The sequence below is a fragment of the Chiloscyllium punctatum genome, chromosome 8 (genome assembly GCF_047496795.1).
Source record: "Chiloscyllium punctatum isolate Juve2018m chromosome 8, sChiPun1.3, whole genome shotgun sequence".
NCBI classification, from domain to species: Eukaryota; Metazoa; Chordata; class Chondrichthyes; order Orectolobiformes; family Hemiscylliidae; genus Chiloscyllium; species Chiloscyllium punctatum.
Genome location: NC_092746.1, coordinates 14708654 through 14852832, shown reverse-complemented (window position 1 = coordinate 14852832; position 144179 = coordinate 14708654). Strand labels below are relative to the sequence as shown.

Here is a 144179-nt window from a genome sequence, read left to right as displayed (position 1 = left end):
TTGTGATTGTATTGTAGACCCCCCCAATAGTCAGATGGAAATTGAGAAACAAATTTTATAAGGAGATCCCAGTTATCTGTAAGAATAATAGGGTGGTTATGGTAGGGGATTTTAACTTTCCAAATATAGACTGGGACTGCCATAGTGTTAAGGGTTTAGATGGAGAGAAATGTGTTAAGGGTGTACAAGAACATTTTCTGATTCAGTATGTGGATGTACCTACTAGAGAAGGTGCAAAACTTGACCTATTCTTGGGAAATAAGGCAGGGCAGGTGACTGACGTGAGTGGGGGAGCACTTTGGGGCCAGTTTTAAAATTAGTGATGGAAGAGTATAGACCAGATCTAAAAGTTGAAGTTCTAAATTAGAGGAAGGCCAATTTTGATGGTATATAAGCAAGAACCTTCAAAAGCTGATTGGGGGCAGATGTTCACAGGTAAAGGGACGACTGGAAAATGGGAAGCCTTCAGAAATGAGATAACAAGAATCCAGAGAAAGTATATTCCTGTTAGGGTGAAAGAGAAGGCTGGTAGGTATAAGGAATGCTGGATGACTAAAGAAACTGAAGGTTTGGTTAAGAAAAAGAAGGAAGCATATGACAGGATAGATCGAGTAAATCCTTAGAGTATACTTAAGAAATCAGGAGGGCAAAAAGGGAACAGGAGATAGCTTTGGCTAATAGAGTTAAGGAGAATCCAAAGGGTTTTTACAAATACATTAAGGACAAAATGGTAACTAGGGAGAAAATAGGGCCCATCAAAGATCAGACAAGGTGGCCTTCCTGTGGAGCCGCAGGAGATCAGGCAGATACCAAACAAGTATTTTGCATCAGTACTTAATATGGAAAAGGATATGGAAGATATAGAATGTAGGGAAATAGATGGTGACATCTTGAAAAATGTCTGTATTACAGAGGAAGAAGTGCTGGATGTCTTGAAACGCATAAAGGTGGATAAATCCCTAGGACCTGATCAGTTGTACCCTTGAACTCTGTGGGAAGCTAGAGAAGTGATTGCTGGGCCTCTTGCTGAGACATTTGTATCATCAATAGTCACCAGTGAGGTACTGGAAGACTGGAGGTTGGCTAATGTGGTGCGACTGTTTAAGAAGGGTGGTAAGGACAAGCCAGGGAACTATAGACCAGTGAGCCTGACATCGGTGGTGGGCAAGTTATTGGAGGGAATCCTGAGGGACAGGATGTGTATATATATTTGGAAAGGCAAGGACTGATTAGGGATAATCAACATGGCTTTATGCATGGGAATCATGTCTCTCATACTTGAATAAGTTTTTTGAAGAAGTAACAAAGAAGAATGATGGCAGAGAAGTAGATGAACTTCAGTAAGGCATTCGACAAGGTTCCCCATGGGGGACTGGTGAGCAAGGTTAGATCACATGAAATACAGGGAGAACTAGCCATTTGGATACAGAACTAGCTCAAAGGTAGAAGACAGAGGGTGGTGGTGGAGGGTTGTTTTTCAGACTGGAGGCCTGTGACCAGTGGAGTGCCACAAGGATCGGTGCTGGGTCCACTACTTTTCAATATAAATAATTTGGATGCGAGCATAAGAGGTATAGTTAGTAAGTTTGTAGATGACACCAAAATTGGAGGTGTAGTGGACAGCGAAGAGGGTTACCTCAGATTACAACAGGATCTTGATCAGATGGGCCGATGGGCTGAGAAGTGGCAGATGGAGTTTAATATAGATAAATGTGAGGAGCTGCATTTTGGGAAAGCAAATCTTAGCAGGAATTACCACTTAGTGGTAAGGTCCTAGGGAGTGTTGCTGAACAAAGAGACCTTGGAGAGCAGGTTCATAGCTCCTTGAAAGTGGAGTCGCAGGTAGATAGGATAGTGAAGAAGGTGTTTAGTATGCTTTCCTTTATTGGTCAGAGTATTGTGTACAGGAGTTGGAAGGTCATGTTGTGGTTGTACAGGACATTGGTTAGGCCACAGTTGGAATATTGCGTGCAGTTCTCCTTCCTATTGGAAAGATGTTGTGAAACTTGAAAAGATTCAGAAAAAATTTACAAGATGTTGCCAGGGTTGGAGGATTTGAGCTAAAAGGAGAGGTTGAATAAACTAGGGCTGTTTTTCCTAGAGTGTCGGAGGCTGAGGGGTGACCTTATAGAGGTTTATAAAATCATGAGGGGCATGAATAGGATAAATAGATAAAGTCTTTTCCCTGGCGTCAGGGAGTCCAGAACTAGAGGGCATAGGTTTAGGGTGAGAGGGGAAAGATATAAAAGAGACCTAAGGGGCAACTTTTTCACTCAGATAATGGTACGCGTATCGAATGAGCTGCCAGAGGAAATGGTGGAAGCTGGTACAATTGCAATATTTAAAAGGCATTTGGATGGATATTTGAATAGGAAGGGTTTGGAGGGATATGGGCCGGGTGCTGGCAGGTGGGACTAGATTAGGTTGGAATATCTGGACGAGTTGGACTGAAGGGTCTGTTTCCATGCTGTACATCTCTGACTCTGTGACTCTATAAAAATGCTGCTCTAATAACACAATTATTTAACATTACTTTAACTTAATCTCTCAAAGCTTTTGTTAAATTCCCTCTTGCTAAATGCTGATTGTACCCTCACACTAAGCTCTGGTTGTTTGTCATCCTCATGTTACAACCACTCGGTTTGTGGTCCAATCACTGGTTGGAAACCATCACCGTCCTTCACCCTCTTGAATCCTGGTCATCACGTGGTGCAGGTGCTTTCTTTATTCAGCCTCAAGTTGGATGTGTGAGATTTGGAGGATCGACTTTGGAGGTTATACAAACAATTTTCTAATTGGAGTACCCAGTGATGCCAATGTTTTTCGTGTTTTGGACACTTTGACCTATTTATATTTTAAAAACCAAACACTTTTTTTTGTTGGTGAGATGGACAATGGAGCACAGAATTCAGTTTGCAGTTCAACTCAATTTTAGTAACAAAATATTCCTTATTAAAAACACTATGTGACCACTTCCCAAATGCCCACAATATTAACTCTCTAACTCTATACATCTGAGAAAGGATATTACCCACTGTGATCCATACGTTTGAGCTGGGTCATTGGAATCTTCTTCCTCTTTGATGTAGTGCTGGCTGTCTTCTGTGAAGTGGGTCAGGACAGCTCTCCTCCGGGGTCATCTTCGGTTGCCACAAGTCTTGCTGTGATCTTTGCTGAGGGGGTGGCTTCCATGTGTGTTTTTATTCCCTGTGCCTTGGACCTTCCTGAATGTTCTGTGTCCTTTGACTAATGGGATCATGTGGGGTCGTGCCAATACCCTTCACTATTACCATGCCAGGGAGTTGTACATCCTCAGGTACTGGCTGGAAGTCAAGGTGCCAGAAATTTTGATTAATACTTCTCTACTACACAACCTTTGGGTCAGTTGTAGGTAGTACCCCCTGTCACCTAATTGACCTTGGTTTCCACTGTTCACTCTATCTGATAACTACTGGCTGCTGTTAAATTTAGTTTGGCCAATTTTCCATCAGGCCTCAGTTCTTTGACTGTGGGTCAATTTAGAATATCCAATTTTGGGCCCTTGGTCTCTTGATCATAACCTACCTCTGAGCTGAGGGCACAAGTTCAAATCAGACCTGCTCCAGAGGTGTAGAATAACCATCTCTGAACAGTTTGATTGGAGAATATTTATAAATGACTGTTTGGGAGAGGAACCAACCAGTGCAATAGCTGTAATAGAAACATATATTACAATTATTCTGTTTATCAAGATTGAGCCCATCTTCTGCCCAAGGTTTCTGTGGGCATTCTTCCCCATTGCTATCAGTATTTTGGTCTGCTGTCAAGAAGGATTGGTGGCAATGAATCTACTCAGCATCCCAGATGGTTCCAGCAATAACCATAACATTACAAGTTTATGCCAGCTATTGGTATATGGTAGTTATACCATATTATTATAAGACCTGCCAGTTTTCTAAATTGTTGTTTTACAAGTAAGAAACATGTTTGTGCTGGAGATTTCCCACACCCAATTTGAATGGTGAGAGTTGTGTGGGCAATTTGCATAAGGAAGGAAGAGAAAACTGACATCTGATGGTTTGGGAATGGGAATAGGTATATTTTTGAATTCTTAATCAGGAAATGATGCTGAATAATGAGGTTAAATTGGAACTCGGTGTAAGTAAAAGTTGGAGCCCAACAGCCATAATGAATGTAAAAACGACACCAGCTTTTATTTAGTATTTAATTTTATCTTGTACTAAAAATAATTGCTTCAATATCTTGTTATGTACATTGTTTAATCGAAAAAGTGCTGAAGATCTGAAATAAAAACAGAATGCTGAAAATTCATAGCAGGGCAGTCAGCTCGTGTTTCTATTCCTACACCCTATTGTAGACTCCAATTACTTATTTAAGAAAGAAATTGCTTATTTTCTAGTATTCTGCAAACATTCCATATAAAAGCTACTGGTATCCAGTGGTATCTCGCTTTAATTGTAAAATTTCAAATTATGCCTGTGTGTTCTTACTTTCAGCCACATACTTGACTGTAAGTGATAAGGGATAATGCTGTGGCATACAAATCTGCCCATCAATTCTTACCTTGCTCTCAAACAGTGCTATTTGTTGATCATATTTCACCCTGCGATAGAAAGCTGCCCATATTTCATTTTGATGGGTTTTTAAATCAATTGAGTTTTGCAGTCTTCACTGCTTTGGCAATGGCATACTTTCATGCATTTTTGTTTAGCCATTTTTTGTTTCTTGTAATACTTATGCATTGCTGTTGCCTCCTCCAATTTCTTCGCAATTATTATTTTGATTTCTATTGATTTCAACCAGTTTTCTTAGCAAATACTTTTTTTTAAAAGATCACCAGCCGAATTTGTGTGTGTGCCCTGATTACCTGTGCAGCCAATTCTGTTAAAACAAAGATACAGGTTCTCTCAACACTGACAGCTATTTCACTCTGACCATTATCAGCTCATTGTTTGCACAGGCACGAATGTTATCCAAAATCTGATAATCACTTCAACCTTTCACAAAGGTATTTCTTGTTCTTGTCTAGTTTTGCCAAATATATGTACAAATAATTAAGGCGAGGAAATGTTTGTCTTCAATGTAGTGGGTCTTCAAATGGTAAATCAGATGGAGAGGACAGTAGATCATTTAACTGAAAGAGTGTTGGGCCTAATAGTTTCCTGTGATTCGCCATTGATGGATTACTAAACCAAGTTATTTCACTTAAAAATGTCTGTTTTCCTTGATCATAAAAATAGGGGCCAAAAGGTGAACTTATTAAAACATACAAGATTCTCATCAAATTTGACAGGGTTGATGCGAAAAGGTTGTTTCTCCTTGTTTTGAGAGTGTAAAACCAGAGGGAATAATCTCAGAATAAGGGGACGCACATTTCGGACAGAGATGAGGAAGAAATTGTTTCTCTGCGGGTGTCCTGAATCTGTGGAATTCTTTACTACGGAGGGTCATCGAGATTGTGTCCTTAAATATATTCAAGACTGAGACAAACCGATTTAATCTGTAAGGGAATCCAGGGTAATGGGGAAAAGTCAGGAAAGTGGACTTGAGGATTACCAGACTAGCTGTGATCTCATTGAGATATGAAACAAATCCAGTGAGCTGAGGCCTACATCTTGTGGTCTTATGGTTTTTCTATATTTGTACATTCTATCTTTCATGACCCAATCTGATATCATTATTTAAACAGCTGCTCTGTAAGTGTTACCCTATCCTCTTGCGTTGTAGCCTACATTTCCCTCTTCCCCCCTTCTGATTAGTTTTAAAGCCCTCTCTACAGCCCTAATTATTCAACTCACCAGGGCATTGACCCCAGCACAATTTCAAGCGAATCCTGCCTCACTGGGATACTTCCTTCTACCCCAATGCTGGAAGCAGTGCCCATGAACTGTATCCCATTGCGTCCACACCAATTATTGACTTTATTCACCCTATTATCAGTTTGCAAGGTAAATGGGTTGTTACTGCAAGAGGATTTGGATTCAGATGTAGCAATGACTTTTGAAATTATAGAGAGCTTGGGTAAGACCACAACTGAAGTATTGAATTCAGTTTTTGTCTCCCTATGTAAGAGAGGATATACTTGGAGCAGAGGTTCACTCAGCTGATAAGTGGGGCTGGCAGGACTGTATGAAGAGAGATTGGTTCAATGGGACATGCATTCCCCAGAGTTGAGAAGAAGAGGAGGGGATTGATTTGAGAAATATAAAATTTTAAACAGGCTGGACAGAATAGATGCTGGGAGAATATTTCCTCTGGTTAAGGAGTCTAGAACCAGGAGTCACAGACTCAGAATACTGTAGGCATTGGGACTGAGATTTTGAAAAATTTCTTCTCTCAACCCTGTGGAATTCTCTATCGCAAAATACCATGTCACTGAATACATTCAGGCAAGAAAATACATATTTAGATTTTGTAAGGCGTGTAAACAGAAGGTACGAGGAGAAAATGGGAACATTAGCATTGAGATAGATGATCATTCGTAATCATATTTCATGGAGGCATGTGCTTGAAAGGCAGAATGGCTTCTTGCTCCTAGTTTCTTTGTTTCTATGCCCATGGCTCAGATAGTAATCCTCAGAGTCTTGGAGGTTCTACTTACTTATTTCCTTACCACTTGAATAGCTTCCTTCACCCGTGCCATGGCCAATTCACTCATTATCCCTGCAGTCCCCAGTCTCGTCCACGCAGCTTGCAAGAATCTCCAAATCTGTTAGACAATTGCAAGGGCCGAGGCACTTCCATTTTAAACCCTGAGTCCTCATACTTGCTTCACCTGTAGTCACACCTTCCTGTCCCTGAACATAGACCAAGTTTGAAGTATCTTGTGTGAGGGGTGTGACTGCCTGCTGGAACATAGTGTCCCCTTCCCTGATGCGGTGCGATGTCTCTAGCTTAGACTCCAGTTCCTCAACTTGGATCCAAATCATCGAGCTAAGGACAGTTATGACATCGGTGTCCAGTAGCTTCACCATGATGATATTTTCTTTGAAATTAAAGAAAATTTACCATATCACTTTTATAATTAAGCAGCTATTTTAAGAAAAAAAAGAAACACTGGAGACCTAAACACAAACTGAAGACCTTTCACTCACCAATCAGTTTCTTTCTCTGCATTTGTTACATTTTGCGGATTTTGACAATACAAAGCTGCTGATCTCACAGCCTCTTGATTCATACCTTTTATCTATTTCAATGTATCTCTTGCTCTGGAGCACTTACTTCTTGCAATAAACCGGAGTTAAAATGCCTCTGTTTGCCTTTACACCAAGTTCCCACTTTCAACCAAATTTCCAACTGTGCACTTATTCTGCTGAAGTTTCCCCTACATTGACCATGTACTTTGCTGACAAGTTTTGAATAAAAAACTAGTCTTAATATGGTGACCAAGAAACTAACATCCATTTACATAAAAACCCCATCTGATTCATTAGTATTCTTTAGGATTGTGAATCTGCCATTCTTATCTGTTTGGACTAAATGCAACTCCAGACCCAGAGGAACATGGCTGACTTTTAATAGTCCTGTGTAGTGGCCCAGCAAACCATTCAGTTCAGGAGCAATGACTGTTGGACAGCAAATTCACCTTGATCATCCCAGTTAACATGCAAGTCAGCCAATGATTGCTGTTGCTCCGAACAGCTGCATTAACTGCTCAAGTAGGAGGCACCAGATTCCTCAGTCCGTCCTAAATTATTTACCTTGTGCCAGGATTTGCCACTCTTGTGAAGTTCTGTTTCTATTTCTACTGGAGCTTTCTTCATTTCAGATCTGACTGGAAGCCGAACACTAGCACTACCTCTAGGTCAGTCTTGATGGTGTGTGACCCTGGGGTAGGCTCTTCCTATTTCCATTCACCCTCGGAAACAGGAGTTGGGCAAGTGTTGAAATAAAGAGTGGTGTTCCACTAACACTAATCTTTTGTTTGCCTGCATCCTCCACCCTGACAGAGAGCGAGGGAAAGTGTGAGACTAATTTAGAGTAAGCATCAGAGAGTCAGATGAGAAAGAGGGTGAGACTGAAAGAGTGGGAGAATGAGTGTGATCAAAATAGTGAGAGAAGGGGAGAGTGGCAGAGGGAGAAATTCCTGATAAGAAAAGGAGTGGACATTTGTCAGGGTAGGCAGGAATGTGGAGCAATTAGATTAGTTAATGTCTCATCTGAATGACAGCAGCCAAAACATTGCAGCAATTTCACAATATACATCGAGCATCTAGATCATGAATGCAAGTTCTACAGAGGAATTTGAACAATAACGTTCTGATGCTGAGTGGATAATAGAAGGTGATCAACAATAAAGTCCTGGATCAAACTTCAATTTGACCATTTGAAAAGACGTTGTAACTGCTCAATGATAGATGTGAGAGTAGCTACAGGAGAGAAAACAGTGAAGATTTGTTAGAATGGAATGACCAACAGTGCTGAGAGTGGCCGACGGTTTGAGTGATTAGCTATTCGGTCAAAATAGTGGCAGTTAGAGTAATATCTGATTTTAATTTGAATTTTTACATTTTGGAACTATTCTCAGCATTTACACTATATTTGGTATGTAACTGAACCAACCAAAAATATTTTTAAAACACAATGACAGCCTACAAAGGAGGGGAATTGAATTTAAAGAAACTGGAACAGTGTTGTGCAACAGATGACTATGCAATTGGGTGGCAATGATGCACAGAAGGAACCTGCAGAGAAAGGCTGACCTATAGAAAGATTACAAATTGGTTAACTTAGATATTTTAAAACATGCCAACAGCTCAGAATAAACAAATGTAACTATGAGCACTTCTCTAAGCATGATGACAAATGTAATCAATACTGTAGAAAAGATGGGATGTCATTCTATTCCTTCTGGAACCTAGCTAGGAACACAAGCTGTAACAATTATCCATTGCCACATAGACTAAAGATAAGGGAAAACTTCAGTTGAATTGTCATATACACTAGTAGTCCCAAGGCTGAGATTGAGTTGGGCTGGGGCGTGGGTTGCTTTATTAAGCTGTGAATAAACTGTATAGAATCTTTGTATTTCCTGAAAAGCTATCCTGGATAGCTTGTCCTCTGTGTGTTTTTATAAAAGCTATAATAACTAAACTGAAGACTCAAAAGTGGCTGTCTTAGAATCGCCACAATAATTTGGTACCACAAGCAGACTCTTTGCAATGTCAGCTGGTGACACCAGATTGAGCGTTGACATCAACGAATATTTAGTTTCCCACCTATTAGGTGGGGTGGGGTCAGCATTCAAAACAGGATTAAATGAGTGAGATGATTTCCTGGTCAGGTGGGGTAAAATGAGGAACACCTCTTTCCACAGAGAGCGAGAGTGTGCTGTCAGACTATTAAAGTAACATCAATCATAGGGCAAACAGCATAAAGGCAAATGAGAGGCTGGCTGATTACTCTGCATGTGAGCTTACAATGTTGGAGTTTAAAGTGAAACTGGAAGGGTGCTGTCCCCTGGTCACAGCTGAGCCAAGATGAAGCGAGCTCCTCTCAACAGACAACACTCTTGTTAACTTGTGTATTTGGTGTCAAAGAAATCAACTTGTGATTTTTATTCCCATCAAGACATGAATTAATGCACAAATTTGTCGTTAGCTATAGTCACCTAGATTATTGTTTAAAAAAAGTGTCGTGTACATCTTGTCTTTGTTTTATTTAATGGGTTTGTCCTAGTTATTTGTGTGTTTTCTGTCTATTTGTCTGCCGGGAAGCATTCATTAAACCTCTGGTCTGGTCTTGTATGATTTAAAGCTGTTGGTGTTTTAACATGTGAAATGTCTCTCCCAAAGTTGTAGTAAGATCAGCCTAAGAAAAATTCATGATGAAATGCACATTTCAAAAGCAATTGCTTTGTTTGATGTGAATGGGAATTCTAGGAGGATTCCTCCTGAATGAGGGTCTAATAACAATCAAAGAAATAGAAATATGTTTCAGAATTGATCATGAAAACTTGAGCTTTTTCTCTCCCCTCTGGCTATTCACTAAAAAAAACGTTTGGTGTAAACTTGTTAAAGTTCTTCTTGATAATAAATTTATTACATTTCAGAAGTTCTGAACAAAGTTGACAATTTAATTTGTGGGAAAGGTAGTAAATTATGTACATTTTTCAAGGAACATGCTCTGGAATCATGTTTAGAGTTCTGACTCCAAAATATTAGAGTCATAGAGTGGTACAGCATGGAAACAGACTCTTTGGTCCAACTCATCAATGCTAACCAGATATCCTAAATTAATCCACTCCCATTTGCCAGCATTTGGCCCATATCCCTCTAAACCCTTCCTATTCATATACCCATCCAGATGCCTTCTAACTGTTGTAATTATACCAGCCTCCATCACTTCCTCTGGCAGCTCATTCCACACATGCACCACCCTCTGCATGAAAATATTGCCCCAAATGTCCCTTTTAAATCTTTTCCCTCTTACCTTAAATCTGTGCCCTTTAGTTTTGGACTCCCCCCATGCCAGGGAGAATACCTTGTTTATTTGGGTAAAAACAAGGACCGCAGATGCTGGAAACCAGAGACTAGGTTAGAGGGGTGCTGGAAAAGCACAGCAGGTCAGGGAGCATCCGAGGAGCAGGAAAATCGACGTTTTGGGCAAAAGCCCTCCATCCGGAATAGAGGCAGGGTGCCTGCAGAGTGGTTACCCTATCCATGTCCCTCATTTTATTAACCTCTGTAAGGTCACTACTCAGCCTCCAATGCTCCAAGGAAAATAGTCCCAGCCTATTCAGCTTCTCCCTATAGCTCAAACACTCCAACTCTGGCAACATCTTTGTAATTCTTTTCTTAACCCTTTCAAGTTTCACAACATCCTTCATGTAGCAGGGAGGTCAGAATTGCACACATTATTCCAAAAGTGGCCTAACCAATGTCTTGTACAGCCACAACATGACCTCCTAACACTTATACTCAATGCACTGACGAATAAAGGCAAATGTATCTGTTGCAACATGACCGCGAACCCTTCTGATAATTAAACCAAATACCCAGAAAAGTTCACCTCTCCTTGTAATCTGTTAAAGTACGAATCACAGACTCTGAAATTCCACTATTTAAAGAAAAATAATATCAATTTATTCCTTGACTCTAAAAGTGAACATTAAGTAACAACTATCACAACTCTAACCACCCCCCCCCCTTTAACTGCTTGTTATCTGCCTCCAACTCAATTGGAATAGTATATTGTTGCAAAAATCCATATTAAGATTACATCAACTTAATTTCAAAACCACACAGTAGTTGTCATCTCTGGTGTCCTCCTTCTTTTGGCTATAGATCTCCCTGGGTTATCTGCTGTCTTTTACTGCAAAGCTGTTTCATACGAAACCTTTGATAGAAAGTATTTTTGAATGGCACTCTCCTTCGATGGCAGTTACTCTCTGTCTAACTTTCAAAATGCCTTTCAAAAGGTCATTACAATGTGCCAGAGTGAGAAACTGTAATGGCCTCCTCAGGAGACAGACATGGATGCAACCGATAGGGTACGCTTCATTATCCAGTACTTCCCGGACAGGAGAAACTACGCCATGCTCTTTGCAGCCTGCAACACATTGAGGATTAGTACCTTGCCAAGACCTTCCCTACGCCTTCACCTCTCACCTTTTAAACAACCACCAAACTGTAAACAAACCATTGTTCACAGCAAAGTGCACAGGCTTCAGGACAACATTGACAACAACACCATACAACCTTGTCATGGGAACCACTGCGAGACGTGTCAGTGTCAACATGGATACTACTATTACACATGGGCACATCCCCACCATGTATGTAGCAGGTACTAATGTGACTTGGCCAACATTGCATCCTTGCTGCAATGTATGTGATAGACAATGAGGCATGGTACATTGGTGAGACCAAGCAGATGATACGATATGGATGAATGGACACTGCGCAATAACTGCGAGACAAGCATGTTCCCTCCCAGTTGTGAAACACTTCAGGTGACTGTCCTCCAAACTCCAAGGTGGAATTCAGGATACGCAACAATGCAGAGTGGCCGAGCAGAGGCTGGTAGCCAAGTTCAGTCCCAATGAGCGTGGTCTCAACTGGGACCTTAGGTTCATGTCACACTACAAGTGGCCCCACTACACTTTACACTCACATGCTAATATACTCTCACATTCACGCAGAAACTCTGTCATACACATGCTTTCTCAGACTTGCAAACATACACCCGCCAAACTCCGACCCATGCACACACCATCTAACGGGTTATACTCCATCACACTCTCTCACACTCTCTACTAAGCACACAGACTGTCTCATGTGCATTTACACTCACACATACATTCACACACATACTCTCTCTCTCTCTCTCTTTCTCTCCCATTCTCTCTCTCTCTTTTCCTCACACGCGTGCATGCACACACATAGAAGTCTAAGGGGTGAATTTGCCTTTGCAGAATTGTATTTGCAGACACATTCTATTCTGCTGAAAAAGCACACAATCTGCAGCCAATCAATCCATGTGACTTTTATAAATTCGTACTTTGGAAATAGAAACAGTCTGACTCAAGATTGGGCTACAGATACTCTAACCTCATGCCTCTAATACATTGTCTGAGTTGAGATGCCAGCTTTTTTAAATAAAACTTTTAAGTTGTGTCAAGAATGTGACTTAAAAGAAGTTCTGGGATTTGTAAACTAATGAACTGAAACCTGCAACCCATTCTAAAAGTTGAAACACTTAACAGCAATCTAGGTTTGTTCAATAAATCATTTCAGTCGCATGACACTGTGATCTTTTGCTCTAAATTCTGTGTCTTATGATTCTGCTCCTCCGCTACCTGATGAAGGAGCAGTGCCTTGAAAGCTGGTACTTCCAAATAAACCTGTTGGACTATAACCTCAATTGTGATTTTTAACTTTAATGAAGTTAGCTGCCATTGGGCTCTACTTCCACCATAATGCTGCCATTTATGTCATTTCCTGCTGGAGATTGGAAAAAGCTCAGAGAATGTTAGGGCTAATGTGTTGATACCAGAAGACTAGATTAGATTAGATTACTTGCAGTGTGGAAACAGGCCCTTCAGCCCAACAAGTCCACACCGCCCCGCCGAAGCGCAACCCACCCATACCCCTACATTTACCCCTTACCTAATACTACGGGCAATTTAGCATTGCCAATTCACCTGACCTGCACATCTTTGGAGTGTGGGAGGAAACCCACGCAGACACAGGGAGAATGTGCAAACTCCACACAGAGAGTCGCCTGAGGCGGGAATTGAACCCAGGTCTCTGGCGCTGTGAGGCAGCAGTGCTAACCACTGTGCCACCGTGCCACCCAACCTTTAAAAAGTGAAAAGATAAATAATAGATTCTGATTTTTAAAAAAAGTCCCTTGCAACATGAGTTTTATTTTATGTGAAATTAATTGATTTTAGGAAAAGAATATAGTATAAATGAGTGATTTTATTGTTTTAGAATCTCAATACCTATGATTGTGTAATTAAGCTACCATTTTCAAAAGCAGAACCATTTAGTAGCTGACAATTAGAATGTCAACTGACAGCTGTGTGAATAATCTTTGGTGCCACTCAACGTTTTGTTGGAACAGCTGTGGCCTTCCTTACTCATTAACATTTTAATAGTGTCTTTAGACTCCAAAACAATTTTATTATTTTGCATTACCAAAAAAAATCAGAACGTAACATTTAGCACATGGAAGATTGACCCTGTTCTCAAAAAATCCCACATTTGTTTTTTTTTAAAAAAAACTTACACTGTTTCTCCAGAACTTGATACGGCCATTTTCCAAAATATTTTCTTTCGACTCTTGCCTTTAATTCTTACGATTTTCTGGCCATGATGCTCCTCATAGTCACATGATCCTCACATGTACACCAGAATCTCTTCTATGAATAGTACTGAGCTTTTTCCCCAGGCCAAAATGTTCACCATCTGGAACTTACAGCTCAACAGTATGCACAATCTGCAGACCCAGCATTGCTACCTTCTAGTTCAGCTCACCATCTCACATCACTTGCTTGTTAAAGGTTTTTATTTTCTTTCTTTTGTGTGAAAGACTCTGTATGCTATGGCTGCATGGCTTATTGTTATTCCTAAAAGGGGGATCAGCTGGAGTATTGCATGATGTATCCACTGAGCAAAGCCCTTGACTGCATCCTCAATTTAGAACAGAGCACACAACAAAGTTGACTAATCTTTATTGCTGTCACTATTGAATGCCGAAGTTCAATGTCAGTGGGGTTTTTTTGTACTTAATACTTTGGGAATTTTTGACTATTTCAACGTCAATTTAAATATGGCAAAGATTTTTGCCAAAATGTTAGTTATTTTTCTCTATTTTACTAAATTTTTAAATGAACAATTCTGTCAAAACTAATCTAAGTGTGATAATAAAAATGCTTGCAAAATATTTATTAATTTCTGAGCTTGTTACATTTTATTATGTATCATTAATAGAACATCGATTTTCACTGTGTTCGATATATGTCAAACAAATGTAGATCACCTGGCTCATTCAGAGAACCATGTAAATAGAACGGATGAATTGAAATAAATTAATACCGATGACTCCGTGGTTAGCACTTCTGCCTCACAGCAGCAGGGACTCCGGTTCAATTCCAGCCTGGAGTGATTGCACGTTCTTTGTGTCCACATGGGTTTCCTCCAGAAGCTTTTGATTTCCTCTCACAGTCCAAAGATATCCAGGTTAGGTGGATTGGCCATGCTAATTTACCCAAAACATCCAGGGACTTGTATGTTAGGTGGATTAGCCATAGAGAATGCAGGGTTATTGGGAAGGGTGGGTATTTGTGTGGAATGCCCTTCAGAGGATCAGTGTGAATTCAGTGGGCTGAATTGCCTGCTTCCATTCTGTCGGGATTCTATGAATCTAATACTCCAAAGGATGTGATGATTGCTGGCGATAAACTTGATGCATTCACATGATGCAAGCATTGCTGGTATCTGTGGAAGCTGATTGGCATAAGCTAACTATAGATTAGGAAGACACTTGATTCATGCAATTCATCCGAGAAATCCCGCCCCACATACACCCATTGTAACTTCAAACTAGAAGGACTGTGCTCCCAATACCACACATGGATTTCTAGACCACTCTGTTCCTTTCTGGTTTTCCCATTACCTGCCTGAGATGTCCCCACACAGAGCCAAACTATTTTTTTTAGGTGGCAACAGAGAAAATAAAACTTGAGACTGAAGAAGGCCACTCACCCAATCACATCTGTCCCAGCCAAATACACGCATGGTCTGTTTTCCTGAAGAAATGCATGTTCAAGTATTTTCTTTTACACACAATGAAAGTTTTTCTATTACCACTCTTTCAGATCCCACAACCCTCTGGACCTGACTATTGACTTCTCTACTTAGGAAATGGATCCTTCCTAATCACACTATTAAGATTCCCCATCATTTTACATGCATCAATTAAGTCATCATTCAGACTCTTCTGTTCCAAAGAAAATGGCTCCGACCTATTATTATCACTACAATTCACCATTCCTGGCAGCATCCTTATAAATAGTTTCTGTAAAGTATAGGTGAAGTCACCATCATCATACCTGACCACAGGGCTGCTCTCTTATCAGAGTGATGGTTTAACCTGAGGATCACCAGGCCTGAGGTGAACACAGTGGTTGTAAAGGAGGGTCCTTTATGGGAAACACAGCCTGGCACAGGAATGGAACTCACGTTGTTAGAAAGTTGTGTAAAGTACTTGTGAAGTGGAAGACAGAAAGTTAGAATTTGTTTCTAAAACTGATTGGGGGAAAGAGTGTGTGGTCACTTTTTAAGAGATAAAGTGCTTTTCAAAACTTGGAGATTTAAAAGAGAAGTCTGCAAGCAGCTGCAGATTACAGACAGTTCTGAAATTGAAGCATGTGATTGGAAAATCTTAAGCTTGTTTTGATGTTATGGTAATCAGCTTCAATATTAGCCAATTAATTTAAACCAGGCCCTAGATAATAAAACCCAATTAAATTTAAATCTGATGGTTTTGAATGCCTGGAATCAATCCGATTGTAAAGAAATTGTTATGTCATCACAGGAATAAAGAAGGGGACAATGGGACAGATAATATTCCTGACCCCAGAATTCGATGGAGAAAGTCATTCGGAACAGAACAATTTCTAGGGAAAACATCCCTGAGAGAAGGATCAGTGGAAAAAAGGCATTTATGACAGGAAAGACAGTGGTACATTCCGAAAAACACATCCTGTATGGACTTTGAGAGTCTAAGTTTTAATTTAGTTTTCTTATTACTTGGGTTTCATTGGAACAGCATCCCAGTAGGATTTAGTTCAGTAAGGGAATAGTTAGTAGTTAGCAGGAAATTGTTCAGTTTGTCAGTAATTCTATTAATTTGTTCACTCTTAGGGCTAAATAGAAAGGATGTTACTTGTTACTTATAAAGTGGAGATCAGGAATTCCTTTCATTTTAACCATTCTTTTAACCAATTACGAAGTAAGGTGGTTCTTTTGGGGATTAAGGTTATTAACACTCAGAGGGGGGGATTAACCTCCACTCCATACCAACATGATTGATATTACTGTGCATCATAAACCAGCCATCCAGTCAACTGAGCTAGCCAATCCTTTGTCTTCTTTCTTCCGTATCCCCCATAAAGAAAACTGTGCACAGTACCATAGATATATATTTAGCATAACCGACCTGCTGTTCTAATTTTGTGCTTCAATCAGTGAAGGAAAGAATCCTGTATGTTTTCTTCTTCCTACTGACCTGCCTGGTACCTTCATGGATCTGGGGACAGGCATTCCAAGGTTCCACTCATAATAGTAAAGTCTACTACTGAGTTGGTGAGTCTACTACTTCAGTGGTAGACTCGCTGACTCAGTACTAGACTCACCAACTTTAAGGGCATTTAAATGGTCATTGGATAAACATATGGATGAAAATGGAATAGTATAGGATAGATGGGCTTCAAATTGTTTCCACACGTCAGTGTAACATTGAGGGCTGAAGGGATGTACTGCATTGTAATATTCTGTGTTCTATAATTGTAAATTTTTGGTGAAGTCCAATATGCGTCAGATTTTTAAAAGAATTGCATACTGTAAGGCCTACTGGGCCTTAACTCAATGTATCTTACCGAACCTGTCTTTAGAACATAGAACATAGAACATAGAACAATACAGCACAGAACAGGCCCTTCGGCCCACGATGTTGTGCCGAACTTCTATCCTAGATTAAGCACCCATCCATGTACCTATCCAAATGCCGCTTAAAGGTCGCCAATGAATCTGACTCTACCACTCCCACGGGCAGCGCATTCCATGCCCCCACCACTCTCTGGGTGAAGAACCCACCCCTGACATCTCCCCTATACCTTCCACCCTTCACCTTAAATTTATGTCCCCTTGTAACACTCTGTTGTACCCGGGGAAAAAGTTTCTGACTGTCTACTCTATCTATTCCTCTGATCATCTTATAAACCTCTATCAAGTCACCCCTCATCCTTCGCCGTTCCAACGAGAAAAGGCCGAGAACTCTCAACCTATCCTCGTATGACCTACTCTCCATTCCAGGCAACATCCTGGTAAATCTTCTCTGCACCCTCTCCAAAGCTTCCACATCTTTCCTAAAGTGAGGCGACCAGAACTGCACACAGTACTCCAAATGTGGCCTAACCAAAGTCCTGTACAGCTGCAACATCACCTCACGACTCTTGAATTCAATCCCTCTGCTAATGAACGATAATACTCCATAGGCCTTCTTACAAACTCTATCCACCTGAGTGGCAACCTTCAAAGATCTATGTACATAGACCCCAAGATCCCTCTGTTCCTCCACCTGACCAAGAACCCTACCATTAACCCTGTATTCCGCATTCTTATTTGTTCTTCCAAAATGGACAACTTCACACTTGGCAGGGTTGAACTCCATCTGCCACTCCTCAGCCCAGCTCTGCATCATATCTAAGTCCCTCTGCAGCCGACAACAGCCCTCCTCACTGTCCACAACTCCACCTATCTTTGTATCATCTGCAAATTTACTGACCCACCCTTCGACTCCCTCATCTAAGTCATTAATAAAAATTACAAACAGCAGAGGGCCCAGAACTGATCCCTGCGGAACTCCACTTGTAACTGGACTCCATGCTGAATATTTACCATCTACCACCACTCTCTGACTTCGACCGGTTAGCCAGTTTTCTATCCAATTGGCCAAATTTCCCTCTATCCCATGCCTCCTGACTTTCCGCATAAGCCTACCATGGGGAACCTTATCAAATGCCTTACTAAAATCCATGTACACTAAATCATGTCCCTATGGCATCCCTCACTTCTAATTTCCACCCTGTTTAACCATTTGCCATTCTTAGAATGTCTCCCCATTTAGCAGTTATTTCAAGGCTTTACAGACATCCTTTGCAACTGCCCCATCTTTAAAAAGCAATTGTGTACCCGGACAAGCACTGTCAATCCGAAGGTGCCCTACATGGTTCCTGATATTGCCCCAGACATCCGAATGGGGGAATTCACTGCCCTACTTTTTTGGGCAGGGTCCTGGAGTGCTCGCTCGATGAATGATGCAGGTTTCCTTGTCTCCTTGGACTAGCAGTGGAGGACATGGCACCAGAGTGTGCCAACCTGGTCCAAGGTTGCCACCCAGGTAAAACATTTAAGCCATCTAGAGGAATGCTCAACACTGTAGGAAGAAGTATGATGTCCTTCTCCACTCCATCAATGTAAAATGCCACCATCTTCTCTCAGATTCCTCACAATCACTCTCTATTTCTGCAACTGTACCCACCTCCAACCAATGCTCATTATTGTTTGCAACTCATCCCCACTTCACCCACCCCAGCACACGATACCATAGATAGGTATTGTATCTGTATTGAAATAGCGTGACTATAAGCATGCTAAGTTCTCAAGTGCAAGTCTTCAGTACTATGGCCAGAAGGTTGTCAGGCACAAGAGGCTCTGTAATGCTTCAAAGTATCTCTTAATTCTTTGCATCGAAAAGTGAACACAGAAATTAAGGTGAAGCATGATTGGACTGCTATAATGTTTGATCATTGCTAAAAAAGTGAAAATGTGATACAGAACATGCAATATATTCTACATTTAATGCTTTGTTCATTGCTGAACAGACATGTTTCATACTAAAATTACAAACATCTGCACTAACGTTTGTTTGCCACAATTGTACTGTGCAAGATAGATTCTTGAGATGTGAGGGTGTCATGGCTACTAGACATGTGCACCATGTGATCAATGAACTGCAAATTGATGCAGTTTGTGTAGTCCCCATTTTTAAAATAATGTAATGTCTTATGTCAATACAGATCAGCAGTCAAACTTTTATTTCCATACCCTAGGAAATCTAATCTAATCACATTCTAGGAAAAATGTCGTTTCACAAATGGAGCATCCAGTGGACTGTGCAGGAAGTGCTTGAATTTCCTTTGCAGTGCTAAGCAAATAATTTTATGTCCTATAACTATTAAAAAATTTAAAAAATTTTTTTTTTCAACTGTATTTTATAAATAAATGGTTTACCCAGGCACACCTTGCTCACACTGAAAATCGGATACACTTCAGAACAGAAAACAAAACAGAAGGAATGTTTGGTCAAATGCTCTCTTTCAACTATACTCTTTCTTAGTTAGGAAAATTACACAATTTGTCTAAAATAGGTATTCCAAATTGGCAGCAGTTCTCTATATATATGTAATCATATTTAAATCTTTATTACAACAAAACACTGCCACTTCAACACTTTCATGAGATATGGGATCATGGTGAAGAAATGATCTCAAAACATGTTGACTTTGCAAACAACAGTTTAAAAAAGAAGGCAAGATGATTTTCTGCATTGCCTTCATATGTTTTAATGTGAGAAAAATGTGGACTGTTTCCACAGCTCACTTTGACTTCTTCATTCTCAATTTGAGGTTGATGAGCACAGAGCAACACAAACAACCTTAATAACGATGCAGAGATCTTCCCCGTGAGGAAACAGATTGTTTACAAGTTCCTGATGAAGAGCTGGCCTGAAGTTATTAACAATTGTTTTTTGAAGATACCGAATAAACCTTTTGTATATTTCTACTGGGCATTTATCCTTTAGATCTGCACCTGTCCTGTAGCCCCATCCTCCCAAAAACTGAAGAATCCCCAAATTTCTAGCGTATTAAATCTCTTTTTCAACAATCACAAAATACGAAATATGCCAATTTTAAAAACACAAAGTAATAATGACAAATAATCATGACAATTCAGGAATCTTTTTAAGATGATATGTTTATTTGAAGTTTCTTCTTTGTAGTTATTACAGTTTACCATTCTTTATTATTTGATAAATGAGAAGGACTTTTTATATCCGAATGGAAATAATTTATGAGAAAGTGAAAAGGAAACTGACAGCAATTACTTTATAGTAAACATTATCAAGATGCTGAAATCTGCAACATGTATTAGAATAACATGACAAATATACAGCACATAAAAATACCTGTATATGTACACAATCCACAAACTGAAAGACCTACACATAATTCATATACAATGGTATCACTCACATCAACTGTTCCCTTTTGGCGGGCACTATCATCAAAACATTGGCAGTGCACATAGAAAAGTGGTGCTAAATTCATAATAAAACATTGTTCCTCAGATAAATCTGTACATTAACTGTTGCATGTGTTAATTTTAGAATGTCCTCTTTCTTTTCTGTGATAACAATTTTTGACTTTGAATTCAAAGAAATGGATGAGTTGAACTTTAAAATATAAACTGTTTATATCTTATTAAAAGGTAATTATGCCTTCCTTGTACTATTCGAGAAAGTTAAAACTCTTATTTTTTTAAATTTAGAGTTTGTGGGTGTCATCTGAAACTGTTAATGGGCAGAAGAGTTGATTTTGAAGAATAATGTTTTTCTTGCTTCATGTTCTATTAGTACTAAGATGCTGAATTTGAAATGATCTTAAATTGCCATTGGTAAGGCTACCGAAGAGATTAGCAAAACTGTAAACATGACCAGGTGACTAGCATTAGCTATCACGCTAAGGAACATCTTTGGTTCCAACCGGCATTATGGACAGGGTAAGGCAGACAGGTCACAGACTTTCAAAAAACAGGAAGTACTTGAGTAAGACACACTGAGCACATATACAACTCACAATACCTAGGGAGCAAAATAAGTTTCTTCTGTTTCAACTCTGTCCAGAGTATTCGTCTGGAATGAAATGAAATAAGGTGTCAACAGAGAATGAGTTTGATCTCCGTGTATAACTCCTAAATCAAAGGCCATGGTAGAGTCAGCGTTGTTGGGAAGATGTGAATTTGACTAGTATGCAGCCACTTCAATGAAGAACTTGAGGATCAATAGGCCTGCCTCTAGACTGAGATTCAGTGGTCTTCCCTGTCAATCATTGTATTTGTTCCTCCCCTTCTATCTGCTTCTATGTAAGGCAAGACAATGAAAATGCAGCAGGTCACAAACATCTTAAAGATTTTGGAGGGGCTACATTGTGTTAGTCTGGTTGATTTTGTCCAAAAAGGGGAACCCTTCTTCTTACCAGTTGAGCACAGTACTGATACCAGACAGTCATTACCTGTCCTGCCACCCTTAATCAGTTTTCATTAATTATATTCTCCATTGATTCCAAGCAGTTCCTGTATGCTCTTAGAATATAAGAACTAGGAGCTAGAGAGGGCCATCTGGCCCTTCAAGTCTGCTTCACCATTCAACAAGATCATGGCTGATCTTTTCATGGAGTCAGCTCCACTTACTCACCCTCTCACTGTAACCCTTAATTCCTTTGTTGTTCAATAAAATATCTATGTTAGTTTTAAAAATATTTACTGAAGTAGTGTCAACTACTTCAAATTTCATGGATTTACAACCATCTGGATAATGAAGTTCCTTTTCAATTTAGTCCTAAATCTGTTCCCTCTAATCTTGAGACTATGCCCTCTTGTCCTCATTTCACCTGCCAGTGGAAACATTCTCTCTACTCTTATCTTATCTATTCCCTTCATAATTTGCTGTTTCTATAAGATCCCCCCTCATTCTTACAAATTCCAATGAATATAATCCCAGTCTACTCGGTCTCTCCTCATAAGATAACCCCCTCAACTCCAGAATCAACCTACTGAACCTCCTCTGCACCCCCTCCAGTGCCAGCACATCTTTTTTCAAATAAGGAGACCAAAACTGCGCACACTACTCCAGATGTGGCCTCACCAGCATCCTGTACAGCTGCAACATAACCTCTCTGCTTTTAAACTCAACCCCTTTAGCAATGAAGGACAAAATTCCATTTGCCTTTGTAATTACTTGTTGTACCTGCAGACCAACCTTCTGTGATTCATGCACAAGGACACCAAGGTCCCTCTGCATTGCAGCATGCTGCAACTTTTTATCATCCAAGTAATAATAGTTTTGAGGTCTTCATCTTGCCTGATCCTCTTATGGATGCAGAATAGCTGCCATAGTGTTCTCATCTTGCCCGATCCTCTACGTAATGAAGACTCCTTGTTTTGTGTCAAGAGTGTGGTGCTGGAAAAGCACAGCATGTCAGGCAGCATCCGGGGAGCAGGAGGATTGACGTTTCGGGCATAAGCCCTTCATTAGGAAACTTATGCCCGAAATATCGATTCTCCTGCTCCTCCAATGCTGCCTGACCCGCTGTGCTTTTCCAGCATGACACTCTCGACTCTGATCTCCAGCACAGTCCTCCCTTTCTCCTTTTTTGGGTTCCTCACACTCTCACTCCTCTAGGTAATGCTGGCTGTCAGGCGAGGTGAAAATCCTGAGCCAGATTCTCTCTGATAGTTGCTGCCTTCTGCAAGGTACTCACCTCACCACTCGACTCAGCATCCTTTTAGCATTCACTCTGTCAATTCCCCTCAGAATATTTTATGTTTCAGCAAGATCACACCTCATTCTTACAAACTCTAATGGATACAGAATCCACTGGTTCAAGATTTCTCATAAGGAGCCTTCTCGATATATAAAGTCATAGAGATGTACAGCGTGGGAACAGACCCTTCAGTCCAACCCGTCTATACGGACCAGATATCCCAACCCAATCTAGTCTCACCTGCCAGCACCTGGCCCATATCCCTCCAAACCTTTCCTATTCATATACCCATCCAAATACCTCTTAAATGTTGCAATTGTATCCACCTCCACCACTTCCTCTGGCAGCTCATTCCATACATTTACCACCCTCTGTGAAAAAGTTGCCCTTTAGGTCTCTTTTATATCTTTCCCCTCTCATCCTAAACATATTCACTCTTGTTCTGGATTCCCCGACTCCAGGGAAAAGACTTTGCCTATTTACTCTATCCATGCCCTTCATAATTTTGTAAGCCTCTATAAGGTCACCCCTCAGCCTCCGCTCCAGGGAAAACAGCCCCAGCCTGTTCAGCCTCTCCCTATAGCTCAAATCCTCCAACCCTAACAACATTCTTGTAAATCTTTTCTGAACCCTTTCAAGTTTCACAACATCTTTCCGATAGGAAGGAGACCAGAATTGCACACAACAGGTGTCGGTCAAATTAACATTCTCTGAACTGTTTTGAGCACATTTATATCCTTTTCTAAATAAAGACTTTAAAAAAGAAAGTGATAAGCTAGATGTGGTTGCACCAATAACTTGTACAAGAGTAGGAAAACATCCTGACTCTTGTATTTCATTACTTGCAATTAAAAGCTGGTTTAATGCTTTTTTGAGAATACACATTTTGATCTTGGACAAACATCTCAGAAAAAAACCCATCCATTCCTCTATGTTTTAGGGCCAGATTTGCAACATCTGGTAGTTTGCATTTCCCTTAAATTCTGCCTAATTCTCTTCTGTCCCCTCTATCCCCTCTTCAGTCATCATAACACATAATGGATTGCTAGACCTAGCTCTGGGTATAGGCAGTGTGGGATGAGGGCCTACGCTTTCAGACTGTAAGAAATACTCAAATATTTCAGGAGCTACATTTTGTAATGGCTTGTAGAGAGTTTTTCACTCCAGTGTGAAGGGTGATGGTAACAATATCTATGGAACTGTTCTGGGATGGTTTGCTGACATGTTCCTGCTTCCATGTGCTGTTCCAGTGTCATGGTTCATCTTCCCAGCAGTAGTGGTTGCTCAATTAGGAAATGCAAGGAGCCCTTATTCTGGCAACAGATTGAAATTTTCCCAATGGTCTGTCCATTCCATGTTGTTGGGAATCCAGCAATACAGCAGTATGTCCATTTGAACCCTGTTATTACTAATTTCTGGCAGTAAGTTACAGTGCTCAGTTTTCCCAAACAGAGAGCATGCCATTGGAACAAAGACACAGAGATTGTCTCCACTTATATAGCTGTTCCTGCAATGCTAGCTGATGCACTCCTGCAGAAAGTGACCCAACAAGCTGCTTCTACTCTTAAGGCTGGCCTGTTAGCAATGCCCACACAGTGAGGTAGATAGATGGCCACTCTGAATGAACCTCCCAGCTGTTGGACTTGGCAATGGGATAGGGCTCCCAGAGCTGGCTTCTTAATTTGCTGCTCATGGGAAAATCATGCCTGATGTCTCATGATGGCTACTTCTAGGTTTTGAATTTGGAATCAAGGTGATTATTAGGCATGCTATCATCCAGAAAGATTTGACCCAAAGGCTGGAATATTGTGCAGGTGATGGAGGCCTTGCCTGCCAGTCAGAGAACAAGCAGGAACCTCACATTGTCTCAACACCTGGCCCCTCTTCACAGGGAACGCACTTTATAAGGCTTGGCCCATTCAGGATAGGAATGAGGAGAAATTCTTCTGAGGGTTTTGAGTCTTTAGAATTCTTTGGTCCAGACAGTGATGGAAGCAGAGTCATTGAATAATTTAAGGCAAAGCTAAATAGATTCTTGACTAGCATGAGTTAATCTGGGGAAGATTAGAATGTGGAGTTGAGCCCACAATCAGATCAGTCATGATTTTATTAAATGATGGAGTAGGCTCAAGATGCCAAATGGCCTATTCATACTCCCAATTTGAATGTTTGTTTTGAGAAGGTCTGTTGGATCTTCTTCCACTTGGGCAGTTTGTAGGTCAGAAGTGGGTCTTCTGCCAAGATGAAGGACCCTTGGGCAGAAATCCCAACCATTAAGATCTGATGGATCAATTAAAGACTGGCAGCTCTATTCAGTGCTCAGGTCATCAGGGAAGTGGTAGCTCCTGCCAGTAAGACACCCACCAATGGCCTAGGATTATTACGTAAGAGGTGATGGGCATCATTGGGGCAGGGGTCATTAGCAACAGCAGGGGGCTAGTTCTCAGCAGGTATCCCTCCTTATTGTCCGTTGATCAAAGAGCCTTTAAACAAGAGACCCTTCCCTGGCGGCTGCAACCCACTGGCAAGAGCTTGCATGTGAAGTCATTTAATATGAGGAGGCTTTTGCTGCATTGCTGGACAAGAATCCTTCCAGCTCTTACCCTCCCCAAATCAGAAAGATTTGCAGGTTACTATTAACCTGTCTGGCAATATTGTGGTGACTGAGTCCCAGAGTGGAGCATGAACCTGGAATTTCTCGCTAAGAGGAAGGGATCTTACCAACTGCATCATAAGGCCTCACCCAATTACAAAATAGTAGTCAACTTGCAGAGAGTCTTAAAAAGTGTGGAAGCCATAGCTTAATGGTGGAAATTCAGCAACTTCCACTTGATTTCTCCAACTTAAAAATTCCTGCACATATTGCTGCTTGAGTTTCTTCACACTTTTCAAGTCTGTCTGTAACCTGACTGCCACGTCATAATTAATCTCATTTGTTTGCTTCAAGCTGACAGTGCTCCAGCTCCCAGGATTTATATTGACAACTAACTAGACTCTTTTTTATGATTGGAAAGGTAACTGTAAGGCTTCATGGTCCAGGTGGAGTTGCCTTCCAGGAATAACTAATTAGAAAATCTCTTTGAACATTATTACCAAGGGACACTGTACATTTCCAACTTAATAAGTAAAGCGGAGATCATAGCTGCTCTGATCGAATTGCAGAATAACCCCACCAGAGTTAGTAACTCATCTTGTCTTTTGTAGGCTCAAACACGTCAGAATGTAGAAACAATAATTTGTTTGACATGTTGACTCAGTGGAACATCTTTACAACTAACAGTTTGAGGTCATTGGTGTCTCAACAATGAATTGGCCTGTTCATTCCATGAGGAAAAACTAGGCAGAATTTAATGTAATCTATCGTCACAGTACTCTTCATAAACAGTGTTTGCCAGAAATTCTGAGAAACAACAGATTTATAAAACTAACAGTCTTGATCAGCTTGCAGATGCATATTAAAATAATGAAAAATCCAGATATAAACAAAATACCCATTGACATTTCTTATTGGGAAAACATTAGCTGCCTGGCTCAGAATATGTCAAGTCCTGAGGACTTGTGACATAACGGTATCCGTATCTTTTGTCACAGAAGATTCAAAATATATTGAAAGAAGAGAAACATTGTTATTTTAAGAAACGACAGGATCTCTAGTTTGCACCTGTTGTTTCAGGATGATATACATATATAAAAATGTTCCAAATAAAGTGCAGTGGTTACCGACCCTCCCATCACTTTCCAATGCTGCGCTCTGTATGCTGGTTTGTTCTCTCCAATTCAGTCAATATGTGGAAACATTGGGTAACAGAACAGTTATCTCTAATTCTTCCTAGCTTTTGGTTTTTCTGTATTAATGTGGGAGCCTTTCTACCACAGAAAATGGATTAACTCAGCAGAGAGAGAATGGCACTAAGACTTGGAATTCTGTGTTGTTGGATTCACCAAATTCAAATAGTCAAACACCAGCATGGAAATAGGTTTGGACCAGAATTTGAAGGCAAAATTGCAGAATGTTAAATATGGATCTACACACCATTATCACGCACAAACTGGTCAGCAACTTGTGGAGAAAAATCATAAACTGATTGAATTGCAAATTGCTGAGCAAGCAGTGCCTGTCCACTATTAGTTTCATGAAATGGCATCTTACCCTTAACTTTTTAAAATTCATGTAGGGAGGAGAGTTTTACTGCTGAACCAGAATTTATTGCCCATTCCTAATCGACCTGGAAAAGGTGGTGGTGAACTGTCTTTTTGAATCATTGTCGCCCATTTTATGTAAATACACCCACAATGTTGTTAGGAGAAAGTTCCAGGATTTTGGCCCAGCTTCAGTGAAGGAACAACAATGTTGTTCCAATTCTGAATGGTGAGTGGCTTCTGGAGGAATTTGCAGGTGGTGGTATTCCCATCTATCTGCTGTCCTTTTCAACATACTTGGTCCTTGTTGCAGCTGCCCATGACTAAGGTTGACTTAAAGTGGCCAATTCACCTAACCTGCACATCTTTGGATTGTGGGAAGAAACCGGAACACCTGGAGGGAACCCTGTAGATGTGACATGCTTGGCTTTCCTTGGCACTTAGTAATTTTGCTAGATAAGGGGTCATGGATTTGGGCTCATATATTAGCATGGACAGAGGATGAAGTCCAAAGATGTGCAGGTTAGGTGAATTGGCCAAGGGTGAGAATGAGGTCATGTCCTGTTGGATCTTGAGAATCCAAATATGTTTCCTTTAATTACTTGGTAAAGTTGCAAAAGAAATTTAATTTCACGCTCATCAATGGAATTCAAATAAATGCTGTCTTATTTAGTAAAGAGAACTAGTTTAATATAGAGACAGTAAGATTCATCTGAGAATCAAAACCAACTTCCAGCAATAGCAAAGTCAGTGATCGCCCTGATGACTGGAATGAATTTAGAATCCAGCAAAGGAGGACTAAAAAGATAATACAGAGATAGAAAATAAACCATGAGGACAAACTAGCAAAGCATATACTGACAACAAGACTTTCTTTGACTGCTGTCATCATTTTTACATATTTAAAGTGAGCATTGGTCTCTTATAAAATGTGGGAAGTAGTTATGGGAACAAAGAAACGGCAGAGGATTAATCAGATATTTTGCATCAGTCTTTACCGTAGAAGAACATTTCATTAATTACTGAAGAATAATAGGGCAAAATTAAATCACTATCCCCATAAATACAGTATTAAATGGAGTGAAAGACAGATAGGTCTGGCCTGGCATGGATGGCTTGCATCCTAGGATTGTAAAAGAAGTAGCTACAGAGTGATAGTGGTTTGTAAATTTCTAAAACTCCTTGGATTCTGGAGCAATTCCGGGGGACTGGAAAACTACCAGTGTGATATACCTATTCAAAAAAATAAGGGTGGGAGAGGCCATAGCAGGTAACGATAGGCTGATTTGACTAACGTCCATTGTTCAAAAAGTGTTGGAATTAATTAAGGAATTAATAGCAGAACATTTAGAAAATCATAATCTAAACAAGCAGAGTCAGAAGTTCAAGAAAGGGAAATCAAGTCTGACAAATTTGTTAGAGTTTTTGAGGAAGTCTCAACCAGACTGTACAGGGAGGAACCAGTGAAGCGTATGTCATAGAGTCACAGAGACGTACAGCACGGAAAGCGATCCTTTGCTCCAACCTGTCCATGCCGACCAGATATCCCAACCCAATCCATTCCACCTGCCAGCACCCAGCCCATATCTCTCCAAACCCTTCCTATTCATATACCCATCCAAATGCCTCTTAAATGTTGCAATTGTACCAGCCTCCACCATATCGCCTCGTTCCATACACGTACCACCCTCTGTGTGAAAAGTTGCCCATTAAATCCCTTTTATATCTTTCCATTCTCACCCTAAACCTATGCCCTTTAGTTCTGGATTACCCCACCCCAGGGAAAAGACTTTGTCTATTTATCTTATCCATGCCCCTCATGATTTTATAAACCTCTATAAGGTCACCCCTCAGCCTATGACGCTCCAGGGAAAACAGTCCCAGCCTATTCAACCTCTCTCTAATAGCTCAAATCCTCCAACCCTGGCAACATCTTGTAAATTTTTTCTGAACCCTTTCAAATTTCACAACATCCTTCCTAAAGAATGGAGACCTGAATTGCAGCAATATTCCAAAAGTGGCCTAACCAATGTCCTGTACAGCTGCAACATGATCTCCCAACTCCTGTACTCAATACTCTGACCAATAAAGGAAAGCATACCAAACACCTTCGTTACTATCCTATCTACCAGCAACTCTAATTTCAAGGAGTTGTGATCTGCATTGCTACAGTTAGTGCAGTATTTGGGAGAGTTCTTCATGAAAAGCAATTACTTAGGTTGTTGGAAATGATGCAGTGCAACTGGCAAATGTCTAGGAAGGAATAAAAGTGCATTGTAAGATCCCAAAGACAAACATCATGAGATTATGGGAGGTCCTAGGACTTTCTATAGATTTGTTCATTGGTGATTGCGCATTTATTGGATGTATAGATTAGGGGAATGTGGCTAACAATGACATCAATATTGCATGGAATTATTATAACACTAAGGGTATAAAAATGTTGTATTTCACTGGGGAACTCAGAGCATCATTGACCTGTGATCCGAGTTGGATATTAAGAGGTCAACTGCGTCCCACACGAAGGCCAGATTTGGGGTGGTCTTTGGCCTTTCCCAGTGTGTGGTAATAGAGCTCTGAATAAAGATTGCTTGTGCCAAGGTTCACAGGACTCCTCTTTGATATTTCTCCCTACAATAGGAAAATATCATGTTATTAATTTCAGAAGCAAGACCAAAAGAAGAGCATTATTTAAATGGAGTTGAAAAACTGCAGTAAGCTGTAACACAGTGATTTCGGATACTGGTGTACAAAACAGGAAGCAAGAATACAGGTACAGCAGATAATTATGGAAGTGTCTAGGACCAGAAGGCATAATCAATTTAAGATTGAAATGAGGAAGTATTTCTTCTTTGAGGGTTGACAGTCTTTGGAATTCCTTTCCACAGAGTTTATATAGGCAAATTCCTTATGTATACTTAAGGTTGATGTAGACTCTTGATCAGTCAAAGAATCAAGGGTTATGGGGAAAGGGTGGGAAAGTGAATGTGAAGCATGCTTGAGAGGTAAAAAGGCTCACTTCTATTCCTATTTCTTCTAGTCTAATAGCCTTACTCAAACAAGTGGACTCCTGACTTGTGCATTGGGGAGGATGTACAAACTTTCAGGAGTCAGGCGGCTTCAGAAGTGAGGAGTTACAACTGTTGCTGAACATTGTGCAATCTGCAAGGAACATCCCATTTCCAGCCTTATTATAGAGGGAAGGTAATTGATGAAGCAGCTGAAGAGTTGGGCCTAGAACCCTACCTTTAAGGAATGTCCTCAAGCTGAGAGGACTGACCTCCAAAAATCACAACTATCTTTTTTTGTGTTCGGAATGAACCTAACTGGTAGGGAGCATTCTGTCACTTCCCATTGTCTCCAGCTTTACTGAAGTGGCCTGGGTGTCAAAGCCAGTCACTCACACCTCAAGTCCCAAGATTTTCATGAAGTTGCTAAATTTGTACATTTATTGCCCATTAAAGCTGTCAGAGAAAATTGTGATAGTAACTAACAGCATTCTTCAACCATTCAGATCTTCCGTGACACGCACAGTGACAGCAGCCTAAACAACCTGCCAGATGCATTCTAGCAATCTCCTGGGCTCCTTAGGCAGCATCTTCGAAACCTACAATCTCAACAACCTAAAAATCTCATACAGATAAGCCCCCACCTTTAAATTTCCTTTTATGTCACAGCATTAAGACTTGGAAATATATCACGGTACGTCAAAGCCCTTCATAATAGCATTGTAGGTGTACCTACACCAGATAGATAGCAGTAGTTTGGCAAAGTGACTCACCAGCATTTTCCAAGGTCAATTAGGGATGGGTAATAAATGCTGGCTTAACTGGAAATGCTCCCATCCCATGAATGAACAAACCAAGTACTACTTTTAACAATGTCTGTTATTAAAACTCTCTTTACCAGCAATTGAACAACTAACAATGTAAAGTCCTATTCTTCAGATTGTGAATTGTTTGATATTAAAAATAACTAACTTTAAGTTTCATTTTTTTTTTAACTACTTACTTTTCATTTGTTTCTTTTTTTCCCCCTCTATCATTGAGTCCAATTTTTGTTCTGCTCTCAAAAGTTCTGTTTTGGCACTGGATTCAATTTTGATTTCACCTTATTCTCTACTGTACATTCCTCCTCAATCCTTCCTGTTTATCAAATAATTGTTCAATTCCATTAGTTAGTGTGAAACAATCTTCCTCCTGTTATTCACATGCTTGGTGCACTGTTGACCATGTGCATTTCCAGTAAATTTGTGGGTATTTCTTCCTAAACATAGATATGCACTATCAAGTCTAACTGGCACACCGAGATGTTCCACTCTAAAAACGTCTGCTCCAAGGTTCCACTGACTTCTGGTCTCACAAGGACCAGAACTTCAAGAAAGAGCAAGACTGTGCTATAAAATTTGTGGGGCTATGGGTGTGGGAGAGGGCGAAACCATTGCAGAATTTATAACTGACAAATTGGGAGCACTGTGGTGCTGTAAAATTTGATTAGCAAACTGCATTTGAGGCATAGCAGAATTATGCTAAGCAGGTAAATTCAATAATTTAGAGTTGAACCACTAATAACTATTAAATATTTTATGTAAAAGTCAACTTCAATATATTGAAGTAACATTTTACTTTGGGAAAATGGAACAAGCTAAAGTATCAACATAGCAAGTTAATCAATTTGTCTTACCAAGAATCAATTGTACATCTTTTGAGCAATTTAAACATCAACAATAAGCAGTGGAACTTGTTATCTTCAAATATACAAATTATTAAGTGTTAACGATTCTGATTTTGGTAGATTTTAAAATACCTTATCAATCTAAGTCATAAAGTGTTTTTTAAGGATGATATTTTAAAATGATACAGCATATTATTAAATGGGAGAACTGTTAATTCAAATTTAAATAATCCAGGTCTCCGTTGCAGCCAAATGCTATAATAACAGCAGTGGTTCTTGAATTTATGTTGTATCTTAATACAATGGAGAGAAAGAAAAAATGTATTTTAATACAATGGATTATTCAGTTCAGGTATGAACAAATGAAATATTACATTTTCATTCAAGAACTGAAATCTATATTTATCTAAATAATCCTATTAATTTAAATGTTCTTAAACCAACTACCCAGCACTGTTTTAAACATTTTCAAAGTTTTCATTCAAATTATGTGCATGGAAATTGTGAACATCTTCAATTTTGATTTGATCGATGCAACTCTTGAAGTCAAAGCAAAAGAAGAATTTCTTCTGTCACAGTACACTTAGCATCACTTACACAACAAATTTCACGTTTTCAGATCTTTTAAGTATAACTTTGAGCTGTTTTTCATCCTTCACGTGTTGAAGGAGCTGATATTTTCATTTTTTGTCTGTGTTTTCCAAGTCCTTTCCTTTTATTCCATGTTTTCACACCATAAGCCAATGGCGCAGCTGTAGGTAGTAAAATGTCAGTTTTTAAATTGAAATTCTTATATTTTTCATGACATGCAGATCTTTGATCTCTTTTGGTGTTGATTATAGACAGATATCTTTAAAATTTGTTCACCCAAATATTCCTCCACTTCATGACATACAGAAGAATCTTTTTGCATGATAAAAGATTTTGTTTCTGCTTACTTTGTTTCTACTCTGACAGTCTCCCTCCATTTCTGAAAGGTTCACATGCACAGTTGTTGCCTTTTGGGTTTGTCGTAGTCAATAATACTTATTGTGTGAGCCCTGAAATTGATTATTCTGTTAAAATAGCTGAACAGCATTCTTTGTTTGATGTCTCTGGCTTTTTGATCTCTTCTGTTGTTTGCACATTGCTAAGTTATGTAAGTGAATTTTTTTTTAGTACTTACAGTTTCTGCTATTGGCACTTTAAAATGTCTGGATGATTGACATTTATTAACCTTTTAATAAAATTAGCTTTTTTTAAAGAAAGAGGAAGATAAGGTATCTATCAATTTTTTTAAAAAAAATTTTTGAACACATTCTACAGTTGCTATGGGGTTTTGTTAATTTACAGAGTGTCTAGTCATTGAATTGGTATGGAGAAGCCATAATTTGGCATGAAGGTTATAAAGAGTCATAAAGGGTGCCACAAGGACAAAGCTTGGCACTAGTGGTATGTGAACTCATGGATGGACAGACTGTATCAAAATCATCACTTGCAGTAGGTAAAACATTTGGAACTTCACTTTCGAAATGTTCCCTAATCCAGGTTATGGTGCATGATATTCCAAAGCCCCATCAACTCTTTGGAAAGTTGACCTGCCTCCATGGAAAATGTAAAGGATGAGAACATGCTTATCCTTTCTGTGGAGCTGACAGGTCAGGAGTGTCGGGGGTAGGCTTAGGATTGAAACCACCCATGCACTGTCAGGCTGGTCAGTGAACATTACATTCACACCAGATCGAGACACTCAGGCCAAGTGGGCTGTTAGCATTAGGACCATACCCAGACTATCCCAGGTGCAGGGAGCCTTTGACTGTGCTCATATGAGACTAGATTAGAGTGGTGCTGGAAAAGCACAGCCGCTCAGGCAGCATCCGAGGAGCAGGAAAATCGACGTTTCAGGCAAAAGCCCTTCATCAAGACTCAAGACTTTTGCCTGAAACGTTGATTTTCCTGCTCCTCGGATGCTGCCTGACCGGCTGTGTTTTTCCAGCACCACTCTAATCTAGACTCTGATTTCCAGCATCTACAGTCCTCACTTCTGCCCCGTGCTCATGTGACATCATTAGCAAATCGGCTTCTCTATGAATAAGAAAGGCTTTCATTCCCTCAATGAGGAGGTTGTAAAACCACTGTTCATGCAGGCTTGTGAGTTTTACAGAAAGGTATTGTAAATTTTACATTTTTACACAACCCCAATTGCCACATCTCTTCAAGCGTTCTGATCCTATTCCTGGCTAGATGCTAAGGGACAATATGCTATCCACTGAAGTCATGGTTACTGACATCTTTATGCAAATGAGTACAAAAGCACAAGACAAATATAATTGTTGCCATGTGACTGGAAGGGCCACCATTGATCAGGCCATGGTTTACATGGTGTATACTTTTGAGGTCTTGATTAGATCTGAGTGAGCCCAGTGAGCAATCCATACCATCAAGGCTATACATACAAACATACACATTAGGAGTGGAAATAGGCCCTTCAAATGTCCTGTCATTCAATGGAATATTGGTTGTCCTATTTGTGTTATTGTGATCATAGTGTGCAAAGCCCATCATCAATACAGGTCCTTATGGATGCCTAGACACTCATTGGATTTAACAGCTGGCTAATGTCAACAATTATATTCAGATAAATATGCAAATTATTTCAGTTCACAATTCCAAAATATTTTCTACAATTAAACAATTTTACATTTGAGAAATTAATGTCACACCGTGAATCTCAGTACTAGTCCATGTATATGGTAAGGTGCTCATTATAGCTTCTGTTAGATGCTCCCTCTACACCTCTAGATACAATGGAGAAAAGCTCCAGAATGCTAGATGGCCTTGCTCTACACCTTGACAATACAGTAGCCATAGTGGAACGAGCACACTTGGGACTACCAGCATCTGTCCAGGGCAGCAGAGAAGCATCTGGTGTGTCACTGTCAAAGGGATTAAAGATATACCTTCAGCCAAGGAAGCACCCTAACAGGATCCCCCAATGCCCGAACCCTTGCCATGCTCTACCCTGAAGTTTCACCTCCTGGAATCTTAAAGACACCTGGACAGTCCCTTTCACCCATCTATCACTTCAATGGCCTCATGGCTGTCTATATGTCCCTTCAGAACTATTGCATCCGTAGTATGGTCCATGTCTCTCCATTTGGCTTGCCATCCTCTCCATCAAGGACACAGATGAGATATGAGCCATGCATGATGGGATTCCTCCATTATTTGCACCAAGAACTTCACTGCCCCCAGCAAACCCAAATACATCTTCACACGTTTTATGGATTAGCTTGAGCCTGTGTCACTTGGGTGAAACTACCTGAGGCTTACCATTGCTTGGAGCTGAGCATTGCTGGGCCTCAATTCACTCCTCAGTGATGAAATGCCTGCAAATTTCACTACTTTCCAACAGAGCCACCAGTACTACACACAAAACAGAGCCACAACACACTTCAAAACTATACAGTCAGGAAGATGGGATGGAGACACTGAAAGCCAAACCCAAAACTGCCGCCTCCTCCAACCACCTCTCCTCACTCACTCTACCAGCTTTGTTGCTGGAACTCTCCCCAATGACCACCTCTCCCTAGTCTTCACTCACCTGCAGAATTTAATTTCATTTAATTCAATAAAGCTGAAATAAAAAAGCTAGTATGCTGACCAAATAGCGCTTTGATTAGGGAAGAAAATGTGTTGTGCCTACCTAATCTATTTACATGTGATGCCAGACGCAATGTGCTTTACCCTTAACTGACTTTGGGATGACTGAGTAAGTAACTCCATTGTACCAAACCTCCAAAACTAGATGATATGAATAATAAGAAGAACAAAGCCAAACAGCCCATATCATATCAGACTAGGCATCAGATGTGGAAGTGACAAAGGCATGCCCATTCCAATTCTGCTCCTCCTCACTGCCAAAACTGGGGAGACTGTGGTACAGATTAGTCCAAAAAACAATTTTACATAATCATATCTTTCAGTTAACACAAGATACCTCCATTATCAAGCTAGATCCTGTCCCATCAATTGGTCTGACCCACCAGAGGTGGCACTAATATCTGTTGGAAGATTAAGTGACAGGAATACCAATGCTTTACTGAAATCAGCTCAGGAAAAAAAACTCCTTAGAATGGGTTTCAATTTTTAAATTCAAGTTTTATACAGTAAGGATGGAACAGCCATGCTATTCACCATTGACTCCAGGCCTCACGCAGTGCATGCCTCATGGAATTAGGTCAAGCGTGAGTGAGAAACCTCCCCCTACTATGTATGGCAAGCCTGCAGCAGAGAAAGCAGTGATCTTTCATGTTGAACAGGCATTTGATAAGGTTCCCCATGGTAGGCTTATGCGGAAAGTCAGGAGGCATGGGATAGAGGGAAATTTGGCCAATTGGATAGAAAACTGGCTAACCGGTCGAAGTCAGAGAGTGGTAGTAGATGGTAAATATTCAGCATGGAGTCCAGTTACAAGTGGAGTTCCGCAGGGATCAGTTCTGGGTCCTCTGCTGTTTGTAATTTTTATTAATGACTTAGATGAGGGAGTCGAAGGGTGGGTCAGTAAATTTGCAGATGATACAAAGATAGGTGGAGTTGTGGACAGTGAGGAGGGCTGTTGTCGGCTGCAGAGGGACTTAGATATGATGCAGAGCTGGGCTGAGGAGTGGCAGATGGAGTTCAACCCTGCCAAGTGTGAAGTTGTCCATTTTGGAAGAACAAATAAGAATGCGGAATACAGGGTTAATGGTAGGGTTCTTGGTCAGGTGGAGGAACAGAGGGATCTTGGGGTCTATGTACATAGATCTTTGAAGGTTGCCACTCAGGTGGATAGAGTTTGTAAGAAGGCCTATGGAGTATTATCGTTCATTAGCAGAGGGATTGAATTCAAGAGTCGTGAGGTGATGTTGCAGCTGTACAGGACTTTGGTTAGGCCACATTTGGAGTACTGTGTGCAGTTCTGGTCGCCTCACTTTAGGAAAGATGTGGAAGCTTTGGAGAGGGTGCAGAGAAGATTTACCAGGATGTTGCCTGGAATGGAGAGTAGGTCATACGAGGATAGGTTGAGAGTTCTCGGCCTTTTCTCGTTGGAACGGCGAAGGATGAGGGGTGACTTGATAGAGGTTTATAAGATGATCAGAGGAATAGATAGAGTAGACAGTCAGAAACTTTTTCCCCGGGTACAACAGAGTGTTACAAGGGGACATAAATTTAAGGTGAAGGGTGGAAGGTATAGGGGAGATGTCAGGGGTGGGTTCTTCACCCAGAGAGTGGTGGGGGCATGGAATGCGCTGCCCGTGGGAGTGGTAGAGTCAGATTCATTGGCGACCTTTAAGCGGCATTTGGATAGGTACATGGATGGGTGCTTAATCTAGGATAGAAGTTCGGCACAACATCGTGGGCCGAAGGGCCTGTTCTGTGCTGTATTGTTCTATGTTCTATGTTCTATGTTCTATGTTCTATGTTCTATGGAGGAAACATTGAGAGCAGCAAGGGCAAAAGATGTAACCTAGATTGGGGGGTCCAAGGTCCAACAGCAAGAATGGCTTAGTAGCACTAGTCCTGTCAACGGACCCAGTCCTGAAACATATAACTTTGAGATTGGGTTTGCAGCAGGTGGGGAGACCACTAATAGAAAGAAAAACGTACTTGACTTTGTTCTCACCAATCTGCGTGTCGTACAGCATTTGTCCATAACAATAATGGTAGAGGTAACCTCCTTGTGGAGACCAGGTTCCATGCTGAGGACAGCTTCCATCACATTGTCTGGCAAATATCTTTCTCTGCTATTCGGGATAGATTCAGAGATGTTATTACACACTTCTGAATAAGGTAGGGCTTGAACTTGGGATACCTGGCTTGGAGATAGGGGCACTACCTCTCCAAAGTTTTGATAATATTAATTCATTGGGTAACAAATGAAGTGAAGTCATCCAGATAAATGTAATATGTGCATCTATGTGGCTGCTCTCAGTCTCTGCTGGATGTGGCATTGAATGATGGTCTGACAGTACAGTGGAAGAGGGCATCTGGTCGACTGGATCTTTACTGAAATTCTATCCTAACCTGCTAGATATCACTTGAAAACAGATTTGACAGAAGAACACCCATCTCTGTTCCAAAATTCAGGCCCTTTGTGTGTAGATGACAAACTGTTAATGTTTATTTCATTGTTTTTGTTCATGTGATGTGTCCAATATTGCTTTTTCCAATATGTCATATCTGACCAAAAAAGAAATTCACATTGTGGTTTTTATCCATGGTACAGACATATATAAAACATTGATAATTTTATCCAAGATCATAAACTACAATGGACTACTGACCCTGTTATTCATGTTTCATACATGGTGGCTTAGTGGTTAGCACTGCTGCCTCACAGCGGCAGCGACCAGGTTCAATTCCCACCTCAGGCAACTGTCTGTGTGGAGTTTGCACATCCGCCCAGTGTCTTGTTGGGTTTCCTCCGGGTGCTCCAGTTTCCTCCCACAATCCAATGATGTGCAGGTTAGGTGAATTGGCCAAGCTAAATTGCCCATAGTGTTCAAGGATGTGTAGGTTAGTCAGGGGCAATGTAGAGTAATAGGATAGGGGAACTGGTCTGGGTGGGTTGGTGTGGATGCATTGGACCAAATGGCCTGTTTCCACACTGTAGAGATTCTACAGACTGCGTGACAGAACACCTCTGCTCTATCTGTAAAAGGAGCTTTGGCTTTCCAGTTGCCTGTCATTTCAATACACCAGAATAAAAAGGATGAACTACAGATCCTGGAAATATGAAACAAAAATAGGAAGTGCTGCAGAAACTCAACAGGTCTGGTAGCAAGTGTAGAGAGAATGGTTCTGATGAAGAGTCACTGGACTCAATATGTTTTGCTGACTTTCTGCAGCACTTTCTATTTTTACTTCAATACACCATTCTGCTTTTGTACTAACCTTGCTGCCCTAGTTCTGTGCAATGTTCCAGTGAAGCCCAATGTAAACAGGATGAATTGTGCCTCATTTTCCGCTTAGGCACTTTCCAGCCTCGAGGATGCAACATTAAATTCACCAACCTCAGAGCATGATTACTGTTTTCCATCCTGATTCCACTGACAGACCTCCACCATTCCCCTCGCGTTCTGATGACATTGGTTTTCTTTCAGAGTGGACCTATTATCAACTATTTGCACCAATCATTCACACCTATTTTGCATCTAGATTTTCCCTTTACAACCATTAGCAGTCCTTTTCTCTTTTTGCTTTCGGGACCCTGTTCAACATCTGTTCCACTGGCTTCTCTTCCACTTCTGTCAATAACATAAAAGCCATCATTTTCTCTCCATTCTCTGTTCTAAGATCCAGTGGATTTGAAACATTATGTTTCACTCTTTCCACAAAGACTGCCTGAATTGCAGAGTTTCTCCAATATTTTCTATTTATCAGATCTCCAGTATCTGTAGTATTTTGCTTTATACACACAAAAAAAAGAGTTGTCTGCTTTATAAATTTGAGAAGCATACTCCACCTTCAAAGTTGCTTTGGTTTACATGACACCAATACAAGATAATGTTGCTGAAGTCCATTTCTCATTGGCTGTTACTCACAGTAAGCTGACGAAGTTCTCCATGTTCCACTAGATGCTGGTCCTTCTCAGGTGTAATCGCACAAGCTAATCTCTAAAATGATAAACAAGATTCCATGCATCAATAGCAAACAGACCAGAGCGTCACTCCATCCCACCTGAGCAATCTTCATTCACCATTCCTTGAGTGTACCGCATAGTTCTTGCATACTTTTGGATTCTTGCTCCATGTTCGCCCCCACTGGCTGTGATGCCCATTCCTTCAGGTATGATGTTTTAATCATTGGGATTCAAAATCCTACTGAGGACCTCTCTCTTTAAAGATTATATAAATATTTTTTTCATTATACTTGACATTTATGCTTTGTCTAGTGCTTTTTAAAACCCTTTTAGACATTTTTGTGTAAATTTGTTCTTTAATTTTTAATTCTGCTTAAAAAGTGACATTCAATTGAACTGTGCAAATGTAGTGGAGATATTTTGAACATTTCCTTAAAGATTATAGTGACACATTTGCCTCTTTTTCATTATCTCACTCTCCCTCATTAGAATATTACAATCATCATTCCTTGGTCAAGTGGTAGGCAGTTGACTGTTTACCCCTGTTTTTCTGAATAGGCTACGATGCAATGCATATGACTGACCCCTGACAATTATCTTTCAATTGCAGTTTGTCAGAGCACAGTTCTGATGGAGTGGGATTGGAGTAATGTCTGTTTTTTTTCAAAATGTGAAAATTTACTGTGTCCCATGCCACGTGTCTTTTGTGCATTTTTAATATTTCATTTGCCAAAAAAATTATTTTTCATATTATTTAGAAGTTCTGTATGATACTATTTGCAGACTATTTAACCCATTAAATCCCACGATCAGATCCTTCTTACCTGTTGCCTTTTTCTATTTTTACTAATGAATAGAATTATTTCTGTTTTCTACCTGATGAATGATCATAACTGTTATTATGCCTTTTATTTTATAGGTGCTGACTAACCTGCTACATATTTCTAGCTTTATCCTATGTTGTCAAATGATTAAACAGATATGAACAGAAGCATTAATGATAAAGTTCATGAAATGACCTATATGAATGATCATGTATAAATCTTTATTGATTATAACAGAGCCCTAGAGGTTTACATGCTCTTCAGCCCAACTTGTCCATGCCAGGCATTTTTCACTATTAACCTAGTGCCATTTCCCTTCATACCTATCCCATCCATTTATCTGTTCAAACATTTCTTAAATGACAAAATTGGACTTGCCTCCACCACGATCTCTGGCAGCCTGTTCCAGACACTCCTCACCCTCTGTGAAAAAATTGCCTCTCTGGATCCTTACGTACTTCTCCCTCCTTATCTTAAATCTACACCCTCTAGTTTTAGACTCCCTTATCAGGAAATGTAGTGTCTTTTTAAAAAAAAAATGATTTATTTGCATCAATAAATAACCTTTTTGATTTTGGCTGTAATGATGATAACGTTTCTCTGAATTTTAGACACGAAGAACAAAAATAAGGAACAATAAATCACTTAATATCTCTCAAGTCTATGACAAGAACAAAAGAAATCAGTTACTAATGAACAAATATGAGATGTACTCACCTCACGCAAGGTCCCACGCAGGCTGATACATTTGTACACGGCAAAAATGGGTACAATCGCCATTGAAGATATGGCAATACACCATCCAATGACATTGGCCCAGTCTGGAAAGACGTAATTGCCATATTCTGGTGCTTTGAATGTTGAAATGCTGACGACCACAACAAACTTTATTAAATAAAGTTGGGAGGAAAGATGGAAACAGATAAAGCAGTTGTTAAGTTTGTCCTACAACAGTTTTTACACTTAGATGATGTTGATGAATAACTGAAATAAAGATTTACATTAAAGCCACTGATGGTTCCAAAACAAAGGGATAAGACTTCCCTTTCTGAAAAATGCAATATTTCACATGCAAGTAATAGGCCACAATAATACTGAAATTGTTGTAGTTCTGTTCACCGAGCTGGGAATTTGTGTTGCAGACATTTCGTCCTCTGTCTAGGGGACATCCTCAGTGCTTGGGAGCCTCCTGTGAAGCGCTTCTGTGATGTTTCCTCCGGCATTTATAGTGATTTGTAACTGCCACTTCCGGTTGTCAGTTCCAGCAGTCCGCTGCAGTGGCCAGTATATTGGGTCCAGTCGATGTGCTTATTGATTGAATCTGGAGGCTTCACAGGAGGCTCCCAAGCACTGAGGATGTCACCTAGACAGGGGACGAAACGTCTGCAACACAAATTCCCAGCTTGACGAACAGAACCACAACAACGAGCACCCAAGCTACAAATCTTCTCACAAACTTTCAGCACTGAAATTTCCCACCTCATATTTATTGTTTATCAATGATTATGCTACCTCAAACTGGAAATAACTGATGCAATCTACCTTTTTGAACTCCTGACTAGTAATAGCAGGTGGCCGATGTTATAACTTGCACTTGCTGACGTGCTCTCCCTGTAGTGTTTGCAACACAAAACACGAATTATTGTATTTTAGTTGCTGCATCATGAGCCAAGTGCTGGATAATGCAGGCAGAAAACATCTAAAATGTTGCTTACTTAGCAGCTGGTGCATCTGAGAAGTGCACCATTTGCTGTTCATCTGTTGAAAATGGGAAATATAAAGAGGAACCAAAGGCAAAGCACGTATAATTCTTTGGCTTTAACCTTCCTCGTAGACCGCTCAGCTTGACTGTTGTGTGCATCAGGCCTTGAGGTCTGTATACTATTATCATTATCCTCCCCACATGTGTCAGTTACACCTGTTTCAGTTACAACGATTATACATTTAAAGCAGCTGCTCAAAGAAATTTGGGTAACTCTGTGCCACTGACAAGTTCCCTGTGCTGAATAAGCAATGTGCTTCAAACAACATATGAACTGGCTTTATATGAATATCCAAGCAGCACATACTTGGAGTAGAGGCCCCAGTACCATGCTGACAGGCCCAGTTTTGGAAGGATACTAAAACTGCAACATCTCCATGCTCTGGTATCAGTAGGAGTGTGTTTATGGAAATTGTCACTGTGTATCCATATAGAAATTTAAATGGATAAACATTATTTAAGAAAAGCGTTTCCTCAATAATGAAAGCTCTGGGAAGTAACAGCACAACTACTATATAAATATTACACCTCTATTATTTTAATGAATTCATTAATGCAGATGTAGCAGCTTATTGCTTCATTCCTTTTGGTTGTTGACCTGATAATTTTATGAATAAAACATTATGGCAGGAAATTTAATGAGACCTGAAAACAGATGTTAGAATAGGGAATTGCACTATTGTGTGATCACGCATCTGAGCACAGTGATCGAACTACCTTGCAAATAGTGAGAGCTCATTTAGAAACACAATGCTATAAAAGTGTCATCATGGTTTTGTGAAAAGGAAATCCTGGATAACAACTTTGTTAGGGTTTTTTGCGGATACAACAAGCAGAGTTGCTAAACAGGTTAATGTAGCATGCTTGAATTTTCAGAACATATTTAATAAGGTGCCACATAAAGACTATTACACAAGATAGGAGCTCATGGTATTGGGGCTAATGCATTCATATGTATTGAACATTGGCCAACATGTAGAAGACAGAATGAAACTGCTGAGCCGTATTCAGGTTGGAGTGCCACAAGGATCAGTCCTAGAGCCAAGATTACTTATATATTTATCATATCTGTATTAATTATTGAGATGAGAGGGCATAGTATAATGTATAATCACTAAAAAAAAATCTTGATTCCTAAATGCGAGGATAAAGACTGCCTGAAAAGCATAGACAACTGGCAGTCGATAACCATTGGTCTGATGCTGCTACGACTTTTCACGAAATTAGTGCCGAAATGCCTCAGTGAAACCGTCAAAATTAGCGACAGGCAACAGGGGTTTCCAGCAGCCACTCCCAGGTGCAATGAAAACATTGTCATCCTCGAGAACATAACTAAGGGAGCAAAGCATAACTGTAAGGACCTCCCAGTTGATCTGGCAAAAGTGTTTGACTCAATTGGGCACAAACTACTATTGAAAACGTTGCAAACAGCACATTTTCCAAAAGCCTGATCAAGTACCTCCACACTGGCAATATAATTGTGGTAGAAGGGAACAATACTTATACCCCTCCCAACGTCTATTGGAGTGATATGATGTAGGCCGACCCACTCTCCCTGATACTATTTAACATCGCTCTGGCTCCTTTGATATGCTCTCTGGAGAAGGCAGACTCAGGGGTCGCCATGCCCCTGGGTGGCAGAAGAGTCAACTACTCGACTTTGGCCTTTGCAGAATGATATAGCCCTTCTGAGTGACTCTCACACCGGCATGGCGAGGAATCTGAAGCTGCTTCAGTCATTGTGTGACCATATGGGCCTCAATATTAACATCATGAAGACAAAGAGCTTCCACTTTATGTTTAAGAGGAAGCCCTTCCTGTACAATGACTTCGCTAACTGGAAGCTGCGTAACGCTTATATTGCCCCAAGCGATACTGAGAAATGCCTGGTGCTCATACGAACCTGTGGGCAGGTGTGACAGAAGGAGAATGTGAGGAGGTGCTTAAGATGGGAGTGAAAGGAATACAGGCAGCATCCCTCCGACTGAGGCAACGCCTAGAAATACTAAAAACCCATGTCATCTCCAGATTGTATTTTCATTTGATCCTGTCCAAAGCATCTCGAAGCAGACTCAAAGCTGGACCAGATTGTATGCAATGCCATGAAAGAATTCCTCCACCTTCCACCTCCTACCACTGATGGAGTCCTGTATGCTAACAACCAGAATGGCGGTCTAGGTGTGCCAAAACTGGAAGTGCAAATTCAATCCACGATTGTCCACAAACAAGAGGCACTAGATATGTCCAAGGACGTGATCATAAGGACCTTCTTCCAGTATAGAGGAGAATGCAACAGAGATACCATTGCAGGACTGTGAGAACTCAAAGTCCTCAAAGAAATTGAAGATTTCCTACCTGGCAGCCAAAGTGGCGGCAAAGGGAAAATGGATCCAATGACTCACATCCAGGCAATTATGCCAGCACTACAGGAGGCAGATGCTGGGTGACAAACTGCCCAACAGATGTGCAGGATGGAGAGAGTGGGAATAAAAAAATGGTGAAGGCCTGAATGTCAAGGGGCAGGCATTCAGTATTACAGAGATGACAAGATCTCAAACTCTTGGTTAAAACCAGCAATTCAACTGAAATCCTCATGGTTTATAAACAGCTATACTCAACAAGAGCCACCCTATCATGGGGAAGACCAAACAGAAACAAAACTTGCCGAAGGTGTGAGACAGCTATCAAAACCATTTCACACATCTCAGGTTGCTGCCCATTTGTTAAAAACACTCGAATAAAACACCATAATAAGATCATAGACCAGTTGTGGAAGCAGGTCAGTAAATACAGCTGGACATCATACGTTGAGCCGAAGTTATTCATGAAAGATGGCTCACTATGGAAACCTACGGCTCATATTTTAAAAAGATCAAAAGATCGTGGTAGTCAATGTCACAGCATGGTACGAAAACATCAGCAAAGCGTTGGAAATGGCATGGCGTGTAAAAACAGAGAAATATAACCACCTTAACACTGAGATAATGGAATTGGCAGGAGGCTCTCAATCCAAGGACTTTGGCTTCATGATGGGTGCTCAAGGCAAGTGGCTGCTTGAGTAACAGTCTCATGAAATTCCTCAGCATTGAACCATTCCAAACATTCGCCCAAAGGACATCTAGGCTCACCTTATCACTGACACTCAAATTATTACACCTCTTCAGTGATAAGTGAGCAAAATACTGCAGACCGGCTCTGGTCGGAGACAAGGACTGGCCAATCCTCACCGAACAGATTAACTAAAAATAATAAAATGAAAAACGGGGGCGCCGGTCCATCAAAACCACCATCAGTTCTGACAGCAGACTGTTATATTACCCCTTAGTTTGAGCTTCATATAAACACCAATATTACCTGGACCCTGGCCCGTGGTAATGCTAGAAAGTCTAAATGTCAACAGGTGACGTAAGGACTCAGAAAAGGCACTCGTGAGTGTGGATAACATGTTGGAAAAGGTTATAAGAGAGAGGATTTATAATCGTCTAGAAAGGAATAAATTGATTAGGGATAGTCAACTTGGTTTTGTGAAGGGTAGGTCGTGCCTCACAAACTTTATTGAGTTCTTTGAAAAGGTGACCAAATAGACAGATGAGGGTAAAGCAGGTGGATGTGGTATATATGGATTTCAGTAAGGTGTTTGATAAGGTTCCCCATGGTAGGCTATTGCATAAAATACAGAGGCATGGGATTGAGGGTGACTTAGCAGATTGGATCTGAAGTTGGTTAGGTAAAGGAAGACAGAGGATGGTCGTTGAATGGAAATGTTCATCCTGGAGTTCAGTTACTAGTGGTATACCACAAGGATCGGTTTTGGGTCTAATGCTGTTTGTCATTTTTATAAACGACCTGGAAAAGGGCGTAGAAGGATGGGTTAGTAAATTTGCAGATGACATTAAGGTCAGTAGAGTTGTAGATTACGGGGGGGGCATAGGTAGCAGAGTTGGGCTGAGAGGTGGCAAATGGAATTTAATGTGGAAAGTGTTAGGTGATTCACTTTGGAAGGAGCAATAGGAATGCAGAGTACTGGACTAAAGGTAAGATTCTTGGCAGTGTAGATGAGCAGAGAGATTTTGGTGTCCATGTACATAGATCCCTGAAAGTTGGCACCCAGGTTGATAGGGTTGTTAAGAAGGCTTACGGTGTGTTAGCTTTTATTAGTAGAGGGATTGAGTTTTGGAATCATGCGGTCATGTTGCAGCTATACAAAACTTTGGTGTGGCCGCACTTGGAGTACTGCGTACAGTTCTGGTCACCGCATTATAGGAAGGATGTGCAAGTTTTGGAAAGGGTTCAGAGGAGATTTACTAGAATGTTGCCTGGTATGGAGGAAAGGCTGAGGGACTTGATACTGTTTTCATTGGAGAGAAGGAGGTTGAGAGGTGACTTTATTGAGACATAGAAGATAATCAGATAGGGTGGACAGTGCAAGTCTTTTTCCTTAGATGGTGATGGCTAGCACAAGAGAGCATAGCTATAAATGGAGGGGTGATTGATAGACGACAGATGTCAGAGGTAGTTTCTTTACTCAGAGTAGTAGGGGCGTGGAACACTGCCTGCAACAGTAGTAAACTCATCAATTTTAAGGACATTTAAATGGTCATTGGATGGATTTATGGATGAAAATGGAACAGTGTAGGATAGATAGGCTTCAAATTGGTTTCACAGATTGGTGCAACATCGAGGGCCAAAGGACCTGTACTGCGCTGTAATGAGAAAAGAATAGTTAAGTTTTACTTCAACCTCACACATGTGACACTTCTATTAAGCCTCAAACTCACATCTCACACCTTGCACATGTTGCCAGATATTCAACCAAGGCAGGAACACCGCACAGATACCTGCTCCACATTATATGACAGTCTTTTCACTTGCTTACATAACAAGGTTATGTATAATTAGTGGCAGCAGAGCACTTCAACTGCAAATAGGCCTGGGCCATGTGTCCTCAAACTGATGAAGATGGAGATGATGCTCGATGTCATTGGAATGGCCAAGACTATGGTCATTGGTGGGGCTGAAACAATGGAAGATGTGGTATGCTTATACTAGAAGATGGCTCTGCTCTTCACAGATTCCTCACTGAACACTTTGGTCTAATATATCCAAGCCAAAAGGAGATGGTCTTCCTTTCTGATGAAGACCCTCCTACAAGACCCAGATGGCCTAGGTCCAAGTTGCACATGAGGTCAGCACCACAGCAGGCTGAAAGATGCAAAACATATGAAGAATTTACTATGCTCCTCAAGGGTAAAAGTGTCACTATCTTGTCACTGCAAGCTCACACTCATGGAATCATCACTCAATCCTCAATACCAATGTGTCTGAGGATGAAGATTGTGGAATCCCAGTTGATGCACTGATGAGGTGTTCATCCTCACTCTCTCCAGAGTCTGTCACCCTAGTAGATATGTTAACTCAGATGTATTCGGACACCAGCCAGTGACGATCACTGACCAGTATTTGCAGTTAATGTCGAAGGTGCCCCCCAAAATCTTTGGCTCTCCAAGATGGTTGAAGTCCAGCCATGAGCTCAACTTGAGGCAGATGATGTGATTCTGGACATAACTGACTTGTTTAACCTACAGAGACAAACAGGGAAGCATAAGGCCAGATTGCCAGAGGTCCTCACTGGGCTAAAATGAAGGATGGAGGGGTTTATCTATCTTCTGTTAACTGTTGTACTTTGTCAGCATATGAGCACTTGGTTACTCCATTTTGACAGAGCGGCGAGGAGAGAAGGTGGAGTGAAGTGAGGGCTGCTGGGAAGGGTAAGTTTTCCCATTTTTTCCTGTCTGTGAGCAGAGGGAGACACAGCGAAGGTGGAGACAAGGAGAGTGCCGGGAAGGTAAGGACTTAATATATATTTGGGCAGCGGCTAAACCCGAGATACTACACGTGAAGTATCTCTCTCCTGCCCCCCCTCCTCTAACTGGAAGAAAAAGACTCTAAGGTAAGGCTTCTATTTTTTTCTTCATCTTTATTTTACATATATGTAAGTGCATTGTTTAGTTATGGTTAGTTGATATAAAGCTAAAGCTGACAATGACAGGGGACCTCAGACCCCTGGTTGATGTGGGAGCTGAGGAATGTGGCTGACGTTCCTGACTCTTACACTTGCAAGACATGTGTTCAGCTGCAGCTCTTGTTTGACTGTATGACGGCTCTAGAGCTGCGGATGGATTCACTGTGGATCATCCGCAATGCTGAGGAGGTAGTGGATAGCACGTTTAGTGAACTGGTCACACCACAGGTTAGAATCGCTGAGGGAGACAGTGAATGGGTGACCAAAAGGCAGAAAAAAAGTAGGAAGGCAGTGCAGGTGTCCCCTGCAATCATCTCCCTCAAACAGGTATACTGTTTTGGATACTGTTGGGGGCGATGGCTCACTAGGGGAGGGCAGCAGTTGCCAAGATCATGGCACCATGGCAGGCACTGCTGCTCAGAAGGGCGGGAAAAAGACTCGTAGGGCCATAGTCATAGGGGATTCTGTAGTAAGGGGAGTGGATAGGCGGTTCTGTGGCTAAAAACAGGACCCCAGGATGGTATGTTGCCGCCCAGGTGCTCCAGTCAGCGATGTCACTGATCAGCTGCAGAGCATTCTAAAAGGGGAGGGTGAACAGCCTCTTGTCTTGGTGCATATAGGAGGAGAAAGTGAGGACTGCAGATGCTGGAGATCAGAGCTGAAAATGTGTTGCTGGAAGAGCGCAGCAGGTCAGGCAGCATCCAAGGAGCAGGAGAATCGACGTTTTGGGCAACAGCCCTTCTTCAGGAATCATCAACGTTTCAGGCATCAGCCCTTCTTCAGGAATCTATTCAGGATTCCTGAAGAAGGGCTGATGCCCGAAACGTTGATTCTCCTGTTCCTTGGATGCTGCCTGACCTGCTGCGCTCTTGGTGCATATAGGCACCAACAATGAGTAAAAAAACGAGATGAGGTCCTGAAAGAAAAATTCAGGGACCTAGGAGAGAAGTTAAAGAGGAAGACCTCAAAGGTAGTGATCTTGGGATTACTACCAGTGCCACATGCTAGCTCGTATAGAAATGAAAAAATAGGCAGGATGAACACGTGGCTTGAGAGATAGTATAGGAGGAAGGGAATCAGATTTGTTGGATATTGGGACCGGTTCTGGGGAAGGTGGGACTATTACAAAATGGATGGTCTACGTCTGAACCAGACTGGAACCAATGTCCTTGGGGGAGTTTTTTGCTACTGCTGTTGGGGAGGTTTTAAACTAATGTGGCAAGGGGCTGGAAACCAGAAGAGAAAACAAGTAGATAGTGAGGTGGAAACTAGAGACTGTAAAAGAATCATGAAGATAGTATTAATAAGCGGAAGAGTAGGCAGAGAGCAGATGAACGCAAAAGAACTGGTGGCCTGAAATGCATCTACTTTAATGCAATGAATAGAGTGTGCAAAGCAGATGAACTTAAGACTTGAATTGGTGCCTGGGAGTTATTGCAATCACAGAGACTTGGTTGAAGGAAGGGCATGATTGGCAACTAAATGTTCCAGGATATAGACACTTCAGACAGGACAGGGAGGGAAGTAAAAGGGGGGTTGGGGAGGAGTTGCATTGCTGGTCAGGGATTATATCATGCTGTGCTAAAGGAGGACACTATGGAGGGCTTAGGTAGTGAGGCATTATGGGTAGAGGTGAGAAATAAGAAGGGTGCAATTACATTGGTGGGGCTGTATTACAGGCCTCCCAACAGTGAGGTAGAAAAACAAATAGGTAAACAGATTATGGAAAGACGTAGAGGGAGATTTTAATTTTCCCAACATTGACTGAGATACACTTAGTGTCAGAGGTCTGGATGGGGTAGAATTTGTAAGAAGCACCCAGGAGAGTTTTCTCGAGCAGAATGTCAATAGTCCGACGAGGGAAGGGGCCATATTGGACCTGGTACTGGGGAATGACCCAGGACAGGTGGTAGAAGTTGTGGTGGGGGGATTTCTTTGGGAACAGTGACCACAATACTGTAAGTTTTAGAATACTCACAGACAAAGATGAGAGTGGTTCTAAGGGAAGAGTACTAAACTGGGCCAAGGCCAATTATATTAAGCAGGAGCTGGGAAATGTGGTTTGAGAGCAGCTATTTGAAGGGAAGTCCACATTTGATATGTGGGAGGCTTTCAAAGATAGTGCAGGATAGGCATGTCCCATTTAAGGCAAAGGATAGGAAAGGCAAGATTCGTGAACCGTGGATGACAGGAGAAATCGTGCGACTAGCCAAGAGGAAAAGGGAAGCGTACATAAGGTCTAGGCAGCTAAGAACAGAATGTGCCCTGGAAGAATATCGGAAGAGTAGGACCAGTCTTAAACGAGGAATCAAGCGGTCATGAATAGGGGTCATGAAATAGCTTTAGTGAGCAGAATTAAGGAGAATCCCAAAGAATTTTATTCTTATATAAGAAGCAAGTGGGTAACTAGAGAAAGGATTGGTCCACTAAGGGATAATGAAGGAAGGCTGTGTGTTGAACATGAGAGAACGGGAGAGATTCTGAATGATTACTTTGCATCAGTGTTCACTGAGGAGAGGAACATGATGAATTTTGAGATTAGAGTTAGAAGTTTGATTAGCCTGGATCACGTTGATATAAGAAAGAAAGATGTGTTGGGTAGGCTAGAGGTTATTAAGGTGGACAAATCCCCAGGACTGGATGGGATCTATTCCAGGTTGCTGAAGGAGGCGAGAGGGGAAGTAGCTGGGGCCCTGACAGATATCTTTGTGGCATCGTTAAACACAGGTAGGTGCCGGAGGACTGGAAGGTTGCTCACATTGTCCCCCTGTACAAGAAGGGTAGTAGGGATATTCCAGTTAACTATAAACCAGTGAGCCTGATGTCAGTGGTGACCAGGTTGCTGGAGAAAATACTGAGTGATAAGATGTATTTATATTTAGAAAAGAATGGGCTTATCAGTGATAGGCAACATGGTTTTGTTCGGGGAAGATCGTGCCTTACCAACTTAATTGAGTTCTTTGAGGAAGTGACCAAGTTGATAGATGAAGGAAGGGCTGTTGATGTCATATACATGGACTTTAGTAAGGAGTTTGATAAGGTTCCCCATGGTAAACTAATAGAGTAAGTGAAGTCATATGGTGTGCAGGGTGTTCTAGCTAGGTGGATAAAGAACTGGTTGAGCAACAGGAGACAGAGAGTAGTAGTTGAAGAGAGTTTCTTGAAATGGAGAAAGGTGACCAGTGGTGTTCCACAGGGGTCAGTGTTGGGGTCACTGTTGTTTGTGATATACAGAAATGATCTGGAAGAGGGCACTGTTGGTATGATCAGCAAGTTTGCAGATGACACAAGGATTGGTGGAGTAGCAGAAAGCATAAGGGACTGTCAGATAATACAGGAAGATATAGATAGACTGGAGTGTTGGGTGGAAAAGTGGCGTTTGGAGTTCAGTCCAGACAAATGTGAGGTGATGCATTTAGGCAAGTCTAATTCTAGAGCGAATTATACAATGAATGGAAGAGCCTTGGGAAACGTTGCTGGGCAGAGAGATCTGGGAGTACAGGTTCATTGTACCCTGAAGGTTGCTGCACAGGTGGATAGAGTGGTCAAGAAGGCATATAGCATGCTTGCCTTCATTGGACGGGGTATGGAGTATAAGAGCTGGCAAGTCATGTTAAAATTGTACAAGACATTGGTTTGGCCACATTTAGAATACTGTGTACAGTTCTGGTCGCCACATTACCCAAAGGATATGTATGCTTGGAGAGGGTGCAGAGAAGGTTTATGAGGATGTTGCCTGGTATGGAAGGTGCTAGCTATGAAGAGAGGTTGAGTAGGTTTGGTTTGTTTTCATTAGAAAAAAGGAGATGGGTTGGGGGGGGGGAAACCTGATTGACGTTTACAAAATCATGAAGGGCATAGACAGGGTAGATAGAGATAAGCTTTTTCCAAGGGTGAAGGTTTCAATAACAAGAGGTCATACTTTCAAGGTGAGAGGTGAAAAGTTTAAGCGGGATACACATGGCAAGTACTCCACACAGAGGGTGGTGTGTGTCTGGAACGCATTGCCAGCAGAGGTGGTAGAGGCAGGCATGGTACATTCATTTAAGATGCATCCGGATAGATGCAAGAATAGGTGGGGAGCAGAGGGATACAGATACTTAGGAATTGGTTGACAGGTTTAGACAGTAGATTTGGATCGGCTCAGGCTTGGAGGGCTGAAGGGCCTGTTCCTGGGCTGTAAATTTTCTTTGTTCTTCACTCCCATAGAAAGGGTGATGGCTACTTTGGAGAAATAGGTTCAGTTCTGTGAGAGAGTGGGTGCATGTGTGAGTATAAATGGATACAAGTATGTGAGAAGGTGCATGTGTGTGTGTAGGAATGTGTGCTGGTATGTGTGTGCGGGTGCGTGCATGTGCGTGTGTAGGAATGTGTGGTATGTAGTGCAATGGGGTCATCTGCAGTGTGACATGAACCCAAGGTCCCAGTTGAGGCCATCCCCATGGGTATCAAACCATGCTACTGGGGAGCTCACACCTTCAATGCATTATATGGGCTGACAGACACCAATTGTTAAAGTTCATTTGAGAATATAACTTTTGAAAAAAAAGTTTTGTGATTTACATATGAAAGAACTGAAACCAACGTGGTCATTCCATCAGATGAAAGACTTAACAATCCAGGTCTTTTTCAATATATAATTTCAATTACATCACATGGTAAACTTTTGCTATAAATTCTGTGTCTTACAATCTAATTCTCCATAACCACCTGTTGAAGGAGCAGTGCTCTAAAAATAGTGCTTTCAATTAAACCTGTTGGATTACAACCTTGTGTTGTGTGATTTTCAACTTTGTACACTCCAGTGCAACGCTGGCATCTCCAAATCATATTTATAAATAATTGATGATCCCCTTAAATAGCATTGGTTGTGTGGTGCTCATGATTAGAATTGTTCCTAATGGTGACCATGTATTTAGCTGAACAGGGTCAAGAGAGGGTGTTAACTCAAGTGATGAGCTCTAAAACAATAGTGCTGGAGTCAAATCAGCATTGCGCACATATGGACCTTATGATCAGCCTATTTTGCATATTCACACGCTATTATGCCTGACATAGCCAAGACCAAATATGTACACACTGTGGGTACAAAATTGCGCCTGCAGAGCTAAAGAAATGTGTTCGATGTATCTAAATTCTACATCATATAAGTGAGAACGATTGAGAATCCTAAAAGTAGCATCCAAAATGTAAGTTGATCAATGATGGACTGGAAATGGTAAATTATAAAAAAAAGACCAGTCAGCTCTAAAAATCCAAACACTTGATGTTAAAGTAATTTCTTAATTGAGCTTAATCAATACAAAACTGTTTGTCAATATATATCCCAGCTATCTGTTATTCAAGAAATAACAAGAACAATCAAATGAAAAGGGTAGAATAAATTACATACACAGCATGTACAGTATTTACAACAAAAAGCACAGACAGAAAATCTCCCTTTTCCAACTTTGCTGAAACGGTCTCATGGCAATATTGGAACATCCATTATCAACTGTCAACTTGGTACTATCTGAGTAACATAATCTCTGTTTATGGTTCAGATTCCAGAGTTGAGATGATAATCAACACCTTTTATGATCTCAAATTATAAAAATGTGCTTGAATACAACAAATATCATCACGATTTGGAGATGTCGGTGTTGGACTGGTGTGTACAAAGTTAAAAATCACACACCAGGTTATAGTCCAACAGGTTTATTTGGAAGCACTAGCTTTCAGAACGCTGCTCAACCACCTGATGAAGGAGCAGCGTTCCGAAAGCTAGTGTGCTTCCAATTGGACTATAACCAGGTGTGAGATTTTTAACTTTAAACAAATATTGTGGTTTTGTGATTATAGACCTTAAGGTATTGTGGTGTCGTGATTACTGCACCAATAATTCAGAAAGAATTAATTCAAATCTAACTGTGGCAGTTTAAAAGAAAATATCTGTAAATAAATTATACTTATGGTATCAGTGTTCATGAAAGAGTCAGACTGATTTAGTTTGATAATTGCTGTGAAAATCAATTGCCTACTTCGTGTTGTTTAACAAAGGAAATTATCTGTCCTTATCTAACCTTGCCAGTATTTAAACATCAGTTTAACACCAACACAGCAGACTGTTAACTACCCTTTGATATGACCTAGAAAGTCCCACAGTTGTACCAGCAAAGTTGTAGAGCAACTAGTGTAGGTTATATGCCAGCATTGCCCACATCCTGAGATTATTTTTTAAAATAAATAAGTCTTTTGACTCACCAGAAGGAAACAGGGACTGACAATTTTCCAGCACAGTCTCCAGTATAAGCCAGGTCTTTTGCCTATCATTTTCTCAATATCGTCGCTGAAACGATCAACACCTAGAAAAGAAATACATAATCAATTTATGATGGAAGGGTTGGTTTAATCGGCAGATTGTAAGGCATGTCACAAATGTTTCTTATGTGGAATGCAGAGAACAGCAATTTGTATTTATATCCTCGACTTAAATAAGAACAATAACAGAGATATGAAAAAAGAGGTGACTAAATGGGCAGGGAAAATTCTTTGAATGAACAATGTTTAAACAGATATTTCATAATGCTCAGGAAAGATTTATTACTGGCAAAATGAAGAACTTGATGTGAAGGATGAATCACAAGGTGGTCAAGGAGAGTATCTAATCACATAATAAAGCACAATAAAACAGTGAAAACTAGTGATAGGACAGAGAATCTGAATTTTTTTTAAAGAACTGTTAGAGAGGGAGAAAATGGATTATGAAAGTAATCTGGCAAGCAATAAAAAACAAAACAGCTATAGCTTCTAGGTGTATATAAAAAGAAACAGAGGGCAGATCTTATATGGGTCTAAGCAACATGGCAAGATGTGTGGCAGAATCAAATCCCTGTGTGAATCAACATCAGAGGCATCTTGCACCATGTTTTCTGCTTTTCACAGTGAGTGGCAAGCTTCTCACCAGGCAGTGATGAGTCGCCCGTTTAGGGGGATTATTGCTGGTGAAATGCCTTGTCAATGCTGCAGCATACCTCTTTGGTATGCAGCTTCCCATCTTATCAAACTCGTCAAGAAAGCTAGATGTCAAGAAAACTTGACATCCAAACCAGAGTGGGTATCTGGTGGATTCAGTCTGTTGTTTGCTTTGAATGACCTCCATGTTACTTCCAATAAAACTGCAGCCCAGGGAATGATCCATGGGCACCAGCTGCACACACCCTTGGTTCACCGATACTGTTGTCTGGGCGTAGACAAACTCTCACAACCATTAGCACTTTTCCATTACAATGGCAGCGCACTCTAGTACTACAGGCAAATATTGTTAGGACACCAGCAATTGGCACTGAAAGGCTGCAGCAGAGACACTTACTCATTGGGACCCAGCTCAAGGATTGGACCAGACTGTATCTCAAGGCTGTTTGCCTGATCTCTTAGTGCCAACCTGTCAACGTTTGCACCATCCCTACCTTGCCATACCTACTAGTGCAGTCACATAATCACACATTTTGCCTTGCTGGTCAGCAATTCTTACTGTAAGGGGTGTAGACTTGGTGTACAGCAACGTACTACATCAGTCTAACATCTGCACCATGAGCCAGAGACCTAAGTGGCAAATACTCTGCATGTGCTTCAGCTAAATGTCTCAAAGTGTTAAGACAGTCATACACAGAGGCACCTGTTAGTAAGGGGGCCTCGGCAACAGTAAGTCAAGGGCAAACTCCCATAGTAATCCAGGGAATTAGCCACAGGCAGTCATTCATTCGTAATGATCTTGGTCAGGGGGTCTGTACCGCTGCCATCCAAATAGTTGGTCATGGTCACCCCCGTGGCTCTGCAGCAGATGGTGTGGCACTTGGGGTGGGGTGGAGATATAAAGTTTACATAACCTGGGAGATTTACAGCCAGCAATCAGCAAACTTGGCAATTCTCATTCGGCTTATCTATTTGGGTCACTCAAAGGGGTGAGTAAGGTTAGTCTTTAGCTCCATCCTTACAGAAACATCGAGTTGGGGGCTGTCAAGATCAGCTATTGCTGTGGGAATGTGATCTGACAAGTTAGTCTTGGGACAAGGCACAGAAGGTGGGGTGTTGATTTTGAAAGGGGGAAAATGGTATCTGCAAGGTGTGATATAGTAAAGCATGGCTGGGAAGCAAAAAGGAGCACATTGGCTTCAAGGGGTTATCAGTTAAAAAGCATACCTGGGAATGGTTATCTCATATGCCAGGGGTAGGATGGGAAAGGTAGTTATTTCAGGCACATATAGATATCTTGGATGGGGTTCTGTGAAGGTGGAAAGCCTGTGGGTTTATAGGAAGGGCTGAGAGGAAGGGAATTTGGATACTCAGGGGCACAGTAATATGGTCAAGGAGCACTCACTCTTCTTCTATTGTGCTGGAAATTGAAAGTATGAAATGGGGAAGAAAATGGTTGTGAGCACACTCTGAGTGGGTGGGGTAGGTTACTCAATCTGTGAGGGAGGGGATTCACCAATGTTGTGGCTTTTAAAAGGGAAAGAGAACATTGCACACAGACCCAGGCACTGTACAGAAGAGAGCTGTAGGATCCCCGTGCTCTGGCCATACTAACATATTGCGTCCTCCTCCCACCCCAATCTCAGTATGGTGCACCTCCCTGCTAGAGATATTGTTCAGCAAGACACTGGACAGCTACGCTTTTGGATGCAGAGGCTGCAAAATGAGAGGAATGTTGTACGAGGTGAACCAAAGGAGTCAGCATGACCCAACGCCATATATACAAATAGATCCTCTTGCTTCCAGATGATGCAGCAGGTTCTCAGCACTGACCTCTATGGAACTTTACCTGTGGCCATGAAACAATGCCAGAAAGAGCACTAACCAAAACTAAGGTGCAATCAGTGACATTTAGAAACAAGCACAAAATCAATTAAATGCATTGTTACCTGTGCCAAAAAAAAGTACTTTCAATAAGTCTTTTCATTCCTCTTGCGCCCACTACTTTTCAGTGCACTGCCTGGTTTGAAAGCTCAGGTGGAGGGAGCCTGGTCTGCTGGAGGGAGCCTGGTCTGCTGGAGGGAGCCTGGTCTGCTGGAGAGACTGTTGGCCCTGGAGTTTTAGTTGGGTGACTCCAGGCTTGTTTATGTCTGTATGCTTAAATGTACCAAGGGTCTTCTTCAGAAGCTGACTGACCCTCTTTGGCTTCAACTTCCAAGGGTCAGAAGGGGAAAAGGAGGGTGGAGATGGAGGACTCAGCCACCTCTGGAGCATCCTTGGTGGTGAGGTCTGAGGGGACTCCTTGCATCATCTTATCTCCTTTGAGAAAGGGGCAGCTGCGGTGTGTCAGGTTCCCTGACCATTTTGTCATGTTTTGGTCCCTCAGGGTCAATGACCAGGATGATGGATGCAAGCGTGTGTATTTCTCCAGCACCCTCTGGGTGCTGGCCCGAATTTCCATAGCAGCTGTCAACTTATCCATGGAGACAGACTGCTACAGTCTCTGGGCAGTTGCATCCAATATCTCTATCGTTACTGTTCCTCTTTGTGCATATGAAGTCAGTCCCTGACTATGGACACTACAGGGTCTTCTGTTGTCTTGGACTAATCAGGTGCCTGGTCTCTAAGCAGTCCTCAGAGTGTCAGTGGCTGCTGCAGTGAAGTGTTCACCAGATTGACCTCTTACACTTTCAAACCCTAATGTTTCCACCAAGGTATCAATGTATGGGTTGGTGGGGTGCAGGAGGAAGACTTGCTGATGCTTTCTCTGAGGCCTTTGAACTCTGACTTTTAGAAATTGACAGATTGGCTTCTGAGGGAGCTGTGGAGACCTGGAAAAATTGAGAGAGTGCCGCAGCAAGTGGTGAGAAGTGGTGTGCAATGAATGAGAGCGAGCATAGCAAAAATATGAGCTGCAGTGGAACAAAGAATGGTACATTACTGCTGGGGGGTTTCTGTGGCTCAGTTAGCTGGATGGTTGCCAATTTCTGCACCAGCTGAGGTTACCATGAAACTCTCCTTCTCAACCTCTCCTGGCCTGAGGCATGGTGGCCCTCACGTTAAACCACCACCAATCATCTCTCTCTAATGATATCTCTCATGCAGCGTCCAAGAAGTACAAAAAGCAGAAGAAAAATATCTATACAACATTTCCAAGAAAAACGGATACCAATAAACACAATCCACTGATTCCTCAGAAACAAACCCAGACAAGCAGACACAACCCATCAAAAATCATAGCCACATTACCTTTCATCAAAGACATATCAGAAATGACTTCCACAAACCTAAAGGATCCATTAGATACTATCAATAAGTCTAATGTTATTTAGAAGATACCATGCAAGAACTGAAAAAAACCACAACATTGGACAAACTAGCAGGAAACTTGCCACCAGGCTCCGTGAACACTAACTAGCCACCAAAAGACACAACCCACTATCACTAGTTTCCATACATACAGACAAAGAAGGACACCACTTTGACTGGGACAACAACACATCCTAGGACAGGCAAAGCAAAGACACACATGAAAATCCTAAGAGGCATGGCATTTTAACCAGAACTCCATCAATAAACACATGGGTTTAGATCCTATTTACCTTCCCTTGAAAAAAAGAACCGGAAATGACATCACCCACTTGAAGAAACCAAGACCTATAAATAGAGAGGCGGGACGTACCACCAGCACTTCACGGAAGACTCTCACTGATGATGTTACCTGGTATGGTGATGAAATATCTGAAAACAAATCTTCCAGCTCAGCAAGCTAACTTACATACTGATCTCTCTTATGGTTTGGTGAGACTATTCTGACTTTTCTTTAGCTGGTTGAAGGGATATGGGTGTCTTGGCATTTCTACAGCATTGATCCTGGTCTTCTGAGGGCAGCATACTTTCCACATAGGGGTGGGAACCTAATGTCAGGCACCCCTCCTACTTTGCCCTGATATGGGCTATTTTCTTCTGGAATGAGAAAAAGGGAGGGATTGAGTGCAATGAAAGTTGATGGCATGGTTATTAATGCTGGTGCAGGTGGTCAAAAGATGGTGAGTATTCTGAGTTAGTGAAAGACAATGCAGAGGCCATGCAGGGTTAGTGTTGTGTGGGTGTTTGGGGTGGGTGAGAGTGAGTGAGGGAAGGTGTTGCAGATAATAGTGAGAATGAGTAAGCACGAGCCTTGGTGGTAGCAGACATGAGGTGAATGTCAAGTAGCATAGAGAAGAATGTGGCACTTACCCTGGCACAATGGAGAAGGTTGCTGACCTAAGAAAGGCACTGCTGGATGTTCCTTCATACCCTGGAGATGGCACGGACCCAGATGACAAGCTCAGACCAGACTTCCAGCTTCCTCTGTCAGTCTTCCAGAAGGAGGATGTCCACCTTTGCTCCTGCCAGTATTTCTCAGACCCTACCAAAGAATCACGGTGCCACCTTGCTGTTTTCTGACAACTACACAATCTGTTCTTGAGTGAGCAGGGCAGCTTTGGAATGCCATTGCTTGTCTGGATGCACAAGAACAGGTACAGGTTTGTGGGAAGCCAGTCTTTTGGTGATATCCGCTGAGTGGGCCAACAGGGCCACCTTATGGATAGTCCCTAAAATAGTTCTACAATCTGCCCACAATATTCTTTTTAGAAAGTTACAAAACAAGAGGAATTTTGCTGAGTTTGAAGGATTTTTATGCAGAGCTTTAAATGTGAGTTACTCTTCCATTATGTTGACCATTGTTTGATCTTTCACCCAGCAATGTTTTGTCAGACTCTTATTATCAAAAAATAGACTCAGTCACAAAACATTTGTGACACAAATTCAGCTGTGTAGTTAAAGAAAAAGCTGTTTGTCCAAGTCAGGATTGACTTACCATAAAACCAGGAGACACCAATGGTTTCTATAAGTACTCCAAACAATATGGATGTCTCTGCTGAGAACTTGTCAAGTAAAGTAAACACATAGATGCCACCCTAGAAACAAAAAACATTCCAAGAATCGTGACTGCAGAACATTTAATGGAATGAGCAATATTGCTAAGACTAAAAGAAATTCTAACATTGAGCCAAGAATCAAATTGATCACTGTCACCAAATAAAGTTTAGGGCTATAACAAATCTGCCTCTTTATTCTAATACTTCCAGAGTCAACTTTTTTCCTAAGCAATGGGTGGTTTGTTTCCCATCAAAAAACTCCAACAAACTCTTGTTTAAAATATGACTCTTGTCAAAGTGACCTACGTTAGTTACACAGAAGAGAGACACCAGAAAGGTAATTGTAATGATGAGCAGTGTAAAGATCTCCCTGTGGTTACGCAGCGGTTTGAATTCATCAATCAGTCCTGTAATGACTGATTCCATGCCACCCATCTGTAGGAACAAGAGGAGCAAGTATTAGCAAATGTTAGATAACATAATATACAGCATTTTCCATTCACCCCAGGGATTGTTATATCTATTTTGATGCAGCCGAATGTGCACTATGTCCACCATTGGATTCCTTTCCAAATCTGTAAACTTATCAAATACATAAATGAGGCCTTGATGTAGGACAAAATTAGATTAACGGTTCTATTCAATAGAGATTAACATATTAAACTCCTTTTAGTTTCTTGGGGAAAGATCAATCACCAGACCATGATGGAAGTTTGAAAATCAGCTTCAGATCAGAATTCATAATCTGAAGCTAAATTATACACTATGCAATGCATCAGGGAGGGAGAAAATTACAGGCAGTTCTTCCGGAACACTATACCTGTAGTTGCATTCCTGTGCAATCCCATGCTGTAAAAAAGAAATCGTGCAGTACAAATAACATTTAAAGTGTTGGCGATGCAATCGCACTATAGCCAAAACATTTAAAAAGTTTGCGCTTTAGTAATGGCATTCCCTATCGTCAATCGCATTACAGCAGATTTGCATTGATGAAACATGCATTACAGCAGAACCACCTGTATTTGGATCTTTCTGGTGCGCAGGAGCGGGAGCCTCAGTCTTTGCAACAGTGTAACAAATCTGAGATTGATCCAATTTGTTTGACCGCAGGATGGGTTAGCAAACTGACAATAACATTCTGCTACAGGAAGCCAATCAAGTGGAAGGAACAACAAGGAATGTAGTAGTATTAGGAGATAGTATAATAAAGGTAAATTATACCATTCTGCACAGCAAGTGAGTCCAGATGTCTGTGTTGCGTGTCAGGTGCTAGGGTTCAGGGCATCTGATCAGGGTTGTAGAGGAACTTGAAGTGTAAGGGGGAGAATCCAGTAGGAACCAATGATATTGGTGGGAGAAAGAAGGAAATTCTGCACAGTCAGTATGAAGAACTAGGCAGCAAATTAAGCTGTAGAAACTCAATCTTTTAGCTGAACACATGCAAATTGGCTTAGAGCAATACAGATTAGAGAGCTGAAAGGGAGATTCAAAAACTAGTTGGGTTCTTGGTTCATGGGATATAGAGTCATAGAGTCATTCAGCACAGAAACAGACCCTTAAGTCTAACCAGTCCACGCCAACAATAATCCCAAATTAAACAAGTCCCATCTCCTGTGCTTGGCCCATATACCTTCAAATACTTTTTATTCCTGTACTAATCCAAATGTCTTTTAAACATTATAACTGTACCCATAACCACTACTCCCTCTGAAAGTTCATTCCACACGTGAACAATTTAGCTTAGCTTTGGCATGACACAGATGCATTATGATGAATAAATTGTTCATTTTTATTTAAGTTATAAACTTGATGCCCAAGATCTATCATTCTTAAATGTCTGATTAGGAAAAATTAGGCAGTTTTGAGTGTCATTGAATATTTCAATATCACTGTGTTGCAATCTAGTATTAGTGAGGCTGATTTGATTTGGCTTGCTATCCCTGATCATAACATGAGGTCAAGTATGCACTCACTTGATTGGCCACCTGCTTGGAGCATCACATGTAACATTCAGTGCATGGACTAAGGTATCATTGCAAAACTCTTAACATGATGCCCTATCGATGCCAGAGTGCAACCCCTGCAACCTATCTGCAACTATGCGGTCAAAGTCAGCTGGAAAGTCTGCCAGTACATTACATATTCTATGTTACAACTCCAGGTGTATTGTCTGCATTGTTGACTTCTGATATCCTGTAGCCTTTAACATGACTGCTCATTGCTCACTGTTTCCATCATCTGCTCTTTTTCATGTGTAACTACTGAGTCACAAAGCAACAACCAAACTGCATTCCTTACTGACTCAAACACACTGAGTATCTGATCTGGTGCATGAGTCCTGTGATGGTGCAGTCTGAGTGTGATATCCTCCAAGGTGTTGCTGTCATCCTCTCCTATCACCTTTGTGCTGGATTCTTGAAGGTCCCCTGGGAGATTAAATTCATGAATGAAAGCTGTTACAGTAAGAATGTTTCATGTGATCATTATCCACATGATCAAATTTGGCTCACTGCTAACATTGTCATATCAAGATGCATGCTGCATGCATGTAATGATCTAATTTTCAATTCTGTGACCAGAAGGGACATCCTCATTTCTGATGGTCAGACATTCTGGTGATGTCCACAACCTCCTGCTCTACATCTGTCAGTTGAAGGATGACTGAAGATGCACTTCTGGTTCTCTATCTCTCCCTCATGTCTTATACTCTCTTTCTCTGATTCTCTATTAATGACAATGGCATGTATTAAATGGATGGAGTCGGAATATTTGTTCAGTGCAGAAGTGATGTGATATTCCTTAAACATGAGAATGAATGTCAGTGATACCTGGAATGGCAGATGTGAGGAAGGACATGGGAAGGAAAGAGATGGGTAAACTAAGTTGGTGTGAGGAATGATGTGTTCAAATAGGATTGGAAAAGTGGAGTAAGCATGTCACTGTAGATAAATGCCCTCACCTTTTCTGCCCTGTGTACAGGGTTTCACTGAATTCATTATGCAGTAGCATACAGCAAGTTGTGAGCTGTTGCTTATATCTTCAGCAGCAGTCTGGGAGGAGCCAATTGTATAAAATTTAAGAGTTACGATAAACTTGACTGCCATGTGTTGTGCTGTCCTTTTTCTGCTTTGATATTGTAGTTTTGATTATATGCAGTTGACAGATTCCTTTAGTGGAGCAAATGCATTTCAAGGTATGGCCCTATCTTAAATTGAGTCAAGAAAAACGCTCCCTGAAAACTTTACATTGATACTCTTTACAGCTGAAAGCCTTTCTCTTTCCGCTCTTCCTCTCTCTTCTAGTAGCTTCTCTGACTCTGATTTCACTTCATTCTTCCAGTTTTGCTCAATACCAGATCTACCAGATCACCTACGTGTGAAAGAAACTTGTTTCAACAGAAGCTATTAAATGACTAGAAAGTACTTCGGACGATTCCCTGTAAGCTGTTGAAGCTACTACCAAGTAGAAGACAACTCCTGAAAGTTAGTATAATACTGGCATGCAGAAGAGAAAATCTAGCAGCTAATCTGTAAAAGTAAGATCTAATAACCAACAAATCAGATCTGAACTCTGTCTCATTCAGATGTGGATAGGGTGGACAATTGAACAACTAACTGCAGTAAGAGTCTCCACAAATACCTCCACCCTTAATAATAAAGGAGTCCAACACATCAATGCTATAGACAAGGCAGAAGCATTTGCTTCTATCCTTAGCCAGAAATGCTCAGAGGTTGATTCATCTCAGCCTATCCCTGAAATCCCCAGCATAATAGATGCCAGCCTTCAACCCATTTGATTAACTCCACATGATATCTAGAAAAAGTTAAAGGCACTGGATACTGCAAACATTATGGGCCGGACAAGCTTTAGGCAATGTTACAGAGGACAGAATTTTCAGAACTAGCCGTGCAATTCCGCTGGTCCAGTGCTAACAAGATTCGATATGTCAGATGCAGCAAGGATGTTCCCAATAATAAGTGAGTCCAGAACTCTCAGTCTAAGGGTATGGGGTAGGCCCTTTCGCACTGAGATGAGGAGAAATTTCTTCACGCAGATGAGCCTGTGGAATTGGCCACCACAAATCAGTCCAGGCCAAAAAATTGTATCATTTCAAGAAGGAGTTGGATATAGCAGTTGGGGTTAATGGGATCAAAGGATGTTGGGGGGAAAACTGGGAACAGTCTATTGAGTTGGATGATTAGCTATGGTCATAATGAATGGCAGAGCAGGTGTGAAGGGCCATGTGGCTTACATTGCTCCTGTGTTTTCTATATCTACCTGACGATGTGGAAAACTGTCCTGCTATATCCTGTCAACAAAAAGCAAGCTGACAGGACAGTGCTATCTGACCTACTGGTCTCTGGGCTACAACTGGCAGTTTGTACCTGGGGTAGAGTGCTGCCTCTAAACTTCCCTTCTGTGCTGAGTTTAAGAATCTATCAAATTATTAATGGTAGAGAATAGACCAATGGAAGATCGTAAAAAGAAGAGGCACTTGTCTTAAATAACAAGAGGCAGCATGATAGAAATTGATTTTATTTTACATTGACTAGTTAGCTTTAATTATGCCTATCATGAGTCAGATAGGAGACTTCTGTCTCCAATAGGACCTTATGCAAGACTTCTCAATTCTACACCCAAACATGGAACGACATCAGGTTGGTGATAGCTTAGTGCAGTTTCAATATTAACTTTTTAAAAATTACACATGGCAGTCAAGTTTACCGTGATTCTTACATTTTATATCATGTCCTTATAATCATGAAGTCACTATAGTTCTACTACAAAGAGCACAGGGCTGCTCTCGCATTATACAGAGTTGACTAGTGGTGGTCATTACACCTCAAATGAGGGGAGAGATTGAAAAAGAGAATGCTTTATGGTAACATCAGCCAGTGTGGGAATTGAACCATACTGTTGCGATCACTCCACGTCGCAAACCAGTCATCCAGCCAACTGAGCTAACCAAACCAGGCAGTAATGCTATCAAGCAGCATTTCCTCAGCAACAGTCTATTTACTAATTCTCAGTTTACATTCCATCAGGTCCACTTAGTTCCTGACTTTACCACAGTATTGTGAAACAGGGACAAAAGAGCTGTCTTTCAGAGACTTTAAATTCAAGACAGCATTTGATTGAATCAGGTATCAAACAGTCCCAGCAAATCTGATCTTAATGGGAATCAGTGGGAAATCTCTTCACTGATTTGAGTTATTCTGAGCACAAGTGAAGACGGTTGTGAATTTTGGAGATTCAATCATCTCAGTCCCAGCATAGTTCCTCAGGGCAGGATGAAAACCTTCCCTCATCATAAGATTAGAAGTGGGAAGATTCTTTGGTGATTGTGCAATGTTCAGCACCATATCTGACTCCTCAGAACTGAAGTACTCCATGTCCATAAGCAGCAGGACTTGGACAACATACAGGCTGAGTGGATAATCAGCAAGTAACATTCATACCCCACAACTGTCAAGTAATCACCTTCTCCTATAGGAGCAAATCTAATCATCTTCTACTTGACATTTAATGGTATTACCATCATGGAATTCCCCACTTTCACCATCTTGGTGGTTACCATTGACCAGAAACGGGACTGGAAGTTGTTTAGCTACTTTAGCTACAAGAGAAGTCAGAGGTTAGGATTTCTGCAGCAAGTAACCCACCTCCTGATTCCCCAAAGTTTGATCACCATCTACAAAGCTTAATTCAGGATTATGGTAGAATACATTCGATTTGCCTGAGTAAGTGCAGGTCCACCAGGATTCAAGAAGCTTGACACCAGCTAGGACAAAGGAGCCTCATGCACCACCCTAAATGTTCATTTCTGCCACTACCACCATAAAGTTGCAGCAGTACGATAGATAAGATGCATTGCAATAATTTACGAAGGTTGTTCAACAGCACTTTCCAAACCCACAATTTCTTTCACTTGGAAGGATAATAGCATCTGAAACACGGGAACACCACAATCTGAAAGTTACCCTTCAAGTCAGATGAAATCTTGACTTGGAACTATATTACCATTCCTTCACTCATAGTTGGTCAGGATCCTGGAACTCCCTGCCTAACAGTGCTGTGGGTGTACATATCCCCAGTTCTAGCAGATGACTCACAACCATCTTTTCAAGGGAAATGTGGGATGTATAATAACTAGTGGGTGGCACAGTGGCTCAGTGGTTAGCACAGCTGCTTCACAGTTCCAGGGACCCGGATCCAATTCCTGCCTCGGGCAACTGTCTGTGTGGAGTTTGTACATTCGCCCCGTGTCTGTGTAGGTTTGCTCTGGGTGCTCTGGTTCCCTCCCACAGTCCAAAAATGTGCAGGTCAGGTGAATTGGCCATGCTAAATTGCCGATAGTGTTAGATGCATTAGTCAGAGGGAAATATAAGGTAGGGGAATGAGTCTGAGCAGGTTACTCAGTGGGAGGGTCAGTGTGAACTTGTTGGGCCAAAGGGCCTGTTTCCATACTGTAGGGAATCTAATCTATTGGCTGAGGTAATGACACCTGCATCCCATGAAATAATTTTTTCTTTAAATCATAGATCCTCTAAATAACATTATAGAGTAATTGAGTTGTACAGCACGTAAACAGACCCTTCGGTCCAACTTGTCCATGCCAACCAGGTATCCTAAATTAATCTGGTTCCATTTTCCAGCATTTGGCCCATGTCCCTCTAAACCCTTCCTATTCACGAATCCATCCAGATGCCTTTTAAACGTTGTAATTGTACCAGCCTCAATCACTTTCTCCAGCAGCTCATTCCATACATGCACCACCCTCTGCGTGAAAAACTTGCCCTTTCGATCCCTTTTAAATAGCTCCCCTCTCACCTTAAAACTATGCCCTCTGGTTTTGAACAACCCTGGGAAAAAGACCTTGTCTATTCACCCTATCCATGCTCCTCATGATTTTATAAACTTCTAAAAGGTCACCCCTTGGCTTCTGATGCTCCAGGAAAAATATCTCTAGCCTATTCAGCCTCTCCCTTAGCTTAAACCTTCTAACCCTGGCAAGATCTTTCTAAATCTTTTCTGAAAGCTTGCATGTGTGATGATTATATGGCTGTTGTGGTTCTGTTCGCTGAGCTGGGAATTTGTGTTGCAGACATTTTGTCCCCTGTTTGGGGGCCATCCTCAGTGCTTGGGGGCCTCCTGTGAAGCGCTTCTGTGCTGTTTCCTCCGGCATTTATAGTGGTTTGTCTCTGCCGCTTCCGGTTGTCAGTTCCAGCTGTCTGCTGCAGTGGTTGATATATTGGGTCCAGGTCAATGTGCTTGTTCATTGAATCAGTGGATGAGTGCCATGCCTCTAGGCCAATATACCAGCCACTGCAGCGGACAGCTGGAACTGACAACCGGAAGCGGCAGATACAAATCACTATAGATGCTGGAGGAAACATCGCAGAAGCGCTTCACAGGAGGCCCCCAAGCACTGAGGGTGTCACCTAGACAGGGGACGAAATGTCTGCAACACAAATTCCCAGCTCGGCGAACAGATCGACAACAATGAGCACCAGAGCTACAAATCTTCTCCCAAACTTTGAAATGATACTATGGCTTTAAGAAGTTATTTTGTCCTTTTTTTTTAAAAAAAAGAAAAGAGAGATTTTAAGACAGAGCTGTCCAGTTGCAAAGCCAGTAAACCACTTGAGGGGCCTAGGATTTTGTTTTTGAAAAGTTGGAACAATAGAAGCAGCTTTAATGGGTGTGCTCAAACTCCCACAGAACCAGGATCTTTAGTTTAGCTTTCATCAGTTGCTGTTGGGGTCTTGAAGAAATGCAAGTTTTTTTTTTCCTCTCTCTGTTACAGCCAAAAGCTAGGGGAGAATCTAGGTTTTGAATTTGCCTTTTGCCCAGGGTGAGATTATGGAACGTTATTATAGTGGAACAGTTGATTAGTAATAGTTAATGTATCTGTTTAGCTTGCCAATAGAGTTAAGTTATTCCAATTCTTTCTTTCTTCTGTCATATTTTAACTATAGTGAAAGAATAAAGTGTGTTTTACTTTAAATCTGGTAGCTTGACCAATCAAATTGCACCTGGAATCCAACACCTTACATAACCAAATAAGGAAAAGTTGGGGTCTGGACTATCTTGTGAATATTTTAAGGTGGTTTGGTCTGGCCCATAACAAATTCTGGGCTCACCTTGGATCAGAATCCCTAATTCCAGGTTGGATTTAGAATTATTGGATTCAAAGGCAACGAGTGATAAGTGTCAATGTCTTTTATTTCAGGTGTTGAATTCGGTTGATTTAAACAGGATGAGTGAGAAAGTGAGGATCGTAGATGCTGGAGAGTCAGAGTCAAAAAGTGTGGCGCTGGCAAAGCTAAGCAGGTCAGGCAGCATCTGAGCAGCGGGAGAGTCGACATCTCGGGCATAAGCACTTCATCAGGAAATTTGGGGGGGGGGATTAAGGGGGCTGAGAGATAAAAGGGAAGGTGAGGTTCAAGCTGGGGGTTGGGGGGGGAGAGAAGAAGCTGGGAAGGCGATAGATGGATGCAGATGGACCCGGGAAGGTGATAGGTGAATGTAAATGGTGCAGGGAAGGTCATTTCTGGCATTTACCTGTTGTCTTTCCAGCTATCAGCCCCCTCGGCCCAGTCCCAGCCCCAGCCCCACCCCCACCCTTCCCTCCTGTGTATCTCTCAGGCCTCTTCCCCACCACATCCCTGATGAAGGGCTCATGCCCGAAACATCAATTCTCCTGCTTCTCGGATGCTGCCTGATCTGCTGTGCTTTTCCAGTGCCACACATTTTGACTTAAACAGGATGTGCATTCTGGAGGAATGGCTCTTTCAGTCACAAAGTTCCCTGGAGATGGAAGAGAGTACTTTGAGAGTTTTACAAAACATGAGCAAAGGAAAACTTTTGGACTTGGCAAAAAAGTTGGAATCGTGTCTGTGAGAAAAGGGAAAATAATTGTGGCAATCGTGCAGCATTTAAAATTGCCAAGAATACCACTGGAATCCTTTGAAATGGCTTAAATTCAATTGCCAAATTAAGAAGCTTTCGAGGCAATGGTAAGGGAAAGAATAGCTCTGGCTAAACAAAAAGAGAGAGAAAATGAAAGGAGACTGTTTCAATTACAATTGAAAGCAGAAGAAAAGCAGAAAGAGAGTGAAGAAAAGCTTAAAGAAAGAGTTTGAACTTCACAAGTAGGCAACTAGAGAGGAATATTGACTTAAAAGGGTGAAGGCAGAAGGTAAGCATGGTGAGGAGGATAGTGACGATTAGCAACTTGAATGGTGTGGTCAAATTCTCTCAGAACCAGGATTTTTAGTTTAGCTTTCATCAGTTGTCGATGGGTCTTGAAGAAGTGGAATCTATTTTCATTCCCTCTCTCCGCAACAGCCAAAAGCTGGGGTTCTCGGCCTGCTATGGGAATTACATTTGAGAGAATGTGTGTTCTGGATTTGCTCTTTGCCAAGGATGTCTTTATGGGATGTTATGATACTGGAACAGTTAATTCGTAGTAGTTACTGTGTCTATTAAGATTCCCTACATTTTAGATCAGGTTAGAATTCCCTATAGTGTGGAATTCCCTTCGGTCCAACAAGTCCACACCAACCCTCCAAACGAAGAGTGACCCACCCAGACCCATTTCCCTCTGACTAATGCACCTAACACTAGGGGCAATTTAGCATGGCCAGTTCACCTGACCTGCACATCTTTGTGATTGTGGGAGGAAACTGGAGCATCCGGAGGAAACCCACGCAGAGACGGGGAGAATGTGCAAACTCCACACAGTCACCTGAGGCTGGAATCGAACCTGGATTCCTGGCACTGTGAGGCAGCAGTGCTAACCACTGAGACACCGTGCTGTCACGGTGTTCTATTAAATTTTCCAATAGAGTTCAGTTACTTCAATTCCTTTCTTTTGTTATATTTTAACTATAGTGAATAAATAAAGTAGGTTTTACTTTAAATCCAGTAGTTTGACCAATCAAATTGCATCAGGAATGCAACGCTTTACATTTATCTTTAAAATAAGAAAAGGGTAGGGTTGAGACCAACTTCTGAATTTTTGAGAGGGTTTAGTCTGGTCCATAACAAGAAGTTTAACCACATCTTTCCAATAGCAGAGAGACCAGAATTGAACACAGTATTCTAAATTTCACTATCCTATTTACCTGCAATTCCACTTCCAAGAAACCATGAACCTGCATCATCACATTGTACACCAAGGTTGCTTTGTTTCGCAACATTCCCCAAGACCTGACCATTAAGTGTATAAGTCCTGTCATGATTTGCCATAACAAAATGCAACACCTCACTTTTATCTAAACTAAATTCTATTGCCACTCCTTGGCCCATCAGCCTATCTGATTAAGGTCCCTTTGCACTCTGAAGTAACTTACTTCATTATCCACTAGACCACTAATTTTGATGTCATATGCAAACTTACTAACCATTTCTCCTACATTCACATCCAAATCATTTATCTAAATGACAAAAAGCAGGGGACCCAGCACCAATCCTTGTGGCACAGAAGCCACAGGCCTCCAGTCCAAACGAAAGGTGTAAAAGAAAAAAAATGAAGATCCCCTGACACTGCCCCCATCAGACACTCCCAAAACAGGGATCACCACCAGATAACACACAGGCCTTAACCCATTCGGCCCTTTCAAAATAGAAAATAAAGCTACCTTGACTTTGTTGGTAGCTTGTGATTACTCTGGGGAGAAAAATAACATGTGATTACTCTGGGGAGAAACTAAAACAAATAAACAAGCAAAATAAATGGTTCTCCCTAGACTCTGTCCCCACCAGTCACCAGGGCAGGGATCACAGGGGGCCCAAAATAAAAATAAACTCAAGCAAAATCAAAGACAATGAATAATTAAACAAACAAGCAGCCAAGTGAATAAATAAATCCCCTCTGCTCCATCCCCATCGAACATTCCTGAGACAGATACAACAATGGTTTAAAATCCAGAGGAAGTTCCCTTGCTCATTTCAACTAAAGATAAAATTCTCCTTACCCTGATCCCCATCAAAGTGCACCTGAGACAGGGATAGTATAGAATTAAAATGGAAGCTGCCTTGGCTCTTCCAAGGGGTCCAAAATCGGAACAAAGGGAAAATGAGACACAGTCTTATCCCAAGATACCAAACCTAAAACAAATGTGAACTCAAAAGGCAAAATAGAAACTTACGCTATAGACAATTAACTAAATCAGAATATCATTATCCAGGCTGATGGTGCTGCAGGGGCTGGAGTGCACCAAGTGATCTCAGAAGGCCTCAACTCTGCCTGTGAGCACCACGTGCCCACTGTCCGGAATCACCCAAGCATGAATGTAACTGCAGAAGAGAGGCTGTCAGGAACGAAGAGTCCCTCTTCGGCTCGATGTCTGGACCTGTTGATGGCCATCTTGGCCAGGTCCAGGAGCAAAGCCATGAGAGGGCTTATAGTCTTGCCCACGCCCTCCCCACACCAGGTGCCCGCAGATCAGGAGTGTGGGGCTGAAGTGCAACCAAGGTTTTAACAGCAGCTCTGTCAAACAAAAACTAAAAAAGGGGCTGCAGACAAACACATTGGACATTTCAGTGGAAGACCATCTCATCTAGGCCACAGAATGTGCCTGTGGTCTGGCACCCGGCAAACTTGCTCATTCATTGTTTACACGGTGTGCCCGCGGAGTGCAGCATTCTCCATCTCAGATTCCTGATGCAAGAGGAGAGGACCTCTTCATAGAGAGCTCTCCACTGGGGGATCTCCGCTGCTGGAGGGCAAAACGTTACACCAAGGCGTGTCTGGATGGCAGGTGAAGGCACAGCAGTGGAGAGTGCGCAGCATCAACCCGGACAAATAACACCTCTGTCCCGCCTGAAAGTGCACCGGGAGGATATCCCTGAGGTGACTTAGATTGTGGGGCACCATGTAACAGGGGGCGGTCTGTGGCACGGAGCAACTGTCGAGATCCAGGTGGACAGGGTCAGTCCATCCAGAAGCCCACCACATGCCGAAGCAGCCTGGAGTACTCGCGAGGTGTCGGGGCTGAATGGCTCAGGTCACGAACCCGAGATGGATCCATGCTCTCGCAATCAACTGTTATCCAGCTCGCTCCGCTGGCATCCAGCATATCCCCAACTCTGGTCAGCCCTGCACCCTGAGTCCTCCCCTCCCTTGGCCGGGCAGACTGCACCCGAGGAGGAATCTGCACCTGAGCAGCGGCTCCCTGACGAGATCCACTACCAGTGGGGGAAGAGCTCTGGTGCAAGCTGCCTTTGGCCCAGACGGTGATCAAGTCCATATAGAAGACAGGCAATTCCTGGAAAATGGACCAAGGCTGGGACCACTCCATGAACAAGAACGGAGGCCAGACACCTGACGGAACGAATATGTCATCAGGGTGCACCACCTTGGGGGAGCCTCGATGTAAAGGTTTCAATGCAGGGTCTGAAGGCAGAGAGTTTCCACCTGGGTGTGAGTGCACACCAGAGCCTCAAGTGAGAGTCTCAGAACCTCAGAGGCAAACCAGTGTTGCCCCTTGTCCCCAAAGAACTCTGAACCTTTTCCAGATGGTAGTAACAAAACCAGTGGGACTGACCAAAGTAACCAGCCAGTACCACAACATGGTGATTACCATCTGGTTTATGACCAGATTTCATGCCCTGTAGGACAACACTTGGAGCAATCCTGTCCAGCGTGCTGTCCAGCGTGCAACTTGTGCCAATTTGCTGGTCAGGGTTTCTCAGCAGGGCAAAAAGGTGGACTCCTGGGTAGAGGTGGTGAATGGTGTTCCATGTGAAGCATCAGAGCTCCTCCAGCAGGGCTCGATCTGCCATGGACTGACCAGAAGCCCCAAACACTTGCTCCAGTTGATACTTGTGGTGGATGCCACATAGTACACCTTCTTGTACTCGTGCATCCTCCGCAGGTCAGCTGGGCCTGAGAACATCAAGAGCATGGTGCTGGCTTATGCCAGAAGAACTTCCTCCAGGCCTGACCCCGCTGCAGAGCCAAACCTGAAAGCCACTTCCACAAGCAGCGCAGGAAAGGCTCTAGAGAGGGAGAATAAAACTGGCCGGACAGGGGGCAGCCTTGACGCACTCCTCTCCCAAAGCGCAGGAGTGCCATCAGGGATCCATTCATTAACCTTCACTAGGCACTCCGCAGCAGCGTATAGAAGTCGGATCCAGGCGACAAAGTGCTGTAGAACCTGAAAGTTCACAGAGTCCGGAGCAGATACTCATGATCCTCTCTGTCGAATGCCTTTTCCTGATCGAGGGAGGGAAAGGCACTCAACAGGCCAGCCCTGTAGACATAACACATCACGTCCCAGACCAGGTAGATTTTATCATGGATGCTGTAGGAATGGTCTGAGTGGTTCATGTGGTTAACACGGTGCCAAGGTGAAAGTGCCCTGGGAAAGACTTTGTAGTTCGTGCTGAGGGGGGAAACTGGACGCCAATTCTTTAACAAACAGAGAGACCCCCTCTTAGGCAACAGAGTGATGATACCCCTTTCTTGGTGCAGGGCTATCTCTCCAGTCACGACACATTCATCCAGGACCCTCGCATAGTCACCCCCACCAGCACGTCCCAGAATGCCCTGAAACGTCCGCCATCAGCCGTGGGGGACCTGCTCCTGGAAAGACAGTCGAGGGTACTGGCCAGCTCCTCGAATCTCAGAGGGGTGTTGAGCCTCTGGGCTGACCTGTGGCAGGTCCTCCCACAGAACTCTGCCGGATTCCTCACTGGATGGATCTGGACAAAGAGAGCTCCATAACAGTGCCTTCTAGGTCCAAGACAAGGAATTCATCGTTGGCCAGTAGCACAAAGAGCTGCTGGTGGACCCCATGCCTTTTCTCCAGTGAGTAGAAGGGGGATCGCCGGTTGAAAGGAACCGGATGCACGATCTCATGTACACACCCGGGACCAGATGATCTGCAGGTCATGGAGCATGGGTTTCTCCTCTTCGTACATGCCCCGCAGGACCGGGTCCACTTCGGGCTGACTGAGATGTGGCTCCAGATCAAACACCTCCCTCTCCAACTCCTTGATTCTGGATTTCTGCCTCTTTGCCGACCCCCATACATACTGCTGATTGAAGACACAGAAGTGAGTCTTGCTCACATCCCATCATAACCCCGAGGGAGGGGAAGACACCTGCTTCCTTCTCAGGCCGGTCCAGAAGTGACAAAACAAATTCCAGAACTGCTGGTCACCCAGCCGCAGGATGTTAAAGTGCCAGTGTGCCAACCTCACCCTGGTGCCGAACGAAACAAACTACGCCCAGACCAGGTTGTGATCAGAAAATGGCACCTGCCACATGGAGACCTTCAGAGCACAGGAGGCGCATGCCCTGGAAATGAAGACATGGTCAACTCTGAACATTCCAAGCTCAAGCCTCACAAACAGTGATGGCAGTGGAATCTGGATAGAGATTTTGCGAGATGTCTACCAAGTCAAAGTTTTAACCAAGTCCCTCAACGTTCCCACCAACGTGGAGCTCTTCTGGGTAGCTCCTCGGTCCCACCTTGAGGTTACAACTGAAATCTCCCCCGTGAAGAATGGGCTCACCCTCACCGATGGAGCTAAAAGAGAGTAGACTCTTCCTGGAGAAAGCATGTCTGCTCAAGTCCCATCCAATGCATGTATACATTCAAGAAGTGAAACACCATGCCTCCGAACTAATCGTGAGTTGGAGCAGATAGCCTGGCACAGGCTTCTTGACCCTTAAGATCTCCAGCTGAAAACAAAGGGGCTAAAAAGACAGCCACCCTGCCAGTATTACAGGCCATGTGACTCATGAGGACCCTTCCCCACTACTCCAAGAGCCACGTTGCTTCGCCTCTTGAAATGGTATGGGTTTCTAGTAGGAGGCTTACTGTGTGTTTTCGTTCCCTGCAGAGCAGGAAGATACAAATTCAGCAATGGAACATCCTGCTGCCGTTGACATTGAGGCTAGCTCTGGACGTCTTCGTGACTGCAGTTAAAACAATGAAACCCGAACTTACTGACCAGGCTAACCAAACACTTAGCTGATAGACCTCTGCAATCCTGACATTCCCAGCTGTGAGCAGTTCCGATATTGAGACCTTTGAAAGGTCAGCTATGAAATCTCACTGTTTATTTTTCTTGGCCATAGCATTTCCACAGATGCTTGTAATTTCACACAGTCAGCTTTGAAAGTTCACTTGTTTTTTTTAAAAAATGTTTTTTTTGTTGAACTCTAGACCCGTTCTCTAACCTCCTTATGTGGTTTCTCCAAACACACCTTGTTATGTTCAGCAAGATTACGACAGGTTGGAAAGCAGTGCCAAGGACGGTGCTCTGGTGTTAGATTAGTATTGCACACTAAATTGCATCATAACCACTTTGTTCTGAGTGCCATCTGCGGTTATTAGATCCTCAAACCTAGATGCTGCCCAGTGCTCTCTTTGTTGGAGCATGCATACACATTTTGAAGTTAATTTTCCACAAGAAAGGCAGGTAGCACATAAAAATAGCCATGCAGTCCCAATTTCTCCCCGTAGTGAGTAAGATGCCACCTCGTGCATTTGAAGGTCTCTCAATGAAATACTGTTGTTATGATACTTGAGGGGCAACAGAGCACTGAGCAGCAATAACACAATTTGCATTGTATACTGACTGTACATGTGGATGCCGGAAGTCTTTGAGTTATTTTAATAACAGTGGGTGCTTCTAAGTTCCTCATTGACCTTACCATAAGTTTCACATCAATGCCTCAGAAAAGAAAAGAAAATGTGGTTACTTCACAAATCTGTCTCCTGGCAAGAAGCTTTTCCAAATGGTATTGTATATTTTGGTCAGACATTGTCTACGATCTTCTAAGTGGTCAGAATGTGATTAAGTTTTCAAAGGTCAGAAATCCTTACTGAAAGCTTATCTGAATAAAAAGCACGTGCGAAATGAAAACAGTTTGATTTTGGCAGCACGTAAGATCATAAGAGCATAAGAAATAGGAGTGGAAGTAAGGCCATTCGGCCCATTGAGTCCACTCCGCCATTCAATCATGGCTGATGGGCATTTTAACACCACTTACCCGCACTCTCCCTGTATCCCTTAATTCCTTGCAAGAAAGATGGCGTTTCAACTGTTGAAATTTTGGGCAAGTCCTTTTCCTTTACCAAAGAGTACCTGTTGTTCTAATACCTGCTCACTGAATATTTGCAGCAGACAAATGCATGACTATTTTCTCATTTAGTTCAATTACATAATTCTATATTTGTTTTGCTTTTTAGGTCAAAAGAGGGCTGCAGACCCTCTGGTACCACTGCTAGGTTTGCCTTCATTGCATTCATAAATAAAAATGACAACAAATTGCAATTAAATTCCTTCACAGGGGAGTTGTCAAACAAAATTTGATATCAATGTTCCAAAGCAGACATTGCGGGAATAGTTCCAGGGTTGAGGGACTTTGGTTATGCAGCTAGAACGGAGAACTACGCTGCATTCCTAACAAAAGAGAAACTTGGAAAAAGACTTGACAGAGGTGACCAAATTCATGAGAAGTCCAAATGGAGTAGACAGGGTGAAATATTTCCCACTAGTGGAAGTGTCGTGAATGCCAATTTAAAGTGACTGGCTAAACAGGCAATGGCAAAATGAGAATGCGTGCTCTTACTCAGTGAGGCATCTGTAATATATTGCCTCAGAGTGGGTTGAAACAATTGAATACAATTGAATAAATACCAGAACAGGGAACATTTTCAGGGCTACAGGGCAAAGACTAGGAGTTCTGCTCTTGATGAGAGATGGTATTACATGAAGGCTGAATACCCTTTTTCTGTGTATAACTATTCTATGAAACTATGATTCTGTGATTTGGACATATAAACAAAAACCTCATCAAAGAGTTAAGTTTTAAGGAGCATCGTAAGAAACAAAGAGAGAGAAAAGGGGTGGAAAGCTTTTGGAAGGAAATTCTGGAATTCTGGCATGACAGGGTGGCTCAGTGGTTAGTGCTGCTGCCTCAAGGTTCCAGGGACCCAGGTTTGATTCCCACCTCTGGCGACTGTCTGTGTGGAGTTTGCACATTCGCCCCGTGTCTGTGTAGGTTTGTTCCGGTTTCCTCCCACAACCTGAAGATGTGCAGGTTAGGTGAATTGGTCATGCTAAATTGCCTATAGTGTTATGTGCATTAGTCAGGAGTAAATATAGGGGAGTTGGTCTGGGTTACTCTTTGGAGCGTCAGTGTGGACTTGTTGGGCCAAAGGGTCTGTTTCCATATTGTAGGGAATCTAATCTTAGTATTTTGGCAGGGGAAGGCTCAACAGCCAATGGTCAAGTGATTGATATTTGAGATGTTCAACAGGGTAAATTGGAGGAGCCCAGATAACGGCACGGTGGCACAGTGGTTAGCACTGCTGCCTCACAGGACCAGAGACCTTGGTTCATTCCCGCCTCAGGCGACTGTTTGTGTGGAGTTTGCACATTTTCCCTGTGTCTGTGTGAGTTTCTCCGGGTGCTTCAGTTTCCTCCCACAGTCCAAACATGTGCAGGTCAGGTGAATTGGCCATGCTAAATTGCCTGAAGTGTTAGGTGAAGGGGTAAATGTAGGGAAATGGGTCTGGGTGGGTTGCTCTTCGGAGGGTCGGTAGGGATTTGTTGGGCCGAAGGGCCTGTTTCCACACTGTAAGTAATCTAATCTAATCATAATGTGGAGATTTGCAGGGCTAGATTAAATAGCAGAGAAAAACAGGTGATGACAGACATAGAAATAATTTCAAGTTAGAAATACAATCTATTTGTTTCATTAACCATCAAAATATAACAGTTGAACACACTCACTGCGCTGTCAAGTCCCAATGTCAGAAGCATGATGAAAAAGATGACTGACCAAACTGATGAACCAGGAAGAGTGGCAATTGCTTCTGGGTAAATGATGAAGACCAATCCAGCTTCTGCAAATATAAATAGCTTTTCACTTACAAGAGCTTGTGATAAATATTTATATTGATAAGTATTAAAAGTGTTGCATGGGTACTAGCTGGTACAGGAGCTGGCATGCTAATCTTTTATTTGAGGAATTTGACTTGGAATTTCATCAAGAAAAACAGGATGAAATCTTTCTCTGACAGATGGATGCAAACCAATGTAAGATAACTTACAGTAGTTAGAAGCGAATTCTGGTTAAGCATGTACACAGTTACTTCTCCTTTCACATTAATTTGCTGGCCTCGTGAGACCAACTTTGTTGCCTCCCTGAGTGAGATGGTTACTACAGGAAATTGGAAGTATCATACTGATACATTTGGAGTTGGTTTTCTGAAATTAGTATCAAATATATTTGGACGGATATCATGAGAGAGTAAACTTGCTGTATGGTCTGGGACATTGGGTTTTCTGGGAATCCTGGAAGTACTGAGAAAGGATCACATTGCACTCCTGGAGAGGGACTGCCTGATTTTTCTCTATCCATGTAAGTAGAAAGAAAATTGAGCAGGTTCCTTTACAAGTCTGATCTGAACTGCCTGATTCTCCAGTGTTCACAGTGCCTAGGTTATTCAGTGTTGAATATTATCTGTGCTTAATATAATGTACTAATTCTTTATGAACAGATTCCTAATTTTGTTACATGCAAAAATCGATGGAATCTCTCTCTTTGTGGGTGGCATGGTGGCACAGTGGTTAGCACTGCTGCCTCACAGCGCCAGAGACCCGGGTTCAATTCCCGCCTCAGGCGACTGACTGTGTGGAGTTTGCACGTTCTCCCCGTGTCTGCGTGGGTTTCCTCTGGGTGCTCCGGTTTCCTCCCACAGTCCAAAGATGTGCAGGTCAGGTGAATTGGCCATCCTAAATTGCCCGTAGTGTAGGTAAGGGGTAGATGTAAGGGTATGGGTGGGTTGCGCTTCGGCGGGGTGGTGTGGACTTGTTGGGCCGAAGGGCCTGTTTCCACACTGTAAGTAATCTTGTCCCACTGAGGTAAAAGAAGCTTCCTTGTCTTTTTAGGGCTGAGGAGTGTTTGATGCTGACTGATGAATTCAGCACAAACAAATTAGGAAAAGCATATTTTTGACACTCAGTTATTTGACACTCAGCAAACTTCAGGGTATTCTTCCTCATATTTTCAGGTTGGTTTCCACATCTTTTCCTGTCACACTGAACAACACTGGTACCAGACTTCCCTTTGACTGTTTCCAGCGCTGCTTTGTGAAGGAGTAAAGTTCAAAATGAGTACCAGAGTGAATTTGACTATAAACCTAAATTAACTATAAACCCCTAAAAGCACCAAATTTGTGTGAGCATTTTCTGAATGTTGCAATTAACACAAGCACACATAAAGATTTTTTTGTCCCACATCATGCATGTAGCTATTCTGTACATAAGTTCTTAGTGTCATAGCTAGCGATCAGTAGTTCATCACTGACAGTGCTGGAGCTCCAGCGACAAAATAATTTTTAAAAATACTGAAAAACCTGGTGGAGGTAAATAGCTGATGGATCAGCTTATAATCATTTAACTTTGACACTCTATTCATATCAATGTTCAGTTTCAGATTCCTCTGTGGAGGAGTACACTGGCTGTCACTGTCTTGACTCACACCTGATGCTTCTGTACCCCAGTGCGGACTTGTAATCCATGATAGCAATTTTTAAAAAAAATCTAAATATATTAATTTAATATAAAACTAAGTCAGCAAATGGGAAAATGGTGTGTAATAATTCTGATGTTCCTAGATTACAGTTCCTTAAAACAAACATTGGTGGATCCAATCACCCATAAATTGTGACTTGGAGGAGCCGGTGTTGGACTGGGGTGGACAAAGTTAAAAATCACACAACATCAGGTTATAGTCCAACAGGTTTAATTGGAAACACACTAGCGTTCGGAGCGACGCTCCTTCATCAGGTGGTTGTGGCCAACTGTGACCTTATCCTAAGTCATTTCATTAATAGATTGTCGCAGATTAACCTTATTGGATATTTCACCTACAACAGAGGCGATGTTCTTCACCGCTGACCCATGCACTTTTTTTGCACACAGCTATTTAAATGAAGGGACAGAGTGGGCTAAACCAGCTCTGTGGCCTTACCTCCAGTGGCCACATCCTCCAGAGCCACTCCATGTCGCTTTGAAATATAACCCAAGAAAGAGAAGACAACAAAACCCGAGAAGAAGCTTGTCACGGAGTTGACAGAACTGGCAACGATTGCATCCCTAAAAAATAAAAGGGACAGTCAGGCACAATTTGAATCTTAGGAGGGATGAAAGAAATTCAAGGTCCTTTATGATGCGTAACACTTAATTGGCAGTGGTGGTGGGAAAGACACATTCTCCTGCTATGTTTAAACATTCACAGACATTGGAAGTACCTCTGTGGAACATGCCCATCAGGGCAAACAATACATCGGTTTGTCAGAAGGCTATATATAAAAAAAGAACAAGCGGGTTGGATCCCATTCCTACACCTAGAGAAGATTTAGAGTCATAGAGTCATAGAGATGTACAGCACGGAAACAGACCCTTCAGTCCAACCCGCCCATGCCGACCAGATATCCCAACCCAATCTAGTCCCACCTGCCAGCACCCGGCCCATATCCCTCCAAACCCTTCCTATTCATATACCCATCTAAATGCCTCTTAAATGTTGCAATTGTACCAGCCTCCACCACATCCTCTGGCAGCTCATTCCATACATGTACCACCCTCTGCGTGAAAAAGTTGCCCCTTAGATCTCTTTTATATCTTTCCCCTCTCACCCTAAATCTATGTTTTCTAGTTCTGGACTCCCCAACCCCAGGGAAAAGATTTTGTCTATTTATCCTATCCATGCCCCTCATAATTTTGTAAACCTCTATAAGGTCTCCCCTGGTCACCGATGCTCCAGGGAAAACAGCCCCAGCCTGTTCAGCCTCTCCTTGTAGCTTAGATCCTCCAACATCCTTGTAAATCTTTTCTGAACCCTTTCAAGTTTCACAACATCTTTCCGATAGGAAGGAGACCAGAATTGCATGCAATATTCCAACAGTGGCCTAACCGATGTCCTGTACAGCCGCAACATGACCTCCCAACACCTGTACTCAATACTCTGACCAATAAAGGAAAGCATACCAAATGCCTTCTTCACTATCCTATCTACCTGCGACTCCACTTTCAAGGAGCTATGAACCTGCACTCAAAGGTCTTTGTTCAGCAACACTCCCTAGGACCTTGCCATTAAGTGTATAAGTCCTGCTAAGATCTGCTTTCCCAAAATGCAGCACCTTGCATTTATCTGAATTAAACTCCATCTGCCACTTCTCAGCCCATTGGCCCATCTGGTCAAGATCCTGTTGTAATCTGAGGTAATCTTTGCTGTCCACTACACCTCCAATTTTGGTGTCATCTGCAAACTTACTAACTGTACCTCTTGTGCTTGCACCCAAATCATTTATGTAAATGACAAAAAGTAGAGGGCCCAGCACCGATCCTTGTGGCACTCCACTGGTCTCAGGCCTCCAGTCTGAAAAACAACCCTCCACCATCACCCTCTGCCTTCTACCTTTGAGCCAGTTCTGTATCCAAATGGCTAGTTCTCCCTGTATTCCATGAGATCTAACCTTTCTTTACTGATTTGTAACTATTTCAAAAAGTGACAGATTGATATGAGAATGAAGAATTAAATCAAATCCATTCTAATTGCCACAAAAAATATCAACTTCAAAATGCAAATGTGCAAACTAGGTGGCCATCCCCTTCTCCTCCCTTCCAAGCCACTGCCAATGAAAACCTCATCCAAAATCAAATAACAGTACTAAAGTAGTGCATGTGTTATTGAAATATTCAAAACATAAATAAAATGACCACAGCTACTGTGTTAATTCACATTGAGCATCACCTCCTTTTATAGGACAAAGTTGTCTGAGGTCTTGCCCACAGCAAAGGCATAATTCAGTTACCATAGGCCTGAAAGATGGCTGGTGGAGTCTAAAAAGTTACCACACGAAAGAACAGAGCCTACATAGCCCCTAGGCAAGATGTTCCACGTGCTTTCGAAGTCAACATTGGATTTAACAATTTTGAACATAATAATCTCCATTAAAATGAATGCCTTGAGCTTCTTCATTACTAGGTTAACTGCAGCATGATGACAATAAAAAACTTGGGTGTACTAATTGCATTGTCCTTTATAGGATCCAGTCTTACTTGACTATGACAATATTATGTCTTTGTAACAGTCATGATATATCAGAAGTTTCTTTATTATCTTGCTGTAGGATTCTGTTAACACACATATTTTAAAATGCCCAAAAATGTTGTGTTCTTCCAATAAAGTTTCAGTGTTGCCATTGTAGGTGGTGCTATAAGTGTAACGCATTGCGACTCTTTAATGTAAATGTGACTCTCTATGATAGTACATGACTCCCAAATCAGTCTGTTTATGTTAACTTTCTCAGCAATTCCAAATACTTGAGTGGGTGCCAATTTACTGGATTTGCTGGATTGCAATGAATAACTGGCAAAGGTTAATGAAGTACTTATTAATTTATCCATAGGGCCAGCTGTCCAACCTTCTATTAAAAATACTTTCTGACCTCCACTCTCTTTTATGATCAAATGGTGCTCTCGCTCCAGCTCTCACCGTGCTCCCCCACTCCCTCTAATCCCCTCCCTTCAGCTTCTCCTGTTTTCCTCTCCTTTTGGGTTAAGTGCTGCATAAACACTTTCTCCCAAAGGTATAATTTGTAACCTCAGTCGTTGACCACCAGCCAAATTTCACTCTCCACTGTTGTCAGACATGTTGCCATGACTTCAGGCCTCACTTATCGAATACCCACCCATCCCCAGCCGAATCCATCCAAAACACACAAATAGCAGCAACTGGCATTTTGCTGTTTTAAAGTGCTTATCTAATTGGAGTTGCATGTTAAGTGGTTCAAACCACTAGCTTATTTTCCTCGGATAAGATAGGAAAGAGGATATTTGCTTGTCAAAGTCTCAGGAATTGATGGACAGACCAGCTAAAGAGGCAAGCGAAGACCGTTAAGCCATTTTAGGTAAGCAGCAATGGGACTTAGACCAAACAAGAGGAGACAGCAGGCATATGAATACAATAACATAAGATGCATTTTCTGGGATGCAGGGAAAATGCGCAGTATTAGTGCTTTAGGGTGGCAAAAAGTACAGCAGTAGAGTCAGAAGGTGAAAGACAGATAGACCAAGACACAGAGGAGTACCTTCAAAACATAAATATTGTTTTCAAATTTTACAAAGCAGTGAATTTCCTAATTCACTTTTAAAAATTATTAGAAGTTCTACCATGTTATCCAATACCTTGAATATATGCTAAATGGTATGCAACAGTAATAAAACAAAATGAGCTGTTTTGAGCAGGTGGGCATGAACAGGGGAATTGCCAACAACTCTAATCTAGGGCAAGATCAATATGCAGAAGCAATCAAATAAACATTCTCCTCCTCCTTTCAAAATCTGTGTAGGTTAAACTGGGCCATGTAACATTCATTTTACAAGTAACAGAAAGTGCCCAAATCAGCAGAGAATGATTCTATTCTGCACCCTGATAAGATAATCAGAGAGAGTGACCCCGATGGCGTTAAGTAGTAGCTAACCATCTATAAGCAAGCTCTTGGATACTCCAACATGTATTACAGGCATCACGTAGAGAAACTAAAGCTAGCTACATAGCGTACCTGTAACAATTGTTATTAAATTTGTTGTAGCTTGCAAAAGCTATTAGTACACCAAAACCCACTCCAAGTGAGAAACATATCTGTGTAGCTGCGTCTATCCAAACCTATGAACAAAACAGATGAACACAAAGGAGAGAAAAAGAGCTGTTATTACAGATAATTGCAGGAATCTATTCAGCACAGAGATCAAAGACAATATTAAAATAAGGGCAATTTTGTAAATTGTTGCAGTGTGCATCTGTACAATTTGTTTTGTAGGTTGCCACTCCATGCTCAGTTATTGGCATTCAGGGAAAGGATGCATAAATTGATATCTTTTGTATGTGCTCGCTTGTACAGGCTCAACAGATTAGTGTGAACGCCACTGCAGAGTAAAACACTGCATGCAAGTAGTCAATAAACAGATAAACATTGTGACAAATAGATTGATTTATTCAGTATTGATCAGCAAGTGACATTTAAAACAGAAAGTCAGTACAGATGCTATTGAAGAGTCAGGATCTACTTCCATTGGAACTTTGCCAGGTAAATGAAGTCATCACGGCAAATGTCACCTTTCTTCGGAACATCAGTTGAAGATATCTGCAAAATGTCTTCTTCGTACAACAATTAGCCTGGTGATTATTTGAAGAAAAAGCTCTTCACCAATTATTTTCCCTTTTATGTAGATTATTTTAGAAAGTAAACAAAAAAGCCATTGTTTTACACAGAAATTACAGCGATATTGAGCCCAATTTTCAATAATGAATAGTGTTGACCATGATGAAATCAACAGCAAACTTCCCCACTTCTGACCTTATGATGGAGAAAAGGTCATTGATGAAACAGCTTGACGGTGATTGGGCCGAGGACACTACCCTGAACAACTCCTTTCAAAGATGTCCTGGAGCTGAAATGACCAATCTCCAACAACCAAAACCTCTTCCTATGTGTCAGGTATGACTCCAAGAAAACAAAGAGTTTGCCTCTGATATCAATTGATTCCAGTTTTGCTAGAGCTCCTTGATGCCACAATCTGTCAAGTGCAGTCTTGATGTCAAAGTCTATCACTCTCATCTCACCTCTTTTCATAGAATCATTGAATTCCTATATTGGGGAAGCAGGCCATTCAGCCCATTGATTCCACACCGACCCTCTGAAGGCATCCCACTCAGACCCAACCCCTTATCCTATCCCTGTAACACTGCATTTCCCATGGCTACTCTACCTAGCCTACACATTCCTGCACACAATGGGCAATAAGGGCAGCACAGTGGCTCAGTGGTTAGTGCTACTGCCTCACAGCACCAGGAACCCAGTTTTGATTCAACCCTTAGGTAACTATCTGTGTGGAGTTTGCACATTCTCTCCGTGTCTGCGTGGGTTTCCTCCAGGTGCTCTGCTTTCCTCCCACAATCCAAAGATGTACAGGTTAGGTGGATTGGCCATGGGAAATTCCCCACAGTGTTTAGGGGTGTGTAAGTTAGGTGTGTTAGCCATGGGAAGTGCAAGGTTACAAGGATGGGCCTGGGTGGGATGCTCTTCAGAGGGGTTCGGTATGGACTCCTTGGGCCAAATGGCCTGTATCCACACTGTATGGATTTTATGAATTTAACATATCGAAATCCACCTAACCTGCACATCTTTGGACTGTGGGAGGAAACCAGAGCACCCCAGAGGAAACCCACAAAGACATGGGGAGAATGTGTAAACTCCACACAGACAGTCATCTAAAGCTGGAGTCAAATGTGGATGCCTGGCACTGTGAGGCCGCAGTGCTAACCACTCAGCCACTGTGCCACCTAATTAATTTTAATTTCCAGGTTTCTTTTAAATTTCACATGCTGCCACAACGGGGTTTGACCTGTGTCCCCAAAGCTTAGCCCAGGCCTCTGGGTTAGTAGCCTAGTGATGTTAACAGTACACCACATCTTCCTCCCCTTTGCCTATGTTTGAGCCAAGGCTGTAATGAGGTCAGGAGCTGAGTGGCTCTGGCATACTTCAAACTGGGCATCACTGAGTAGGTTATTGCTGAGCAGGTGCTGCTTGATAGTACTGTTGATAAAACCTACCTCCACTTTCTTGATGATCAAGAGTAGACTGATGAGATGCGAATTGGCTAGGTTGCATTTGTACTGCTTTTTGTGTACAGGACATAGCTGGACAATTTTCCATATTGTTGGGTAGAGGCCAGTGTTGCAGCTGTAATGTAAGAACTTGGCTAGGGGGCAAGTTCTGGAACACTAGTCTGGGGTACAATTGGGGAATGTTGGCAGAGCTCATAGCCTTTACACTATCCAGTGCCTCCAATTGATTTTTGATGTTGTGTGAATCAAATTGCCTGAAGTCTGGTAACTGTGATGCTGAGCACCACTGGAAGAGGCTGCAATGGATCATCCACTCAGCACTTCTAGCTGAAGATTGCTGTGAATGCTTCAGTTTTATCTTTTGCACTGATGCGCTGGGTTCTGCATCATTAAAGATGGGGATATTTGTAGAACCTCCTCCTCCAAATGAGTTGTAGGATTGTGTAAAAATCCCCATCTAAAATACTGGACAAGACCCTGGACTTTTCTAATATCTAAAGTCCTGAGCTCAGGCTGTAACAAGTACACACACAGCCAGAATGATTTCAGTCTGGGGCTATTGTTAATTCCAATTTAACCTCCGCTCTAAGAGAAATGTCAACCAATCCCAACACTCTGGGCCAAAGCTAACTTTTACACCTCGAGCTACCCAATGCAGACAGTATGGACCCCCAGAGATACTGGACATTCAACTTTAATCAAAATACATTCACACATACCTTTAACTAACAGGAAACCAATTGACATCAAAGAGAACACCAGAAACACAATGGTAACACAGGTCTAAGAGGAGCTAATGGGGCTCACGGTCTGTATAGCTACTAGGTCTGATCTGACCTGGAGGAGAGCCCTTTCCAACAACAAGCTACTGCACAAACAGCTTCCCCACAGGCTTCCAACCCCAACAAGCAGCTTTGGAACCAAGAACCACAGAGGCCAAACAGAGAAGCTGAATTGGGAAGTCAAATCGAGGACATCATCGCAACAAAGGACATCCAAGAGGGTGCAGGCCAACCAAGCGCCATCGAAACAAGGGCTTCCAGACATGGACCTGTTCCGAACTAAGAGAACTGACAGGAAGAACCTCAGCAACTGGGCACACTTTAAAACTGTTCTCCTCAGTGATCAGCTGAAACCCCAAAGTTCCAATCAGGGAAGGGAAGGCAGGTGGTGAAAGTATGTGGGACCCCAACAGTAGGAAGCCTGATTAAAGTTTCTATGACTAAAACTGCTGTTTATGTTCTAATAGTGATGAATCTGTGTGTAATTTAATAGTATATTTAACTACTGTCTTCTGTAACGTCGATTGTGCCAATTTCCTTGTTCATTGCATTTATTTATATTTCTTATGTCACACTTATCTTTTGTATTGTAAATAAACACAGAGATTATTTTGCCGTGAAACACTTGTCTACTTTAGAGTGGTGCTAGAAAAGCTCAGCAGGTCAGGCAGCATCTGTGGAGCAGGAAAATTGACGTTTCCGGCAATAGCCACCTGATTCCTGGTGAAGGGCTTTTGCCCAAAATTCGATTTTCCTGCTCTTCAGATGCTGCCTGATCTTGACTCTAATCTCCAGCATCTGCAGGACCCACTTCCGCACACCTGTCTAATGCCTTCTTCATTTCACATTGACTAAATAAATCCAGCGTCGGGAACCAGGGACGAAAATAGAAGTTGCTGGAAAAGCTCAGAAGGTCTGGCGAGATATATTAACAGAAATCATAGTTAACATTTTGGGCCCAGTGACCCTTCCACAGAACTGTTTTTGTCTAGAATCAGGGATCAAGGTGTGATCCAAACCACCTAAAATCAGCACATTATTGATTGCAAACCGGAGTTGTTTAATTTACTTGCAGATGCTGCAGGCCGGCCATGATTATTTTGAACTTAGGTTCTTCTTCTAGTGGAATGCCAACAGTATATTCTCTGGGTTCGCTGAGAGGGATTTGAAAAGTGGAGACAACGATGATTCCATAAGCCTTTCAGCTAAGTTAGTTTTGGTGAAATTACATTCCCTACTTTTGTGTCCGTACATGCCTATGAACTGGTAAGTTGTTTCACCTGGCGTTTGTCAGTATGACATGAATTCCATTCTGTTAATCCTGAAACTGCCTTGAACTTTCAGCCAATATTCTAAAATATGAAAGTTTTGTTGGGGATCACTGCAGTGAAACTGGAGGATTTCTTTCATACTAACCCTTCACTTGCCAAGTCATAAAGAAGTTACAATGCTTATCATTCTTTGTCAGCTATTTGTTAATCCATAAGGTAAAGCTTCATTCATCCGTAAAATAACCAAAGGTCTGGCAGAATGTCAATGGTTTGTCAGTCCATGGTGCAATGTTTGCTTTTCATTTTTCTTGTGTTCTTTATGCTCTGTAAAATATCAGAATAAAAAAAATCTGCATTGCAGTACAGTGCTTTTTCTATTTATTATTTCATGATGGCTTAAAGTGCCACCCATCACTTTTATTGAGAATTTAAAAATAATTATTTGGCCTCTTTTTTTGTAGTTCTACTTTTAAAAGTACATTTTGGATTATCTCTTGCTTTAGCTTTAAGATTTACAGGCTTGTAGTAGCAAATGTATGCCTATAGGTGGCATTCATGCCAAATAAAGAGATATAACATTACATGGGTTTTTTAAAAATCTTTGCATCGATTTGAAAAATGAAAATGGTAGAATCAACAAATGTCTGGACACAGGTAAGGCTGCTTTAGTAAAGAAGGTGTTTTTATCAGTCTCCTTAAGCTGTATAATCTTTTAGGACTACTTTAAAGTTGTCATGTCAGGATCTATTTTTTAAAATTAACTCAGCAGTTACCTGCCAATATTTTTAAAGTAGAGAGAGAGAGACATAGGATGCTCACTGTGTTTCAGTACAAGTTTGTAGCTTTATATTTTGATTGTAACATTTCTGATTGTTGTTGTACTAACTTCAGCTCTGAACCAGGACAGGCGGAGAGAAAAAATATTGTTGGAAACTGTGAGGCTGCTGGACCACCAGCTTTTAGCACCTAATTACTGCCATCATGATGCAGTTCATAATTATCTGTACATTAACCTGGGTAACACATACTGCAACGAAGCAGGTTCTTGTCAGACGTGTATTCTAAGGTTTATTTACAGCATTATCTATTTTACAAGCCTACAATACCACAGATATACCCACATAGTTTATATGCTTACAGATGCCACTGCATATTGCTCACACATAACTAACTACACAGACACTACTACACAGAGAAAGTGACTGAAAGTGAGGGGGTTATCTTTCTATTGGAACATCACATATCATGATGACATTGAATTGAATTGAATTGAATTTATTGTCACGTGTACCGAGGCACAGTGAAAAGCTTTGTCTTGTGAGCAATACAGGCAGATCACAGAGTTAAGTAGCATATATACAAAGGTCTGGGCCAGAATCGATGCAATTGTACAGTTGTATTTCCAGAAATTAGAAGTTTATGCAGTAATTTGATAGATCTTTTTAAGAATTTAAGTGTAACTTCTAACATGGATTAAAAAAAACTTATTTCTGCTGGTTGTGATAACTAAATCTCGGTAGCATAGTCTAAAGATTAGAAACAAATCTTTTAGGAGTAAAATCAGAAAGGATTTCTATGTACAAGTGATTGACAGCTTGGAAATCGCTTCTAAAAACCTCTAAAAATAATTAATCGTTAACTTTAAATCTGAGATTGATAGATTTTCTGCTGAATGATAGGGGCAAAAACACCAGTATAGAGCTATGTTTTAGGTCATCATGAGATCATTGAATGGTGGAGCAGGGTTGAGGAGGTTAATGACAGAATAATAGAATTATTACAACATAGAAGATCATTTGAGCCTTTAGTCTGCACCACCTATCTGAATAACCTTCCACCTGATACCATTCCCCCACCTTCCATGTAATTCTATACAACGTTCCTTTTCAGATAATAATTTAATGCCCTCTTAAATGCTTTGATTAAACCTGCCTTTGCCACACTCTAACACATTCCAGATCTTAACAACTTATTTGTGAAAAAAAACTGCCTCCAGCTGCATTTTGTGAAATGTGAAAGGTGACATCACAAGAAAGTGAGTAAGTTAGTTACTTATCTTTTAAAGCTCCAAAAATTAATTAATAATTGAAAGGCTTAACTAATCTAGTCAGGATTAGTAATAATCATCAGTAATAAATCTTATTAGGAATAGCTGCTTAATTAAAAATAAATTAATTAAACACAGTACAAGTGATGTTTTGCATCTGTAGAATAGTGGGAGCTTTTGACAGAACTTTGATCCAGGGAAAAACCAAATGCAGCAGGTATTTGTGGCTTGAGGTGCTTTGGGTCAGAGTTTATCAACTGCATTCTGGATTAGTGGTGCTGGAAGAGCACAGCAGTTCAGGCAGCATTCAAGTAGCTTCGAAATCGACATTTCGGGCAAAAGCCCCAGAGCTGCAGACACTCGGATGTATCAGAAAGGGTGTTAATACAGTGGATGCTCTATTCCAGGAAATGGTCACACACAAGTTAGGAACTTCCCGATTTGATCAGTGATCAGGGCAGTAAATTATTATCGTGAGTGAGACAGGGAAGGGGAACCAAAAGATAGAATTGCAAGCGCCTTAGCCTTTGCAATTGTCCAGTAGGTTTGAGGTTCTTACAGCCTGTAGGGATGAAAATGGGCGCTGCAGAGTGGATGAAAAAACTGACCATGGAACAATGGTAAAGGAAGTCAATTTAGTGGGATGCAGTTAATACCAATGAAGTGGTAGTAGGGGTAGTAGGAACAGCATAGTTGAGGAGGGCTAGATACCTTTCTCTGCAGCTGATTGCAAGAGTCCAGACAGCTAAGTTGCCTGCCTAATGCAGTTTTTGGGACATCTGCTCTGGGATGAGCAGATCTTGCAATAGGTGGGTATGATCCAACAGTCTTATCTAGCTAATTATCAACAATATAGGTAAAGCAGGTTTCTGATGAGACCACTACTGTGAACAGCTCTGGCCTCATTTGGAAAAAAAAGACATGAATGCTTTAGAGATAGTCCATAGAAGGTTCACATGACTCAGTGCTGCAGTGAAGAAAGGTTGACCATGTAAGGCATACGTTCATCAACACTTAGAAGGATCAGTGCAAACAAATGGGATCGGTAGTGGAGGATGTTTCCTCTTGGAGGAACACTAAAATTGGGCAACATAGAGTAAGAGGTCTCCCATTTGAGGCAGATATGAAGATAATTATTTTTCCCTTGAAAGATCGTTGGAACATGGAATTCTCTAGGAGGCAGTGAGGTCTGCAGATGCTGGAGATCAGAGTTGAGAGCGTGTTGCTGGAAAAGCGCAGTAGGTCAGGCAGCATCTACGGAGCAAGAATGGAAGGAGTGGAATTCTCTCCCCTAGATTGCAAAGAAGGCTGGATTTTTACATTTTATTCAAGGCTCAGTTGGATAGGTTTTTGACAGAAAAAGGGATGGTAGTACAGGAGTTATGAGTGGTAGGTAGGAAGATAGAGCTGATGTGACCACCAGATCAGCTACATTGGTTCTTTGAACAATAAAAAACAGTGTACTCCTGCTCCTAGGTTCTGTATTCCTACGTTTCTTATCAATTTAAATCTCTGTCCCCTTGTTCTCAATCATAAGACCAATGGGAACAGTTTCCACCTTATGAGTTTGAATATGTCTATCAAATCTCCCGTCCACTCTCTTTTCCAAGGAAAACAGTCCCAATTTCTCCAATTTATTTACAGAACTTAAATTTCTCAGCAATGCAACCATTCTCATGAATATTTTCCTCATTCTTTAGAGTACCTTCACATTTTTACAAAAGTACGGTGCCTAGCCAGAATGTAATATTCTGGTTGAGGTGTAATAAGTGTTTTATACAGGTTTACCTCATTGTTTTGGTATCTATGACACTATTAAGCTGTATCTTAAGCTTTATAGCTTAAAATACAGTCAGTTTTATAAACCATAAATCCTGCTACCTTCAATGATTTATGCAAATATAAACCCAGGTGTTATTGCCTCTGCATCCCTTTAGAGCTCTACCTTTTATTTTGTATGGTTGTGGTTGTTTGAGGTCAGTCATTCAGCTCCAGGAGCTCTGCAGGGTATTGTTGTAGACCCAAGCATCTTCAGCTGCTCCATCAATGCCCTTTCCTCAGAAGGTCAGAAGTGGGATATTCACTGATGATTGCACAACGTTATCACCATTCATGATTCCTAAGATACTGAAGCAGTCCATAACTAAGTGTTACCAGACCTGGACGATATTGAAGTTTGAGCTGCCAAGTCGCAAATAACATTCACACGACACAAATGCCAGACAATGACCACTTCCAACAAGAGAGATTCTAACCATCGTCCTTTGACATTCAATGATCACTAACATTGAATCCCCCATGATCAACATCCTTCTGGTTACCCCAATAACCAGAACCTAAACTGGACTAGCCATATAAGCACTATGGCTATAAAAGCAGGGTTAGAAACTTGTAGCAAATAAATCATCTCCCAACTTTCCAGAAGCCAAAATCTACAAGGCACAAGTCAGTAATGTGATGGAATACTCTCCACTTGCTTGGATGGGTGCAACTCCAGAAATACTCATGAAGGTTGATATCATCCAGGACAAAGCAACCTGCTTGCTTGGCACCCCATCATAAACATTCAGTCCCTCCCCCACTGATGCTCAGAAGTACCAATGTGCTCCATCTACAAGATGCATGGCCAAAATTCATCAACGTTTTTTAGATAGCACATTCTAAAGCCACACTACCACTATCTAGAAGGACAAGGGCAGCAGATACATGGGAACACCACCACCTATAAGTTCCCCTCCAAGCCACTCATCATCCGTAGAAATATATTACCCTTTTTTTCAGTATTGCTGTATTATAACCCTGGAATTGCTTCCAAATAGTACGGTGAGTGCACCAACACCAAATGCACTGCACCCTATTGCTCACCACCACCTTCTCAAGTACAACTAGGGGATTGGTAATTAATGCTGGCTTAGCCAGAGATGCCCACATCCTGTGAGTGAATTTATAAAATGCTTACATTCCCACTTTTGCTCCATAATTGGTCTCATTCCTCTTTTTACTATCTTTACGATATTTGTATCCCTATTGAGTTTAGGAGTCCCTTTTTTTGTTAGTTACCAGTTTCTTATCTGGCTGTTCAGATAAATGGATAAAGCAAAGTGACTATTTAGTTTTATATACAGGGGAGTGCAGTACAAAGTCAAAAGCATAATATTAAACTTTGTCAAGGTTCCAGTTTGAGATTTGTGTAATGGTTTGAGTACATTTCTTAGAAAGCATATGAGAAAAAGGCCAAGGTACTGTGTCCATTTACTTTAGATGGTGCAGAGATGAAGAGTTACAGTTATTAAGTGAAACTTGAGATGCTTGGGTTTTTATATTGGGAGCTGAGAGAATTAAAATGTCAACAGATAGTCATCAAGAAAATGAAAGGATAGCAATAGATTGTTTTCACTGCTTGGACAGGTGGGTGGCAAAGAAGCACTATTTTAAGGATGTAGGAACAGCTCATCAAGTCTGTACTGCCATTCAATAGACAATAGGCTTCGAAATCGACATTTCGGGCAAAAGCCCTTTATCATGAAGGGCTTTTGCCCGAAACATCGATTTCGAAGCTACTTGGATGCTGCCTGAACTGCTGTGCTCTTCAGCACCACTAATCCAGAATCTGGTTTCCAGCATCTGCAGTCATTGTTTTTACCTAATAGACAATAGGTGCAGGAGTAGGCTATTCTGCCCTTCGAGCCTGCACCACCATTCAATATGATCATGGCTGATCATCCCTAATCAGTATCCTGTTCCTGCCTTATCTCCATAACCCTTGATTCCACTATCCTTGAGAGCTCTATCCAACTCTTTCTTAAATGAATCCAGAGACTGGGCCTCCACTGCCCTCTGGGGCAGAGCATTCCACACAGCCACCACTCTCTGGGTGAAGAAGTTTCTCCTCATCTCTGTCCTAAATGGTCTACCCTGTAATTTTAAGCTGTGTCCTCTGGTTCGGCACTCACCTATCAGCGGAAACATGTTTCCTGCCTCCAGAATGTCCAATCCTTTAATAATCTTATATGTCTCAATCAGATCCCCTCTCAGTCTTCTAAACTCAAGGGTATACAAGCCCAGTCGCTCCAGTCTTTCAGCGTAAGGTAGTCCCACCATTCCAGGAATTGACCTCGTGAACCTACGCTGCACTCCCTCAATAGCCAGAATGTCTTTCCTCAAATTTGGAGACCAGAACTGCACACAATACTCCAGGTGTGGTCTCACCAGGGCCCGGTACAGCTGCAGAAGAACCTCTTTGCTTCTATACTCAATCCCTCTTGTTATGAAGGCCAGCATGCTATTAGCCTGCTTCACTACCTGCTGTACCTGCATGCTTACCTTCATTGACGGGTGTACAAGAACACCCAGATCTCTCTGTATTGCCCCTTTACCTAAATTGATTCCATTTAGGTAGTAATCTGCCTTCCTGTTCTTGCCACCAAAGTGGATAACCATACATTTATCCACATTAAACTGCATCTGCCATGCATCTGACCACTCACCTAACCTGTCCAGGTCACCCTGAAATCTCCTAACATCCTCCTCACATATCACCCTGCCACCCAGCTTAGTATCATCAGCAAATTTGCTAATGTTATTACTAATACCATCTTCTATATCATTAATATATTGTAAAAAGCTGCGGTCCCAACACTGATCCCTGCGGTACCCCACTGGTCACCGCCTGCCATTCTGAAATGGAGCCGTTTATCACTACCCTTTGCTTCCTGTCAGCCAACCAACTTTCAAACCAAGTTAGTACTTTGCCCCCAATACCATGCGCCCTAATTTTGTTCACTAACCTGCTATGTGGGACTTCATCAAAAGCTTTCTGAAAGTCCAGGTACACTACATCTACTGGATCTCCCTCGTCCATCTTCAGAGTTACATCCTCAAAAAATTCCAGAAGATTAGTCAAGCATGATTTCCCCTTCATAAATCTATGCTGACTCTGACCTATCCTGTTACTACTATCCAGATGTGTCGTAATTTCATCCTTTATAATAGACTCCAGCATCTTTCCCACCACTGAGGTCAGGCTAACTGGTCTATAATTTCCAGCTTTCTCTCTCCCACCTTTCTTAAAAAGTAGTACAACATTAGCCACCCTCCAATCCGCAGGAACTGATCCTGAATCTATCGAACTCTGGAAAATAATCACCAACGCATCCACGATTTCTCGAGCCACCTCCTTCAGTACCCTGGGATGTAGACCATCAAGCCCCGGGGACTTATCAACCTTCAAACCTAACGTTAAAAATCACACAACACCAGGTTATAGTCCAACAGGTTTAATTGGAAGCACACTAGCTTTCGGAGTGACGCTCCTTCATCAGGTGATAGTGTCACTCCGAAAGAAGCGTTGCTCCGAAAGCTAGTGTGCTTCCAATTAAACCTGTTGGACTATAACCTGGTGTAGTGTGATTTTTAACTTTGTACACCAGTCCAACAGCGGCATCTCCAAATCATTCAGACCTAACAGTCTCTCCAACACCAATTCCTGGCAAATATAAATTCCCTTAAGTTCAGGTCCTTCAGCCACTGTTACCTCAGGGGGATTGCTGGTGTCTTCCCCAGTGAACACAGATCTGAAGTACCAATTCAATTCTTCTGCCATTTCTTTGTTCCCCATAATATATTCCCCTGTTTCTGTCTTCAAGGGCCCAATTCTAGTCTTAACCATTTTTTTGCCTTTCACATACCTAAAAAAGCTTTCACTCTCCTCCTTTATATTTTTGGCCAGTTTACCTTTGTACCTCATTTTTTCTCAGCGTATTTCCTTCTTAGTAATCCTCTGTTGTTCTTTAAAAGCTTCCCAGTCCTCCGTTTTCCCACTTATCTTTGCTATGTTATACCTTTTCTCTTTTAACTTTATATGTTTCTTAACTTCCCTCGTCAGCCACGGCCACCCCTGCCTCCTCATAGGATCTTTCTTCCTTTTTGGAATGAACTGATTCAGTGAGATAATTCCTGATCTGATAATCCACAACTCAATTCTTCAGCCTTCATAACCCTCGAAACTCTTACTGATTAAAAATCTTCCTCAGTCTTTTATATACTTAAAAACTCAGGATTCACTACTATCTGAGAGGAGAAATTCCTTTTCATCTTTCTTAAATAGGCAACCCTTTATTCAGAGATTACACCCTCTGGCCCACTAAGGGAAACAACTTTTCCATATATACCCTATCCAAGTCCCCTAAGAATCTTGCATGTTTTAATAAGGTTGTCTCTCATTCTTCTAAACTCCAATAAGTAGAAGCATACTCAACCTCTCCTCATAAGACATTTCCTCTATATCTGGGATCCATCTAGTGAACTGTCTCTGGATTGGCTCCAATGCCAATCCTCTTTTATATCTTCTTTTATATAAGGGACCCCAAACTGTTCAAAGCATTCAATCAGAACAGAATTAAAGATGGGATCAGAAAATAATTTTTACACAAACAAAAGTTAAGAAATGAAAACTTCTACCACAAACCATTGTTGAAATATAGCATATTTACTTTTGAAGAGTAATTGTCTGATAAATGAAAATACTAAAGGATATGGGGAATGAGCAAGAGTGTGGGATTAGATTAAATAGAGATAAACACGAGAGCAGGTACAGTGAGCTAATGGTCTCTTTCCATGCTGTAACACTATGATTGTAATTGCTTTTCTAACCCACAGGACATGCACGGAATATCTTCTCTGGATTATTTACTGCGGCTTCTGATATGTTATCTATGTTTAAACAGCTGAAAGTCTGATTATCATCCTATCATTTTGCCAAGTCAATCAACAAGTTAATGACTTTAACACCTTCCATTGCTTACAACAGCTGAATTGTGACAACTATTTTTCAAACTATTCTTGAGTTGGCAAAATAAAGGTTCTTCCATTCTTTCCTGAATAGCTAGCCTTGCTGCTGTGTTTCTCTTAATGTATGACTAACAGATTATTCCTTTCTATGAAGCATTGGTTATCAATCAGTTTTAGTTTTCAGCTAAGGGTCTCACCTACTATGTTAGATAACCAATGGCCAATTGTAGAATTTTCCTTTATACATAGAGTGTGACAACTTATGTCTAGGAAGTGTTGAGCTTTGTCAATTTCCACAAACTTTTATTGAACCTTTGGATGTTTCATTTTGCAATGGTCTTAAATATAACATCATCCATGCAAAGAAACAGTCTGAATAAATAGATATAAAGAGGCAGACATTAAGTCAGGAGAGGCAGCATTACAGGAGATTGTTGAAAGGCAGAAGAGATCAGTTTTGACAAAGATTTTGGACATGAGAGGAATTGATGGAAAAGTTTATAGAGGAAGTTTCAGAGACTACGGTCTATCACTGTGTCTACAATAATTTCAAATGACTTTTTCGTTAAAATGTACACGGTTTCATTCGTGTTGGTGATGCCAAATAAAATCTGGCTCTGCAAAATTAAATTGAGCTCAAAAATGAAGTAAATGGATTACAATACAAAATTACCCACCCTCATTATTTCTGAGGCAAGCAGCCACAGCCTACTAATTTAAAGGGCTGCACCATGCAGTCAGCGCTAAACCTGAATGCCTGAACAGGGATTGTAAAATTACGAGAATCTAGCAAAGTCAAAGCTAGAGTGTACAACCTTTTTTTTTGAAAAAGAAGAGGTGAATTGTGGATGAACGAAGCGTTAAGACATTGTTCTAAAATTGATTTTAATGTGGAGAACAGTTCATGTTGATAATCTTTCTGGAATGCTTGGGAGCTTACTGGAACCAACCTTCAAACTACCAGAAGCCATGGAAAGCATTCTGAGAGATTTTAATATGATGTCAGAAACAGATAAATCCCATGACTTACATCAGCATGAGGCATGGTCAAGCAGTGAGATGCCATCCATTTAGCACCATCCAATCATATTCAATCCTCCTAAAGCAAAGTCGTACCAGTGTTACTGATTTACAAGAATCATGAAGGAAGTTCTTCACTGGTTGGAGACTTACTTGGCACAGAGGTTGAGGCTTGGATGTCAATTATCTCAATCTAAGGACACCACAATAGGTTAATGTTGTAAGCCCAACCATCTTCAGCTGCTTCATCAATGACCTTGCTGCCATTGTGATTAGAGATACTCATAGATGATTGCCCAATGTTCAGTGCCATTTTTGACTGATCAGACACTTTATGCCCACATGCAGCAAGACCCGGACAATATTCAGGCTTCTGTTTATAAGCGGCAAGTCACGTTTGTGCCACTGAAGTGCTAGGCAATGACCATCTCCAACAAGAGAATCCAGTGATCTCCCCGTGACATTCAATGTCCTTGCCATCACTGAATCTTTTACTGCCAACATCCTGGCAGTTACAATTGGCCAGAAACCAAGCTTTATCAATTCTATAAACACCAGTGGCCATAAGGGTAGGGCAGAAGCTGGAAATCCTGCAGCAAGTAACTCGCTTCCTGTCTCACCAATGCCTATCGAGTATCTGCAGGGCACAATTCAGTAGTGAAATGGAATACTCCCTATGTTTTCTGGTAAGGTGCAGCTCCACAGACAAGGGTGAGGTAAGGTGAAATTCAACGTGATCCAGGACATAACATACTTGATTGTCTCTCCATACACTCAATCTGTAGATCCTTCATCAGTGATGCACAGTGGAAGCAGTGTGTACCACCTACAAGATGCACTGCAGAAACCCACCCAGGTTCTGTCAATAGCACTTTACACATTTCCAACCTTTACCACCTTAGTGGACAAGGGCATCAGATACCTTCTCTTTTGCACTGATTAGGTGGGCACCCCCATTGTTAAGAATGGGAATATTTGTAGAGCTGCCGCCTCTTGTTCTTTGTATAATTGTCCACCATCCTCCAAATTAGGAGTTTTAGGACTGCAGAGCTTAGATCCGATCCACTGGTAGTGGGATTGCTCTATCTTGTCTATCACATGTTGCTTCTACCGTTTGGCTTGCAGGTAGCTCTATGTAATTTCACTATGTTGATGCCTCATTTTCAGGTATGCCTGGTACTGCTCCTGGCATGCTCTCCTGCACAACTCATGTTGGTCCCACAGCTTGAGGGTAATAGTACAGTGGGGATATGCTGGCCCATGATGTTACAGAATTTAGTTAAATGCAATTTTGCATCTGCTGATGGCCCATGCTGACTCATGGATGCTTAGTTCTGAGTTGCTGAATCTCTTTGAAATCTATTGCATTCAGCATGGTAGCAGAGCTATGCAACAGAACAGAGGGTAACCTCAAATTGAAGATACATCATTATCTCCACAAGGAGTGTGAAATAGTCACTCTGACCCAATACTGCCAAAGACATGTGAATCAGTGACATGTAGACTTGTGAAGACAAGGTCAAGTGGTATTTTCCTTCTTTCACCATCTGCCGCAGACCCAATCCTCCAGCTTGATCATTAATGGTTGTGCAGCCAAGCACTGTTAATGATGGACATTGAAGTCCCCACTCAGAGAACATTCTGTGTTCTTGTCACCCTCAAATGTTTCTTTTCATCAGGGTTCAACATGGAGAAACATTAATTCATTAGTCAAAGGGTTAGTAGGTGCTAATCGATAGGAGGTTGCCTTTTACTGGAATTCTATGAAGATATTACGAGCATGGTGGATAACAGGGACCCAGCAGATGTGGTGTATCTGGATTTTCAAAAGGTATTCGAGAAGGTGCTGCATAAAATAAAGGTGCACACCATTGCGGGCAATGTATTAGCACAGATAGAGGATTGGTTTACTAACAGAAAGCAAAGAGTGGGAATAAATGAGTGTTTTTCTGGTTGACTATCAGCGACTAGTGGTGTGCCTCAGGAAACACTGTTGGGACCGTAAATGTTTACAGCTTGCATAGATAATTTGGAGTTGGGGACCATGTGTAATGTGTCAAAGTTTGCTGATTACACTAAGATGAGTGGTAGAGAAAAGTGTGCATAGGACTCTGAAAGTTTGCAGAGAGATTTGGATAGTTTAAGTGAGTAGACAAAGGTCTGGCAGATGGAGTACAATGTTGTTAAATTGAAGTCATCCATTTTTTAGTAATAAAAGAAAAATGGACTATTATTTGAACAATTAAAAAGTTGTAGCATGCTGCTGTGCAGAGGGACCTGGGTGTTCTTGTGCATGAATCGTAGGAGGTTTACAGGTGCAACAAGTAATTAGGAAAGCAAATGGAATTTTGTCCTTCATTGCTAGAGGAATTGAATTTAAAAGCAGGGAGATTATATTACAGCTGTATAGGGTGCCAGTGAGGCTACACCTGGAGTGCTGCATGCAGATTGGTCTCCTTACCTGAGAAAGGATATACTGGCACTGGAGGGAGTGCAGTGGAGGCTCACTCGGTTGATCCTGGAGTTGAGAGAGTTGATTTATGAGGACAGACTGAGTAGACTGGGATTATATTCATTGGAATTTAGAAGACTGCGGGGTGGGGGTGGAATGTTGTGGAGACATTTGGAATTGTGAGGGGAATGGATGGGATGGAAGGGGAAGGTTATTTCCACTGGCGGGTGGAGCTGGAACAGGAGGGCATGGCCTTGAGGTTGGGGGGAGCAGACTTAGGACTGGCTTGGGGAGGAGATTCTGCATCTGGGGGGGGTTGTGGATCTGTAAAGTTCCCTGCCCGGTGAAGTAGTTCAGGCTTTCTTATTAAATGTTTTTAAAACTAAGATAGTTTTTTGAACAGTAAAGGAATTAAGGGCTATGGTGAGAGGGTGGGTAAGTGGAGCTGAGGCCATGAAAAGAGCAGCCGTGATCTTATTGAATGGTGGAGCAGGCTGGAAGGGCCAGATGGCCTAGTCTAGCTCCTGGTTCTTATGTTCACGTTTTTCTTGAAGCCTTGAGACTTCATGGGAACCACAGTCAATTTGGAGATATCCCAACGCAACTCCCTTCTGACTGTATACCATTATATTACCAGCTCTGGGTGGCCTGTTATGCCAGGGAACACAATATACTCAGGGATGATGATAGTGGTGTCTGGGAGATTGCATTTAACATATAATTCCATGAAAATGACGGTCAGGCTGTTACTTAACTAATCTTACGACAGCTCTTCCAAGTTTGACACAAGCCCCCAGTACAAGTTAGGAAGACTTTGCAGAGTCAACATCACTATGCTTGAATCAATGTCAGGTGACATTGTCTGGTTGAGTTCCTTTTCTTCAACTTTATGGTAGTTTGCAACTAAGTCTCTTGCTAGAGTCTTCAGACACGACCAATAATTCACATCGGAAGCCACACATAGGCCAAACCAGGGAAGGATGACAGATTCCCTTTCATAGAAGATATTAGTGAACCACATAAAGGTTTATTGCAGATTTATTAATGTAATTCAAGTTTCACCACCTGCCATGCTGAAATTTGAACCCATCTCTCCAGAGCATTAGCCTCAGGCTCGAGACTACTCGCCCATTGATAGTACAACTACGGCACTTGCTCCCCAAACCTTGGGCATCAACTCCACCTTCCTGCCTGCTTTCTATACCTTTTGATTCCTTTGGAGACCGACAATTTCATTATCTTAACCTTAACTATATTCCAAGATGGAGCATCCACAGCCTTCTGGAATAGACATTTTCTAAGGTTCACAACCCTTTCAGTGAAGAAATGTTTACTTTCCTTGGTACTAAAATGCTCCCCCTCTTTCCTGGACTGTATGCTAAAAAAGAAACAACCTCAGTGTCTAATCCCTTCACTCTTACTTGTTTCAATGAGATCACATCTCATTCATTTAAATCACAGAGTATATAGATTTACACTAGTGCACCACATCATAGGATAACTCAGTCATTTTTGAAACCAATCTTTGAGCATCAGTTGTATGGCCTCCCATATCTTTCCTTGAATATGATGGTCAGTTGGGTGGCACGGTGGCTCAGTGGTTAGCACTGCTGCCTCACAGTACCAGGTTCAATTCCAGCCTCAGGTGACTCTCTGTGTGGAGTTTGCACATTCTCCCTGTATCTGTGTGGGTTTCCTCCAGCTGCTCCAGTTTCCTCTCACAATCCAAAGATGTGCAGGTTAGGTGAATTGGCCATGCTAAATTGCTAAATAGTGTTAGGTGCTAAAATAGAAATGGTTCTGGGTGGGTTACTCTTTGGAGGGTTGGTGTGGACTTGTTGGGCCGAAGGGCCTGTTTCCACACTGTAGGGAATCTAATCTAATCAAAACTGTGCACACTCCAGGTATCATTTCGTCAAAGCCCCATGCAACTATAGAAAGACTTCCCAATTCTTGCACTTCAATTCTCTTGCAACAAGGATCAACACACTACTTGGTTTTCAAATTATTGCTATAGCTGCATCATGACTTTGCATTATACTTGTATGAGTCTACCCAAATCTCTCTGAGCAGCAACATGCACACCTTTTAAAAAAACATTTTGCTTATCTATTCTACCAACCAAAGTGAATAACCTCACACTTCCCCATATTATACTCCATTTACCATGGTGTTACTGACTCAATCTGACTCCTTTCCCAAATTCCTTTGTAACATTTTCGTATCCTTAAAGCTTATATTTTTCACCTAGCTTTGTATCATCAACAAACTGAGACTGCTTGTCTCTGTCATTCATATAGATTGTAAATAGCTGAGACTGCAGTAATTATCCATGATGTAGCACAGGCAGAATCAATTAACAGGTTCAAGGAAGAAATTAATATGTCAGTGATGAAAAGTGAGATAAAGGGGTAGAGGTAGCAGGGAGGAAAGTGGAGTTGAGACCAGAATAAGATGTTAAATGGCAGAACAAGTTCAAAGGGTTAAATTGACTTTGCTCACTCCTAATTTCTATGTTTCTATGTAGTCCACTAAATTCCACCCTGCCAACTTGAAAATGCCCCATTTATTTCCAAACATAGAGTCTTCCTTAACCACTTCTCCATCCATACTGTGATAAGTTTTTTTTTTGCTTCCATTTGTGATATGTAAGCAAGACAATTTGTGAATATTGCAACTTTCATGGAACATAGAGTTCCAGTGCTCTGTTTGGTTCTGTGGAATAGGGGTAAGCTTATAGTAAGGATTGGAATACAACACTCAGAATACATCAAAGGCTACTGACCAGTTAACTTCTGGTAGTTAGAGGTAGTCAGAGCAGAAGGTTGCTACCAAGGCATCGTGGGTTAGAGATCAAGACAGTGAGAAACGGACTCCATGCAGGAGTACTGGTAGCTGCTGAGAAGGTAACAGAAAGCCACTGACTCTATGTAGCTGCAGTTTAGAGATTGGTCCCTGGAGCTGTTGGATAACTCCATTCAATTAAAACTCAAGAGAAAGTAAGTATTGGAGCTTGGGAGAAACCTGTGAGTCATTAATAACTCAGTGTGACAGAGAGTGGGGTGAAAGTAGCCCATAATCAACTTTTACTCAGTGCTGCTAAGCAAGATTATAGATCAGAGAATTTCAGAGACAGTAATACAGAATCATAGAATTTTACAAGAGGAGGCCATTCGACCCATCATGTCTATACTGGCTCCTGAAAGATCTACTCAGCTAGTCCCAATCTTCATAGCCTGCTAATCTCATCATTATTTCAAATAAATATCAGCTCCCTTTTGAAACCTCCTGTGGGATCTTCTTCCTCCTCCAATCTCCCCAGCAGTGCATTCTAATTCCTAACAACTCTCTGAGTAAGGAAGTTTCTCCTTCTCTCAGTCCTAGATCGCTTGTTGACAATCTTGCAATTGTGAACCCTAATTACTGACATATCAACCAGTGGAAACAGATTTTTTTTACCCTGTCAAAATTGTTTATAATTTTGAACACAAAAGCATGGAGTGGAATCCCTTGTAAAGTTTTAACGACATCTACTAACTCTCAGTGTTACAAATCTCGGAATGTATTGCAAAAAATCCATGGAACTTTTTTTTTATTGCATTTGTGATCTGATGTGCTTAATGGGGTGTTTGGCTATAGTTTGTCTGTTATCCATTTATAGCTTGTGTTAATTCTGAATTTTATATTAATACTGTTCTAATTTTTGCATAGTAAAATTTATTGCTGCTTGTTCAAAACTGTAGTTTATTCCCTTCTGAAATTACACATTTCCTCTGTAAAACAAAGGGTAACTGGCCTCTAGTGAGATCATATCATAATTTGAATGGCCTGCTTTGGGATAATAATACTAATATATTACCCCCAAGCCCATGAGCTGTCATCTTGCAAATTTTATGTGGCACATTATCTAATGCTGTTTGGTAATTCAGATGTGAGGCATGTGCTGGTTTTCTTCATCTACTCTATTTGTTACATTCTCAAAATACTAATGCACTGTAAAACATGATTTCCCTTTCATAACACCATATTGACTCCATCCTATCATCTGCTGATTTTCTAAGGGGATTATTAATTTATTCATAGATTCCAGCAATTTCTCAATGATTGATGACAGTACTGCAGTTCCCTGTTTTCTCCCTTTCTTCTTCCTTAAAAAAGCTAACTTTTGCTAACTTTCAACCTACTGGGACCATTGTGTTATCTCGGGAATTTTGGAAAATCAGAGCCGAGTGTATATCTCTTTTAGAACCCTAGAGGGTAGGCATCCAGTTAGGAAATTTGTCAGACTTTAAACCTTCAACCTTGAGCAGTGACTTTTTCACTGCTGATACTAATTACTTTAATTTCTTCATTCATTTTATCCCTATGTTACCCTGTATTTCTAGTATGTCTAGTGCATTGGCAGAGCTGCCTGAAAATTGTAGTCAATGTAAAGATGATATCTTGCATCAACTTACTTTCAGTAAAGATTTGCACTTGTAGCCCATCCTTTCCATCGTGGAAATGGGCAATCCATTAGAATATTGACAAACCAAGAATGGGTGAACATCCTTTTATTTTAACATCATATCCAAGAAGATATTGCGATGGTCAGTAACTGAGAAAAGGTAAAATTTGGAACTGTCAGCAAAATGGGAATCAGGTTGTATTGTAGCCAGCTGAGCCAATCAACTCTGTATGCTTCCTTCCCCCCCCTTTATTCCACTGTCTCTTTGTCCATATCCTCGGCTGACTGACACATAGCTGGTGATAAATGAAGTCGCTCATGTTGTACAGCATGCAGCGGACTACCATGAGTCACAGCACACAATCAGCTGAGCAGTGCACAGCTTCTTCAATGTGGTCCAGGCAGCAGAAGTGTTATTCCAAAGGCCTGCTCTGTCACATTTCATGCTTTCCAATAAGTGTGACTGCATACTAAATTCAAGAGCTATGTATTCAAAGGATAGTCCTTGTCTGCTAGAAGCCAACCTTTGATTTTTCAAAATGGTCCAATATCGACTGAGATTGCCTTTGGGTTAAAGGCTTGAATGGTGAAGAATTTGATATATGGGCTCAAGAAAACTTTTTGTCAGTATGTAAATATACCTCCTAGAGAAGGAAAAAAACTGGACTTTCTCTTGGGAAATAAGGCAGGGCAAGTGACTGAAGTGTTAGTGGGGGAACATTTTGGGACTAGTGATCATAATTCTATTAGTTTTAACATAGCGATAGAAAAGGATAAACCTTGAGTAAAAGTTAAAGTTCTTAATTGTAGTAAGACAAATTTTAATGTAATGAGACAAGAACTTTCAAATGTTGATTAGAGTAGACTGTTCTCAGGTAAAGGGATGACAAACAAGTGAGAGGTTTTCAAGAGTATGAAAATGGGAGTTTAGAGGTATTATGTTCCTCTGGTAAGACTGGTCAGAGTAAGGGAACAATGAATGAATAAGTATATTGAGTATCTAGTCAAAAATAAGAACCATATATTAGATGTCCCCGCTACTCAGAAGGGAAGGGTGGAGAAGAGCAGAGCAATAATAATTGGGGACTCGATAGTTCGGGGCACAGATAGGCGGTTTTGTGGGAACGAGAGAGACTCACGTTTGGTATGTTGCCTCCCAGGTGCAAGGGTACGTGATGTCTCTGATTGTGTTTTCCGGGTCCTTAAGGGGGAGGGGGAGCAGCCTGAAGTCGTGGTCCATATTGGCACCAATGACATAGGTAGGAGGAGTGCTGAGGATGTTAGACAGGCTTTCAGGGAGCTAGGTTGGAAGCTCAGAGTTAGAACGAACAGAGTTGTTGTCTCTGGTTTGTTACCCGTGCCACGTGATAGAGAGTTGAGGAATAGGGAGAGAGAACAGTTAAATGCATGGCTACAGGGATGGTGCAGGAGGGAGGGATTTCGGTACTTGGATAACTGAGGTTCTTTCTGGGGAAGGTGGGATCTCTATAAACAGGATGGTCTGCACCTGAACCTGAGGGGCACCAGTATCCTTGGGGGGAGGTTTGCTAGTGCTCTTGGGGGGGGTTTAAACTAACTCTGCAGGGACATGGGAACCCAGACTGTAGCTTTAGGGTGCAGGACCTGGAGTGTAGGGAGGTTAGGAATATGGCATCAATCTTAAAGGAGGGTGCCTGTAAACAGAAGAGTGGCTTGAAGCGTGTATACTTTAATGCCAGAAGTATACGAAATAAGGTAGGTGAACTCGCAGCGTGGGTTGGTACCTGGGACTTCGATGCTGTGGCTATTACGGAGACATGGCTAGATCAGGGACAGGATTGGCTGTTGCAGGTTCCAGGGTTTAAATGTTTCAGTATGGTCAGAGGTGGGGGGAAAAGAGGGGGGGGGTGTGGCTTTGCTTGTCAAAGATAGTATTACAGCGGTGGAAAGGAAGATGGACGAAGATTTGCCATCTGAGGTAGTTTGGGTTGAGGTTAGGAATAGGAGAGGTGAGGTCACCCTGTTAGGAGTCTTTTACAGGCCTCCTAATAGTCCTAGAATCGTTGAAGAAAGGATTGCGAAGATGATTCAGGAGAAGAGTGACAGTAATAGGGTGGTTGTTATGGGGGACTTTAACTTTCCTGATATTGATTGGGAAAGCTATAGCTCAAGTTCGTTAGATGGGTCAGTGTTTGTCCAATGTGTGCAGGAGAGTTTCCTGACACAATATGTAGATAAGCCAACAAGAGGTGAGGCCATACTGGATTTGGTTCTGGGTAACGAACCAGGCCAGGTATTAGAACTAGAGGTAGGTGAGCACTTTGGGGACAGTGACCACAATTCGGTGATTTTTACTCTAGTGATGGAGAGGGATAAGTGTGTACTACAGGGCAAGAGTTATAGCTGGGGTCAGGGAAATTATGATGCGGTGAGGCATGACTTAGGATGTGTGGATTGGAAAAGTAGATTCCAAGGCAAGAGCGTAATTGATATGTGGAACTTGTTCAAGGAGCAACTATTCAGTGTCCTTGATAAGTATGTACCTATCAGGCAGGGAGGAAAGGGTCGTGTGAGGGAGCCGTGGTTTAATAAGGAATTGGAATCCCTTGTTAAATGGAAGAGGGCGGCCTTTGTAAAGATGAGGCGTGAAGGTTCAATAGGGGCGATTGAGAGTTATAAGGTAGCCCAGAAGGACCTGAAGAGAGAGCTAAGAGCAGCAAGGAGGGGACATGAAAGGTCCTTAGTTGGTAGGATTAGGGAAAACCCTAAGGCTTTCTATAGGTATGTTAGGAATAAAAGAATGACTAGGGTAGGAATAGGTCCAATCAAGGATAGTAATGGGAAGTTGCGTGTGGAGGCTGAAGAGATTGGGGAGGCACTGAATGAATACTTTTCGTCAGTATTCACTCAGGAACAGGACATTGTTGTCGATATGAATACTGAGGCACGAATAAGTAGAATGGATGGCTTTGAGATATGTAGAGAAGAGGTGTTGGAAATTCTGGCAAGGGTGAAAATAGATAAGTCCCCTGGGCCTGATGGCATTTATCCTAGGATTCTCTGGGAAGCAAGGGAGGAGATTGCAGAGCCATTGGCCTTGATTTTTGTGTCCTCTTTGTCTACAGGAGTAGTGCCGGAGGACTGGAGGCTAGCAAACGTGGTTCCCTTGTTCAAGAAGGGGAGTAGGGATAATCCTAGTAACGATAGGCCAGTGAGTCTCTCTTCTGTTGTGGGCAAAGTCTTAGAGAGAATTGTAAGGGATAGGATTTATGCACATCTGGATAAGAATAATGTGATCAAGGATAGTCAGCATGGTTTTGTGAAGGGCAGGTCGTGCCTCACAAACCTTATTGAATTCTTTGAGAAGGTGACTAAGGAGGTAGATGAGGGGAAAGCGGTAGATGTGGTATATATGGATTTTAGTAAGGCGTTTGATAAGGTCCCCCATGGTAGGCTACTGCAGAAAATACAGAGATATGGCATTGAGGGTGAGTTGGAGGTTTGGATTAGGAATTGGCTGGCTGGAAGAAGACAGAGGGTAGTAGTTGATGGCAAAGGTTCATCTTGGAGTGCCGTCACTAGCGGTGTTCCGCAAGGATCTGTTTTGGGACCATTGCTGTTTGTCATTTTTATAAATGACCTGGAGGAACGGTTAGAAGGTTGGGTGAGCAAGTTTGTGGATGATACGAAAGTCGGAGGAGTTGTAGACAGTGAGGAAGGATGTGGCAGGTTACAGCGGGATATAGAGAAGCTGCAGAGCTGGGCAGAAAGGTGGCAAATGGAATTCAATGTAGCTAAGTGTGAGGTGATTCACTTTGGTAAGAGTAACAAAAAGATGGGGTACTGGGCTAATGGTTGGATACTTGGTCGTGTGGAAGAGCAGAGGGATCTTGGTGTCCATGTACACAGATCTCTGAAAGTTGCCACCCAGGTAAATAGTGCAGTGAAGAAGGCATATGGCGTACTGGCTTTTATTGGTAGAGGAATTGAGTTCCGGAGTCCTGAGGTCATGCTGCAGTTGTACAAGACTCTGGTGCGGCCGCATCTGGAATATTGTGTGCAGTTTTGGTCGCCATACTATAGGAAGGATGTGGAGGCACTGGAACGGGTGCAGAGGAAGTTTACCAGGATGTTGCCTGGTATGGTAGGAAGATCCTATGAGGAAAGGCTGAGGCACTTGGGGTTGTTTTCATTGGAGAAAAGAAGGTTTAGGGGTGACTTGATAGAGGTGTACAAGATGATTAGGGGGTTAGATAGGGTTGACAGTGAGAACCTTTTTCCACGTATGGAGTCAGCTATTACAAGGGGGCATAGCTTTAAATTAAGGGGGGGTAGATATAGGACTGATGTTAGGGGTAGGTTCTTCACTCAGCGAGTCGTAAGTTCATGGAATGCCCTGCCAGTAGCAGTGGTGGACTCTCCCTCTTTATGGGTATTTAAGCGGGCATTGGATAGGTATATGGAGGATAGTGGGTTAGTGTAGGTTAGGTGGGCTTGGATCGGCGCAACATCGAGGGCCGAAGGGCCTGTACTGCGCTGTATACTTCTATGTTCTATGTTCTATGTAGACAGTAGTTAGCACTGCTGTCTCACAGTGCCAAGGACCCAGGTTTGATTCCAGCCTCGGGCAACTGTCTGTGTGGAGTTTGCACATTCTCCCCATGTCTACGTGGGTTTCCTCTGGGTGCTCTGGTTTCTTCCCACAGTTCAAAGATATGTAGGTCAGGTGAATTGGCCATGCAAAATTGCCCATAGTGTTAGATGCATTAGTCAGAGGGAAATGGGTCTGGGTGGGTTCTTTGGAGGTTCGGTGTGGACTTGTTGGGCTGAAGGGCCTGTTTCCACATTGTAGGGAATCTAATCTAATCTAATCTAAACTAGGATCAAATGAATCTCTTGAAGCATAGGGGCATTCTTAAGAGGGAAATCAGGACAGCAAAGAGGGGATATGAAAATGCCTTGGCAGGTAATGTTAAAGATTCTACAATAGAGGTCTATAAAATCATGAGGGACATGGATATGATAAATAGACAAGGTCTTTTCCCCGGGGTGAGGGTGTCCAAAACTAGAGGGCACAGGTTTAAGGTGAAAGGGGAAAGATTTAAAAGGGACCTAAGGGCAACTTTGTTATGCAGAGGTTGGTGCCTGTATGGAATAAGCTGCCAGAGAAAGTGGCGGAGCCTGATACAATTACAAAACTTGAAAGGCATCTGGATGTGTATATGATTAGGAAGGGTTTAGAGAGATATGAGCCATATGCTGGCAAATGGAACTAGATTAATTTAGTATATCTGGTTGGCATGGATGAGTTAGACTGAAGGGTCAATTTCCTTGCTGCACATCTCCATGACTCTATGAGTCTAAGGACATTAAGAGGAAAACAGCAACTGAAGAGAGAATAGGCCCCATTAAAGATCTATGAGATCCTCTAAGAGTTGAACCTCAGGTGATAGGTGACATTCCAAATGAATTTTTACTGAGCAGAAAGAAATGTAGGCTAGAGAATGCCGGGTAATAAATATTGATGTATTGAAAACAGTTCCCATTACAGAAAAGGAAGTGCAGGAGGTCTTAGAAAACATACGGTGCATAAATCTCCAGGGCCTGATCAAGTGTATCCCAGGACATTGTAGGAAGTTAGGGAAGAAATTCAAGGGCTTCAAGCAGAAATATTTCTATCATTTATAACCACGCTGAAGTGCCAAAGGACTAGAGAGTGGCTAATGTTGTGCCTTTATTTAAGAAAGGTTATAAGAAGCAGCCTGGGAACTATAAACCTGTGAGACTGACATTGTTAGTGGGAATGTTGTTAGAGGTGATTCTGAAAGATAGGATTTGCATGCATTTGGAGTGGCAAGGATTGATTATGAACAGTCAGCATGGTATTTTGTGAAGAAAGCATGTCTCACAAATGTGATTGAGTTTTTGAGGAAGTAACCAAAAAGATTGATGAGGGCAGAGCAGTAGACATTGTTTACATGGACTTTAGTAAAGCCTTTGACAAGGTAGACAAATGAGTAAAGTTAGATTGCATGGGATTCAAGGTGAGCTTGCCAATCAGATACAATATTGGTTTGATGGTAGGTGACAGAGAGTGGTGGTGGAGGGTTGTTTTTCGGACTGGAGGCCTATGACCAGCGGTGTTCCACAGGGATTGCTACAGGTTCCACTTTTGTTTGGATGAGAATATAGGAGGCACAGTTATTAAGTTTGCAAATGACACCAAAATTGGTGGTATAGTGGACAGTGAAGAAGGTTATCTTAGATCACAAAGAGATCTTGAACGATATGATCAAGGGCTGAGGAGTAGTAGGTGCAGTTTAATTTGGATAAATGCGAGGTGTTACATTTTGGTAAAACAAACAAGGGCAGGACTCATACAATTAATGGTAGGGCATTGGGTAGTGTTGTAGAACAGAGAGACCAAGGGGTTTGGATACATACTTCTTTCAAATTTGCTTCAAAAGTAGATGGGGGATTAAAAAGTCATTTAACATGCTTGCCTTCATTGCTCAGACCTTGGAGTGTCGGAGTTGGAAGTCACATTGAAGTTGTACAGAATGTTGGTGTAGTACTACGTGCAGTTCTGGTAGCCCTGCTGTAGGAAGGATATTATTAAATTGGAGAGGGTTCGGAATTGATTTACCAGGATGTTACAGGGAATGGAGGCATTTGAGTTATAAAAACAGGTTGGATTGGCCTGGACTTTTTTCACTGGAGCATAGGAGGTTGAGGGATGACCTTATATAAGTTTATACATCATGAGAGGCATAGATAAGGTAAATAGCAAAGGTATTTTCCCTAAAGTGGGAGAGTTCAAAATTAGGGGGCTAACTTTTAAAGTGAGAGGAGGATATTTTATTAAGAACATGGGGGGGCAATTGTTTTACACAGAGCATGGTTCGTGTGTAGAATGAACTGGCAGAGGAAGTGGTGGATGCTGGTACAGTTATATAAATCTCTTTCAAATGTTGTAAGTACATGAATAGGAAAGGTTTGGAGGGATATGAGCCAAAAATAGGTAAGTGGCATTAGTTTAGTTTGGGCACATGTTTGGTGTGGACTAGTTGGACTGAAGGGTCTATTTCCATGTTGTATGACTCTGTGACTCTATCAAACAGCGGACTATCACAGAATGAAGGCAACATGAACATGGGTCCAAGATAGGGACACAGAAAATAGGAGGAGAGTCGGCCATTCAGCTCTTAGAGCCAACTCTGTCACTCAGTATGACTGTGACTAATCAATTCAGCTCAGTAGCCCATTCCTGATTTCTCACCATACCCTGATCCTTTTAGGCCAAAGAACCTTCTCGAAAATGTTCAATGATGTGGTCTCAAACATTTCCTGTGACAAAAGATTCCACAAAGTCACCATTCTCTGGATGAAGAAATTTCTCAAACCGCAGTCCTAAATAGCCTGCACAAATGTGACCCTTAGTTCTGGACTCACTGGTCATCAGGAACATCTTTCCTATATTTACCCTTTCTCGTCCTGTTAGACTTTTTAGGCTTCTATGAGATTACCTCTGATATTTCTAAACTCCAGTTAAAGTAGTCCTAACTGATCAAGTCTCACTTCTTACATCAGTCCTGCCATCCCATAAATCAGTGTATTGCACTCCTGCCATAACCCAGCATCATTCCTCAGATAGAGTTCAAAACTGCATACAATATCCCAGGTATGGAATGAACAAGGCCCTGCAGAATCTCAGCAAGACATCCTGCTCCTGTAAACAAATGCTCTCATTATGAAGGCCAACATATCCTTTGCCTTCTTCTCCTGATGCACCTGCATGTTTACTTTCAACAACTGGTGTACAAGACACTGGGCACTGACCTGACTTACAAGATGTGCTGTATTGGGGTGTATCCAAACTGGATACAAAGAGAGTAGAATCTCTTCCAGTCAGGAGAAATCTTAGAGTTAACGTACAGTATCTATAAAGTGAGACCTGGGCAGTCAGTGGCACACAGCAACTTAGTGTAATTGTAATCAAGCTGATAACTGCCTGTTTTTTCCTAGCATGAGAGAATTACATGTATTCAGCTTCTTTGGAACACAAAGCCTTAGTGCTACAGTGACAAATAATTGAGAAAGGGTGCAAGTGTTGCCTGTTCTGATCTGGAAGGGAATAAACAAAAAAGCATGTACCCATAGTTCTCTGAAAGTGCAACTGTTGCAAATAAGAGCTAGAAAATGTCAGTATGGATATCCTTGTTAAAAGGGATATGCTTGAAACACCACTCTTTGCTGAGATGGAGATGGGATAATTGCTCCCTGAATAGTCGATCATAGAGTAGAATCACAGAATCCCTATAGTGTGGAAACAGGCCCTTAAGCCCAATAAGTCCACACCAACCCTCCGAACAGTATCCCACCCAGACCCAATCCCCTAAATTTCCCTGACTAATGCCTCAACACTACACATCCTTGAACACTATGGGCAATTTAGCACGGTCAATTTACCTAACTGCACATCTTTCGATTGCGGGAGGAAACCAGAACACCCAGAGAAAGCCCACACAGACACTGGGAGAACGTGCAAACTCCACACAGACAGTCACCCGTGGGTGGAATTGAATTTGAGTCCCTGACGCTGTGAGGCAGCAGTGCTAACGACTGAGCCCTAGGTGTACACAATCTCCTGCTTAGAGATATTTACCTCTCCTTCCATAAACTTGACTTGCTCTGAGTTTGTGCTCTCCCTTTTGCCTGAAATGTTAAAATCCAAAGTAAATGCATTACAAGTGCACACATGACTGGGAGCGACTAGAACCAAGTGTTTCGCTGTATGCTGCATACTCCCTGCAGAATCACATGTAGTCATGAATTGCAGAAACCACCAGTCACTTCTGCAATCGCAGCAATGCCAGTTGGAAGTAGTTAGCAACAAACACAAAAGTGATTGATGATTTTTTAATACCGATAGTGGAGTGAGGCTCCTGCTGCACATATTTAGCTGTGTGATGTTAAGAGAAGATATTAGCTGAGCACTAAGTTCCAAAATGGCGGTTCTAGTGTCAAATCAGCTATATGCTGATTAAATCCATGATTTCCCAACTCTGCAAGCACCTAATGGAGATTCCCAGCACATGAGTTAATGCTATCATCAAAATGACCTCTGGTTTGTTTCATACCAGAATTTTCAAGAAGAGGACATCATTTTGCATGACATCCGTGATGAAACAGAAAAGGCTTTAAGGTGCCTAATTTTGCAACTCCTAGTGCTTAATATATAAATTGATACTATGAACAAATGGTTAAATATTGCAAGAAAAATTATAAACAGAGGATGATCCAGAGCAAAATCCTGTGAATTGCCATGAATACTGTTAGATAGAAACAATTTAATGTAGCATATAGTCGGTTTACAGTCACATCAAAATAAAATACATTTAGAATAATTTTATTCGAAAGACAAACTCAATGGTAACTTGACAGAAATGTTAACTTGTCTGCTGACACTATAAATGCTGTGTACTTCCAGCTGTTTCTGTTATTGTTTCCTCTGCACTTACCATATTTTACTTGTTTTCTAATTGTTTTCTCTTTCATCAAACAGATTGTTAAAATGTACATATAGCTAAGTTTTGGCACTTTAATATTATATAGGTTTATTGTAATATACACAATAAATTATGTACATCCATTTTTAAAGATCAATGCAAAAATTGTAACTGTACATCATAAAAATATTAAGACATTGGTCCTAAAAACTTACTGAGGCTTTACGGAGGCGTAAGAAGTCAACGCTGAGATATGCTTTGATTCCATCAATTGCTCCAGGGAGAGTAACTCCACGAAGCAGTAAGATTGTAAGAACCACATATGGCATAGTGGCAGTAATCCAGACAACCTGTTATGTATTAATGAAAAACAATGGCTTTTTAATATTTTTTGCACACTTTATTGATTTTCATTAAGCTGAGTTTTATACATATTGAAGCTGCAAAATATTTAAAGCAGGGGTAAATTCAATACCAGTATTAGATTAATTATTCCTTCAATAGATAAGCACAAAACACTCAAACATTTATACGTAATGGATGTAGGTTTGCTCGCTGAGCTGGAAGGTTCATTTTCAGACGTTTTGTCACCATACTAGGTAACATCTTCAGTGAGCTTCCGGACATAGCCGGCTTTGTCCGGAGGCTTACTGAAGATGTTACCTAGTATGGTGGTGAAACTTCTGAAAATGAATGTTCCAGCTCAACGAGCAAACCTACATCCAGAACCACAACCTGAGCTAATTTATGAGTAATTTTACAAGTGTAAGTAAAGATACTGAATATGATCATAGGTATAATCAAAATGGCCAACTCTGTACCTAAGTATAGCATGATTTCTGCAATTTCTATAATTTCATTTCCCATGTCACACATATATAAAAATAATATTTAGTGGTGGCAAAATAATTTCAGAATTAGTTTATACATGCACAGAGTCTCACAAAGGGTGCATACTAAGTTGTACATTTGGTGTCTACTCTTTTCTTCTTTCTTCCCATGCCCTGAGTTCAAATGCAACCTACCCTGAAATAAAATGAATGATTGTCAAGCCGCTAGTGCCTTTTGGCAGCTCCTAAACAGACAAATTCTGGTGAACTTGCTGAACTGGCAACAGTCGAAAGATAAGTCTTTGGATAATTTTGCTCACCCTGGGCTTTGGCAGAACAACTTTTAAAGAGAGTGTATTTTTCTTCAGTCAACAGGAAGTGATATAGAGTTGGCAGGATTAGAATCTGTGTGTATAGAGAGGAGGTATCGCAACTGAAAGTAATGGGAATTTTGTTGAGGCTTTCTGGCGAGGATGTGGAGAAAAAAATAGATCAGGAGATCGAAAAAGCATGTAAGAATGTCACTATTAGAATAATAATGGAGGAATTCAATATGCAGTGGACTCGGAAAATCATTTGCAAGTGGATCTCAAGAAAAAGAATTTGTGAAATGTCTATGAGGTAGTTTTTTGGAGCAGCTTATGGTAGAGCCCACTGGGGCACAGGCAGTTCTGGATTTGGTCATGTGTAATGAGTAGACTCGATTAGGGAGTTTAAGGTGAAGGAATCCTGAGGGAGGAGTAACTATAATATGGTAGAATTCACACTGTTGTTTGAGGGAGAAGATGGAATCAAATGTAACTGTACTTTACAATCAAGTAAAAATAACTACAAAGACATGAGGAACTAGCTGGTCAGAGTTGATAAGAAAGGGAGCTCAGGAGGAAGGACAGTGGAGCAGCAATGGCACGAGTTTCTGGGGGTAATTTGGGAGACAAATTAGAAATTTATCTCCAGGACAAAGAAACATACTAAGGGGAGGATGAGGCAACTGTGTTGATAAAGGAAGTCAGGGACAGATTAAAAACTAAAGTAAAAGCTTACAGTGCGGCAAAAATTTGTGGGAAGCCAAAGGATTAGGAAGCCTTTGAAAACTAGGAGAGGACAACTTAAAGAAAACAATGAGAAGCGAGAGATGAAGAAATAGGAGTGTAAGCTAGCTAGTAATATAAATGAAGATTGCAAGACCTTTTAGATATCTGAAAGGTAAGAGAGAGGCAAGACATTGGACCACTGGAAAAATGAGGCTGGAGAAGTAGTAAAGGTGAACAAAGAAATGGCAGAGTAAGTGAATAGGTACTTTGCTTCAGTTTTCACAATGAAAGACACCAGTAGCATATCAGAACTTCAGGAGAGCCGGGGGCAGAGGTAAGTGTGGTGGCCATCACTAAGGAGAAAGTGCTAGGGAAGCTGAAGAGTTTGAAGGTGGATAAATCACCCAGATCAATGGGACTACACATCACAGTCTTCTGAATTAGATCGCTGAAGAGATGGTAGGGGTATTGATGGTGATCTTTCAGGAATCACTGATGTCAGGAGGATCCCAAAGAACTGAATATAATATTCCTGTTTAAGGGAGGGAGGCAGAAGATAGGAAGCTGATAAGCTGGGTAGCCTAATCTCAATTATTGGCAAAATTTGAAAGTCTATTATTAAAAATGACATTGCAGAGCACTTGGAAGTGTATAGTAAAATATGGCTGAGTCAGCATGGCTTTGTCAAGGGGAGACCATGCCTGATAAATCTATTAGAATCGTTTGAGGAGGTAACAAGCAAGTTAGATAAAGGAAAGCCAGTGGATGTGATTTCTTTGAATTTCCAAAAGGCCTTTGACAAGGTGCTCCACAGGAGACTGCTAAATAAGATAAAAGCCTTGGTGTTTGGGTAAGGTACTTGCATGGGTAGAGGATTGGCTGACTGACAGAAGGCAGAGAGTAGGATAATAGAGTCTTTTCCAGGATGGCAGCTGATGACTAGTGGAGTTCTGCAGGAGTCAAGTGTTGGGACCACAACTATTCACGTTATACATCAGCAATCTGGATAAAGAAATTGGGAGCATTGTCATTGTCAACTGATGACACAAAGATAGGTGGGGGGACAGATAGTGTTGAGGAAGTCAGAAGGCTGTTGAATGAATTAGACAAGCTAGAAGAGAGAACAAAGAAGTGGCAGTTGCAAACACAATTTGGATATGTCGTGTTTTGCACTTTGTTAGGAAGAATCGAGGCATAGACGATTTTCTAAAAGGGAAAGGCTTCAGAAATCTGAAGCACAATGAACTTGGAAGTCCTAGTTCAGGATTATTTTAAGATTAACATGCAGGTTCAGTTGGTAATTAGGAAGGCAAATGCAATGTTAGCATTCATTTTAAGAGGACTAGGATACAAGAGCAGAGATATACAGCTGAGGTTGTATAATTAGACCACATTTGGAATATTGTGAGCTGTTTTGGGTCTCATTTCTAAGGAAGAATATGCTAGCATTTGAGAGAGTCATGAGGGGGTTTACAAGAATGATCCCAGGAATGAAGGGTTTGTCATAGGAGGAGCAGTTGAAGACTCTGCAGCTGTGCTTGATGGCATTTAGAAGGATGAGGGGGCGATCTAATTGGAAATAACAGAATACTGAATGGCATGGTTAAAGTGGACACAGAGAAGATGTTTCCACTAATAAAAGAGGCTAGAACCCTACGGCCCAGCTTCAGAATGAATGTATAGCCCTTTTGAACTAAGACGAGGAGGAATTTCTTCAGCCAGAGTGTGGTGAGTCTGTGGAACTCATTGCCATAGAGTCTGTGGAGGTCATGTCATTGAGTGTATTTAAGACAGAAATGGAAATTCAAAGAAATCACATCCACTGGCTTTCCTTTGTCTAACTTGCTTGTTACCTCCCCAAAGAAGACCAAGAGTAATGGGAAGAAGGCAGAAGAATGGGGTTAAAAAACACATCAATCAGAATAGAATGGTGGAGAACGTTGGCCCAAATGGCTTAATTCTGCTCCTATATCTTATTGCATATGGTTAGCTTTTTGGTACTGGCTACAAAACAGAGGGAAGCAGACTCATGCTCTGTTCTACTTTGCAATGTCCAATTTCTGAGCAGGAGGTAAAAATAAGCACTTGTCCCTTTGTTAAGGCTGTAAAGCCTGTTTTAGATGGCAGGCAGGGATACCTGAGAAATGGTCTAACATCGCATCAGCTCAAATATGTTAAAGCATCCTTTGAGCAAGGGGTGTCAACATCCAATATTTTCAAATTTATGCAGAAACAAAATACTGCAGATGCTGGAAATTTGAAATAAAAACAATATTGGAGAAACTTAGCAGGTCAGGCCAGCATCTGTGGAGAGAAAAACAGAATTAATATTTCAGATTAGTGACCTTGAAAGGTCAATAGGCATGAAACATTGACCCGGTTTTCCTCTTCACAAATGCTGCTTGACCTATTGTGTATTTCCAGCATTTCCTGTTTTTATTTTTGAGATTATTATTCATAAAATGGGTCAGATGAGATACTGGTTTTAATCGAATTATGTTGAGATGGCCCTATATATTTAAAAAAGTGGATCATATCCAGTAAATGGCGGGTTTAATTTATGGCCTTACAGACCAACTGCCTTAATAGGTTAAGCCATTGGCTTTCAGTCCACATACTGAACTAAAGAAGAGGGAAGTTCTTCATTCAGTCCAAGAAAGCTATATTCAGCATAAAATGGGAAATAGGATGGCACTAAAATCTTCTTAAGTTAGACAGTTAGAAACAAATAAAAAATTGATTAGAAAAGTGAACATTTAATCTTATAACAGAGACAATATGGTGTCTTATATTATTTTCTTTGTTTTGAGGAGGGAGTTTGAAATTTCGTTAAAATGTTGAGATTAAGTATAAATGTACTGTACATGATCACGCATTAAAAATAGTTAATGTTCAGCTTCATCTCAATAAGTGACATCTCAATGTGATTTTCGGTGTAATTATCGCATCCAAAACAGGCATCATGGGTTTCATTGTTCCTCTTTGGGTCATGCCACCCTATAACAAGGTTCTGGATAACCTGATCCAAGAGCAAAACAAATCATCTTTCAAATAGCAAAGCAGGAAGTCAAGGACAGAATTCAATACCACTAACTCTTACTGATCAACATATCTTAACATATCCTATTCTGAGAAGCAATCCCAAAGTTAGTCTAGGCTAATATTAATTACATTAATACCATTAATTTTTCACTTGTTAAAGATAGCAATCTTTATTCTGGCAAACAATGAAGACTTGTCTAATTTTGATTGAACTTTGTTAAAAATCAGAGAAAATGCCTCTGAGCTGGATTCCAGCCCTCATGGTAAAAACAAATATTAAGACTGCTGACTTTGTACTTTAACTAAATAGTTTTGATTATTTAAATAAAAACCATGATGGTTTTTATTTTGAAATGAAATGTATACAGGTTAAAAGAGACCAAAAAAGAGAAAATGCTGGAAAATCTCAGCAGGTCTGGCAGCATCTGTAAGGAGAGAAAAGAGCTGACATTTCGAGTCTAACTGACCCTTTGTCAAAATTTTTTCTCAGTTTGTCTTGTGCTGATATAACTACTTTCCTACATTTGATTTTAGTTTTACATTTATATCGGATTGTTGGGTGCTACTCAATGATGTTAGAATATAAGATAATAATAAATAGGGCCTGTTGTGGCACAGTGATAGTGGCCCTACCTCTGATCCAGGAGGCCTGGGTTCAAGCTCATCCTGCTCCAGATGTGTGTAATAACATTTCTAAACAGCTGAATTAGAAATATCTGTAAGAGAATAGCGGGAATCACCTTGCCAGAAGTTCGAACTCCCTTCCACAGGCTGAAGTAAAGAATGACAATAACCACAAATAAGCAGCAGGTGAGCTGCCACCTGGGTTTGCCGATGTCATGGATCCCGGCACTTTCATGAAGGTGAAGAACACCGCGTCTGATAAGAAACAAAAACATACTTCAACAAGAATGGTTCTTCAATTTTCTGTTCAATAATGCAGTCCACACAAAATCACAGATTTACTTTGCCCTATAATTATAACATTATTACTACAGTACCAGTACAGCATTAATGAAGCAGGATATTCTACTGATGAACCAATATGGAAATTTAGCAGGCTATTTCTATGGTAACTGTTTAACCAAATAGCCTGAAGAACATATCAAAAACTTTTAAGCAGTGAGTTTCAGGAGTGATGGAGACATGGAGCTGTGCACAGCACAGACCAGGGTCATTTGGTCTATTGGTTCCATGTTGGCCCTCTGGAGTAATCTAGACAGCTCTATGCTGGCAGCCCTGCCGGTTTAGTTCTAACATGCCCATCAAACATTGAGTTTTATTTTAAATCATTCATCATTTGTGCTTCTGTTAATATGGTAGACAGCAAATTCTGTGTGTTTTCCTCCTCCCATCTTCTCTGTATTCCTTGCCCAAACATTTAATGTGCGTTCTCTGGGCCTTGTACCTTTCAATAATGAGTGAGAGATGTTTTTTTTGTTTATCTTATTTAAATTTTAAATAATCTTATAGGCTGCTAACAAATCTCCCTTCAATTTTCTTTACACAAAGAACAGTCCAGCTTCTCTTTGTTGATAAAATCCCTCCTTCCTGGAACTGTTCTGATAAATCTCCGAGATTTTCAAAAGCTTGCTAAAATGTAATTACCAGAAATGGATACAATAATTTGGTAATACCCGAGGTGAGGAGGGATTAAACTAATTTAGCAGGGTGTAGAAACTTGTAATAGTAAGTTGAAGAGAGAACTGGTGCAGTCAGACAGCACTTGTAAGAAAAGAATATGTATTAGGTGGAGTAGGTGGGAATTAAAACAAAATCCAAATTAAGCTCACTTTGCATTAATGTGCATGTGTGGAGTGGGGTAAACAAGGTTGTTGAGCTGCAGAGGGAGATAGTCATAGGGGATACAATTTGAGGTGAATATGGGTCTCTGCCTTAAAGAATGGTAGGACTGGGGATTGAATATTCCTGGATACAAGGTGCTTAGGAAATGGAACAATACAGCACAGGGTTCTCAGCCCATGATGTTGTGCTGAACGTGACGCCAAATTAAACTGATCCCTTCTGTCTGCCCTTGGTCTACGCACCTCAATTTCTTGCATATTCATGTGCTGATCTAAAAGTATCTTAAACACCCCGATCGTATCTGCCTCCACCATCACCACGGCAGTGTGTTCCAGACCCCGACCGCATCCTGTGTAAAAAACTTGTCCCTCACATCTCCTTTGTACTTTCCTCCTCTCACTTTAAATGTATGTGCCTCCCACCACTATAAATACCGGAGGAAGCATCACAGAAGCGCTTCACAGGAGGCTCCCAAGCACTGGGGATGTCACCTAGACAGGGGACGAAACGTCTGCAACACAAATTCCCAGCTCGGTGAACAGAACCACAACAATGAGCACCCGAGCTACAAATCTTCTCACAAACTTTGAATATGCTGATTGTCGCAAGTTAGGCCATGCTTTTCCAAATATGTGTAAATTCTGTCCAATAGCTTCCCAATCACAGATGTGAGACTCATCGGCCTATAGTTTCCTGGATTATCTCTATTTCCCTTCTTGAACAGAGGAGCAAACTGGGATCTCTTCAGTGACTGGCAAGGATACAAAGATCTTGGTCAATGCCCCAGCAATCTCCTCTCTTGCCTCTCTCAATAACCTGAGGTAGATACCATCAGGCCATGGAGACTTATTCACCTTTAATGCTCTTCAAGAGATCCAACTCCACTTCTTTCTTGATCTCAAAATGCCCGAGTATATTAGCATGCTCCACCAAATCTCACTATGCTCCATATCCTTCTCCTGGTGAATACTGACGCAAAGTACTGATTTAGGATCTCACCCTCATCCTCTGCCTTCAAGCACAAATCCCCCCTTTAGTCTGGAGTGGTCCTACCTGCTCCCTAGTTATCCTCTTGTTTTAATGTATTTATAGAATGCTTTGACCCAACTGGCCAAGAGAGCCCCTTCTTGCTCTCCTAATTCCCTGCTGGAGTACTTTCCTGCTTTTTGTATATTCCACATGGGCCCCTGTCTGATTTTAGCTTCCTAAACCTTACATAACCACTTCTTTTTCCCTTCTGACTAAATGCACAACCTCCCTCGTTATCTAAGGGTCTCTTACCTTGCCATCTTTGTCCTTCTTACTGGAACATGCTGATCCTGGACTCTCATCAGCAGGTCTTTAAACAATTCCCACATGTCAAATGTGGATTTGCCTGATAATAGCCCCTCCCAATTAACACTCCCTAGCTCCTGACATAATTTGCCCTCCTCCCGTTTAGCACTTTGCCAAGGATCCTGACTTAACTTTATTCATACAATTAAGACTATGCTCTTATTGAGAAGGATGTCTTGAAGTTCATTAACAACACTCTTTACACTGTTATCTCTTAGATTTATACATAGAGTCATAGATCAGAGAGATGTACAGCATGGAAACAGACACTTTGGCCCTACTCGTCCATGTTGACCAGATATCCCAACCCAACCTAATCCTACCTAACCACCCACGAATCCAGTACCCGGCCCATATCCCACCAAATCCTTCCTATTCATTTACCCATCCAAATGCCTCTTAAAATGTTGCAATTGTACTAGCCTCCAGCACTATTCTGGATTCAGTGTTTACTGACCGTTATAATTACATGACTGGCTGTTCATGCTACACTGACTCCATTGCACTGAGTGAGTGACTGAAAGCAAGGGCCTTTATCTCACAGCACCACATGTGTGATCCCATGTAACTGTCTTAAAGGTACACTTGAATTGAATTGACTTAGCTTTATTGTCACATTTATTTAAATAAGTATAGTGAAAATTTTACAAGTCACCATATCACTGAGCCATCTTGTGTACAAGGTACCTAAGTACAGATTCTTAAGCCGAAACTGTGTTGCTGGAAAAGCGCAGCAGGTCAGGCAGCATCCACGGAGCAGGAGAATCGCCGTTTCGGGCATAAGCCCTTCTTCCTGAAGAAGGGCTCATGCCCGAAACGTCGATTCTCCTGCTCCTTGGATGCTGCCTGACCTGCTGCGCTTTTCCAGCAACACATTTTCGGCTCTGATCTCCAATATCTGCAGTCCTCACTTTCTCCGACAGATTCTTAAGAACAAATTATTTAGGAAAAAACTAATAAAAATAAAGAAAAAAAAAGTCCAGCATTACAGATCATAGGAATAAATTAGAAAAGCAGAAATAAAACATTCAGAATAACAGTCTTTCCAAACCAGTCCACACCAGCACCTAGGAGAAACTGAGGACTGCAGATGCTGGAGACCAGAGTTGAAAAATGTGATGCTGGAAACACACAGCAGGCCAGGCAGCATCCGAGGAGCAGGAGAATCGACATTTCGGGCATATTCCTGAAGCCTCATTCCTGAAGAAGGGCTTATGCCCAAAACGTTGATTCTCCTGCTCCTCGGATGCTGCCTGGCCTGCTTTTTTTTTCAGCATCACATTTCACACCAGCACCTAGCCTCCAGTAACTGGAAGAGACCTCCACAGCCTGCACCAGACCTACCAACATAGGAATTGCCACACTTTGGTTGCCATCTTGCCCCACAACCAGGAGTCCCCAGCTCTGCTACAGCTGCTTCCTCACTGGAAACCAGAAGTCCCCACTCTGGGCCTAACGTGTCCACAACCAGGAGTCCCTGGCTCTACTGCTGCCTCAATGTCACCAGTAGTCCCTGCTCCAAACATAACACACTGCTGCCACTGCCACTGCCAGGAGACCCAGTGCAACGGGTCTCTGGCTCTGCTGCCAGGCCAGGTGCCACCACACCAAGAGTCCCATTTCAGCTGCTGATGTCACTTTGCCGGTTCTGCCATCTTGAAGAGTCCATTGCTGCCGGCACCACCGCCTCCCATCACTGGAGGAGCTTTGCTGCCGCTACTACCGGTCCCAAATGCCAAATCTCATAATGCTGAATACCAAGCCGCCACAGAAATGGAAAAAAATAATAATGGGGGGGGGGGGGGGGAAAGAGCAAAAGAAAAAGATCAGAAGCAAAAGGAAAGAAAAGGCATCCTGTCTGGTCTGGAAGCTATACAATAAGACAACGAAGTCTACAGCTATTTTCCTGATTGCTATTTGTGGGACCTTGCTATGCGCAAATTGGTCGTTTTTGACTACATTATTCTATTGATTACACATTACAGAAACCGAATTAGCTGGGATATGCTTTGGGACATCCAAGGATATAAATATTCTTTGGCTTTCTTGCATTATGCCCAGCTCATCCAGATCTCCACTGTTGGCATTCCATCTTATTCATCTGTTGTTTATGTTCACAATGCCTCTAAAATTCACACAATCCTTCACCTTTAATATCTTTGCTGTTGCATAAAATTCCTCATTAATTCTGCACCATTCTCCACCTTACATTCCTACTTGTACATTTAACTTGTCCAATGCTGGCCATCGTTTTCCTACACTATAGAACTTTCTCCAAAACTCTTAATTCATTTTACTCCGACTCACTTGGAAAGCCTTCTTGAGAAGAACACTTTTACCTACCTCCACCAATTTCCCTGCTATTGCAGTTCAAGTCTGGTCGCAAACAGAGAGTGATATTGCTATATTTAAATTACTTAAAAGGAGATGACTACAGTAAAACAAATTAAATACATGTTTAAATTTCAACAGTAACATCTGCTTGACTACTGGTTCTATTTCAAACTTTCATCATTATATTACAAGTTCAATAACAGTTTTGAAAACTTTTTGCTGCATTAATTTATATTTGGTTTTCCTAATGAATAGTTCTGGACGCACTCTTATTTGATAATGCATAATTTAGTCAACTAAGCAGAGATTAATTAATAAATATGATGCTGTAAATTCTCCTTTTAGAAAGGGGAATAATGAGTGAAATATTATAGTGAATTGATTAATCCCTATAGCTCAAATACAAGGGCTAGTCACGTAAAGTATTGCAGCTTACTTTAGGTAGCAGGGTGACCCATGCCTGATCATAAATGTTTTCAATACAGTGGTCAAACTAAAAGTCAGGAGATTAAAGCTGCTCTCAATGTTTTGAAATTTCTTGATATCCTATTATATTCATTGTAAAAAAAGACTTGCATCTCTACACGCTTTATTTTGCTTTGCTGGTCTGTCCTTTCCCTTGGTTGTTCAACTCAATAAAGTATGCATCTACTTTATTTTCATACAAACACTTTATCACACTCTGATACAGGTGGACCTTTATTGTGAATTTTCAGTATTTTGTATTTATTCCAGAATTTTACCTCCCGTAGTCTGATTGAGAAATGTATACAATAATGGCAATGTCTACTGACACCCGCAACTGGTGGGTGTGGCATGATGAGCCATGTCCCTTTCTTCCTGTGAATAGTCCATCACTATTCATCCTCTATGTCTTCCCACACTTCACCTCAAATTACCTCTGCTGCCTTCGTCAATATGTCTTGAGCTCTGGCCCTACAGATTTGTCATGCCCACCATGGTGCTCCAGAGTACAGTGGTGGTAATTGCTGATAAACCCTCTCTCACAGTATCCCATGTTCTCTCATGCACTATTGCCTCCAACTCTTTACAGGTTAAATCTCCTCCCTCCACCATCCTTGTCTCCTCTACATCCCAGGTAGGTGCCTCCAATCCCCAGCACTGAGCTCTCCCACACCCCTTAACACAACAGTGTCCTCTCGTAACCCCGCTTGACTCTATTGACCCCAATGACAGTGGTCCACCTAAAGAGTGCCTTTGATAGACAGCCCCAATTGTTCACTGACCAGCCCTATGGATGAAATAAAAACTGAAAGTTTGAGAGAAACTAAACAGGTCCAGCAGCAACTATGAAGAGAGAGAATCAGAGTTATGTTTTTAATCCAGTATGACTCTTCTTCCAAAGAGTCATTTGACTTATTGTACTAGAACCCCCTTAATGATAACACTCTTGCTTGACTGAAGACCTCTCTTTTTTTAGACTTTGAGGCATGACAATTTGGTTGTTGCAATGCAGTGTGTTTGGCACATAGGCTGCTGATGCATCCTTTAAGTGTGACATTGACATACCACAGTGCCATCCGACAACCACCCCTTGACTGAGCACCGCTGACAACCATAACAACCATGACTAAATAGCAAGACAGAAGTTTTGTAAGCATTTAAGATGCAGTTGAGAGGCAAAGTCCCAAAGATGTGGTAGACACGTAAGTAGACACAAAGTGAGTGAGTGCTAAGACAGCAATTGTGCAATCTTGAGATGAACTCTGGTCAGATCCATGAGATTGGTGCCTGTCCATGTGTGCAAAGTGTCTTAGAGCATTACAATGAAAGGTGCCGGTGTGCTCCAAAGTGCAGAACTGAAATACAGAACCATATTGAAAGTGGATAGGAGATATGCTATGATGATGCAGTGAAGCTAGTATGCTTTGGATGCCAAGGTCTGTAGACTGTGGAGTGTGCACACAGATCCTGTCCATGGAGAGTGCTCTAAGATGTTGGTGCTGGAGGTCTAAGATGGAGATTGCAAGGAACAAGTGGCAAGCTGGAGTCACCAGTTCCTGTTCTGACTTTCACATCAGAATTATCACCATCTAGTTTTTAACCAGCAGGTGGAAAAATGGGTAAATATATATTAATGAGGTGAGATTAACTAATAAGGTGATGTCAATGCAAGGTAAAAGGCCTCTTGCCACTCATTAATGAGAATCTTAACTCATTGTTGAACACATGCCGAGAAACTCCTCACTGGTCAACTCACATGACTTTCCCAACTTTCTTGCCAGAGCCAACATTATTCAGAGAGTGGGAAGATTGTGCCTATAATAGTCCAAGTGTGGCCTCATCAAAGCCCTGTGCAATTGTACTTCGTTATTTTTCTACAACAATCCAATTGCAATAAGGGCTTCCATGCCATCTGCCTTCTTTATTTCTTATTGTAGCTGCATACCAATTTTTTGCATTCATGTAACCTTCTGAATATCAATATTTACAAGTTACAGATCTTTTTAGAAATGCTTCTACTTTTCTATTCTTTTGACCAAATAACTACAAGTAACTTCCAAAAGATGTGCAGATCCAGTGAATTGGCCATGCTAAATTATCTATAGTTTTGGGTGCATTCGTCAAGGGTAAATGTAGGGAAATGAGTATTGGTGGTTTACTCCTTGGGGAGTCGGTGTGGACTTGTTGGGCTGAAGGGCCTGTTCCACACTGTAGGGATTCTAATCTAATCTACACAGTTCCCGTGTCATACTTTTTTTGACACCTTGTTGCCCATTCATTTAATCTAGCTATTTGTCTCCTCAATGCTTGCATTCCCCCCCTAGTTTTGTATCGTCAGCAATTTTAGATGCATTATTCTCTGTCTAGATATAGACCACAGATTGTCAATAGCTAAGGTCACTGCATTAATTCAACACTGCAGTAGTTACAGCTTTCCAAATGAAAAATGCCCCTTACTCTTTGTTTCCTTTTGTTAATCAATCATAGAATCCCTACAGTATGGAAACAGGCCCTTTGGCCCAACAAGTCCACACTGACCCTCTGAAGAGTAACCCACCCAGCCCCTTTCCCCTTTCCCTATACATTTACCCCTGACTAATGCACCCTATACATCCCTGAACACTATGGGAAATTTAGCAAGGCCAAGTCGCTTAACCTGCACATCTTTGGACTGCATCCTCTATCCATGCTAATATATTACCCAAAATCCATGATGCCTTATCTAGCAAAAATACTAAATGCCAAGGAAATCCAAGCATACAACCTCTAATGATTGCTGTTTATCCTCTTAGTTACATGCTCATTAAAAAATCCAATCAATTTTTCAAACATAATCTCACTTTGGTGAAACCACATTGACTTTGTCTGAGCATGTTACAATCTAAGTGCATTGTTAAGACTTAATAGCAAATCCCAGCCCTTTTCCGAAGACTGATTTCAGGCTTACTGACCTGGTATTGTTTGTTTTCTTCACTGTCTCCCTTTCTGAATAGCAGTATTACCTTGTCAATTTCCAAGCCACTGGGATTTTTCTAGAATCTATGACATGTTGGAAAATAATCAGGCGCATTCATTATCTCAGCAATTACATCATTTAGGATACAGGATATAGACCATAAAGTCCTTAGGATTGGTCAGATTTTTTTTAGATTACATTACAGTGTGGAAACAGGCCCTTCGGCCCAACATGTCCATACTGACCCGCCGAAGCGCAACTCACCCATGCCCCTACATTTACCCCTTACCTAACACTACGGGCAATTTAGCATGGCCAATTCACCTGACCTGCACATCTTTGGACTGTGGGAGCACCCGGAGGAAACCCATGCAGACACGGGGAGAATGTGCAAACTCCACACAGACAGTTGCCTGAGGCGGGAATTGAACCCGGGTCTCTGGCGCTGTGAGGCAGCAGTGCTAACCACTGTGCCACTGTGCTGCCCCCCATTTTAGTCCCATATGTTTCTCTGGAACTTCCTGTCTTCTGATACTAATTACATTAATTTTCTAATTCTTATTAGCTCTGGGTTACCCTTCACTTGTAGAATATGACTTGTTTTCTACTGTGAAGACAGGCACAAAATATTTGTTCAAAGTATTTGCTATTTCCTTCTTCTCCATGATGATACTTTTTATGTCCCTGCCTCTAAGGTTTGTTTCAATTGTTCTCTTTTTCATATAATTACAAATGCACTCACAATTTTGTTTGCATTACTGGCTAGTTAACTCTCCTATTCTATTTTTCCCTTTGCTTCAAATTTTGGTGGCCCCTCACTGGTTTCTGAAACACTTGAATCCTCAGACCTAGTACCATTCGTTACAACACTATTAGTTTCTTCATATAATCTAATACAGGCTTTAACTTCCTGAGTATGCCAAAAAGGGATCTTTCTTGCTAAATCATTATTTCCTAACAAGATCCAATTTGTTGAACATTTTACATTTAAAAAAACACTGCTTATTTATACCATTTCCTTATGTATATTGTTTTGCTTAAATTTAAGACTTTTATTTGTGATCAGGTTATGCCAATTTCAACATATTATAGATTATTAGATAATCGTATTATGATCACTATTTCCCATTAAATAATTAACTGTGAGGTCAGTCATTGACTTTCTCTCATTGCATAATATGAGTTAAAAAGCTTTAATCCAAGTTCTGTAATATATTTCTGTAGGAAACAGACACAAAAGCAATCTACAAACTCATCTCCTGGATTATGTTTGCCAATTTATCCAGAGCTTATGAAGGCAAAAGTAGTTTTGAATTATTATTTTTTACAAGCTCCAATGATTTCATGTTGAAATTCTCTATCTAACAGAATGACTACTGTTGGGGAGCTACAAAATACTTCTAGTGCTTTTCTCCTTTCACACTTTCATGCCATGTATGTGTTGCAGTCAAGTTGAGTTTTCCTCAGCAATTCCTAACTGTGTGTGAACTAAATGGCTAGCTAGGCATAACATAGATGGATTAAGAGTCAATTATTTTTGATCCTTGAAATGGACAGCCTTTAACCAAGAAGCAGAGGCAGAAAGGAAAATAATTAATCACTTTAAACTGTTTTGTAAATCTGTAATTCTTTGTAAAACGTTTGAAAAGAACTTCTGAAAGTTTTACCATCGACAGGGTCATCAACTGAAAGTTTTCAATAATAAAAAAAAGTCCATGTGACTAGTTAACCCTTTCCTCAAACACCACTGAGGAAAAAGTTAAAATACTGAGGTTTTGTACCAGAAAAACAAAGAGGCACTAAAGCAGCTAGAAAGGGTATGCAGTAAGCAAGTTAAGTTGGAGAACTAGATTTCTGAGCAGAGAAGCTTGTTTAATACAGTTGCTGCTGTTTCTTTCACATCTGAGTCATTGAACGGTTGAAACCACCATACCAGGTGAAGGTAAAGGCAATTCTAACAGGTCTACAGTACCAAGACTAATTGGGGATGGGAGTTGGGGAAGAACTTTGGCCATGCATCGTGTAGATGGAGCACACTAGTACTTCTGAGCATCAATGGTGGAGAGACTGATTGTTTGTGGATCTGGTGCTGAACAAGTGAGCTGCATTATCCAAACATGGAAGAATAAGGAGCCAGGTAGATCAATTAGCAATGCTTCTCAATAACTACTGAATGTGTTGCAAACCCGTATGTATTCTAGTCATGTTTCATGTTTAACCACTCGGAAGGCAGTATAGGAGGCCATCAAGTCGATGACTGTTCTCATCATCTTGGCAGATTGCAAATGATGTTTACTACCCTGCAAAACAATGCAATTAATATAACTTGCACTATTAGTTACTAAAGGCTGCAATTCCCAACATCTGTCTGCTGTTAAAAGCATCTGTAATGTTGTACTATTTCCCAACATGCTCACAAGAGTAAACATCAAACAAAACGTGTACACTGAGACTGTAAGGGGATATATTATTCCAGTTGATCAAGGAAATTAATTTTAAGCAGTACCTTAAAAAGGAGAAGAAAGAGGTAGATATGTTCTTGAAGAGAGTGTCAGAGCTTAGGGATTGTCATTACAAAAAAAATGGAGTGATAAATATTGGGAAGTACAAGGCCAGAATTCGGTGAAGCTGGAAATCTCTTCACAAGTAACAAATGCAAGCATGAAACATTAAAGGGTATGTTGTAATCTGAATGAATTATATTTATCTTTTGGCTAGAAAGAATCAGCAGATATGAGAAACAGTCCTGAAGATGTATTTGGCACCACATTTTCCTCTGGATTGTGATAAAATTAGCTCAGAAAGTGAAAGGAGACTAGGACATGGAGGATATATGCTATCAACATCAGACAAGATTAGCAGCCATAGAGTCAGAGATGTACAGCATGGAAACAGACCCTTCGGTCCAACTTGTCCATGCCGACCAGATATCCCAACCCAATCTAGTCCCACCTGCCAGCACCCGGCCCATATCCCTCCAAACCCTTCCTATTCATATACCCATACAAATGCATCTTAAATGTTGCAATTGTACCAGTCTCCACCTCTTCCTCTGGCAACTCATTCCATACACTTACCACCCACTGCGTGAAAAAGTTGCCCCTTAGGTCCCTTTTATATCTTTCCCCTCACACCCAAAGTCTATGCCCTCTAGTTCTGGACTCCCTGATCCCAGGGAAAAGACTTTGTCTATTTACCCTATCCATGCTCCTCAATTTTGTAAACCTCTAAGGTCACCCCTCAGCCTCTGACGCTCCAGGGAAAACAGCCCCAGCCTGTTCAGCCTCTCCCTATGTTTCAACTCTCATTCTTTGATCTTTTGTAGACTTGAATAACTTTCCTATATGTTCTGATTTACCACCAATCTTTACCACATTATATGGTTTTAATTTTAATTTGACACCATCTTTAACTTCCTTGGCTAACCATGGTTAGGTAATTCCCTTTCTTAGAATCCCATTTTCTTACTCAGATATATTTTTGCTGCAAGACATGAACTTTCTGTAAAATGTCTACCATTGTTCATCAACCATCTTTCTGCTGAACTCCTTTCCCACTCCAGCCAACTCTGCCGTCAAGCCAATGTAATTATCCTTATTTAAATTTAGCACAGCTGTTTCTAGTTTCTTACTCTCAAACTTAATGTTAAATTCTAACAGGTTACAGTCAGTATTTTTATGGGGATTTTTTACTCTGAGATCACTTACTAGACCTGCCTCATTACACATTACCAGATCCAAACTAGCTTGAGCCCTACTTGGATGCACAACATGCTGTTCTAGGAAATTATCCTGAATACATTCTATGATTTCTTCCTTCAGGCTGTCTCTGCCAATTTGATTTTCCAAATTTGCATGAAGGTTAAAGTTACCATTAAGTAATGCCCTCATTTTCTGCTGACTTCTCCTCTGTCTTACAGAACACCGAATATTACTGGACCTATACACTATTCGCACCAGTGTCTTTGTCCCCTTATTATTACTTGGATTTTCGCAAGGCATTTGGAAATGTTCCCCATGGTAGCCTCATTCAGAAAGTGAAGAAGCATGGGATGCAGGGAAATCTGGCTGTTTGGACCTCACAAGCCTCATTCCTGATGAAGGGCCTTTGTCTGAAATGTTGATTCTCCTGCTCCTCAGATGCTGCCTGACCTACTGTGCTTTTCCAGCACCACATTCTCGACTCTAGGATATAGAAATGGCTGGCCCATAGAAGACAGAGGGTGGTGGCTGATGGAAGGTATTCAGCCTGGAGTTCAGTGACGAGTGTTGTTCCACAGGGATTGGCTCTGGGACCTCTGCTCTTTGTGATTTTTATAAATGACTTGAATGAGGAAGTGCAAGGCTGGGTTAGTAAGTTTGCCAATTACACAAAGGTTGGTGGAGTTGTAGATAGTATGGAAGGCTGTTGTAGGTTGCAACAGGACATTGACAGGATGCAGAACTGGGCTGATAAATGGCAGATGGAGTGCAACGTGGAAAAGTGTGAAGTCTTTCATTTTAGAAGGATAAATTTGAATGAAGAATATAGGGTTAAAGGCAGGATTCTTGGCAGTGTGGAAGAACAGAGGGATCTTAGGGTCCATGTGCATAGATCCCTCAAAGTTGCCACCAAGTTGATAGGGTTGTTAAGGCATATGGCATGTTGGCTTTCATTAGCAGGGGGATTGAGTTTAAGAACTGCAAGGTTATGCTGCAGCTCTATAGAGCCCTGGTTAGACCACACTTGGAATATTGTGTTCAGTTCTGATCGCCTCATTATAGGAAGGATGTGGAAGCTATAGAGAGGGTGCAGAGGAGATTTACCAGGATACTGTCTGGACTGGAGGGCAGGTCTTATGAAGAAAGGTTGAGGGAGCTAGGCCCTTCCTCATTGGAGTAAAGAAGGATGACAGGTGACTTGATAGAGGTGTTGAGAGGCATAGCTACAGTGAATAGCCAGGGACATTTTTCCTAGGGTAGAAATATCTATCACAAAGGGGCATAATTTTACAGTAATTTTAGGGGAGATGTCAGAGGTAGGTGCTTTACACAAAGTGGTGGGTGTGTGGAATGCACTGCCAGCAATGATAGTAGAGTCAGATACATTAGGGACATTTAAGCAACTCTCGGATAGGCACATGGATGATATCCTTCATTAGACTATGTAGGTTAGTCTGATCCCAGAGAAGGATAAATGGCCAGGACAACATCGAGGGCCGAAGGGCCTGTACTGTGCTGTACTGTTTTATGTTCTATTACTTACCTCCGCCGAGATGGATTCTGTATCATGCAATCCAAGAACATTACTTACTAATGTACCAATTCCATTTCATATTGACAAAGCCAAAGTATTGCCACTGGTTAACAGTGAGGGGGAGTTAGTTTGGACAGTCAAGCAATGGCAAACAATTTTCCCTAAATTTTTCTTCTTGTTCTCTACTTCTCCACCCAATTGACGCTATGGAGGGAAAGTCTTTCCCCATAAATGAAAGATCAAACTTAAGTTTTAGTGAGGAGTTAATCAGTTCTCTGTCATGGTGAATGGTGTCACATGACACCTGAAGCTAATGAAGCTGAATTATTACTTTGGAAACTGCTTAATGCCAATCTATTAGAAACTCTCTACATTCTATTATACAACTGGAAAAATTACACCAATCACAACTCTTGATTTTTCCACTGGTAAGTAACAGGGACTGGACCTTACTGGAAAAACGAGTACTAACATGCAACATCAATCAGCAGCTTAACAGATATGCCATGAGTTGTGACTTTCCAGAATCTGTTGCTTAATTTACACTTTGTTTGTTTCATACAGCCAACAAATCAGATCTAAGTTTGGTAGTCTTGTCATATTCAGTCATAAATGGTGGTAGATAATTAACCAAACAACTGGAAGAGATGGAAGCTCCACAAATACCCCAGCCTCAAGGATGGGGAGTGCAGCATTTCATTTCAAAAGACAAGGCTGAGACATTGCATCCACCTTCAGCCAAAAGTGCCAAGTGAGTGATTCATTGCAGTTTCATCAGAGGTCCATCACAACACAGATGCAGGTCTTCAATCAATTCAATTCACTCTTCATTATATCAAGATGTTGCTGTCATTTGTTGACGCCTGCACAGGGTAGTGTTGTTTCTGAAACCATTCAAGCGACAGTGTGGAAGATTTGTGCTTCATAACTAGCTGCTCCTTCAGCCAAGCTGTTCTAATAGGACTACAACACTGATATTTACCTTCCCATATGAATAATTATGCGATACATCCTTTCCATTAAAAACAGAATAATTCCAACATTGGTCAATTGCCAACCCTTCTCGATCAACAGTAAAATGACGGAAGTGCTCTCAAGTGCACTTGCTTAGCTATAACCTACTCACTGGTGGTTAGGTTGACTTTTATCAGGGCCATTCAGCTGCTGACCTTAATACACCAGTAATAGGCAAAACATAGGTGGGGTGAAAATGACTGCCTTTGGCATCAAGGCAGTATTTGGCATGAAGGAACCCCAGCAAAATTGTCATCAATTTTCTTTAATTATTTTGTTAAGCATTTTGACAGAGTTACAATTAAGCCAAATTTTTTCCTTTTAGTTTTATTTTGTTTGTATTTTAACTGTAGTGTAAAAATAAAGTGTGTTTGCTTAAATTCGAGTAGTTTGACCAATCGAACTGTACCTGGAACACAATGCCTTACTCTTACCTTGAAAATTAGAAAATGTTAGGGTCTAGGCTACCTTAATATATTTTGAGGGGGTTTGATCTGGTCCATAACAACGTACAATAAGAACTTTTAAAGTTTTCAAGTATCTGAATAAAATAATGAAAATAGTTTGATGGGCAAGTTAGAATCATTGATTTGTTTTCATATCTGAACATTCATTACCAAACTTGTCCTTGAATAAAATTCCAAAGTGGACGAATCTGTAACCTTATTAATGCCAAGTGTAAGGGGAGGCAAAAATCCCCATCAGATACCCTGGATTACATGAGATTGTGGGATTCACATTTGAACTGAGAGTCTCTGAGCTCGCTGGGCTGAGACAGACTGGGCAGTATGCAAGCCTGGGGCAGCTGGCTGGAACAGGGGTTTAGCTTGTAGAGCTAAATGAAGACCCCCACAAAAATGCCTCCACTAAAAGACAATGAACACCAGCTTGCAGAGCAACCAACATTCTGGAGCCTACAAAATTACAAAACCATTCAACTTTTAATCATTTGCTCAAACACAGAGATACTGAACATTTCACACCACTGTGCTACATGCAATCCTGTTTGTCTTTTATTGTGAAGGCCTACACTACCAGGAAAACTATAACCTGCATTCATCCAAAAGAAATACTGGACATTCAAAACTATCGGAAACACGTTCATTTTTAATCGGAGAACTATTCCCACCTCATCCAGCCCCAAGAGGAAGAACAACAGCTCAGTAATCAAATTCAGTTTTGGCAGGAGATAAGGGGAAACAACAATTGTTATAACTGGGGATTTTAAACCCACAGTACCAAGTTGGGTCTGCAAGGGTTAACTGGGGTGCTAGTTAGCTGTCAGATAAATCTCACTTTGCTTGATCCATAACTTTGGGGGTTTTTGAAATATCCATTTTCTTTTTCAGTTATTGCACATATTTTCAATTTTGCTTGTTTTAACAAAATCAGCTTCCTCTGTCTCTGAAGCATCTGCCTCCTCTGTGTTTCACCATGTCTCAACTGACTACACAAGCCGAGTGTCAGAACAGGGAGCTGCTGCACAATAACCCAAGCAGCACGTCCAACACAACCAACATCACAACAAAGGAGAAGTTACCTTCAGGTAATGGTAATGGTATAAAAGACAGCACCTAATACCAGGAACAAGGTCAATACACTCTTCTACTTACTCATAGTATTCAGCAGCAGGATTGGATTTGTACTCATAATACTTTGTGGATGTATTTTGCTGTATAAAGTTGTTGAAGTCAGAACAATTGGGGCTATTCCAACTATTGTTGCAATGGATCCAAGGTAGTTCCACGGTAAAAGACGCATATAGATAATAGAGTGCCCAGGCGATGATTACATTGTAATAGAAACCAACATACACTGCAATCAGGATAACTGTGAAGCCAACACCTAAGATAAACAACAGAGAATCAATGTTCGATATTGTTATCTTAAAAGTAGAATCAAGAATCTTTCCAAGAAAAATAAAATTATGATAATACTGTTCATTGTACTGTAGATAAAGGGGACTCCAAAAGTTGATAACATGGAACAGAGTGGATTACAAGGCTGTAAACGAATCGAGGATATCAAACCTCACAAATTTTGCAAGTATTCCATAAGTAGTAACTGATGGCTGAGTTAGATTGATGTCATGAAATCACACCAGCATATATTTAAAACTATCTATGCTGTCAATTTTACGATGATTTTATTCCACTTGAAGTCTGTGCATTGCCAGTAGCAACTAATTACTGTACTGCAGATAATGACTGCTAGTATTCTTCATGAATAATGATTTAGACCAGAGAATTAACAAACAGAAAAGCATTGCTGCAAGCTTATCAGAAAAAGATATGATTACTAAAAATATAATTAGCCACTATTATATGTGTGATCACATATCAATAAACTTGTGTTACTTCAGTTGATATTGCTTCACAGATGTACTGATAGGGCATGCATGAGCAAATGATTTGTATTGTGGCTGTTATAAGACACATCAGTCACATCATTTCTATTACTACAAGAATATTACTCAAATTGCATAACATCTCAGAAAAGCCTTTCCTTTGGCAATAGTGATTTTTTTTTCAATTTGTCATATTTTTCTATGCTGAGTCAATATTACAGAAGAAAATTTGAAGATAAAACTGGCTGTGGTAAATGTTTTTTATTAGCATTTAAGTCTAAAGATAAAATGTTTTCCATGTAGCATTTAAGTCTAAAGATACAAACTATCTAGTCTAAAGTATGGGATTTCTTAACAGAATGTCGGTCCTTGATGTCTAACTTATATTTAGATATAATTATATACACAGACAATGGAAAATAATTTACAAATAAAATTAAAATGATTTTTAAAAATATTGTAAGTAAACTATATTGGACCAGCACCAGAGTTACAATGAGGCATTTTGAGTTCGATTTCAATGCTTTCTGATAAACTTCATCACATGGATATTTATATATGATATTCATCGCAACAGACCCACAAAAATCCTAAAGCAAAAGGTTGGTGATATTTTTAGAGATACGCTGTCTCACTTGTTAACTGAAAGTCCTGAAAAAAAAATCTGCATTTTATTTTAAACATTAAAGCTTAAAAAACGTGAATGGCTGTAACACGAATGAGGGCAATATTAACAATGTATGAGCTTCAGCATTGAAAGTTCTCAGGTTATCTATCGCCTGCTGAAATTGAAATGAGCATCAAGAAATATTCTGCTTTAATTGTATAGGCCTGAAACTTTTGCAATAGGTCTTTAGTGTAAGAACTGGATCGGTAATAATAGCACAGCAAAAACGGAACACTATAATTTTTTTTGCATTCTTCACCCTTTTCATGGTAAGCTATGTTGCCAGTAAACCAAGCAACATTGCTCATCTGATCAGAGTAGGGAAAGGCTGCTTCCTGGGAGAAGCCATGGATTTTCTTAATGGCAGTCACACCTGCATTTTCTGACACGTGCAGTAAGAAGTGGGGGACAAAAACAGGAACTGCTCATATATGGTGATATGCTGTATATCACCTTTCCCAATTACACATCAGTTCTGAAGAAGGGTCACTTGATCCGAAACATTAACTCTGGTTTCTCTCCACAGACACTGCCAGGCTTGTCCAGTTTCTCCATACTTTCTGCTTTAGTTTCAGACTTTTTCCACATTCCACAGTTCTTTATTTTTTGTTTAAGAAGTGATCAGGAGTGGAAATCCTAACTGATATGAACTCTATTCATTTTAGAGGCCTGATTAATGAATGCATAACAGCCGCTTACCTTTAAATATGGGGCAGATCTTCCAAACTCCTGCAGCCCCTTCCCTGTTGAACTGTCCCAGTGCCAATTCCATGTAAAATAGTGGCATTCCAGCAATGAACATAAAGAACAGGTAAGGAACAAGAAATGCCCCTGCAGAAAACCAAAACAGTTTTTAGCATTCAGTATGAGCAAGAACACTTGAGTTGTAGATGTACACTTAGATTGCCCTTGGAATCTCACCCTCGATTAGGAACTGCATCGCAAACAGAGAGCAGCTACAGAGAACAAGAAGAGTGTTGCAACGTTGAATAGAGTAATTGTAAATTGGGAGGCAGGAAGTTAGAAGTTGGTGTTGGTAAAATTGTAAAATTATAAAAATGGGGAAAGCATTTCATTGTCCCTTTAAAAGATTTTTTTTTCGGCACTTAGAGATTTAAAATGAATATCTGTGAGCAGCTTGAAAGTTTGCACGTATATAGAGAGCCTGAACTGAAACATACAGTTAGTAGGCCAAGCAGTAGTTTTTCCCAATAAATTTGAATTTAGCCAATCAATTTGAATTAGGCCCTTCGAAAACAAAAACCTATTAAATTTAAATCTAATGGTTTGACAACATAGGATTAATCCAATTATTAGAAATTGATAGGTCAAAGGTATAAAAGAAGGAGGCAGTTGGACAGAGACCCCAGAGCTAACAACCCTCAGCTCTCAAGAGAGAAACACTGACTCTCACAGCTTGATCTATGTCTTAGAGAAAACACTGTCTAAATAACAACAGTACCAACGGCGGAGAAGGCATTCTTGACAGAAGAATCAACGGAGGAGGCACAGAACATTCTAAAAGACAGGTAACCTGGCTATAATTTTGAAAGACTAAATTCTATTTTTATTAAATGAGTGGGACTTTATTTATTGGAACAGCATACCATTAGAATCTTGTTTTATTCATGACTTGGAAGAACTGGTGTTGGACTGGGGTAGACATAGTTAAAAATCACAACACCGGCTTATAGTCCAATGATTTATTTGGAGGCTCTGGCTTTTGAAGCACTGCTTCTTCATCAGGTGGTTGTGAAGTGGTATCATAAGACACAGAATTTATAGCAAAAAAAATTACAGTCTCATGCAGCTGAAATATTCTATTAAACAAACCTAGGTTAAGTCTTTCATCTTTTAGAATTGGTTTGCTAGTTTCAGTTCTTTAATATGCAAATCTCAGAACTTCTTTTAAGTCACATTCTCAAGATAATGTGAGGTTTTATAACAAAAGGTGCTATCTCAGCTCAGACAATGCATTAAATGTGTGAGGTTAGAGTCTGTCTGTATCCCAATCTTGAGTCAGACTGGTTCTATTTTGAAAGTGGAATTTACAAAATATTACATGGATTGACTGTCTGTATGTTGTGTATTTTTGAGTAAAATAGAATGTATCTACAAATATTAATTCACCCCATGAACTTATTTTTATGTGTGTTTGTGCAGGAGAGACTCTGTGTGTTTGTGTGAGTGAGTGCTTGCATGTGTGCAAGTTTTGTAAAGTATGTGTGTGAATGTGTTGGGGTATAAGCCTGTGAGAAGGTGCGTGCGTGGGTGAGAGTGTGGGGGGTGTATGTGTGCGTGTATGAGAGAGCTTGTGTATGAGAGAGGGTCTGTGTGAGCGAATGTAGGAGTGTGTGTGTGTGCGCGCGCGCGAGAGAGAGAGAGCGCGTAGTGCAGTGGGGTCACCAGTAGTGTGACATAAACCCAAAGTCCTGATTGAGGCCATCCCCATGGGTACCAGACTTTGCTATCAGTCTCGACTCTGACTCTGCATTGTGTTCCGAAGTCCGCCTTGGAGGATGGGCACCTGGAGGTCCGAGGCTGAATTTCCGTGACTGCTGAAGTGTTCCCTGACTGGGAGAGAACACTCCAGCCTGGTGATAGTTACGTGTTGTTCATTCATCCGTTGTTGTAGCATTTGCTTAGTGGGGCATTCTTGCCTGCAGTGTATGAGATAGACGTAGGCCGAGTCACATGATTACCTGCTGCGTAGATGGTGGATGGTCTCCCCTTGTGGTGACAAGGTGAAAGACTTAATTTAGATTTGTTCAATACAGGTATATCATTTCAGCTGCATTACACTGCTCTTTTAGTATAAATTCTGTGTCTTATGATCCCGCTCCATCACCATCTGAAGGTGCAGTACTCTGAAAGCTAGTGCTTCCAAATAAACCTGCAGGACTATAACCTGGTGTTGTGATTTTTAACATTGCTTTATTGAGGAGTAGTTAATTGTTAGAAAGGTTTTACTCAGTTTGTTAATAGTTTAGTTAATTTGTTGACTATTAGGAGTTAGATAAATAAATTGTTACTTGTTGATTTTAAAGTGAGTGACAGGGATTTATTTTATTTAACCACTAGAAGTTGCCGAAAAAGAGGTTAGACCGCTTTTCACACCCTTTTCACGGATTATCGGGTGATGCACTCCTCTTTGAGTGTTTGGTTTTAGTTCGGGGAAGGGGGGGGGGGGGTCAATCTCCACTTTATAACAATAGTTTGCTTCTTTTCACCATATTCATTCACTAACTTGAGCTGCACAAAAAAGGCTTTGCCATTATTTCTTCTGTCTATGAGTTACATGTTTGCAATTAATAATTTAATCTATGAACTGAGTGCATCGGGGAACGCGCAGACCAAGCGGGAAACGAATGTGCGGCGTGCGCTTTTTTTTACATAACTTAACCGCTGGGGATGAGAGAGCAAAACTAACAAATGATCTTTATCACTGCAATCCACTCAACGTGGAGTCAAGACACACACAGTTTGGCAGATTGCTAACACGGCTGATGCATGTTTGCTGAGGGGAATTAGGAAAGAATAGGATACCATTCCCACTCCCCTCTTTCCCCCCCACCACCACCCCCTCAACCCGACAGAGAAAGGGAAATGCAGCAAGAGTCACTGATGCTGAACTGGGCGCTCCTACCTCCGCCGTTGCGATAACAAAGATAAGGGAACCTCCAGACATTGGCCAGGTCCACGGCAAAACCAACAACCGAGAGCAAGAAATCGATCTTCTTGGCCCAGGTCTCCCTGTTCGCGGGCTCGCCCTCCCCTTCTCCAGGAAGTTGGGAAGAGCTGAGCAGAGCGGAATTGGTGAACTGAACGCCGTTCTGTTCCTTGACTAGAATCAGCTCCACTTTCTTCGCCTCCATCCTGTTGAACTCTTGGACTGGAGCCACCACTGAAGACATCAAGCTGGGGAGTTTGCCTTTGATCATGGGAAGCGGTGCGCTGTTCAAACCCGCCAAGCCTCCCTCCCCTCCTCACGAACACGACTCGGCTCGGCTCGGCTGGTCCTCTGAGCGGCCCTGGTAACAGCAAAAATGTCCCAGTGTCACTGAGTCAACCCTCAAGAACAGGAGAACACTCAGTCACTACAAAATAAACCTCTCCAGTCGATAAAACAACAAAAAAAAATCCAACAGATCAACCAATAACGAATAAGATGAGCCCTAGACATGAGATAGTGACCATGAAGTGTATTGGTATGACATTCGATTATTCGTTCTGTCGTCTCTAAACGATAGACAAAGATCAGTTCGTTTCCGGATCTGCGTTGATGCCACGGTGAATCTAGATTGCATTTCTGTATTTCAGATTAACTCAATTATCGAAAGGGTGAGCAGTTTTATTCGCTAAACCTGTTGCCTTCCATCTGTTTTGGAGCAAGGTTGTGGCATCAAATGTCGTAATAATTATACCTCAAAAATAAAGTTATTTCCAACCAGTGCTGACTTCAGCGGGTTTGTTTATTTTTACAGTATCCAGAATCTTGCCACTTACAGACGACAGAGAATGGCAAGCTCACTATTATTACACACGATAAAAATGTTTACCACATGAAATAAATACCTTCTTACCCCACAGGCAGTTTTGTTTTTTTTAAATCGATACAGCCATATGTTATTCCAGTGTTTGCTGTTTTTTTTAAAAAAAGTTAAATAATCAAGGTAAAACTCCTGGTCACTGTATTACGCCAATACTTTTAGTTGGCTGGCCACTTTTTCCTTTCTGAATCTAACTACGGGAAATATAGAACTACTTTAAAAAAAATACCATCAGCGTTACCTGTTCAGCAATACAAGACTGGTCACACCTACTGCAATCTCTGTTTGATCTTCGATGAACACACGAGAGTTGTCAGAAAGCTGGAAGGAGGGATTCCCCTTCTGGGCTGGAGACAGGCAGTGAGCGGGCCACAGCCACACTGAGGGTAATGAGAAAGGCGGACGACGGCTCCCAAATCTCCCGGCGCTGCTTTCAGATTCGCAGGGTCGCCCTGAAGAGCCACAAATGATGCCGTCGGAGAGCGAGAGCCCGATTTGAATGGTCTGTTGATCGGGAGGGGCTGGACTCTCAATCAGACACTCAAGAATCGGAAGAAATCCAGCGCTATTGATGGTTTCCGCAGCACAGCGTTTGACCCAAGTCCATTCCTTCCTTTACTGAGAATGTATAGTCGAGCATCTCCTGGTCATGCGACGGGGCTGACAGGTAGGAAGTCAAACGCTTGTGTTCTCCGTTATTTGTCTCTTCCTATTGGCTTTGTAAATGAGAGGTATTACTTAATCTCATTTAAACTTGCAACCCAGGATTGAAATATAGCTTTAAAAATCTCAAAATGCTGCGGGCATTGGAAGTCAGTAAGGGAAGGAATAACTCAGAACAATTCACTGTGGAGAAGAAAAAAATAAGCCTACACATCTCAAAAACATCTGGAATTTATGAAAGGAGATATCGTTTATAGTAATATTTTTTCATATTTTCAACCTTAATTTTCAACTTTTTTTAAATCAATGGCCAATACACATTTTAACGATACTTTTCTCCATTTAGAATCCCAATTTGGAGTACGTTTCAGGAAAAAAAGTTATATCATGGATAATAAGTCATGAGTCTCTTTTGAAGTTTTAACATGTTTAAGCCTTTCAATGCATCGAAAAGTAGGCGCGGGAAATACGCACCAAAGTTGTCTATCCTTTTTGTTTTAAATCTGGTTAATTTTAAAAACGGAAACAGTTTTGTTGTTTTTGACAGTTCAGTAAACACCAACCTCAAACGCACTTATAATATCGCTTGAAGCAAAAGGATCTTGTCGCTCATTTTCGCTCATATTAATTAATAGCCATTAATTAGTATGTACATTCTGTCTCAGTGCGACCGTGCACTCTGTCGAATGATATTAACTACAGTATCTGAATATACACCTTCCATGAGCTCTGATGTGCAGGTGCCGGTGTTGGACTGGGTTGGGCAAGGTCAAAAATCAAACACCAGGTTATAATCCAACAAATCTGTTTGAAAACACTAGCTTTCGGAGTGTTGCTCCTTCATCAGGCGCAAAACTGCCTATTTGGGTCAGGTGGTTCACAACAAACTACAAATACAAAGTCACCTTAAATTACACCTAACGGCGAGGATATTTGAACATTGTAACGTGAATAACGTTATTTTATATATATATATATATATATATAAAATCCGCCTTAACTGGTATCCCTTAGAATTCCGTGTTGTGAGGTTGGCAATATCTAAACGGTCTAAACCCTCGACAATCTGCGATTTTCATAATCACATTTTATGAAGGTTTTGCGTAGAGGATACTTTTTTTGTGGTTAAACTATTCTTCATATTCCAGAAATCAGACAGACTTTAGCGGTTTGTGTAAGAATCATTGGCAAAATAATGACTCGCGCAGTCAGCAAAGGCTGTGGCAAGACGGGAACAGCAAGGCATCAAAATCTCTCTCTTCTCCCCCCCGACCCCCTTCCCGAAACAGGCCTGACAAGTGGCTACTTCAGTCTTTCAGATGTATCTTGCTTTATACGCGCCCCTATATTGTGAGCATGCTTGAACTTTGATGGAAGCTTGAAGAGTAACTTCTGAGAGTTCCGTTTCTCATCCGGACGGATTGAAGGTTATTGTGTCGTGCCTTTGGTAATGTATTAACCGATACTAACATCCGCTGCTGGAAAAGTAGTTAGGGTGGAGACACATTATTGAGTTTTTGGATGCGTGGTCTCAGACCAACTATCCCTTGCATTATGCATATAATGGGTACAATTTACTATCTACCCTAATCCGTGTGGTCAAGGCATGTGTGTAAAACATCTTTTTAAAAATAAGTCACAGAGATGCACAGCACCGAAACAGATCCTTCGGTCCAACTCGTCCATGCCAACCAGATATCCCAACCTTATCTCGTCCCACCTGCCAACACCCGGCCCATATCCCTCCAAACCCTTCCTATTCGTAAACCCATCCAGATGCCTTTTAACTGTTGCAGTTGTACTAGCCTCCACCACTTCCTCTGGCAGCTCACTCCACACATGCACCTGCCAAAGAAGCAAGTATTATGGAGCAAATTAAATGGGGGGGGGGGGGGGGGGGGGGAAATAAACAGACTTAAGAAAAAAATTCCAGGAATGCAGGCATGAGCAGATGAAGACACAAATATCAACAGTCGGGGAATATGCACGACCACCAGAATTGGAGGAGCATTGATACTTGGGTGCTCAATGTGGTAATAGATGTGAGGGGTGATTAATGCCAAGTAAGAGTTATAGAATCCCTATCCAAATGAAAAGAGCCATTCAGCTCTCCATGGGTTCATTTATTAAGAAATGCATGCTCGCGTTTTGTAGCGTTCAGTGCTTCTTAAATAATTCCAGAGAATATTCTTCAT

The 144179-nt window shown here is 41.4% G+C and overlaps 1 protein-coding gene across 1 annotated transcript; it reads right to left on the bottom strand.

Moving 5' to 3' along the window:
* Positions 1–32075: 32075 nt before the first annotated feature.
* slc6a3 (solute carrier family 6 member 3) lies at positions 32076–141711 on the bottom strand. Its single transcript, XM_072574938.1, has 15 exons — positions 141563–141711; positions 140418–140802; positions 137471–137602; positions 135371–135602; positions 119353–119491; positions 113922–114056; positions 83345–83448; positions 79747–79871; positions 77502–77614; positions 60045–60173; positions 59678–59777; positions 54103–54203; positions 40793–40960; positions 39214–39285; positions 32076–32400 (listed from the first exon to the last, which is right to left on the bottom strand). Exons 2-15 carry the CDS (start codon positions 140710–140712, stop codon positions 32377–32379), a joined length of 1869 nt encoding a protein of 622 aa, XP_072431039.1. The 5' UTR covers positions 140713–140802; positions 141563–141711; the 3' UTR covers positions 32076–32376.
* Positions 141712–144179: the final 2468 nt, after the last annotated feature.

Excerpts from the sequence above, each read along its gene's own strand:
- slc6a3 (XM_072574938.1), bottom strand. The coding sequence starts at position 140,712 with ATGATCAAAGGCAAACTCCCCAGCTTGATGTCTTCAGTGGTGGCTCCA. Across the intron at positions 137,603-140,417 it reads TTGTTATCGCAACGGCGGAG|GGGCATTTCTTGTTCCTTAC; the intron begins GTAGGAGCGCCC and ends GGTTTTCTGCAG. Across the intron at positions 39,286-40,792 it reads TGCGTGGGACCTTGCGTGAG|AGATTAGCTTGTGCGATTAC; the intron begins GTGAGTACATCT and ends TTATCATTTTAG.